Consider the following 132,250-nt stretch of genomic DNA (forward strand, 5'->3'; position numbering starts at 1 on the left):
TGGTCCATTTTTTTCCCCATTTCTTTTGCTTCTCTTCTTTTGTAGCCGTCTGCTCTCTCCTCTCTTCGCCTCTGTTGGTCTCAAAGTGGATAGTTTTGTGGTCAGTTCTTCTAATCTCGCATCTACAACTTTTTTATGCAACTGTATGGATTTTGTTCTGTTCAATTTTAGATGTTAGAAGCTTTTAATTTTTTTGGGTTCAACTTTAAATGGGTTGTTGCTTTCGGAGTTTTCGTTTGATGACAGAGATGGGTTTTTTGGGGAGAAACTTTTAATCCGTGAGTTTTTAGTTAGGTTGTGTTGTGGCTCTTGACAAATGGATTTTCTGTTGAAATTGTTTCTCTTCTCATTTTTGGTTTTTTTTTTTTGTGCCATCGGGTTTTGCATGTGGGTGTATAATCAGGTTTTCTTTTTAATTTCAGGGGATTCAGGTTTTTATTTTTCTGGAATTTTTGTCTGCAGCTTTGGTTGCTCGCTTTTGGGTTTTGTTGTAGAATATTATTATTTTTTTTAAGAGTTACATTCGTGGGAATTCATATGTTCTTCTTTTTTCCGGCATCTGAAAAATGCCACATGATGTGAGTTTATAATTAAATATGAATATCAAAATGGGTTTTCTATGCAAATTTTATCTTTCTGATTTTATAGAACCGAAGAGGATGTTAACAATAACATTATTGTGTGATATGCGATCTAAAGTTCTTTGGTGAGTTATTTGGTTTTCTTGCCACATGGGATTTTAATATATTTTTTTTCGTGGTTTATGCGTGGTTCTCTGATGTGTTTTGATTTTTGATTTCAGGAAAAGTTAAGGATACGATCAAACGTTTACTGGCGAATTTTCTATTTTTCTGATTGTGTGTGATTTAATTTTTTTTTCAAGCTTTGGGTGTATTTTTCTGATCTGCTTTGATTTTTAGTTGCAGCAAAAGTTGTTGCTCGAATTTTCCAGTTTTTATCTGCGGCTTTGCAAGCTCTTTATCAACAAGGTATATAATTTTTATTCTTTTTCCTGAATCTTTTGTTGGATGGAATCGTTTTTTGTTTTTGGTGAATTCTTCTAATCTCGCATCTGGTACTGTTTTTTTTCCGACTGTATAGATTGTGTTTTGTTGAATTTTAAATGGTAGAAGCTTCTTGGGTTCAATTTAAATGGGTTGTTATCAACTATTGAATTGCTTTCGAAGTTGTTTGGCTACTCCCTTAACGCCCTTTTTCCTTTTCTTTTCAGCTTCTTCGATTTGCAGCCCCCTTCTTTTTTTTCCTTTTCCAGATTTAGCTTTTTTCCTTTTCGAGGGTACTTAAATGGCGCAGCAGTTGCCATTAGCATAACTGTAATCTGTGCTTCATCCATTATGTTGCTCCTTGAATTATTATCCAAATTTGGGCAATGACTAAAAACTCTGCAACAATAATTAGGTTTATCCCAACCTTGTGCGAGTGCTGTCCTTGAACTTGACACTATCTTCAGCGACGTGCAGTTTGAAGCTTTAACATTGCATAGCACTGGGAGCTCTGGTATAGATTGAAGCCGCTCGCAGCAGTTTAAGTTGAGTATAGACAACCGAGAAGCTTGTTTGATGCTTGCTGGAATTTCCAATATACCGCTGTTGCTGAGATCTAGTTCTTCTAAAGAGATAAAACCAACAGAGCTGGAAGGCAATTTTTCAAGTCTCCCACAGTCATTAAAGTTGAGACGTTTAAGATTGGTTAAACTGTAGATACTTGTTGGGACATCCTTGAGTAGATAGCAGCGTCTAAGGTTTAAATCTTGAAGCCCATTTAGATTCCCAATAGACGAAGGAAGCATTTCGACAGCTGTGTATTCCAAACAAAGAGACACCAAATGTTCCATTGGCTTCAAGATTTCAGGGAATATGGAAAATCCACTAACTTGAGGCTCATCTCCTGATCCACCACCTTTGGAATGATCATCTTGTCTTGTTTCTTCTCCTACTTTTGGTCCCCTCGACATGAACACATGACCAAATTTGAATTTCTCAGCATCTTCCGCATACAATGGGCATATACCGCAGCTTTCCACCTTCATAGGCCTCTTTGGCAACAGAAAATCCTCATCATCTTCATATTCTTCATAATCTTCAAAATCTTTAGGATCTCCAGAATCCAGGTAGAAGACAACAGAGGCCTCTTTGGCAAGTTTGTAAACATCAGGGAAGCAGTTTTTTCCTACCTCTTCACTTCTAAAGGCCTCATTCCACACATGCACGTGATGTTGGCCGTCACGGTAGTTGTAGGGTTCGCCGGGGATAATGTACTCAGAACTGAACATCAGGGAAGCCGCTTGCAGTTGATTAAGTTGAGTATGGACAACCGAGAAGCTTGTTTGATGCTTGCTGGAATTTCCAATATACCGCTGTTGCTGAGATCTAGTTCTTCTAAAGAGATAAAACCAACAGAGCTGGAAGGAAAATTTTCAAGTCTCCCACAGTCATTAAAGTTGAGACGTTTAAGATTGGTTAAACTGTAGATACTTGTTGGGACATCCTTAAGTAGATAGCAGCCTCTAAGGTTTAAATCTTGAAGCCCATTTAGATTCCCAATAGACGAAGGAAGCATTTCGACAGCTGTGTCTTCCAAACAAAGAGACACCAATTGTTCCATTGACTTCAAGATTTCAGGCAATTCTTCTACTTTTGGTCCCCTCGACATGAACACATGACCAAATTTGAATTTCTCAGCATCTTCCGCATACAATGGGCATATACCACAGCTTTCCACCTTCAAGGGAGCAGGTCGTCCTTCAGAATCCAGCGTGAAGAAGACAACAGAGGCCTTTTTGGGCAAGTTTGTAAACATCAGGGAAGCAGTTTTTTCCTACCTCTTCACTTCTAAAGGCCCTATTCCACACATGCACGTGATGTTGGCCGTCACGGTAGTTGTAGGATTCGCCGGGGATAATGTACTCAGAACGGAACAGTTCATGGCTTTCACCCATGAATTTGACAATGAAAATAGCACTTACCCTCCTGAAGTCAACCAGCGACTCTAAAACCCCAGAAAGAACAACAGAGAGAGCGAAACCAAATAAACCTGTTCGAAACCAATCTGGACAAAGCTCGATGTCTATTGAAGATCCCTCATTTTGATAGCTGAACCAATTTGGAATTTCTTTTCCTGGACATACAATGTTAATCTAAGGCCAGAGATCATGAAGCAAGTAACCCTCCTTTAATGGCGCAACAGTTGCCATTCGCATAATTGTAATCTGTGCTTCATCCATTATGTAGCTCCTTGAATTATTATTCAATCTTGGGCAATTAGTAAAATCTCTGTAACAATAATTAGGTTTATCCCAACCTTGTGTGAGTGCTGTCCTTGAACTTGACACTTTCTTCAGCAACGTGCAGCCTTGAGCTTGAACATTACATAGCACAGGGAGCTCTGGTATAGATTGAAGCCGCTCGCAGCAGTTTAAGTTGAGTATAGACAACCGAGAAGCTTGTTTGATGCTTGCTGGTATTTCCAATATACGGCTGCAGCCGAGTCTTAGTTCTTCTAAAGAGAGAAAACCGACAGAGCTGGAAGGCAATTTTTCAAGTCTATGACAACCATATAAGCTGAGACGTTTAAGATTGGTTAAACTGTAGATACTTGTTGGGACATCCTTAAGTCGCTTGCAGTCCTCAAGGTTTAAACGTTCAAGCCCATTTAGATTTCCAATGGACGAAGGAAGCTCCTTAAGTTGACGGCATTGACTAAGGTTTAAATCTTGAAGCCCATTTAGATTTCCAATAGACGAATGAGGCATTTCGACAGCTGTGCCTTCCAAACAAAGAAACACCAAATGTTCCATTGGCTTCCAAGATTTCAGGGAATTTGGAAAATCTAGAGCAATTGCTGATATCAAGCGTCTCAAGATATTTCAACTCACAGATTGATGAGGGTAGCTCTGTAAGTGATGTTTCCCTTAATCTTAAACACTTCAAATGCTCCATTGGCTCCAAAATCTCCGAAAAGTTTTCAATTTTAGAGCACAAAAAGAGATTGAGTTCCTTGAGATTTTTCAAAGTACACCAACTGCTTAGAAGTTTCTTAAGGTCTTTGCATTGCTGTATATTCAAGTAAGAAATATTTTCGTTAGACCAAATTGATTCAGGCAACTCCTTTATACCACTGCATTCTAAATTTAAGTATTGAATATTTCCTGGCATCTCTGGAAGATGCTTGAGACTCCTGCAGAATCTAAGTTCAACACAAGTAAGCTTGTCACGATGTTGAAAATACGAAGGAATTTCAACAAAATTTTCATTCCACGCGAGTTTTATCTCCACAATTTTTAGACTCCCAGAGAGATTTGGAACTTCAATTAGATTTGAACAACCATACAGATCAATCACTTGTAAGTTGACAAGTATTTGCAACAAATGAAATAGAAATATAAAGAATTAATATAATTTCTACACTTGATTTTATACAAGAATTAAAATAGGCATATAATATAATATACCTGCTCTTCTTTCCAAAGCTTCTTAACTTTGCTATATTGCATAAGAAGCTCAACTAGATTTTCCGGACAAAAATTTGACGGCAAAGATTCCAACGGATATCCTGGCCACTCAAGATAACGAAGAGAATTGGGAAGGTCTAGAGAAGTGATGAATTCGTAGCCATCCTCCACAATTAGCATTATTAGGTTAGAAATCTTTTTGAAGTCTGCACATTTCAACGGTCGGTATTTAAATGCATTATTCCAATTAACCTGTATGACTTCAACATTTGGAGTTTCCTGAGAATAAGAAGAAAGTTTAAATGTGAATATAAACATATTAAAATGTAACGCACATTTGGAACAAAGAGTATTTGCGATGGTAATCATGTACAAGTGTCTTAGTCTAGTCAAATATCCAACATAATTGTATCCTCCTCTACTTGTCTAAATAAACAAACATTTGTTCATATTCCAAATACTTCCTAACACAATAAATATTCAATCAAATTCATCTTTTAACAATCTCACTTCTTTATTATAAATTAGTTTTACTTTGTTCTGTTATCATATAAAGTTTTTACTTTTTTTTTCTTTCTAGAACACGAAAAGAAAAAAATTGAATGCATTTGGCTCTTACCATGTTACTCTTCAGTACACGATAGACATCCTCATCATTGAACAACCTACTCCGTTTACCGGGATCATTAATACATTGTTCTTGAACAATTTTCCTTCCCATTTCTTGTAGCAAATCATGCATCTCTATGGTTTCTATTCCCCATTCTGAAATTGATATGAGACACCTATTAATGAGAATATTAATTCCGGTTTTCGGAAACCGTTTACAGGAAGCTAACCTTCGTTTTACCAAATCCTCATGCTTCCCTTTATGAAAACATGCTATATCCAGAAATAACTCCTTCTCATTTTGTTCCAATCCATCATAACTTATTCTCAACACTTTCTGGATATCTTTGCTGGGAAATCGTTTCAATTTGTTGAATTCCTCTTCCCATTCTTCTTTGCTCTTGTAATTGAAGAATAAGGACCCCATAACTATAAGAGCTAAAGGAACACCTCCAGCATAATGCACGGTCTTTTCTACCAACTCCTTATAATCAGTTCTACGAGTACTGTCATCCTTGAAACCACGCGAACAAAAGAGCTGAAGAGCGTCATCCGGTTGTAATCCCTGCACCTCATAGATCTTATCCTCTTCAACAGTTTGCCTAAGTGTGCTCCTATCTCTACTTGTGATAATGAACTTACTTCCACTGCCATACCCAAGACAATTGCCAGCTAAACGTTCCATTTGCATTGAATTACTCACATCATCGAGAACAATGAGGACCTTTGTACGCCTGAGAGCCTATCTTGAACAAAAGTTGAATTTATGGATGGATTTTCTTCCTTTAATATCTCCTTAAGAAGTGTTTTTACCAAGTGATCTAGTCCATTTGGTTTTTCTGAGTTCTCCGTAACATTCTTAAGAAAACAAGAAGCTTCGAATGTAGAAGAGAGTTTGCAAAATACAGTTTCAGCATGGGTGGTCTTGCCAATACCACCCATTCCCCATATACCTACAGTGATGCAAGCGTCCTGTGAATGAATGCCCAACAGCTCTTCAATTTGCTCGATGTGGCTTTCAATTCCAAACAGGCCCTCTAAATTACATGATGATTCACCAATCAATTTGGTGCAAATACGATGGACAACATTCTTTATTAGATCTGCCTCCGTCCTGGCATATATATGTATGATTATGTAGAAAAAAGCAATAGTTATTCTTAAATATGCTTTACCAAATCTTAGCACAAATCAAACTGTCACAAGTTTAAAGAAGATTTATAACTTTAGACAAGTTAAAGAATGAGTTAGTTACCCGGGTTTGTTTGAATAATCAATCCCAGATAGATTGGCTGCAGTCGTCAAAGCTTTCCTCCACTTGTGCACCTTGTAGATATTGTTATCGAAACGTTTTTCAAGTTGAGCGAATGCAACCGCATAACTCCCGTGTTGTTTTCGTACATGAGATGGATTGATGTCGTAGAATACGGGTATAACCATCTGGCCATATCTTTTCTTGCACTTGAGTATTTGCACAAGTTCATCCAAACACCAAGTGGAAGAAGCATAGTTTTGTGAGAAAATGATCACCGAAATCGTGGATTTCTTGATTGCCTCTAGAAGGGCAGGTCCGATTTCTTCTCCACTCCGAAGTTTGTCATCGATGTAGGTTTCAATTTTCTTCTGAAGTAAGGCAGCATGAAGATGGCTGGTAATACCAACGCGGGATCACCTCTGAAACTAATAAACACATCGTACTTTTTTGTATCATCAGCATCAGCAGGAGCAGCAGCGGATGAAGAAGAAGCGATATCCGTAACCTCTAGTTTTCAGATCCAGCAAAAAGATGTAGTTGCAGAGAGATTAATTGTTAACTAAAGAGAGATAATATTATGACGTTGCTGGAATTAAGGAGAATTTACTTAGAATTGGCTTTTGAGTAGATGCACAAAGTTTCAATGAGTGAGAGATAAACGAAAGTAGAAAATGGGGCACATGATAGGCACATATTTTCTTTGAAAAAAACTATAATTTAAAGAAAGATATTCATATATTTGCAATCTTGATATGAACGACGTCATCTCAGCATGCAAAACTACCAGTAGTTGAAAACCATAAAATGACAAAAGTGCAAACCTTGTCTCCTTGCTTTGCTCCCCTCACAATCAGTATCATCATCGTCACCTGATCGATTCCTGCAAATGAAGTTTTGGTTATGTTTCGTATAGTCAATAAACATAAATCAGATTATTATGCATACCAAAAAACACCACACAAAAAGTGTTGAGTTTGCTGCAGCGGAAACAGCAGCTTGCTGCTAGTGTAAATCACAAGAAATAAAACACAAGTAAACAGAAATTAAAGATGAACAAAAGGACACCAGAATTTTGTGGAAAAAACCCCCCAATGTGAAGGGAAAAACCACAGGACAAAGTCCAAAATACTTCCACTAAGAAATGGGATTACAAGCACCAATCTCTCTAAACTTTAGAGGCTGACTGACTCAAGAGCACTCACAAACTCTTGGATGAACTCACTATTTTTCTGTTACTAACCCTCTTATTTTTGAGCTACAGGCTAACAACATATAAATATTCATAATCAACTCCGTTCTAGAAAACTATGGAAGGGGATAGACAAAGCAATCAATATTGGGCTGCTTTACATTTACTCAGTTCTTGAAAACTGGAAAGACCTTTCTTTGTCCAAGGATATTGCTTCTTAGACAGCTGCACATTAAAGATGGGCATTTAATTTCATGAGGAGGGAATACTAACAATCTCCCCCTTCCCGACTCGTGTCGAAGAAACGCAAACCTCCTGATGTTGTGCACTGCTCATGTTTTCCTTTAGGAAGAGCCTTCGTCAACATATCAGACTTGTTGTCGTTGGTATGAACTTTGTCCAGCTGCAACAATTTTTTCCCAAGCACATCTCGAATCCAATGATACCTGATATCAATGTGTTTAGACTTGTAGTGAAAGCTTGGATTCTTACTGAGATGGATTGCACTTTGATTGTCGCAGTAGATGACAAACGTTTTCTGGTGTAGACCAAGTTCTTTGAAATATCTCTTCAACCACAACATCTCCTTGCAACATTCAGTAATGGCAATGTACTCTGCCTCTGTAGTAGACAATGCCACACATTTTTGCAATTTAGATTGCCAAGACACCGCTCCCCCTGCAAAAGTAAATAAATAGCCTGAAGTTGATCTTTTTGTGTCTCTGTCTCCTGCCAAATCTGCATCCGTGAAGCCTTCGAGAACAGGCTTATTATTTCCAAAACACAAACATAACTTTGCAGTACCTCTAAGGTACCTTAGAATCCATTTAACTGCTGCCCAATGCTCCTTCCCAGGATTTGCAAGAAATCTACTCACCACTCCTACTGCATAGGCAAGGTCTGGCCTAGTGCAAACCATTGCATACATTAAACTTCCTACGGCTGAAGCATAGGGAATTTTCTTCATTTCTTCCATTTCTTCCTTTGTTGAAGGGCATTGGCTGTTGCTTAGCTTGAAGTGAGCAGCAAATGGACAGCTTACAGACTTGGCTTTGTCCATGTTGAACCTTTCAAGTACTTTCTCAATATATCTTTCTTGAGACAACCACAATTTGCCTTCTTTCCTGTCTCGAGAGATTTGCATGCCAAGAATTTGTTTCGCAGGTCCCAAATCCTTCATATCAAAGGATTTGCTTAACTTTTTCTTCAACTTGTCAATCTTATCAGCCTCCGGACCAACAATTAACATATCGTCCACATATAGAAGCAATATAATGAAATCCTTACTGGAAGATTTTTGAATGAACACACAATGATCAGAAGCTGTCTTCTTGAACCCATTATCAACCATGAAGGACTCAAATTTCTTGTACCATTGTCTCGGAGCTTGTTTAAGTCCATATAGACTCTTTTTCAGCTTGCAGACCATATGCTCCTTCCCTTTGATTTTAAAACCTTCCGGCTGCTCCATATAAATATCTTCATGCAAATCACCATGTAGAAAGGCTGTTTTGACATCTAATTGCTCAATCTCCAGATTCATGCTTGCAGCCAATCCCAGAACAACACGAATTGAAGTCATTTTCACAACAGGCGAGAATATCTCATCAAAATCAATGCCTTTCTTCTGTGCATACCCCTTCACAACCAATCTCGCTTTGTACCTTGGTTTTGAGTTTTCAGTTTCTTTTAGCTTGAAAACCCATTTGTTTGGAAGAACTTTCTTTCCCTTTGGTCTTTCCACCAAATCATACGTATGATTCTTATGCAAGGAATTCATCTCCTCTTGCATAGCTTTCAACCATTCTTCTTTGTGAACATCATACTGCACTTCTTGGAAGCATTCGGGTTCGCCACTATCTGTAAGTAGGACATATTCATGTGGCGAATATTTCACGGATGGTACACGTTGTCTGTTGGACCTTCTTAACTCCATATCTTGTTCACGCGTGGGTTGTTCTTCTTGAATCTCTTCAGCATTAGAATCTGCCGGTACATTTTCTTGGCCATCAAGATCTTTATCTGGTTCAGCTCCCCCTTCAACATCGTGAGCTACAACATGAGAAATTGGATCGAAATCAATCAGACTATCAAAATAAGGCTGATCACATTTTGCATTCTTCTCAAAATCTTCAATTGTCTGGTCTTCAAAGAAAACCACATCTCGACTTCGAACCACTTTCTTGCTTACAGGATCCCACAATCTGTAGCCAAATTTTTCATCTCCATAACCCAAAAATACACATTGCTTGGCCTTGTCATCAAGCTTTGATCTCTCCTCCTTGGGTATATGCACAGATGCTTTGCAACCGAATGTCTTCAAGTGTCCATATGAGACACCTTTCTTACTCCATACCTTCTCTGGAACATCTCCATTTAAGGGTGATGAAGGAGACAAATTAATCAAATAACATGATGTTCTCATTGCCTCCCCCCAAAAAGTTTTGGGCAATTTTGCATGAGACAACAAACATCTTATTTTTTCCACAATGGTGCGATTCATCCTTTCCGCAACACCATTGTGTTGTGGAGTTCTCGGAACAGATTGCTCATGTCTAATGCCATGCATTTTACAATACTCATCAAATGGCCCCAAGTACTCACCGCCATTGTCGGTGCGAATGCATTTTAGTTTCACTCCTGTCTCTCTTTCCACCATAGCATGAAAGGTTTTAAATGTTGACAGCACCTGGTCTTTTGTTTTTAAAGCATATGCCCAAACTTTTCTTGAATGATCATCTATAAAAGTGACAAAATAAGAAGCACCACCCAAGGATTTAACTTTCAGTGGCCCACACACATCCGAGTAAACCATGTCTAAAATATTTGATTTTCTTTCATGGTTTCTTTGAAAGGAAACTCTATGTTGCTTGCCAATTAAACAATGAATGCAGCTGTTTATGTGCGTACCTTTAATTTCAGGGAGGATTTCTTTCTTTGCAAGAATCTGCAAACCCTTCTCACTCATATGACCCAGCCGCTTGTGCCATAGATCGATCGAAACATCATTTTCCATTGCATTCAGCTCACCCTTCCATAGTTGAGCATGGGTTCTGTACAGAGTGCAGCATTTTCTTCCTCTTGCAATTACGAGGGATCCCTTTTTGAGCTTCCATCTCCCATTTGAAAACTTATTCTTGTATCCGGCATCATCCAACTTTCCGACAGAAATTAAATTTAGGCGTAGGTCTGGCACATGTCTAACCTCCATGAGCATGAGTTTGCTACCACGATCAGTTTCTAGAATCACTTCACCAATCCCTGCAATTTTTGATGTATCCTTATTTCCCATCTTCACTATGCCAAAATCACCAGCCTTATATGATGAAAAAAATGCCTTGTTCGAAGTAGCATGAAAGGAGGCTCCGGAGTCTACTGTCCAAGTGGTATCTTCATAAGACATATTCAAGCATGATTTTTCACACTCCGAGAGAACAATAATATCACCATCAGAGGATATAGCAGCAGTATCTTTCTCTTCATGTTTTTCTTCATTTTTCTTTTCCTTCTTGAGCTTTCTGCATTCTCTTCTGTAGTGACCTTTTAGACCACAATAATGACATACGACATCCTTTCTTGGCCTTGATTTGCTTCTTGACCTCCCATGAGACTGAGGATAAGCACTTCTATTTTTATTCCTCCCCCTCTTCTCTACAACCAAAGCTTCTGAGTAGGAGGATTCTGTGGATTTTCTTCTCGTTTCTTCGTTCAGCAAACTAGCAGTAACTTGATTCATGGACAGGACTCCATCTGAAGCAGAGTTGTTCACAGAAATGGCCAAGGTTTCCCAACTGTCTGGAAGAGAACTGAGAAGCAGGAGAGCTTGTAGTTCATCATCCAACACCATATTCATTGAAGAGAGCTGATTGACAATGTTTTGCATTTCGTTCAAGTGTTCGTTGACGGAGGTGCCTTCTTTGAACTTTAAATTGACAAGTTTTTTCATCAAAAAAACTTTGTTGCCCGCTGTCTTTCTTTCGTATAAGCTTTCAAGCTTCTTCCACAACGAAAGTGCGTTAGTCTCCTTTGAAACGTGGTGATACACACTATCATCAAGCCATTGCCTGATAACTCCAATGGTTCTTCGGTTTTGTTTCTTCCATTCCTCATCGGACATTTTTTCCGGCTTGTCACCTTCAATTGGACCGAACATATCCTTGCAATACAGTAAGTCCTCCATTTTTGACTTCCAAATAATGTAGTTTCTTCCATTTAGGCTCACCATTCGACTTGTGTTGACATCCATGATCTACAAAGCAACCCGGCTCTGATGCCAATTGTTGAGTTTGCTGCAGCGGAAACAGCAGCTTGCTGCTAGTGTAAATCACAAGAAATAAAACACAAGTAAACAGAAATTAAAGATGAACAAAAGGACACCAGAATTTTGTGGAAAAAACCCCCCAATGTGAAGGGAAAAACCACAGGACAAAGTCCAAAATACTTCCACTAAGAAATGGGATTACAAGCACCAATCTCTCTAAACTTTAGAGGCTGACTGACTCAAGAGCACTCACAAACTCTTGGATGAACTCACTATTTTTCTGTTACTAACCCTCTTATTTTTGAGCTACAGGCTAACAACATATAAATATTCATAATCAACTCCGTTCTGGAAAACTATGGAAGGGGATAGACAAAGCAATCAATATTGGGCTGCTTTACATTTACTCAGTTCTTGAAAACTGGAAAGACCTTTCTTTGTCCAAGGATATTGCTTCTTAGACAGCTGCACATTAAAGATGGGCATTTAATTTCATGAGGAGGGAATACTAACAAAAAGGATGCAAAAAATCAACTTGATACCTCTTTCTTCTCTTCTCTTCCTTGTTTTCTATTTCCATTTGCTCTTTCTCTTTCAACCCTTTGTAATGAAGCTTTTCAGAACATCTGTAAAGAGAACCGTTTAATCCAAACGTCAAAAGGAAGACAATTGATCAAGATGCAAACAAAACAAAGTGACATCCAGTGCCAGGTCATTAGCCAAGAAATTAACGGCAGACATAACAAAAATTAATTAGCAATTTAAATGCGTCACAACATAACACCAAAACTTATTAATTAAAAATAAATGACAAAAAATACAGTAAGAGCCTTAAACAGTATCAATAAACACTGACTAACCTCTGACAAGTTACCAATTTGACAAGGGCTTGTTTATTTTCTCCAGCTTCAAAATAATATCCAAAACAATTACTTTTTTGTATCAGCAGCGGATGAAGAAGAAGAAGAAGAAACCTTATCCATAACCTCTAGTTTTCAGATCCAGGAAGTAGTTGTTGCAGAGAGATTAATTGTGAATAGAGTAGAAAGAGCGACTGGTTCAAAATTTAGGAGGATCCAACAAAGCAAAAGCAAGAGAGAGAGAGAGTAGTTAAGAATTGAGGAGGATCTAATGAAACGAGAGAGAGGGGAAGACTAGTTCAGAATTTACTTGAATTGGCTTTTGAGTTCCAAATGCTCTTCCGGAAAAGCAATGAGTAAGAGATGAACAGTTAAAAAAGCTTAAGAAAGGGCACATGGGATGGGGCCTCTCTTTACGCGGTTTGCGAACATGGTTTTGAAATTTCCTAGTTAATTAGTCACCAATTTCTTCAATTTCCATAAATATATACTATTAAATTGAGTCATGTCTAAATGTGCAGTCTAGATTGATAGAATGACTACGCATCATGCCACATTATCTTTGATAGAACGGTTTAGGGAGGACGCCCTCTTCCAGCAGTTCTACCAAGCAATGTTATGTTTAATTTATCCAATATTTTTCAACCTGCAAATAATTACTCCAATGCTGGCAATGTAGCCTGGAGACCTGCTTCTGGTATTCATCCATAAAACAAATCACTTTTATATTTTGAAACATGTCTTTCTTTGATGGAGAATAGTTTCTTATTTTTCACTTTAAAAGGCTTTCAACAACAGCAACCGATGCCTGGTCTTGATGCTCGGCACATGGCACCCCCAGCTGGAGGAAGGCCACTGAAGACAGTTGCTCCTTCTCATGCTGAGGAAAAGCAGCAGGCCAATTAGTAGAAATCCAGAGTACCAGAATTGGAGAAACATCTTGTAGATCAACTGAGTACAGAGGAGGTTAACTCACTGAACTCAAAGTTCAAAGAACCAACTGAAGCTGATAAAAAGGTACTTAGAACTTTAATGTTTCCCCAATTTTCTCATCTTGAGCAGCAAAGTTATGTGTGCATGTTACTTCCTGATAAGTGTCAAATCATAACAAATATCCCAGAGACTTGGGGAAAGAAATCTTGGATGCTAGAGAGAAAATTGAATATTTCGGGGTCAAAATGCAGTTCAGCCATCGAACTTGTAATGTATCTTTTGTATTTCATTTCTTTGTGTATGCATCTCACTTTTTCTTCATTCTTTTCTTCCCTTAGCTTGTAGCGCGACGTATAATTTTTCTCCTTAATTTTGGAATGTTCCTAGTCCTATTGAAGCAAAGAGCCCTATAGTTTTATCGTTGTTACAAATTCGATGATTGTATTATTAAACTGAAGCTGTGCCTTTATTTTTTTCAGCCTTAATTTGCTGTAATTTCCTACCCTCTCTAATAAAATTTGTTTCGCTGATCTTTGTATGATGCAAACAAGAACACTGAGTTTTGCCGGTGTTAGTCCAATCGGGTCATTCATATTTTTTGCTCATTGCAGTTGAGCCATCGAACAATCGCATATTTTTGTCGTGTCAAATGTTCAAACAATCGCACTTGGTCATGAGTTTTTTACTTTGCCCTGGCATGGTGTGTTAATTAATGTCTCTGTTTATGATATAAAGGTAAATCAAGTTTTAAAGATAACAAAAAGGCTATTATACACTTGTCCGTAACTAGCGCTTTATAATGTATAAAGCATAAACAATACCAAAATAATAAAAGCCTTGCCTATTTGTTGTTTTATTTCTTGGTCAGACAAGTGAGCTATCAAAGTACAAATTTGCCTTAAAAAAGTTTTTCCTAATCACTTTCATTTGCTTCAAACTCATCACTTGATCCACTAACTTGAGGCTCATCTCCTGATCCACCACCTTTGGAATCATCATCTTGTCTTGTTTGTTCTTCTACTTTTGGTCCCCTCGACATGAACACATGACCAAATTTGAATTTCTCAGCATCTTCGGCATACAATGGGCATATGCCACAGCTTTCCACCTTCATTGAATCCAACATGCAGAAGACAACAGAGGCCTCTTTGGCAAGTTTGTAAACATCAGGGGAGCAGTTTTTTCCTACCTCTTCACTTCTAAAGGCCTCATTCCACACATACACGTGATGTTGGCCGTCACGGTTGTAGGCGCGTGGGATAATGTACTCAGAGCTGAACAGTTCATGGCTTTCACCCATGAATTTGACAAAGAAATTAGCTCTGACCCTCCAGACGTCACACCACACCTCTGAAACACAAGAAAGAACAACAGAGAGAGCGAAACCAAATAAACCTGTTCGAAACCAATCTGGACAAAGCTCGATGTCTACTGAAGATCCCTCATTTTGATAGCTGAACCAATTTGGAATTTCTTTTCCTGGACATGCAATGTTAATCTGAGGCCAGGGATTATGAGGCAAGAAATAGTGCTTTAATGGCGCAACAGTTGCCATTCGCATAATTGTAATCTGTGCTTCATCCATTATGTTGCTCCTTGAATTATTATCTAATTTTGGGCAATTAGCAAAATCTCTGAAACAATAATTAGGTTTATCCCAACCTTGTGTGAGTGCTGTCCTTGAACTTGACACTATCTTCAGCGACGTGCAGCCTTGAGCTTTAACATTACATAGCACTGGGAGCTCTGGTATAGATTGAAGCCGCTTGCAGTTGATTAAGTTGAGTATGGACAACCGAGAAGCTTGTTTGATGCTTGCTGGTATTTCCAATATACCGCTATAGCTGAGTTCTAGTTCTTCTAAAGAGATAAACCCAACAGAGCTGGAAGGCAATTTTTCAAGTCTCCGACAGCCCCAAAAGTCGAGACGTTTAAGATTGGTTAAACTGTAGATACCTGTTGGGACATCCTTAAGTTGATAGCAGCCCCTAAGGTTTAAATCTTGAAGCCCATTTAGATTTCCTATAGACGAAGGAAGCATTTCGACAGCTGTGTCTTCCAAACAAAGACACGCCAAATGTTCCATTGGCTTCAAGATTTCAGGGAATTTGGAAAATCTAGAGCACTTTGTGAGATCAAGACTTTCAAGATATTTCAACTTACAGATTGATGAGGGTAGCTCTGTAATTGCTGTTTGAATTAAACTTAAGGACTTCATATGTTCCATGGGCTCCAAAATCTCTGGAAAGTTTTCAAATTTGGAGCACGAATAGAGATCGAGTTTCTCGAGATTTTTCAACTTACACCTGTTGCTTGGAAGTTTCTTAAGGTCTTCGCATTTCCTTAGATTCAAGTAAGAAATATTTTCGTTAGACCAAACTGATTCAGGCAACTCCTTTATACCACTGCATTCTAAATTTAAGTATTGAATATTTCCTGGCATCTCTGGAAGATACTTGAGACTGTAGCAGAATCCAAGATGAAGATGAGTAAGCTTGTCAAGATGTTGAAAATACGAAGGAATTTCAACCAAACTTTCACAGCCCCTGAGATTTATCTCCACAATTTTTAGACTCCTAGAGAGATTTGGAACTTCAGTTAGATTTGAACAGCGCCGCAGATCAATCACTTGTAAGTTGACAAGTATCTGCAACAAATTAAATAGAAATATAAAGAATTAATATAATTTCTACACTTGATTTTATACAAGAATTAAAATAGGCATATAATATAATATACCTCGTCTTCTTTCCAAAGCTTCTTAACTTTGCTATGTGGCATATGAAGCTCAACTAGATTTTCCGGACAAAAATTTGACGGCAAAGATTCCAGTGGATATCCCCAGCAGTAAAGATAACGAAGAGAATTAGGAAGGTCTAGAGAAGCGGTCAATTTGCCAAACGAGCTAATTAGTAGCACTATTAGGTTAAACATCTTTTTGAAGCATGCACGTTTCAATGGTTGGTATTCAAGATTATTCCCATTAACCATTATGCCTTCAACATTTGGAGTTTTCTGAGAATAAGAAGAAAGTTTAAATGTGAATATAAACATATTAAAATGTAATGCACATTTGGAATGGAGAGTATTTGCAATGGTAATCATGTACAAGTGTCTTAGTCTAGTCAAATATCCAACATAATTGTATCTTCCTCTACTTGTCTAAATAAACAAACATTTGTTCATATTCCAAACACTTCCTAACAAAATAAATATTCAATCAAATTCATCTTTTAACAATCTCACTTCTTTATTATAAATTAGTTTTACTTTGTTCTGTTATCATCTCAAGTTTGTAATTTTTTTTTTCTAAAAAAAAAAAGAAAAGAAAAAAATTGGATGCATTTGGCTCTTACCGTGTTACTCTTCAATACATGATAGATATCCTCATCAGTGAACAACCTACTCCGCTTACTAGGATCTTTAATATATTGTTCTTGAACAATTGTCCTTCCCATTTCTTGTAGCAAATCGTGCATCTCTATGATTTCGCTTCCCCACTTTGAATCAATTGATATGAGAGACATATCAATGAGAATTCTAATTCCGGTTGTCGCAAAGAATCTACGAACATTTAACATTCGTTTTACCCTATCCACAGGCCACCCTTTACAAAAACATGCTATATCCAGAAATATCTCCTTCTCATTTCTTTCCAATCTATCATAACTTATTCTCAACACTTTCTGAATATCTTCACTGGGAAATCGTTTCAATTTGTTGAATTCATCTTCCCATTCTTCTTTGCTCTTGCAATTGAAGAACGACGACCCCAGAACTGTAAGAGCTAAAGGAACGCCTTTGGCATAAGCCACCACCTTTTTTGCCAACTCCTTATAATCTGTTCTACGAGTATTGTTATCCTTGAAAGCATGCGAATAGAAGAGTTGAAGAGCATCATCCGGTTTTAATACCTCAACCTCATAAATATTATCCTCTTCAACAGTTTGCCTAAGTGTGCCCCTATTTCTAGTTGTGATAATGATTCTACTTCCAGTGCCAAACTGGAGACGACTGCCAGCTAAACATTCCAATTGCTTAGAATCACTCACATCATCAAGAACAATGAGGACCTTTGTACGCCTGAGCCTTTCTCGAACATAAGTTGATCCTATGGATAAACCTTCTTCCTTTAATATCTCCTTAAGAAGTGTTTTTTCCAAGTAATCTGGTCCACTTGCTTTTTCTGAGTTCTCCCTAACATTCTTAAGAAAAGAAGAAGCTTCAAATTTAGAAGAGTGTCTGCGAAATACAGCCTCGGCAAGGGTGGTCTTGCCAATACCACCCATTCCCCAAATACCTACAGTGATGCAAGCGTTCGGTGAATGAATGACTAAAAGCGATTCGACCTGCTCGATGCGTTCAATTCCAACAGAGCCCTTTAAATCGCAGGATGATGCGCAACACAATTTGGTCCAAATATCTTCAACAACTTTCTTAACTAAATCAGCATCCGTCCTGGCATATATATGTAGGAAAGTAATAGTTAGTTTTAAATATTTATACCTTACAAAATCTTAGCAAAATAAAATCATCACAAGTTTAAAGAAAATTTATAATTTTATACAAGTTAAAAGAATTAGTTAGTTACCCATAATTTTTTGAATCAAACCCAGATATATTTGCTGCATTCGTCAAAGCACCCCTCCACTTGTGCACCTTGTCGATACTGTTCTGGAAACGTTGTTCAAGTTGAGCAAATGCAACCTCATAACTCCCCCGTTGTTTTCGTACATCCGATGGAAGGGTGTCGTAAAAAATGGGTATAACCAACTGGCCATGTTTTTTCTTGCATTCTAGGATATGCACAAGCTCATCCAAACACCACGTGGAAGAAGCGTAGTCTTTCGAGAAAATGATCACCGAAAGCTCTGATTCCTTGATTGCTTCGAGAAGGGCAGGTGCGATTTCATCTCCTCTCTTAAGCTCGTCATCAATATAGGTTGTGATTTTTTTCTGAAGTAAGGCAGCATGGAGGTGGCTGGTGAAAGTACGGCGGGTGTCCTCACCTCTGAAACTAATAAACACATCGTACTTTTTTGTATCATCAGCATCAGCAGGAGCAGCAGCGGATGAAGAAGAAGAAGCGATATCCATAACCTCTAGTTTTCAGATCCAGCAAAAAGATGTAGTTGCAGAGAGATTAATTGTTAATTAAAGAGAAATAATATTATGACGTTGCAGGAATTAAGGAGAATTTACTTAGAATTGGCTTTTGACTACATGCACAAAGTTTCAATGAGTGAGAGATGAACGAAAGTAGAAAATGGGGCACATGATAGGCACATATTTTCTTTAAAAAACTATACTTTAAAGAAAGATATTCATATATTTAAAATCTTAATATGAACAAAGCCATCTCAGCATGTAAAGCTACTAGTATTTGAAAACCATAAAATGATATAAATGCAAACCTTTTCTCCTTGCTTTGCACCCCTCACAATATGTATCATCATCGTCTCCTGATCGATTCCTGGAAGTGATGTTTTGGTTATGTTTCATACAGTTAATCAGATTATGCATACCAAAAAAGGATGCAAAAAATAAACTTGAGACCTCTTTCTTCTGTTCACTTCCTTCTTTTCTATTTCCATTTGCTCTTTCTTTCAATCTTTTGTAATGAAGCTTTTCAGAACATCTGTAAAGAGAACCGTTTAATCCAAACGTCAAAAGGAAGACAATTATTCAAGACGCAAACCAAACAAAGTGACATCCGGTGACAGGTCACTAGCGAAGAAATTAACAGCAGACATAACAAAAATTAATTTGCAAATTAAATGCCAGAATAGCATAACACCTGAACTTATTAATTAAACAGAAATGACAAAAAAAATACAGAATAGCATAACACATATTTTCTTTAAAAAACTACTTTAAAGAAAGATATTCATATATTTGCAATCTTAATATGAACAACGTCATCTCAGCATGCAAAACTACCAGTAGTTGAAAACCATAAAATGATAAAAGTGCAAACCTTGTCTCCTTGCTTTGCTCCCCTCACAATCGGTATCATCATCGTCTCCTGATCGATTCCTGCAAGTGAAGTTTTGGTTATGTTTCGTATAGTCAATAAACATAAATCAGATTATTATGCATACCAAAAACCACCACACAAAAAGGATGCAAAAAATAAACTTGAGACCTCTTTCTTCTGTTCTCTTCCTTGTTTTCTATTTCCATTTGCTCTTTCTCTTTCAATCTTTTGTAATGAAGCTTTTCAGAACCTCTGTTAAGAGAACCGTTTAATCCAAACGTCAAAAGGAAGACAATTGATAAAGATGCGAACAAAACAAAGTGACATCCGGTGCCAGGTCACCAGCGAAGAAATTAACAGCAGACATAACAAAAATTAATTAGCAAATTAAATGCGTCACAACATAACACCAAAACTTATTAATAAAAAATAAATGACAAAAAATACAGTAAGAGCCTTAAACAATATCAATAAACACCGACTAACCTCTGACAAGTTACCAATTTGTTGCAGAGAGATTAATTGTGAATAGAGTAGAAAGAGCGACTGGTTCAAAATTTAGGAGGATCCAACAAAGCAAAAGCAAGAGAGAGAGAGAGAGTAGTTAAGAATTGAGGAGGATCTAATGAAACGAGAGAGAGGGGAAGACTAGTTCAGAATTTACTTGAATTGGCTTTTGAGTTCCAAATGCTCTTCCGGAAAAGCAATGAGTAAGAGATGAACAGTTGCAAAAGCTTAAGAAAGGGCACATGGGATGGGGCCTCTCTTTACGCGGTTTGCGAACATGGTTTTGAAATTTTCTAGTTAATTAGTCACCAATTTCTTCAATTTCCAAGCACTTTCGATTGCAACATTTTGTTAATTTTTTATTTAAAAAAAAAGGGTAAACTGCCAATTTAGTCTCTGAATTATGACCTTAGTGAAAATTAGGTCCCTAAACTATTTTTCCAGAAAAATTAGTCCCTGAATTATAAAAATCTGCCAATTACATCCCTAATGTTACATTCGAAGCTACTATATTCAATTTTCCATCAATTTAAGTCACGTTACTTGCATGTGATACACATTGAATGCTAGATTGATAGTTTTTCATAAAGAAATAGTGTATGGAGTTAACTTTGGAGGAGAAATTGGTAGTTTTTCATAAAGAAATAGTGTAAGTTAACTTTTAAGGGTAAATTAGACATTAAATTCGCAACATATATGAAATGTTAAGCACTTATAAACAAGAAAATGATGGTATTACATTCTAAAGTGTGTCAAGTGACTTAATTTGACGAAAAATTAGATAAAATAGCTTTGAATATAATAATAGGGATGAAATTAGCAATTTCTAATGAATTTAGGGACTTATTTTACTGAAAAAATAATTCAAGGACCTAATTTTCACTGAGGTGATAGTTCAGGGACTAAATTGGCATTTCACCCAAAAAAAAATGAATCTTACACTACAAAATCATGGGCAGGGTAAAGCTTCATATAGCATCTTCAAGCTCAGAAGAGATGAATAGTTAGGGCTTATTGCCAGTTATCTCATTTTTTTCAAAAAAAAATGTATATAGTTGTTCATGAATGGAGATCGAATAAGATTTCGTATATGTCTTTCCAAGCACATGTGACAAATCAAGTCATTGGAGTCTCAAACTCATTTAGTTTAATATTACCTAACACAATCATTAAAACTGTCCATCTCACCGCTATGTTATGTTAAAGATGAAACTAAAAAAATCTTAATAATTATTCATTAATATTTAATGAATTAATTTGCCCACTTCTACTTCCAAAGCTTTCGAATTGGCTTTTGACTTAAAGTTCCAAAGGCTCCTTCAGGAATTTCAATGAGGTACAGATGAACGGTCGTAAAAGTATAAAAGGGGCACATGGGATGGGGCCCTTCCTTTACGCTCTTTGCGTGCACGGTTGTAAAGTTTTCTAGTTCAGTGATCAGTTTCTTTCAAGAAATTTTCAAGCAATTTCAATTGATTACATTTTTATAATTTTCACACTACAAAATTACTGAGGCCTAAAAATATAGTTATTCACCAATTGAGATTGAACAAGATTTGGAATCTAACTTTCCAAGCACAGGTGACAAATCAATTTATTGAATTATAGAGTCTCAACCTATTTAGTTTGATCTCACCATAAATAGAAAGACAAAAAAGGGCACATCCTCATGAGTTCATAACCTTCACTAAAGAAGTCACAACTCACAAGTCATCCCTACATAATTTTTTTTTGACAATGCTAAGGGGACTAAATTTGTAGATTAAACTTTGTAAACTAAATGACATGAAAGTTGATGATTTGATTATTACTTAAGCGTTGATTAACGTGTTTTTTTATTGGTGACACGTCATTTATTTTGTAAATTTAGTCTCTCTAGCGTTACTCTTCTTATTTTCCATCCACTAGTTTCAACTTTGATAAGCAAACCATCAATGAAACTTAATGTTGACAAAGACAGCTAACCTACAGCTGGTGGGTCACCGTAGCACTCAGGTTACATACTTGTTCGACCATTATGTAAGGGGTGGATTGCCTTTATGATTGAGGGTATTTCTCTTTAACCCACTATATGTCAATTCAAACCCTCCCGCCTTCTCTTAATAGAGACTACTATAGAATATTGCTTGTAGTTTAAAAAAAAAAGCTCTTTCTCGTTCAATTTTCGTATTTTGCATGTTTTATGTACAAAGCTTTGAACATTCCCAGTTAGTGACCAATTTCTTTCAAAGAAATTTCCAAGCACTATCGATTGATTACCTTTTTATAATTCCTAAAAAATAAAAACAAGTTAATTTTACATTACAAAATCACAAAGGGCTAAGAATATAGTCCTTCACTATTGGAGATTGCCTAAGATTTGGAATCTGTTTTTATAGGCTATCGAGAGGTCATAAGAAGGAAGTAAGATTATCTCCCCTCTTTTTTTCCCTCCCCTTCCCTCCCCTCCTAATTGAACGGTTACGGTTAAGTTACGTCTACATCTTATATTAATTTTTTATAACAAGAGAAAGATAAAATAAGAGTGTGTGAGAGGAGGAGATAAAAGGGAATGGAAAGAGAAGAGGAGAAAATCCTAGTCTCATAAGAAGGCCTAGAACTTAGTTGGAAAGTAAGCAAGAAAAACTTGTGTGGAAGTGATTAATCATGTTATTCATATTAGAGTAACTTTTATGCCAATGTAACATTCATGTGATGACACGTATTTTCAAAATGTATATATAATTATTAAAAAGAGTTTATCAGCTTGCCATCGAAACCAACCAATTAGAAATCAGCTACATCAGAATCGGCCGCAGAAGACGAAGAAATGTTAAAGGTCTGCAGTTGATGTAAAACAAAGTTCTGATGGCGATGACAATAATGTTAAAAACTTGAATACAATCAACTCCATCTCTCTATGTCAGAAAACGTGTAAATACATAGAAACATTAAATTCGTAGTCCGTATGGTAGAAGCAAACACACAGGCTTTAGAGCAAGTCCAGCCTTGCTAGAAGCCCGGGGGACAGGGGAGAAGAAAGGGCCCGAGGCCCTGTGAATCACCTCCAGCCTTGAAGGGCCCGAGCTCGTGGAGAAGGCCCGAGCAGGGGGCCTGTCAATTTGTGACAGCCCCGGAGCCTGAGCTCCAAGCCCTTTTTTTATTTTTTTCTGTCAGGCGCGTGCACCCCACTCGCGCGTGGGGGCGCGTCGCCCGACAGCTTTTCAGAAAAATCAGTCCGCTTTTCAAAATGTCACAGTTACTGTTGGGAAGCCACGTGGCTTCCCACGGTCCGTTCGATCTCAACGGCTCCTTCATTTGGACTGTTCGATGTCAACAATAAAAAAATCTTATTTAATATCAACCATTCGATCTGAGATCAATGGTCGATATTAATATGCTTTATAAATAAAGAAAAAATAGTTTTAAAATTAAGAAAAGTTACCGTTGTGACACGTGGCACAATCTGGAGTGTTGGAATTCAAAAATTTTTAAATCCAACGACAGAGATTAATTATTTGAATAAAATTTTTAAAAAATGGAAAAAATCCAAAAAAATTGTAAAAAATCTAAAAAAAAATTGTAAAAAAGATAACGACACGTGGCACGATGACATTGGATAAAAATCTTATCGAAATCCATCGCTAAATAATTTTTTTTTTATAAAATGACACGTGGCCCAACGATAACGATTTAAAAAATCTTATCCGACATTACAAATAATTTTATTTTGTATTATTTAAACAAACAAAAAAAACTAATATTTTATTGCCTATTGCCAGGGGGAGGGCTCTAAGGGTGGAGATGCAAATGACAATTACTCTTCATTAATGGCAGTTACTATTCATTCAAGGCGGTTACTGTTCAATAGGGTGGATTCAATAATGAATTGCCAGGGGAAGGGCTCTATAGGTAGAGTTGCTCTTATTGTAGAGGCTTCTGGCCAGTGGCAAGCACACGGTAGCCAGTAGGCCCACCTTCCCGACCTTATGCGCTTTTTTATCTACAAATTTAACTTTGTTGCTCCATCTACTCATTTCATCTTTAATCAGCAGAGCATCCAACCGTAGCAGTTAGGCTATCTCCAACCGAGGGCTGGCCAGAGGGCTCGTTTGAGCCCTCTAGCCCTCCAAGATTCCCCAAGATATTAATATTTTAATGAACAGTACAGTGCCATATTTGCCTCCGTCTCCAACCGAGGGCCAGAGGGCCAAAGGGCTCGTTTTAGCCCTGTCACAAAAAACCGTCTCCAACCGAGGGCCAAATGGCTATAGGGCCAAACATAATTTATTATTTAAAAACTACAATTTAAATTCAAATCTAACGGCTAGGTGACGTCAACATGATGTTAAATGGTAGTATCTCTATAAATGAGTATATGAGGCGCTATAGAATGATACGTTCTCGTGCCACAAATACGTACCTACAACAGGATCTTGTTGGGCCAAAAGAAGCATGGAGTAGGCTTTTAAGTTTTATGTTGTTAAATGTTTTTAAAAATGTTGTTTAAGTTTCATGTTGTTAAATGTTTTTTTATGTTGTATAATTTGTATGTTGGTTAATGTTATTTAATGTTATTTCATATTGTTTAATGTTGTTTCATGTTACTTAATTTAATTTAATGTTGTATAAATGGCCTAGGAAAAAAATAGAATTGAAAAAAATTATGAAACAAATTTTGTGAAATAGAAGTTATAGGAAAAAAAATATGAATCAAATTTTGTAAAATAGAAGTTATAGGAAAAAAAATAGAATTTAAAAAAAATTGAAACAAATTTTGTAAAATAGAATTGAAAAAAAATATGAAACAAAATTTGATTAATATGAAAAGGAAAAAAAAAGGGAAAAAAAGTTTAAATTCATTTTTAAAAAAAAGCCTAATAATACAACGGCTACTAGCCGTTATATAAAAAAACATTCAAACTATTAGTGTCGGTTATAATCGACACCAATAGTAGAACTATTAAAAAATAAATACAACCTCTTTAATGCTGTCGGTTTTAACCGACAGCAATAGAAAACATTAAAAAAAAAATAAGCCAGCCCGGGGCTGGCTGGCTGGCCGAAAGCAGCCAGCCCTCCAGCCCTCTCCGATCCCGTGGGGCCCTCCCAGATTCCAGAGCCCTCTGGCCTAGCCCTCGGTTGGATACGGTTTTAAGGCTATTTTCGGCCCTCTGGCCCTCTGGACCCTTCGGTTGGAGATGGCCTTAGGTGACGCACTTAGTTGTCCGTCATTGCTTGTAATTATACAAAAACAAAAACAAAAAGCAAGCACTTTCTCATTCAATTGGTATATCTACACGTTTTACGTACAAATTTTTAACCTTCCTAATTAGTGATTAATTTCTTTTACGCATAATTTTTAATATTTTCAATTAGTGACTAATTTCTTTTAAGAAATTTCCAAACACTTTTGATCTAATACCTTTTTATAATTCTTAAAAAACAAAAACAAGTCAATTGCATACTAAAAAAATCATAGAGGGCTAAGAATATGGTCCTTCACTATTAGAATATTGCCTAAGATTTGGAATCTGTCTTTCCAGGATTATCGCGAGGTCATAAGAGAGCCCAAAACTTATCCTAAAAGCTAAACCTTTAAAAAATAAAGTTTTCCTGTACTTATATAATGACAAGTTATGTATTACCAGTATTTCCAGCACAATGAAAAATTTCTCGAAAATTTGGAGTGACAAATATTAGTCACTTTCACGTACTTAAATTTTTTTTCGATAATTGATAAAGGGTTGTGATTTTCACACACTCTTAATTACCTTTCCCACACCCCTTCTTATTTTTTAATACTTAATTGATATCTTACTATTTACTCTTCCATATATACCCTTTTTACTTTTTGACTTTTAAAAGTTGTTTTTTATTTTTTGATTGTGTTGTAGATTGGAGTAGCAGCCTGATTCTTCCCACTCCCCTGCTTTTTCCCTTGCTTTCTCCCGCTTCTTCCCCAAAACCCAGACACCTCCTGCTTTTTCCCCAAACCCAGACACCTCTCGCAGCCCGATTCCCTCGCCGCCGCAAATATTTCCACTGCTTCTTCGAAGCCTCCCACTCCCTCCGCCGAGCCCAACGAGACCTATTCTGAAATTTCCACTGCTTCTTCTCTTTCCGCTCCCCTGTCCTCTTTTTTACTTCTTGTGAAAAACCACAATGGATGACCTAATAATAACAGATGAAGAACTCCAGATGGACATTGAGTTGCAGAAGATATTGGATATGGCATGCAAGGAGGATGGCATGGAAGAAATTTCAGAATGCATTCCTCCTCTTAACACTTTTGATGGTAATTTTCTAAAGTATTTTCTCAAATTATTAAGATTGATTTTGGAATTTAGGGTTTTTGTTCTCTTCTTGCCTCAATTTGTTTTTTAGGTTTAGTTTTTTCTTTCCCTAATTTGTGGTTCAAATGATAATTGAATGAATGAATACTGGTGGTTTAAGATAAATGTATCATGTAACAATGAAGTAACTGAATCCAGGGGAAGAAATCAGAAAATCACGAAACTAAGTTTGTAAATGTTTTTGACATCAGAATTTTTTTTTACAAGAATAACGAAAAATTAGGCAATGCTCAGAGACTAAGGAGCAAAAGATTAAAAACTACCATGCTTACGTGAATGCACCGGGCAATGCTCTATAACATATTTTTCTCTCATGTACACGGCAATGCTCTATAATAGAGAATATTGATTTGTGTTGGTTTTGGGGAAATTAATTTTCTATTGGAATCTATTGGTCCCCAATACACTTTAACTTAATGGTAAATTGGTATTAGGTTTAATTGTTGTGGTTTTACCTAGGCTCCATGTTTTGGTGTAAACTTGATATAATGCATACAATGCTTTGGTATAAATTTGATACTTAAATGTCTAGTCCATTGATAAAAAGTATATATTCTACATATATAAATGTGTTGGTTTGTGATATATAGGAAGTCAACCAACGATTGATGAGCCCGATAAAATGCTCTCTTTGTTGGCGAAATGTTTTGAAAGTCGAGAAGACCTCATCGGGGAAGTTCGTAAGATAGCATTAATGCAAGGGTTTGCAACCGTTATTAGAAGATCTAAGACAAATACATATGTTGCTATTGGTTGTGATAGAGGTGAGGATTATCGAGCCTCTAAAACTTCACTAGATGAAAGAAAAAAAAACTCAGGATCTCGCCTCATAAATTGTCCATTTGAAGTCAAGGGGCGTAAAAAGAAATGTGAAGAATTTTGGAAGCTAGAGATAAAAAGTTTATTGCATAACCATGAACTTTCAAATGACATGTGTGGACATCCTTCTTGTCGTCAATTTTCACAAGAGGAAATCTTACGAATTAAAGAAATGAGTAAGGCTGGTATACCACCACGCCAAATTCTATCTTCGCTTCGGCAAGGCAATCCTCATCTTCAAGTAGTTTCTCGAAACATCTATAATCTAAGAGCTAAGATTGTGAAGGAGAGTCTAACTGGGCGTCCAGTTATTCAAGCATTATTAGAAGAACTTGGTGAAGGTGGTTTCACTTATAACATTGAGTATGATCATGAAGGCCACTTGACTCATTTGATCTTTGCTCATCCCTTGTCTATAGAGTTGACCAAGAGCTACCCATATGTTTTTGTGATGGATTGCACATATAAGACCAACAAGTATAAGATGCCATTATTGGATATCATAGGAGTTTCAAGTTTCAACACATCCTTTTATTCTTGTTTTGTTTTCATGCAAAATGAGAAAGAAGAGGATTATGTGTGGGCTCTAAAAATGTTTAGTAAGATTTTGGGAGTTGATAATCATCCTATGGTGATTATAACGGATAGGGAGTTGGCATTAATGAATGCTATACACATTGTCTTTCCGAGTACTTCCACTCTTTTGTGCGTGTGGCATATTGAGAAAAATATACTTGCAAATTGTAAAGCTCATTTTGAGGAAGAAGTTGATTGGATTGATTTCATTTCTACTTGGATAATTTTAATCCAATCTCCTAATGAAACATCATTCAATGAAGCTTGGAGTCGTTTTGAAGTTAAGTACGAGGAGAAGAAATTTGTTTTGAAATATATTTTTGGTACTTGGCTTCCATACAAAGAAAAGTTTGTAAGTGCATGGTCAGAGAAAGTTACCCACTTTGGTAACCGTGTTACTTCAAGAGCCGAAGGTGCACATGCAACGCTAAAAAAATATCTTCAAGTTTCAACTGGAGGTCTTCGCGAGGTAAAAGAAAAAATATGCCTTGCTATTGAAAATCAATTTCAAGAAATCAAAACTCAACTTTCAAGTGAAAAAGTTAGAGTTTCACACAAGTTTCGACTTCCCTTCTTCAAAGAGGTTGTTACTCATGTATCTAGATTTGCATTGAATGAGTTATATAATCAATATGAAGCATCAAGTTCTTCTGATCTTCCATCTCAATGTAAGGGTCATTTTCTCAAGACAATGGGTCTTCCTTGTGCTCACATGATTAGAGAGATGAATATTGAAGTCTTGCAACTAAATGACATACATCCACAATGGAGGATTGATAGAAGATTGTTTGTCAATGATCGTCATGTAAGCTTGGACAATGAACAAGATCAAATAAGCGGCCTTCTATTGGAGTTTAAAGATAAGTATGAAAAGTTGCCTCTTACTCAAAAAGAGGATACCAAAAGGCAACTTTGTGAATTTATTGATACTTCTCTTCCATTAACTCTTGAGCCTAATGTTAAACCTCACAAAGGTCGTCCAATGGGTTCTAAAAATAGAAAAGAATCAAGCTCTACAAAGCGTGGTCCTTCAAAGTTTGAAATAGTGGAGAAGGCTCAGAAACGTGCTCGACGGGTATGTCATTTTTTTTATTTATCTTTTAATATTGTCTACTATGGTCATGATTATTTATATATACATATAACTTAATGTTCATTGTTTATAGGTGTGATGAGCATAATGATTTGCCAAAGAAACTTTTTGTTAATAATAGCTTAGATGTGTAAAGAACACATTAAGGTACATATATTTTTGTTGATTTTTCCCCATAAAAATACTAATTAAGTTTGTAATTTTCTTTCCTTTTGTTGACATGTTTTTATTTTCTTGTAGGTTGGAGTGCATGGGTTTCATATCTTTTTGGTAATATTGACATCTCCTTTTGAACACAAGATTAAAGGCCAAACATAGTGTAGGCAAAATGTGAAAGCTTGTAATGATATCTGATGTATTTTTTGGGGCATGAGGCTACTATTATGGGGATTAAAGTGTATGTGGATTGCTTACTAGTATTTTGTACAATTCATGTAACTTATGCATATATACTATATCATTATGTCACAGCCCGTCCCGGAATTATAAATTCCGAGGACGTGAAAGTACGAAAATAACCTTAAACGTGACAAGGTGCGTAAGTGTGAAGTTGGTTTTAATCTAAGTTCATAACTTTTGGTTAATTAAATTATCTTGTGGGATAAGAACTTAGAATTAGGTTTACATTTATTGTATTAATTTAGGTTAAGGACTGAGAAGGGGCCACGTGGGATCCCCATTCCTTATTTCCCTCCCTAAAACCCGTAACTCCTTCTCTCTCTTTTTCTTCTTTCATCCCAGAAAACTCTCTCACTCTCTCTTTTACTCTCGAACATACGGACTCACACACAACCTCAATCAAACCTCCACGAACGTCCAATTTAAGACTACCATCGTGATCCTGAGGACTTCACGAACACGGGGATACCAAATTCAGGTGAGTTTCATTTCGAAAAACCCTAGTTTTTAAAGCCCCGTGAAATGGCACTGTTCATGATCTTCTAAATGACTACGTTTTAGGCTAAAACAAGCTCACAGTGAGCTTAAGGAGGTCACGAGGAGGCTCGGAGTGCCTCGTTTGAACAAAATGGACGTCGGGATCACTTGGTTCGAGTTTGGCCGGATTTTGGAATTATTGGAAAGGTATGATCTCGTTGTTTTTAGACCTTAAAACCATTCCAACGTGATAGTAGGTGTTTAGGGCTTCATTTTGGTATAAGGTACGAAAAATTTGGACGAAAAACGAAGGAGAATAGTGAGTTTAAAGTTTTTCCAGTTTTCCGACGACCGGAGTCTGGCGAAGGACCGCCGGAGAAGAAAGGAGAATATTCCGTTATATTTAACGGAATATTCCTAACGGCAGTAACGGAAAAATGTTAAGTTTAACGGAATATTCCGGGGTTTTAACGGAATATTCCTGACGGCGTCAATTGACACCGCCAGTGTGCATGTCACGTGGCCGCGCGTAGGTCCGTGCCTAGGTCGGCGCGTGGGGGCGCGTGAGGACTCCAAAAATTATTTTAAAAATATGGGGATGATCCTGAGGTTGTGTAGGTCACGGTGGTATATTCATATACCCAATTTGAGCAATATATGAGGAGTTATTAGCTAAGAATTGGGTTAGGCGTTAAATAACGTCAAATTGGTTACTTTTGTATAGGTGAAGCTTATGCGGGCGTCGGGCATGGCCAAGGGATGCTCAGGGACCTACGAGACGTCGATGTAATCAGTGAGTGGGCAGTTTGTTTTCCGTATATATATATACTTGACGTTTTCCCAGAAATTGAATTAGAATGAAATTATGTTTTAAATGAAAGGTATATAGAATTATATGGAAACGTGAATTGAAAGGTCATGCATAGAAGTACATGAAATATATATATGGAAATGTAAATCGAATTGCCATGCATCAAATGATATGAATTGTTATATGATGCATATGAATGAATGGTGCGGCGGACGCACAGGTGAGTATCAGGTGAGTATTTAATTACTGTTATGATGATGTTGATGTATATTGAGCTCAAATCCTGCACCATGGTTTAGTGCTTATAGTATTCACCGCATCGCACGCTCGCCTTGGATCCAAGTAGATGCTGGTCGCACAGTCCACGCGGAGTGGGTGCGACGGGCCAGTCGTAGAGTGTTAGTGAGATTTCGACTGGTGGGTGACCTTAGATTATGTGCACAGATGATTGATGAGAAAGCACTAGAGCGTAATATTAACCATTGAGTCGTACAGACTACATTAGGTGGTTCCGACTTATGTGCAGAAGGCTGTACAGGTCACAGAGGTGACTCCGGCAGAGTGAGAGTGATAGATTTTGAGCTCTAGGTTCAACCGTACAGGGCTATTAGAGGGCCTCCGGTTGATTACTTTCTTGCACCTGATATGATTATTGTTGATGCATCCATACTTAACTGTTGAATTCCGACATGGCATGGCATATTTGTATTGAAAAATGTTGAGTTAATGAATTGAAGTATTGAGAATATATATGTATATTTATATTTTACATTTCTGGGAAAGTATATATAATTATTAAAAAAAGTTTATCAGCTTGCCATCTACATCAGAATCGGCCGCAGAAGACGAAGAAGAAATGTTAATGGTCTGCAGTTGATGTAAAACAAAGTTCCGCTGGCGATGACAATAATGTTGAGAACTTGAATACAATCAACTCCATCTCTCTATGTCAGAAAACGTGTAAATACATAGAAACATTAAATTCGTAGTCCTTATTACGTATGGGGACAAAGTTACTTTAAAGAATGTTTTGATCATTGATAATGCTCCCACGGGCTTTATGGTAGTGGCAAACACACAGGCTTTATTTTAGTGGCTCGTGGCAAACACACAGTAGCCAGTAGGCCCACCTTCCCGGCCTTACGCGCTTTTTTATCTACAAATTTAACTTCGTTGCTCCATCTACTCATTTCACCTTTAATCAGCAGAGCATCCAAAGCAATTTAATCTTGACAAGGATTAATCAGCACACGACACGTTACCGTAGCATTTAGGTGACGCACTTAGTTGTCCATCATTGCTTGTAATTATACAAAAACAAAAAGAAAAAGCAAGCACTTTCTCATTCAATTGATATATTTACACGTTTTACGTACAAATTTTTAACATTCCTAATTAGTGATCAATTTCTTTTACGTAGAATTTTTAATATTTTCAATTAGTGACTAATTTCTTTTAAGAAATTTCCAAACACTTTTGATCTAGTACCTTTTTATAATTCTTAAAAAACAAAAACAAGTCAATTGCATACTAAAAGAAAATCATAGAGGGCTAAGAATATGGTCCTTCAATATTAGAAATTAGAATATTGCCTATTAGAAATTAGAATATTGCCTAAGATTTGGAATCTGTCTTTCCGGGGTTATCAGAAGGTCATAAGAGACCCCAGAACTTACCCTAAATGCTAAACCTTTAAAAAATAAAGTTTTTATGTACTTATATAATGATAAGTTGTGTATTACTAGTATTTCCAGCACAATGAAAATTTTCTCGAAAATTTGGAGTGACAAAGATTAGTCACTTTCACGTACTTAAAAAAAAAATTCGATAATTGATAATGCTATTACTTTAAAATTTTCTACTAAAGGTAATGCTAAGAGATAAATTTGTAAATAAAATTTTGAAAACTAAATGATATGAAAGTTGATGATTGATTTATTACTTAAGAGTTGATAAACGTATTCATTTTATTGATGACACACCATTTTATTTTCAAATTCAATATTCGTAACATTGCCTTTCTTTTAAATATGCTTAATTAAAAGAAAATTTTGTCCAAAAACATTTACTGTAAGGCATCTTTCAATAAAAGTATATGCACATTCCGAGAAAATCATCAAAGATTACACACAATAAAAGCATAGAAAAATATAAAGATGAAATTGCGCAAGCACTTTCAGAAGAAAAGTTTATAATATATCTCACAGGCAGCAGCACTGTCTATAATTATGCTGCAATTATTTTATATATGCACGACGTCGTTTCTTGGAAGATTATGGATTTATTCATATTGGTTTGGTCACTGGAAATTTTTATTTTTTATTTTGGACAAATAGTCACTGGAATTTAATTTATCTGTTTTACCGCAATGTAGCGTTTGGGTAGAGCCTCGTCAAGGATGTAGACACATGCCTCTGGAAAATCTATGGAAAATAATATTTTCCTAAAAGAATACTATTTAATGGAAAAGGTATTGTATGAGATATTAATGCACGGGATCGTTGGATTGGCTTTTGGTGTTGTCGAGGAAAACGAGCGGTTGGTAATTGAGGAGGAAGATATCTCGAGGCCACAAAAGAAAATGACAAAAGCAGTTAGAGATGAGAGAGAGAGACGGAGAGTAATTGTAATGTCAGTGGTGAGTGAGAGTTGAATACTTATTAAAGTATACGAAGGGGCACATGGGATGGGGCCATCCCTTTACGCTCTTTGCGTTCACGGTTGCAAAGTTTTCCGGTTAGTCAGTGATCAATTTCTTTCAAGAAATTTCCAAACGATTTCCAAGCAACTTCGATTAAGGATATTTTTATAATTTTCAAAAGAAATTAATGATTTTTACACTAAAAATCATAAAGAGCCAAGCATATAGTTGTTCATCAATTGAGATTGAACAAGATTTGGAATCTTTCTTTGAATTATATAGTTTCATCCAATTTAGTTTGATTTCATTATAAGATATACATAATCATTACAACTATCAATCTTACTACCATATTATAATGAAATCAAACTAAACGGATCTTAATAGTTATCCATTAATAAATATTCAACTGGTTAGTTTGTCACTTCCATTTCCAATGCTATCGAAAGGTCTAAGAAAGTCCAGAACTCCACCTAAATATATGTGCCTTGGCCAAAGTAGGAGAGTCATGATTTGGCCAAAGTAGGAGAGTCATGATTTCCTTTGAATCCTCTTTGTGAGGATCCTAGGGATCAATCAATCTTAGTTGCTCATCACATATCCTGTAGCTGAAAATTATTATGCCATGTAGAAAGAATTAAAAATTCAAATGATTTCTTAATGCAGGATGTGTAGTGAGTGGCTAGGATTGATTGATCCAGGATCCTCACAATCAAGATCTCGAGGGGATCCTGATCATTCAACTTTGATCAGCAGACCATCTAATGAAAAGGATTCTCTTTGTAAGAATCTTAGGGATCCTTACATCCTATCCATTCATTGTGCATCGTGCGACCACCTTTCGTTAGATATTGTTTGTGCTTAATTTCAAATAAAAATTCAAAATAATTTATGATTGCACAATTTAGGATGAACAGATAGAATGCTATCGTTCCTCACATGGGATGGGGCCCTCTCTTTACGCACTTTGACCTCACGGTTTTGAATTTTCCTTGATTAGTATGTCACCAATTTCTTTCAAGAAATTTCCAAACAATTTCCAAGCAATTTTGATTGAAGACATCTTTATAATTTCCAAACGAAAATATGTGAATTCCACACTACAAAATCTTAGAGGGCTGAGAATATAGTTGTTCACCAACGGAGATTGAACAAGATTTGAAATCCATATTTCCAAGCACAAGTGACGAATCAACTCATTAAATTATTAATAAAAAATCTTTAGAATCACACTCATTTTGTTTGATTTCATCCAAAGATATTACACGATCTTTACAACTATCAATCTCTCTACCATATTATAGTCAAATCAAACTAAATGAATCTTAACATTTAAAGAAAACTGATGAAAAAGACTTCAAAACTTTGAATTTTAACCAAATTATCTAATAGGCAGCAACTGTCTATAATTATTCTGCTGTTGTAAGTGGATTCTGATGTCTATAGTTTCATCCAAATAGACACTGGAATAATTCATATTGGTTTGGTAAGTGGATTTTATTTATTTATTTTTTTTGACAAATAGTCACTGGAATTTAATTTGTATGTTTTATCGCCAGGTAGCGTTTGGTAAAGCCTCGTCAAGGATGCAGACACGTGCCTCTGGAAAATCCATGGAAAATAATATTTTCCTAAAAGAATAGTATTTAATGGAAAAGATATTGTATAGGAGAGAGAGAGAGGGGAGATATTGTATAGGAAAAGATATTGGTTTTTGGTGTTGTCGAGGAAAACAAGCGGTTGGTAATCGAGGAGGAAGATATCTCGAGGCCACAAAAGAAAATGACAAATGCAGTGGTGAGTGGCGTGACAAAGCCAGAGCAGCAGATTCATGCCCGAGGCGTTCCCGTCGATAACTCGTCTTACCATATTTAGTCTAATAATCAATGCACCCTAATTGTGTTTAGTTTAAAAAATAAGCATGCGTTCAGTTTTAAAAATAATGTTAATGTTTATCTTCAGTTTCAAAAATTGTGTAATACCCCGTATTCAATTTCAGAGATAACTATAAATTGCCCGCGAGCTGCTGAGGGTTCTGATTGCGTAATGCATTTTCAATTGCATTAAAATGCCAAGGGCATATATCTATACACCTCAAAATGTAAGGGACCAACTTCTGCCTCCAATGATCCAAATTCATGAAATTCCCAAACATAGTAAATCCATTAACAATCTATTCATGTTCTTTGTTTTATTCAGTCTAAAGATTGAAATCTAATTGAAGCAGAAACCAAATAAAACACAAAATACACACACACGCGCAGACAAAACACAAAACACACACACGTAGAGGAGCATTCAAGCATGGCATTTTAGTAGGGCAATGTTTTTTGCTTAAACTATTGAACCAAATAGGCAGCTTTGTTCTTTGCCTAAACCATTGAACCAAAACAGAACAAATTTACTGCAAAAATCCCAATTTTTTCTACTTTCGAATGAATCAAGCATGCCATTTCAAAACCAATGTAACTTTTGCCCAAACCATTGAACCAAAAGAGGACAAATTCACTGCAAAAATCTTATTTTTTCCTACTTTTGAATGAATCAAGCATGTCATTTTAAGACTTTGTATAAAAGATTATATAAACCAATTAAAAATCCCATTTTTTCCTACTTTTGAATGAATCAAGCATGCCATTTCAAAACCAATGTAACTTTTGTTCTCAAAACAAATTCACATAACACACAGACACAGACACCAACAAATTGCAATTTGAAAACAAAAGTAACTTTTGTTCTTAAACCCAAGAACCGCATATGCATACCAAAATCACAAACCTTATTTTCCAGACATAGGGATCAAAATCTAAATGAAGGAAAGTCTACCTTCTCAAGGTGTAATTCTTCACTTGTTATTGCACCCTCCCTAATCATCTGCACATGGCACACCGCAATGCCTGCCAACCATTGCAGGTTCCACAGTTCCTGCACTTCAAGACTGCAATTAAGAAATCATCCAACTTCAATACACTATGAACCTAGTAATGAGTTAGGGGCGAGGATCGGAGATCAGGTAATACCAAAGAGCGACCGTTTTCGCTACCTAGGATCTATCTTGCAAAAGAACGAAGAATTAGATGGAGATCTCAACCATAGAATACAAGCTGGATGGATGAAGTGGAAGAGTGCATCCGGTGTGTTCTGTGACCGTCGTAGGCCACTGAAGCTCAAGGAAAAATTTTATCTGACGGCAATAAGGCCGGCGATGCTGTATGGCACAGAATGTTGGGCGGTGAAGCATCAACACGTACACAAAATGGGTTTGGACATGTGCAAAGAAGGCCTACTGACGCTCCGGTGCGAAGATGTGACTACGGGATAGAGGTTAAGGGCCGAAGGGGTAAAGAAAGACCTAGAAAAACTTTGGAAGAGACCCTAGGAAAAGACTTAGAGTACTTGGATCTAACGGAGGACATGACACAAAACCGAGCGCAATGGCGTTCTAGGATTCATATAGCCGACCCCACTTAGTGGGAAAATGCTTTGTTGTTGTTGTTGTTGTTTTTGCACCTAATTTGGCAGCTTAGAGAGCAACCATCAATAGTGCCATGACTTTGGAAATTTACACATAAAACGTTCTAAATTGTTGTGTGCAAATTACTTCTTAATCATAGAGAATAGTGCCTAGCACAATAAAAGTAGTGTACTACAAAATAATAGAAAGGCAACACCTTTACACACTAATACATATAATTTTCATTTTCTATATAGTTTAGCATGTTTTTTGTTAGATGATTGAGCTACACACACATTCACATATGTACATGGATATATACAACATAGAAAATAAACACAACTAAGATAAGGACCACCATCAAAATTGAACGGATAACGAAAATTACCTTTGACATATCACCTTCTTTCCCATCTCTAATGCTATGTCATAAGTCCCTAAAAAAGCAACTGCCTGAAACACGAAGAAAAACAGAAACTCATAATAGCCATAGCATAAACCCAGAAAAAGACAGAAAGAAATAAAATCATTCAGATTTTGTATAATGTTAGTTTCTCAAGTAGTCTTTACATATTCATTCAGATTATTCATGTATTAGAGCTCTTTAAGCAGAACGGCGGTGTAATATTCAGAATTTATATTCAAATGATCATTGAGGAATTTTTACAAATGAATCTCCCACTATTCTACTTTAAAAACCACATACTCAAAACCAAGTGAAAATTGCGTTGTTTTTATAAAACATTGAAAAACATATGAACTATGCCCAACTTTGATTAATCTGACATTAAAAGTTGACTAATTCAACATTCAGAGTTGATAAGAGAGTATATAACAACATTGGAGAACATATGAACATGCCCACCTATTATAATATCCGACATTGCAGTTGATTAATGTCACATAAATTTGCATCAAAAGAACCCATAATTTTGACTAAGAATTCTCCAAAACCCACAATTTAAATGAAAGACCCACAAATTTAAACAAAAAATTCTATAAAATCATGAAAATTTAATAAATTCCAATTACATTAATCACAAATTTGATCATGCATATATATATATATATATATATATATATATATATATATATATAATAAATTGATGCGTTCAGTGGGCATGAACTTACCAGAAATTATGAAACCGATTGAACATGTTTAATGTAATGTCCGCAATTAAATAATGAGCATGAAAATGACTAACAGGGGTAACACAAACTGCTCAATTCATCCAATATTTAGAAAATAATTGACAATTTTCATGGTCAAATTAATAAGAAAAATCATAATTAAATAAACTCGATTGTTTCAACTGCTCAATCTGACGAAGCAGCGGTAGTTCGAGATATTGCTTCTGATGAAAATTATTATATATCAGTGGTGCAAATTAGCAAAGTAATAGTGCCTTCAGACTTAAATTCACCAATATCATAACCTTCTCGATCAGTACCGTCACCTTCTCCATCCCCTCCTCCTTCATCACCTACTTCATCAACTCTCAATATCACCAAAATTCTAAATGACTATCCAGACTTCATACTAATTTTTTTATTTGGCCTAAAATAGGAAAAAAAAACCCAAAACAGAAGATCTACAGAACTTTAGACATGAATATTTCAAGATATGAATTTGAGGCCTACTACACATCATTAGAGAGGACTAAATTTAAGATCAATAGGATAAAAAGACATGCATTTTTATATTTTCATGCATATACTTCTTGTACTCAATGCCTTTCCAGAGGAGAAGGGAAGGATACCATCTCTTTATCTATTCTCTTCCAAAATAGTAGCATATCTCTGGCTTTTTCCTTGCACGAATTGTAAACCTTCAATTTCACCTAAAAAGAATAAAAGAGTCGACAGTTCAATCTAAACCCAAAGGGCATAGATTGTAGAGAGAAAATAAGGACAGAGATAGATATGGGGATGACCTTGAGCAAGGAGGCGATTGACGGCTTCGTTGGGGAGGACCTCAGAAGAGGGACAACGCTGTCGATATCTTACACGAACAATCCTAGGTGGAGCAAATCTATCAAAACCAACCCCATCCCTCCCTCCCTCTCTCTGCAATTCCCACTTCTCCCATACCCCAAATTCAGCATCGCCACTCTACCCTGTCTCTTTCTTTCTCTGGAATACCTACGCCTACTCCCTCTCTCTATCTGCAACACATCCCGTCAACCTCTCAGAACCATCCCCTCGATGTCATCACACCAATCACAGCCCTTTAAATGCACAATTACAAAAGTACCCTCAAGTTCTATAGCCCGGTCCTTTCGATCTGTATTGAAGATAGGTAAAAGAGTAATTTTAATGGTGAATCCTATCCCCAACCCACGTGACAGACCACATCGGGCTACAAAACTGAAATCTTCAATTCAAATTGCCACCCCTCCTCAACTTTAGAATAGATAATGTAGTACTCGTATTTCATTTCAAAAATAATTGTCTCCCTTCATTTTTTTTCATCTTCTTTCATCACCTCCTACCTTCTCAGCCGTTCATTTCATGCCAAGCTGATTTAAAGCTTAAGATTTTGCCACGTTGCCAACACCCATCATGTTTCATTAAAGCAGTTCCACCGAGGAACTTATAAGACGACACCCAACCAAAATAATGGCCCGACACCCAAGCTTTCCATTCCAGCCTAGCAGATAGGCTGGCACCCAGCCCAAGCTAGTCTCCAAGCTAGCCCAAAATAGACAGAGGCATGGACCGGCCCGTATGACGCCATGTTGACGCCAACGTAGCATCAGAGGGATTTTTGAACTGGAGGCCATCTCCCGTCGACCTCACGAACGCCACCGACCACTTCATCTTCCTGTACTCCATCCACAGCAGCGAGTCCGTGTGCTCCAGCGCCGTCCAGATCTTGTTCGGGTCCCACTTCAGAAACCCGACGGCCACAAACACCTTGTTAAGGTGGTCCAGGTTGATCTCCGTGATCATGCGGTGAAGGTTGAAGCCCCAGGTGTCGAGGTTTTGGTCGGAGATTGAGTATTGATTGGTACTGGAGCGGCACTGTTATAAAATAATAACTTTCCATTCATTGAGAATAAAATTACAAGATAGTTGTATATATACAACTCATTTACACATGTCATCATCAGCCATTCCAACTAACTAATTACACATTTCAACTGACTAACAAATATTGAATTGTATCTCTAAGTATTAACTAACTATTTCATTTACATAAGTATCCTTAATATCCCCCCTCAAACTGAGCTGAGGTGTTTGAAGGGAAAGTTTGTTTTTTAGCAAATGAAAGCGATCCTTAGCAAGGGCCTTAGTACAAATATCTGCAATCTGTTGCTGTGTGCAAGTATAGTGAACAGAGACTTCTTGAGCTAAAACCTTTTCACGAATGTAATGGTAATCAAGCTCAACATGCTTGGTACGAGCATGGAACAATGGATTTTTGGCCAGAGAAAGAGCAGAGATGTTATCACACCACAATTGTGGGGCAGAGGGTGATTTGTAGGCAATATCCACTAAAAGTTTGCAGATCCAAGTGAGTTCGGCATCAATATTGGCAAGTGACCTATACTCAGTCTCAATGGATGAGCGAGCAACAGTAGGTTGCTTTTTAACGCTCCAGTTAATAAGAGAAGAGACAAGAAAAATACAGAAATCGCCAGTGGACTTTTTGTCAAGAGGACAACCTGCCCAATCTGCATCAGAGAATGCAGTGATTGATGGAGGAGAGGAACTTTCGAGAAACCATAACCCCATATCAATAGAGCCCTTAAGATACCGGAATATGTGTTTGACATCTTGAAAATGAGATTGGCGGGGACTATGTATATATTGGCAGACCAAATTCACAGCAAAGGAAAGATCAAGCCGGGTCCAGGTTAAGTATTGAAGTGCTCCCACAAGAGATCTGTATTGAGCAACATTGTCCAGTAAAGGGGATGAATGATCAAGCTTTGATGTACTCAGAGGAGTAGCACAAGGTTTGGCCCCATTCATGTGAGCTTTCTTCAACAAATCCAAAATATATTTTGTTTGTGATATGTAAATACCCTTGGAGGACCGTTTCACCTCAATGCCAAGAAAGTAGTGGAGATCACTGTGATCCTTGATAGGAAACATAGAACTAAGCCAAGTTATAACTTGTTGACAGGCAGAAGTAGATGGTCCAGTGACAATGATGTCATCAACATAAACTAAGATGAACACCATGGGATCAGTCTTGACAAACAAGGAGTGATCTGATTGAGAACCAGTAAATCCTAAAGAGGTAAGGGCACCATGAAGTTTTTCATACCAAGCTCGGGGAGCTTGTTTTAGGCCATAGAAAGACTTGTGGAGATGGCATATGTGATTGGGATGAACAGAGTCTTCAAAACCGAGTGATTGTTGCATAAACACTTGTTAAGAGAGAGTACCATGCAGAAATGCATTGCTGACATCAAGCTGATTAAGAAACCAGTCACATTGTACTGCCAAAGTGAGGATAAGTCGACATGGTGAGGTTTTTAGGGGGAGTGGGAGTGGTGGATTAAATGGGGTTTAATAAAATTGATAATATTTTAGTAAATTAAATTATTATTTTAAAATAACAATTAATAAAATTGACTAGGCTATGTAGTTTTAGGAGTGGAGATGCATTTGGCCTATTACTGTTTATTGGGGTCTATCACTGTTCACTGAGTGGATAAATGCGCTGGGTGCTGGCGCATTTGTGTTAGGGGTGGAACTGCTCTTAATGCCCAATATTTTGACCTTTTAACTGCATTTCTTGCCCCTCCTATATGCCTTATAAGCTACCTTGTCTCTCCTTTTATGCAATCACTCCACTTGCAAATTTTATAAAATTCACCATATGGGTTCTGATCTTGTGAGCTTTCTGGTTGAATTTAAGGTGGAAAAGGGGAAGCTTCGTTTGTTTCAATGGAGAGTGGAGGAGATTCTGCTAGTGGGTCATTGGCTAAGTCACTGTTGTCCAGGGAAGAGAGTTTTGCCATGTCTCATGAGGACTTTTCTAACCCTGAGGGGTTTGGACTCGATCTCTGTCTTGGGTTGAGCTTTGGTGGTGGTGGTGGTGGTAAAGGTAAGAAAATTGGGAATGAGTGCTATTGGTGACCTGGCGAAATCTAGAGCTTTAAATCAACTTAGCATGAAATGAACGGTTGATAAAGTAGGAGATGATGGAAAAATGAGGGGAGACAATCTTGGTTCGTTGCCGGTCGCATTGATGTTTAAGCTAGAGAACTACACTCTCGTTCCCACCAATAACTTGTCATATCATACTCAGTTTTTAGAAATAGTGATCAATTTTCAGAAATAGTATAGTACCGGTCAGTTTAAAAAATAAAGTGCGTGTCAGTTTTTAATTACTTTTTTATATTTTGTTTTTATTATATTAAAAGTTTGTTTTTTATATTAAAATTTAAGTTTTTTTCATTAAAATTTAAATCATTTTCATTAAACAAAGTTATACGACAATTTTTTGTTAAAGATGAAATTATAGCAATGGTCTCTCAACTGTAACTCAATTGGAGTAATGGTCTCTCAATTAAAAATTCATAATCATTGGTTCCTTAACTCCTCAAAACGTACAACTATGGTCATTTTCTTCAACTCCGTTAGAACTTCCGTCAAAATGAGTCATGTGTTACGCACATGAGGCTGAATCGAGGGGCAAATCAAATGAGAAAAATTGTAATAATGGTCCCTCAACTTTTACCCAACTGGAGAAATGATCTCTCAACTTAACCCAATTAGAGCAACTGTCCCTCAACTATAACCCAATTAGAGCAATGGTCATTCTAATATAACTCATTTTGAAGGAATTATGATGAAGTTAACGGAAATGATCATAGCTTCACGTTTTGATGAGTTAAGGAACCAATGATAATGAACATTTAGTTGAGGGATCATTGCTACAATTTTCTCTTTAAAAATAAACTTAGCCCAAGCCATTTGCATTAAAGCTCCCATATTTATTCTATAATAATTCAATGGGTTAGTTTATGACTTCTATTTCCGAGACTATCAAGAGGTCATAAGAAAGTCTAGAATTTCACCTGAATATATGTGCCTTGGCCAAAGTAAGAAAGTCATGACTAGGGCTGATTTGATATGGGATGTGGAATCCCGAACCGATCATTTTCGAGACGGGAATCTGAAGACCGACCCTGATCCGAAATTTTGGTATTTCCGAATTTCAGAATTCTCGAAATGTTTTCTGTATTTTGGGACTGCATTTTGGGTTGAAACTTGAGATTTTGGGTTTGTGGGTTGAAATTTGGAATTTGGCCTAAAATTTTGTGAGCCCAATTTCATATTAGTTGAAATTTGTGTTTTTTACCTTATACCAATCTGAAATTTTATACCAACTAAAATACAAATTCATGAATAGATGTAGGGAAAAATAAAGGATGAGACACTACCCAGTTGTTGAGAAAAATAAAGGATGGCATGCCAACAACAATAATATATGAACAGATGTAGAGACTGGGTCTCGGACGAAATGTGGAAAAGTTCAAGATTAAGGGAAGAAGTGGAAAAGTTCAAGATTAAGGGAAAAAGTGGAAAAGTTCAAGATTAAGGGAAAAATCATCAGTCAAACTCCATGAATAAGCAACGCGCACACCCACAAAACACACAACACACACAACCAAAACACAGAACATACACAATACACAGAACACAAAATTATCTACCCTAGTCTCGGACTCTGTATCGACTTCAATGTAAAAGACTATACAACATATTTTCCCTTCGCTTCAAAATATAGATCTTAAGTTTAAACAACTGAACTCTAACTCCAAAGCAACAGGCAAGCAAGCCTGCAAACCTTAACCATGCTTCTAGGCTAACAATGCAAAGCTTAACCATGTTTCTAGGCTAACAAAGGTACTCAAAAAAGTAGAATAAATTTCTTCCATCCTTGCCACAACTTTGGGTATCTGACCTGATTCATCTAATAGGATACCCAAGCCTAGGATTTATTCCGCGCTTAATTAAGATTAACCATTCAAATTCTTAATTCTGGTGAATTGCTACACAAAGTTCAGGGTTGGAATGATATCAATGAAAAAAATAAATAAATACATAGTGCCGGTTTGGTTCAGGATTACCGAACCATTGAATAGGCAATACTGAATTCCCTACAAATGGTTCGGGATCAGTTCGGTATGACATCCCGAAAATTTCAAGAATTTCCCTGGCACGGGGGACATTCGTGATAATGGTTACAGGAAAGGGAAGTATTACTCATTTAATGTTCCATTGGATGACGGGATTGATGATGAGAGCTACAATTACTTGTTCAAGCCCATCATTGGGAAGGTTATGGAAATTTTTAAATCTGGGGCTGTGGTTCTCCAGTGTGGTGCTGATTCCTTATCTGGGGACAGGCTGGGCTGCTTCAATCTTTCCATCAAAGTTCACGCCGAGTGTGTTAGATATTCATATTTGTAGGTGACCGACGTTTTTGAAAAGTTTGGATGTCCGAAATTAGGATTATAATCTGCTTAACTCATTTCTTTACTCAAAAGAATTTTCATTTTTCATTAACAAACGATAACCTGTACGGTATTGCAGTAAAACCAATAACTATATTACAAGGCAAAATGGTATAAGGAAAACCCCAATTTGACGGTTTCTCTTCCAATAACTTTGTATATGTTCTTGTGTCCATCAGTTATATTTAGATTTGGTAGTTGTTCAGGCAGAACCAACCCCGAGCCCTATTCAGCAATCGAGCGTCTACTGGAAGACTTGCTGAGTGTGTCACGTGGCAGTCTAAGGCACGAATGTGGATGTCGGAATCTTATGTGCCCGGGCTAGGTTGAGAGCCCTGAGACAGTTTTATCAAAATCTGATCTGATGTCAGGTATTCTGTTTTATCAACAAATCAGTGTATCCAGTAGTGATGGGTTCTCTGGTTGCTAAAGCTCTGCACAAACCAAAGGAAAGAAAGGTCTAAGAGGCCTTATTCATGCTGTGTAACAACTGGAATTTGATCCATTCTGTACTTATTCATAATATTCTGAGCTGAGAGTCATAGTGGATGCAGCCGTCCATGGTACTCGGCATACTTCCCCGTCCCAAGAACACATTTGAGATACTATAAGCTCCTGTAGCATGTACAACCACAACCACAACCAGTTATTCAACAAGTGGGGAAAATCAGCAGCAGTTCTGTGAATGCAATAATTTAGCAACACAAAAAAGCTAGAATAACCTTGGGTTTCTGTCCTCTTGATTTGGCATATTTATTGCTGAACTCTTGAATGTCTTTTAAGTGTCAGTAACCAATTAGAATATGATCATTATCGACAATCATGGGCACAGGGCTGCTTTTCTGCAAGCATGAGACTCACCGCATCTGCAAGCAACGTGTCCATTAAAACAGTCATGTATTTCGTCCTCACGGCTTCGGATACAATTATTCTCTTTTCTGACTGTTCAGTATCAGTATCAGAACCATCTATACAGAGTGAACTTTCAATTTCACACAGGTCACTGGCATTAGATGTCCTTTCAGCTGAAGTACCACTTGAAGATATCCCATTAGCAGTAGTGGAAAGCACCTCAGGTAGTTGAATGCTACTAGTGTTTCCCTGTTTGAGTTTCTTAGTCTTCCCGATAACTTTTCTCCTCGTCTGTCCAGATGTAATCCACGAAGATAAACCCACAGCTCCAAGTAGCGGCAGCACAATACGATAATCTTGTGTCAATCCAAAAAACAGCAGAACTGCCGTAAGAGGTACCTGGCAGACTCCTGCAAGAGTAGCACCCATTCCAAACTGAAAATGGATAACTCTCCGATTGTCAACTCCATTCAGATTTTGGGATACCTTCAGAATTTAGCAGAAAGATACCAGCAACAACAACAACAACAACAACAACAAAGCCTTTTCCCACTAAGTGGGGTCGGCTATATGAATCCTAGAACGCCATTGCGCTCGGTTTTGTGTCATGTCCTCTGTTAGATCCAAGTACTCTAAGTCTTTTCTTAGAGTCTCTTCCAAAGTTTTCCTAGGTCTTCCTCTACCCCTTCGGCCCTGAACCTCTGTCCCGTAGTCACATCTTCGAACCAGAGCATCAGTCGGCCTTCTTTGCACATGTCCAAATCACCGGAGCCGATTTTCTCTCATCTTTCCTACAATTTCGGCTACTCCTACTTTACCTCGGATATCCTCATTCCCAATCTTATCCTTTCTCGTGTGCCCACACATCCCACGAAGCATCCTCATCTCCGCTACACCCATTTTGTGTACGTGTTGATGATTCACCCCCCAACATTCTGTGCCATACAACATCGCTGGCCTTATTGCCGTCCTATAAAATTTTCCCTTGAGCTTCAGTGGCCTACGACGGTCACACAACATGCCGGATGCATTCTTACACTTCATCCATCCAGCTCGTATTCTATGGTTGAGATCTCCATCTAATTCTCCGTTCTCTTGCAAGATAGATCCTAGGTAGCGAAAACGGTCGCTTTTTGTGATCTTCGCTAGATTGCTCCGGTCATTAGTGTGGATAAGTATATAAATGGATAGAGATAGGAAAGCAAACACAAGATGTACGTGGTTCACCCAGATTGGCTACATCCACGGAATAGAAGAGTTCTCATTAATTGTGAAGGGTTTACACAAGTACATAGGTTCAAGCTCTCCTTTAGTGAGTACAAGTGAATGATTTAGTACAAATGACATTAGGAAATATTGTGGGAGAATGATCTCGTAATCACGAAACTTCTAAGTATCGGAGTGTGGTGTCGTCTTGACTTGCCTTATCTGTCTCATAGGTAGATGTGGCATCTTCTCTGGAAGTACTCTTTCTCCATCCAGGGGTGGTATCTTTAACTGGTGGAGATGCACAAGGTAATGTATCAATTTCACTTGAAGCTTACTTGTAGTTTCAGGCTTGGTCAAGCGCGATACAAACCATGTAGTAGGAGTCCCCCAAGTCGCCGAGCTAGGGGGTCTGCTAAAAGAGGTGACAGACAAGGTAAGCAATCAGAGCTCCGACTGATTGTTCACCTTCTCCCCATCTTGCAGCAGCATGAAGGATAAAGAGAAGAAAAATGAGAAGAGATGATATGAGATACTTTTGCTTTTGAAGAAGTAACTTTCCACAGGCTTATTCTTGAACTGAGCTGGACGGTTTTCTGGTTTCCTCCAGAGTATAAGGCCGACTGAAGAATTTGAGGGTCAAAACAAGTCCATCAAATCTAGAGTACGTTCCACCCTGCTGATATGGGATACTTTTGCTTTTGACAGAGTAATGGATGTATCGGCACGTGTGCTGTTACGCTTGTCTCCACATGCTTTCTTGTATCCTTCGCACTTGCCCTATCTGTTCCTCAAGCAGATGCGGAATCTTCCCTGGAAACATAAGATGTTGAAGATGAGTACTCGAGAGCAATGCCAGGTAAGTAATCAGGTAAGGGGTTCCAGGCATTCAGTTCCTGGCTGAAAGCTTGATTCCAAGTGCTGACTGATTGCTCTCTTTCTCCTTGTCTTGCAGGTAAAAACAAGGCCAAAGGAAAAGACAGGGAAAAAGCATGATATGGGATACTCTTGCTTTTAACCCTGATGATATGAGATATTCTTGCTCTAGTATAGCTTGTTTGCAGAGGTATTATCGGGGGGAAAGAAAGCTGAATATTTCTAAAGGCTTCGTTGGGAGTGCCCTCTCAGATATGATGAAGGGTTGAGCATTTTTGCAGGTCTGCCTGTCCGTTGGGGATGGAGGTCGACATATATAGGAGTCTCCCTAACAACAAGTAGTAATGCTATTCCTTTACCCTGCTTGGTCATATCACGGTAGTGGGAGCTGCCAGTTTTACATGTTTTAACTCTGTCAGAGCACTTTGAAAAAGTGGTCTGTGGTATCTGGCTCTCGAGATTCGGAGAACGATGCCTCTTCGATTTTTGAGAAAGCAATCATGCTGGGGGTATGGCTCTCGAGATTCGGAGAGCAGTGTCTCTTCGATTTTTGAGAAAGTAATCATGTTGGGAGTCTGGCTCTCGAGATTCGGAGGGCGGTGCCTCTTCGATTTTGGAGCAAGCAATCTTGTTGGAAGTGTTGTCTCGAATGTGAGTAAAGGTTGGGCATGTTTGCTAGTCTACCTTGCCACGAAGCACAAAGGTTGACACACAGGGACTTTCCAATTATCCAGTAATGGTACTGTTCCTTTACCCTCTCTTCGATTTTGAGAAAGTAGTCATGTTGGGAGTCTGGCTCTCGAGATTCGGAGGACGGTGCCTCTTTGATTTTGGAGCAAGCAATCTTGTTGGGAGTGTTTTCTCGAATGTGAGTAAAGGTTGGGCATGTTTGCTAGTCTACCTTGCCACGAAGCACAGAGGTTGACACACAGGGACTTTCCAATTATCCAGCAGTGGTACTGTTCCTTTACCCTTGTGGGTAATAATATGGTAGCTAGACCTTCAAAATTTATGTGTCTAAACTTTGTTAGTGCTGTTTCTTTGCTATTCTTTTACCTTTCTTGGTCAGAGCGATGTAGTGGGAGCTGCAAGCTTCACGTGCTCAACTTTGGCAGAGAACTTTGGCAAAGTTATCTGTGGTACCCATGAGCTATTGTTGCGCGTGGGAAGTGGGTGATTGAACAATAAGATTCATGTGCTTTCTACTTCACCAGAAGTCTTTGACAGAATGCCCATAATTTCTGCAAAGCTGAGTGTGCGTGTGACAGGTGCTGACAAGGCTAGAAAAGTAGGTGCCTCTTCGATTTCTGAGATCGGCCCTCGTGGTCTCTGAGCAGCCCAGCTTTTGAGAAAACGAGCACCTCTTTGATTGATTCGGAGAACGATGCCTCATCGATTTTTGAGAAAGCAACCATGCTGGGGGTCTGGCTCTCTAAGATTCGGGGAGCAGTGTCTCTTCGATTTTTGAGAAAGTAATCATGTTGGGAGCCTGGCTCTCGAGATTCGGAGGGCGGTGCCTCTTCGATTTTGGAGCAAGCAATCTTGTTGGGAGTGTTTTCTCGAATGTGAGTAAAGGTTGGGCATGTTTGCTAGTCTACCTTGCCACGAAGCACAGAGGTTGACACACAGGGACTTTCCAATTATCCAGCAATGGTACTGTTCCTTTACCCTCTCTTCGATTTTTAAGAAAGTAGTCATGTTGGGAGTCTGGCTCTCGAGATTCGGAGGACGGTGCCTCTTCGATTTTGGAGCAAGCAATCTTATTGGGAGTGTTTTCTCGAATGTGAGTAAAGGTTGGGCATGTTTGCTAGTCTACCTTGCCACGAAGCACAGAGGTTGACACACAGGGACTTTCCAATTATCCAGCAGTGGTACTGTTCCTTTACCTTTGTGGGTAATAATATGGTAGCTAGACCTTCAAAATTTATGGGTCTAAACTTTGTTAGTGCTGTTTCTTTGCTATTCTTTTACCCTTCTTGGTCAGAGCGATGTAATGGGAGCTGCAAGCTTCACGTGCTCAACTTTGGCAGAGAACTTTGGCAAAGTTATCTGTGGTACCCATGAGCTATTGTTGCGTGTGGGAAGTGGGTGATTGAACAGTAAGATTCATGTGTTTTCTACTTCCCCAGAAGTCTTCGACAGAATGCCCATAATTTCCGCAAAGCTGAGTGTGCGTGTGACAGGTGCTGACAAAGCTGGAAAAGTAGGTGCCTCTTCGATTTCTGAGATCGGCCCTCGTGGTCTCTGGGGAGCCCAGCTTTTGAGAAAGCGAGCGCCTCTTCGATTTCTGAGATCGGACTTCGTGGTCTTTGAGCAGCCCAACTTTTGAGAAAGCAAACGCCTCTTCGATTTCTGAGACCAACCCTCGTGATCTCTAAGCAGCCCAGCTTTTGAGAAAGCAAACGCCTCTTCGATTTCTAAGCAGGCGCCTCTTCGATTTCTGAAACTCCGTCGAGTGCAGATTTTTTTATAGGGGCTGGCATTAAGTTCCAAAGCACACTTGAATCTCCACCAGTAGAAGCTTCATTCTTGCACTTCTAAGATCTTGATTTATCCGACCTCTTCTCTCTTCAACACCTTTGAAAATGTCTGGCCCCTCCGACCGTCGTTTTGACTTGAACCTTGTTGAAGAGGCAGCCCCGCCTTCTCCAGACAACATATGGCGCCCATCCTTCGTCTCCCCTACTGGTCCTCTTACCGTTGGGGATTCCGTGATGAAGAATGATATGACTGCTGCGGTGGTGGCCAGGAACCTTCTCACTCCCAAAGATAACAGACTACTTTCCAAACGGTCTGATGAGTTAGCTGTTAAGGATTCGCTGGCTCTCAGTGTTCAGTATGCAGGTTCTGTGTCTAATATGGCCCAACGCCTATTTGCTCGAACCCGCCAAGTTGAATCATTGGCGGCTGAAGTGATGAGTCTCAAACAGGAGATTAGAGGGCTCAAGCATGAGAATAAACAGTTGCACCGACTCGCACATGACTATGCTACAAACATGAAGAGGAAGCTTGACCAGATGAAGGAAACTGATGGTCAGGTTTTACTTGATCATCAGAGATTTGTGGGTTTGTTCCAAAGGCATTTATTGCCTTCGTCTTCTGGGGCTGTACCGCGTAATGAAGCTCCAAATGATCAACCTCTGATGCCTCCTCCTTCTAGGGTTCTGTCCAGTACTGAGGCTCCAAATGATCCCCCTCCGGTGCCTTCTCTTTCTGGGGCTCTACCGACTGCTGAGACTTCTCCTAAGCAACCTTTGTGAAGGCTCCCTCTTGTGTGTTTATTTTGACTCATGTATATGTACATATTTGTAGCTTATCGGAGATATCAATAAATAAGCTTTCCTTCATTTCAACGTATTGTGTTAAATACACCAAAGCCTTCTTCGCTAAGTTCTTTGAATTTTCTTTTGTTGAAGCTTGTATGTTGAAGCTTTCTGAGTGGAGCATGTAGGTTGGGGTATTGTTCCCTTAATTTTCCGAGTGAGGAAAACTTCTCGGTTGGAGACTTGGAAAATCCAAGTCACTGAGTGGGATCGGCTATATGAATCTTAGAACGCCATTGTGCTCGATCCTGTGTCATGTCCTTCGTTAGATCCAAGTACTCTAAGTCTTTTCTTAGAGTCTCTTCCAAAGTTTTCCTAGGTCTTCCTCTACCCCTTCGGCCCTGAACCTCTGTCCCATAGTCGCATCTTCTAATCGGAGCGTCAGTAGGCCTTCTTTGCACATGTCCAAACCACCGTAACCGATTTTCTCTCATCTTTCCTTCAATTTCGGCTACTCCTACTTTACCCCAGATATCCTCATTCCTAATCTTATCCTTTCTCGTGTGCCCACACATCCAACGAAGCATCCTCATCTCCGCTACACCCATTTTGTGTACGTGTTGATGTTTCACCGCCCAACATTCTGTGCCATACAACATCGCCGGCCTTATTGCCGTCCTATAAAATTTTCCCTTGAGCTTCAGTGGCATACGACAGTCACATAACACGCCGGATGCACTCTTCCACTTCATCCATCCAGCTTGTATTCTATGGTTGAGATCTCCATCTAATTCTCCGTTCTTTTGCAAGATAGATCCTAGGTAACGAAAACGGTCGCTCTTTGGTATTTCTTGATCTCCGATCCTCACCCCTAACTCGTTTTGGCCTCCATTTGCACTGAACTTGCACTCCATATATTCTGTCTTTGATCGGCTTAGGCGAAGACCTTTAGATTCCAACACTTCTCTCCAAAGGTTAAGCTTTGCATTTACCCCTTCCTGAGTTTCATCTATCAACACTATATCGTCTGCGAAAAGCATACACCAAGGAATATCATCTTGAATATGTCCTGTTAACTCATCCATTACCAACGTAAAAAGGTAAGGACTTAAGGATGAGCCTTGATGTAATCCTACAGTTATGGGAAAGCTTTCGGTTTGTCCTTCATGAGTTCTTACGGCAGTCTTTGCTCCTTCATACATATCCTTTATAGCTTGGATATATGCTACTCGTACTCCTTTCTTCTCTAAAATCCTCCAAAGAATGTCTCTTGGGACCCTATCATACGCTTTTTCCAAATCTATAAAGACCATGTGTAAATCCTTTTTCCCATCTCTATATCTTTCCATCAATCTTCGTAAGAGATAGATTGCCTCCATGGTTGAGCGCCCTGGCATGAACCCGAATTGGTTGTCCGAAACCCGTGTCTCTTGCCTCAATCTATGCTCAATGACTCTCTCCCAGAGCTTCATTGTATGACTCATTAGCTTAATACCCCTATAGTTCATGCAATTTTGTACGTTGCCCTTATTCTTGTAGATAGGCACCAAAATGCTCGTTCGCCACTCATTTGGCATCTTCTTCGTTTTCAAAATCCTATTGAAAAGGTCAGTGAGCCATGTTATACCTGTCTCTCCCAAAAGTTTCCACACTTCGATTGGTATATCGTCTGGGCCTATTGCTTTTTTATGCTTCATCTTCTTCAAAGCTACAACCACTTCTTCCTTCCGGATTCGACGATAAAAAGAGTAGTTTCTATACTCTTCTGAATTACTCAACTCCCCTAAAGAAGCACTCATTTCATGTCCTTCATTGAAAAGATTATGAAAATAACCTCTCCATCTGTCTTTAACCGCGTTCTCTGTAGCAAGAACCTTTCCATCCTCATCCTTGATGCACCTCACTTGGTTTAGGTCCCTTGTCTTCTTTTCCCTTGCTCTAGATAGTTTATAGATATCCAACTCTCCTTCTCTGGTATCTAGTCGTTTATACATATCGTCGTAAGCCGCTAACTTAGCTTCTCTGACAACTTTCTTCGCCTCTTGCTTCGCTTTTCTATACCTTTCACCATTTTCATCGGTCCTCTCCTTGTATAAGGCTTTACAACATTCCTTCTTAGCCTTCACCTTTGTTTTTACCTCCTCATTCCACCACCAAGATTCCTTTTGGTGTGGGGCAAAGCCCTTGGACTCTCCTAATACCTCTTTTGCTACTTTTCGGATACAACTAGCCATGGAGTCCCACATTTGGCTAGCTTCCCCCTCTCTATCCCACACACATTGGGTGATTACCTTCTCTTTGAAAATGGCTAGTTTTTCTTCTTTTAGATTCCACCATCTAGTCCTTGGGCACTTCCAAGTCTTGTTCTTTTGTCTTACTCTTTTGATATGTACATCCATCACCAACAAGCGATGTTGATTAGCCACGCTCTCTCCTGGTATAACTTTGCAATCCTTACAAGTTATACGATCCCCTTTCCTCATTAGAAGAGAATCTATTTGTGTTTTTGACGACCCACTCTTGTAGGTGATCACATGTTCTTCTCTCTTCTTAAAGAAGGTGTTGGCTAAGAAGAGATCATATGCCATTGCAAAATCCCAGATAGCTTCCCCATCCTCGTTTCTCTCCCCAAAACCATGGCCACCATGAAAACCTCCATAGTTGCCTGTCTCCCTGCCCACGTGTCCATTTAAATCTCCTCCTATAAATAACTTCTCCATCTGAGCAATTCCTTGCACCAAGTCTCCAAGATCTTCCCAAAATTTCTCCTTCGAACTCGTATCCAACTCTACTTGAGGTGCGTACGCACTAATCATATTGATAAGTTCTTGTCCTATTACAATCTTGATTGCCATGATTCTATCTCCTACCCTCTTGACATCTACAACATCTTGTACCAAGGTCTTGTCCACGATGATGCCAACACCGTTTCTCGTTCTATTTGTGCCCGAATACCAAAGTTTAAACCCTGAGTTTTCTAGATCCTTTGCCTTACTACCAACCCACTTAGTTTCTTGTAGGCACATAATATTTATCCTTCTCCTCACCATAACTTCCACTACTTCCATAGATTTTCCCGTTAAGGTTCCTATATTCCACGTTCCTAAACGCATTTTGCTCTCTTGAACTCTACCCTTCTGTCCTAGCTTCTTCACCCTCCCCCGTCTAATAGGATCAAAGTACTTCTTTTGTGTGTCCCGGGTAAAGTTGATAGGAGCGTATGCTCCCAAACAACTTTGAGTGGAGTCGTTCGAAAAGAAGTTTCTATGGCCCCCTTGCTCATTTAACACTGCATCCGGGTGCCGATGGAGATACAGCGACCCTTGCTCACTTATCACTGTGCTCGGGCCACACAGCGCGCCACTTACGGGTGACGCCCTAGCTTTAGCGCGATTTTGTTCTGGATTCATTTTCATAAGGATTCGACGTGATCATGGAGTGCCGGCTGTCGACTACCTGACGCCCTCCCCCTCCTCCTCTATCCGGGCTTGGGACCGGCCATGTAAGACATAGGCGGAGTTAGCAGAAAGATACCAGAAAGAGAAATAATATATTCACCGAGAAAAGTTCAGACCTTTCAAGTTTACCATGGAGAGTGATATTATGTACACTCCATGTCAATTGTCAAAAGACCATTCGACATTTAGAACTAATACAATTGCAGGAAACACATTCTACTTCTAAAAGAAAGGTATTTGCCCCTGAAGATAATGGCTATAGGTTTCTGGATAATAACATAAGGCAAACTCATAATTCAAATGTGATTTTTGTTCTCAGAAATTATCAAAAATATATTTGGATCGGAAAAGCGACCCATTCTGTTTTGTAAACATTAATATTTAACTAATGAAACAACTAACTTCTGATACGAAGAGCCTGAAGTCTAAACAGAAAGCAAATGGTACAAAAAAAAACATTATATCAAGCATACTAGTTGAACATTGCCAGACATTTCAATTTTGAAGGTAAACTATATTCTAGTTATGAAAATGACATAGAACAGTACCAGGCCGTATGCTTGCGGTGATGCTACTTCCAAGACGGAAAGATGCAGTATAGGATTGGACTGAGCAACTGCAGAACTGATGAATTTTCCGTATGCCATTCCTGTTGCTGCACCAATAAAAAGTGATGGAGCATAGTAGCCTCCAACTAATCTAGAGGCTCGACACAATGAGGTTGCACCTATCTTGGCCACTACCAACTGAAGCAACAGATCAGCTGAGAGGCCTTTCCCAAGTGGTCGATATTCCAGCAAAATGTCAACATTCTCGAAACCCCGATAAAGAATTTCAGGATATGCCAATGCCATCAGCCCGATAGCCAAGCCACCCACGATAGGGAACAAAAATTTTGGTAGGCCAACGGTCTTGTGAAGATTGTAAACAAATGCCAACATGTACGATGTGCACTTTGATAAGGTTAACAAAACCAAGCCACGTAAGACACCCGTAAACAATAACTTGAAAACGTCTCATTATTAAAACCGCATCGTTAAACAATAACTTGAACATCTACCTCTAGATATACCAAGGGAATATGCAATGTAACACAATCATACTATGTGAATAAACTAATGTTGTAACACAATCATCTATGAAATTACCCATTTGGAATAAGCAATGTAAATGAACTACCCAAATAATGAGAGAATTCAGAAACTGTATTCAGTAAAGGCAAATCACATTACCAGGAACAAGAAAATACTCATAGATTATGTACTGATACCATAGTCAATTGCAGAAATTATTAAAATAAAAAACCAATTTTTGTTCGCTCGGCACATAGGTTTTTATATGTATCATTTTCAAGAATCGACAGATAATTGATAGTGTACGAGTAGGTGAGCAGAAGTCATAGTATGAGACCTTAAAGGCTGGTTCAGAACCAAGACCAACTTCTGAAACTACAGAAGCTATCACAGCACTAAGTATGACCATAGAAGTGGTATTCGCAAGCGAAATGGAAGAGGAATCAGGTGGTGATGGCCATAGAACTGACTGTACGGCAAAGAAACAACCGGAAACAGCAGCATTAAACCCTGTCAAAACAGAACAACAACAATTACAATGAGGGCAAACATGTATTGATAATGGCAGCACATATATACACAAAACTGAATACCAACCAGAAGCAATTCCAGCAGCTGATCCGGCAGCCACAAGAGATTGCCTTCTTTGAGAATTTTTATCAAACACAGCACCAATACCCTTGGCTACAGAAGTTCCAATCTCAACGCTAGGACCTTCGGGACCTAATGAGTTCCCGGTCACAAGTGTGACACAAGCAGCGATTGCCTTGAAAAAAGGACGTGATGCAGCCTTGTGACCATCAAAAACCCAAACAGGCATTCCCATTTTCACTAATAAATTCTCTCCTTTTTCTCCTCCTTGTTCATTGCCATTGTTATGTTGTGAACCATCCTCGAGAGCATCTCGAAGTAATATGGCAACAATCAAACCCCCAGAAGCTGGAACGAGAATCACTGCTTCCACGTACCTCCCATAAACTCCTCTCTCAGCCACGAAGCTCCCCGTTGCGGCATCCCACCCCAGAACACATCACGTATCTCATGAAACTTCCCATTCATATCACAATCTCAGAAAAAGCTCAAAACTTTATGTATAAGCAAGCAAGAAAAAAGCAAAGCAAAAATGGGTAATAAGTGACGGAAGTTGAGGTTCCATCCCAAATTGGAAATGGGGGAGTAGCCCGACTCCTCATATGTTAATGCAAGGTTCCTTAACTTTCCGACTTGGTACAGTTTTTTATATCCTCACACGCCCCTCACGTGTTGCAGCACTCAAGCCAACAGATGGACAACACACATTCCATGTGAGACAATTCTTTAACATCCTCACAATGAATAAAAAAAACATGTATAGATCACTAGCAGACTACAATGCTAATGTATCTCATGAACATTTACAATTTGTGTAAAATTTCAGATAAAAGCTCAAAACTTAGCAAACAAGCAAGCAAGAAAAGCAAAAATGGACAATTGAGTAACGGGTAAAAATCAAACATACAGAGTAGTTAAAGAGGATGACGCCGATTCCGGTGAGCAGACCCACCAAGCTGGACGATAGCACTATCGTCCAGTTCCCTCGGCCACGGCCTTGTGCTCTGTTTTCATCTTCCCCTTCTTCTTGTTCTTCTGCTTTGTCATCATCATCGTCATCATTTTGTTGTTTTTGTTGCTGGGTGTTTTGGTTTTGAGGGAGGGGGAGAAAGGAGGTCTGAGAGTTAGATCTCTGCCATCTTCATCTTCCCCTTCTTCTTGTACCCAGCACTGGCATTTTTGGTGTTGATTGTTCTGGTTGGGGTGTTTGATGTGGGAGAGAATAGGAGAGGGTTTTTCCCGGCTGTGATGAAGATGGAGGAGGTGGAGAGGCCAGGGGACATAAACGGCGGTGGAAGTGGGCATTGGGGAAGCGCCGTATGCAATCCAGGCCTCCCATTAGCTGCTACACCAGTTGAGCCAACTGCTCAGTCCAATCACGACCAACGAATGGATAAATGTATGACAAAATAATTAATATTAATATTAATATAAAATAATATATCCTAATTTCCTTTTCTTTTCATATTAATCAAATCAAGTGTTATTGGTACTCCAAAAATCTTATTCTACACTCTTCACAAGTGTATTTTTCTTTCCTAATATAGAAAGTTTGGAGTGTAGAATGAAAATTTTGAAGTGCTAATAACAATTCCATATTTTAATAGTAACTTATTAAATATAGTCCATTGAAAAACGTCACTTGTTGTATCAGATCGTGTTTTCGGTACACTAAAAAATGCTCAACTTTAATATCTATGTTGTAACACCAAATTCCCAATTATAATCCAAGTTATGTCCGTATTCATAACCTAAAGTTTATGCACATGTGAGCAACTGTTTTTAATATTCGCAAATAAGAAGGTGCAACTATTCATACTAAAAAATAGTTAGGAGCACATAAATTGACATGTACTCAAGGTCTTAAATATCGATATTATCGGCGATATTTCGCCGATAATATCGTTTTTTTTAGAGGGGGATATTTTCACACGTATCCACCTTATTTTCGTCAATATATCGTGATAATATCAATAATATTGGTAATATCGGGATAATATCGGTAATATCATAATAATATCGATAAAATAAACATAATAATTCCGTGTGTGTGTCGGTGTGTGTGTGTGTGTGTGTGTGGTGGTGTGTGTTATGATAAGTTATATAATATATAATATATATAATATAAATCCCCCAAATGGGCCAACTTTTGACAACTTTTGACTAGACAAAAAGTAGTAGTGATTGGTTTCATACTCAAAACCATGTGCCACTTGCAACTCTTTCACATTCGGAGTATCAGATCATCACACCTCTATTACACTTTTTCATTTCTTCTTCTTCCCTTAGCCTTTTCAGAGCTCTTTCAGAGCTTCAACACAAAGGGTTCCATATTTAAGGTAAGTTTACAAACTTATATTTATATTATTGTAATTTATACAACAACAAAAAAATTTGTGTGAACCCATACATGTGATCTAAGAACCAAATAATACTTGCATGTTAATTTTTTAAAGTAATTAAGTAATGTTGTATAATTATTCCCTAGGATAATTTTAATATGTTTAATGTTATTTATTATTTTATTATTTTATTAAAATTAGGTTTTATTATCAAATTGGATTATTATTCATTAATATTAGGTTTTTTTATTATCAAATTGGATTATTATTCATTTAATTGGATTATTCATTAAATCAAATTATTATTAAATTGGATTATTATCAAATTGAATTATTATTCATTAATATGTTTAATATTAGGATTATTTTATTATCAAATTGGATTATTATTCATTAATATGTTTAATATTAGGATTATTTTATTATCAAATTGGATTATTATTCATTAATATTAGGTTTTATTATTCCATATTATTTTTATAATTACTTAAATTCTTACCATCATTTTCTTTACTTCATATTTAATTCTTTTGTAAATAACTTTATTATTTAGGTTCTCTTATATAACCGTCATCACTACTATATTTTTTGGCCAAAAAATAATTGCCTAATTTCCATGAAAAGTAAATATAGGTACGTTTACGATGTCTAGTGGAGTTACTAAACGTGATCTAGCTTGGGAACATGGAGACCCAATAGACGGAAACAAACATGTCACAATTTGCAAATATTGTGGTCAGGTAATGAAGAGTGGCAGAGTGACACGACTTAAGTACCATCTTAGTGGATTAGATCCAGGAAATAATGTCCAACGATGCGATAATGTCCCCCCAGAAGTGAAGGCATTCATCACCACATTATTAAAAAATAAAAAACACCAGAAGGAAAAGAAAACACATGAAATGGAAAATATTCGAGCTGGGCTACGAGGAGAAGTCATTGGCCAAGCGGTTGACAGTGATGATGATGACGATGAGGACGAATGTGATGATGACATAGGACCTGAAGAACGACGCAATTTCAAACAAGCATTATGTGCCTCCAAACAGTCAGCATGGGAAAGAGAACACCTTCATAAAATTCCTAATAGAGCATAAGGTTCCGAGACAAGTGGTGGTGCACAAATGAGTCGGGGAGCAAGTGTTAGAGAATCACAACCAACACCACCAATAGCCCCAATTTTATATAAGTCATCCAAAGCACGTCAAAAGAGTGTTTGGAGTTATTTCACTGAAGGTAATGTGAAGGAGTGAATGAGTTGTCTAATTAGCAAGTTCTTTATCTATGAAAATGTCCCTGCTGAGAAGGCATCATCACATCATTTCAAAAATATGGTATTGGGATGTCAACAGGCCGGTGTTGTAGTACAACCTCCCACTACCTATGAGGTAAGAAACAATTATTTGGAAATGAAGTATAAAGACATTGGCGAGTATGTTAACAAGTTGAGGTCAAAGTGGGAAACTAATGATTGCACAATCATGTGTGACAGATGGACTGCCCCGACCAGATTGTCTATCATAAACTTCATGGTATACTCCAAGGGAAAGACAATTTTTTTTAAGTCTGTTGATGCTTCAGACTATATAAAGAACTACAAGTATATTTACAAATTATTGAGGGATGTAATCATGGAGGTGGGAGAGCATAATGTTGTCCAAGTCGTGATCGACAACGGTTCTGCATTTGTCAAAGCTGAAAAAAGTTAATGAAGCGTCATAATGTGTTTTGGACATCATGTGCAGCACATTGTATTGATCTCATGTTTGAGGCAATGGGGAAGAGAGAAAATATTGCTAATGTCGTAAAAGGAGCTAGAACGATCACAAATTATATTTACAATCACGGTTGGTTGTTGGCAAAGATGCGTGAATTTTGCAAAGGATAAATTATTCATCCAGCTACCACTCGATTCACCACCAACTATATTGCATTAGACAGCCTACTTAAGAAGAAAGCAGGGTTGAAGCAACTATTCACTAGTGACGATTGGGCCAACCACAATTTCAGCCGCTCAAATGCAGGTCGTATGGTGGAAAGTATAGTGCTTGATCATGCTTTTTGGACTCAATCAGAACATGTGTGCCAAATGTTTGAACCTCTTTACAAAGTTTTACGGATCATTGACACAGAAGTGTATTATACTATGAGTTGATGTGTTTAGTGAGGGAGGACTTGGAAAGAAAACATGGTGCAAGGTGGGTCATAAAGATAATTAATGACCGATGGTATAAAACATTATACCACGATTTGCATGCAGCAGGTATAAATTATGTCATAATTTGCAATTCATTTCTTTAGTTGCATAAGTATTATTTCTCTTATTAGAGTATGTGTTTCTTTGAATAGCATATTATCTGAATCCTCGATACCAATACAGACCCGATGTTGGAGATGATGGTACCCTTATACGTGTTGTACATAATGTATACTCTAAATTAGACCCTGCATCACCAGCAGTTGGTCAATTTAGAAATAAGGTACACAATTACTTAAATTATAATAATTACATTATTGGATTAAACTAACACGATTTATTGAATTCAGCTAACATAGTTTAAAGATGCAAGAAGAACTTTTGGAGAACCAACATCAGTTGCTGCTCGAACAAAAATGTCTCCTAGCGAGTGTAAACATATTTCACTATTAGTTTATAATAGAATTTGTTGGAGTTATTAGGCTTATCAACATTGTTTTTCATTATAGATGAATGGTGGATCATGTATGGGACTGATGCACCAACTGTGAGAAAGTTAGCAATCAAAGTATTATCACAAACAACTTCCTCATCTGCTTGTGAAAGAAATTGGAGTACATTTGCACTCATACACACAAAGCTAAGAAATAGGTTGGCTCATAGTAGGTTGGAAAAATTAGTTTATTGCTACTACAACATGAAGCTTCAAATTCGAGATAAGGAAGCAGAAATCGATCATGTAGACTGTGATGACCCACTAGATGTGTTTGATATTGTTGTTGAAGATGATGATATAGAGGGTAACCAACTTTATCAATGGATTAGACCTCTTCATTTAGATGATGATGAAGGCAACCCAGCTCTAAGAGTTGCTAAAGAAGCATGTAATGAAGGGATAAATGTAGAAAGAGTATTAGAGGAGGAGGTGGGATCTAGCAGCGCTGACTCTTTCGAAGAACTTTTGCGCCCAAGATCAAGAAACACTGGAATTCCACATTCTTCCAATCCTACATAACCACAAGATCATGCTGATACTAATGATAGCTCTAGTACAAGATCAGGAGACTCACCTACCACCGGAGGTGGGAATGATGAAGGATATAGTGGAACTGGAGGTAGTGGTAGATATGGAAACTATGTTGGACCACCTCCTGGATTTATGAGCCCATGGCAGTAGGTGGGTAGGAACATGAATTGATGCCATAAGGAAGGACTATACTAGTAGAGAAAGAGGCAAGGGGACTTTGTCAAGTCAAGAAGATGACTCGTTATCTATAACTTCGGACTCTGTTGGAGTAAGAAGTAGTAACTACAATTATACTCATAACCAACCATTTCCCTACCCTTCATATCCCATTCCTGTTGGGATGAAATCGAGCGACTCATGGAAAGAATCTGAGACTCAATCTTCAAATGATTTTGCTTATGGACAATGTCAACCAATCTCGGATCCATATGGGTGACATGTTAACAATTACATGCAAAACTATTTTGGGGATTTATTATTTGATGACTACTCTTCACAATACACTTACTCTACACATAGAGATGATAAAGATAGTGAAAATTTTGAACCTCATAAGAACTCTATGTGGTACTAAGTCACTCATGTATCTTACCATGCAATGTATAAAGTGTAAAATATTGTACTAATTCATTATATATAAATGATTATGGTGTGTTTAAACTTCTTTCATTAATTACTACATATTTTCTACACTCACAATGTTTGCCAGCTCGCTATATAATCAACTTAGATCAGTTAAATTCATCATGCAATGCATTTCCTTCCAATTTTTTGTGATAAACTAATAGATAATTGACTAAATAAACATCCTGCAATGTTTCAATAAAAATTTCCAAGTTTTTTTTTACAATTTTCGTGGTTTTTATTTAATTTTTATCAATATCGATAATATCTCGATATTTCCATCGAAATTTCCGTGTTTTTGGACTACCGATATTTCCGATATCAGCGATATTTTAGACCTTGCATGTGCTTGATAAAATTCGAGAAATTCGTCTCGGTGATTGAGACATTGCAACAACTGAGAACAAAAGAAGCTCCCACAATAGTTGCACACTTCAATCCAGAGTGGCCGACGACATATACACTTATAAAAAAATGAAAACTAGACAAGGTTGTAGCTCCAATTAAGAATGCATTACATCATGTGTCAATGTTTACTAATTACATCAATTATTAGGCCGGTTCTTTGATTTTGATATGAAACATAGTACTACTTCAATGATCCCTAATGTTTTATTTAATAGACCTTTCCATGCACATAAATAGCAAAAATGAGGTGATGTCAAAGGGGATCAATCAAAATGCCTTAATTGTACCAACTACTGAAGTTATTTAAAAGGTTTATAATCATATTTTAGAACATTAATCATTGATCGTCACCTTAAAGAAGAAGAGGACGTGAAACCGACGAAACGCGAACACAACACCGTCATGGACATGAGCTGCTTGTTAGCCATGATAAGAATAGTTAATCTACCTGATTGTGTATAGGTTTCCTCTTTAAACGAATTTATAGAACGATGCTTAAATGTGCAGTTACAATTTACAATCTAACAATATAACATGTCAAAAATCTGACAAACAAATCAATTTGATTTCTAAATTGTAGTTTCCGTCTCAATCTCGCATTAATTAGTACCTATCTCTATGTGCACGTTTTTGTTTCCCAACTTTGTACAAGTTGACAAATCGAAAACATAAACTTGCTAACCAACTCTGATTTATTCGTTGTGGTAGTACCTAATGGGCCGGGCTCATCAGGACCAGTGGCAATTTTGAAATATCAACAAATACAGTACCATTTTTGTCACAACAAATCAAAAGGAAAAATCATCGTTTTTCTACCTCAAACAAACCATTGGCATCTCTCAACGTCTCCGTCGTCTTCCGATTTTCCTCCGAATCGGAGAAGAAAGGCAACCAAATCCTGGTCCTCCGAAATCTTGGTCCTTCGAATATGTGGTTTTTTATTCTTCCGGCGCTCCTCACGCTGACGGCAGCCTGAGAACGAGGCGCTCTCGATTGATTCCATGGTCTGATCTTCCGCGAATCGCAATCCGACGGTGGCGATGGCGTCGACGCAGAACCAATCGGCGCATGTGGATCTCTTCGATTCGTATTTCCGACGGGCCGATTTGGACCGCGATGGCCGGATTAGTGGCAATGAAGCCGTCGCTTTCTTCCAGGGCTCTGGTCTCCCCAAACAGGTCCTTGCGCAGGTACTCTCTCTCTCTCTCTCTCTCTATATATATATATATATATATGTATGTATATGTATATGCATGTGTATATATGTATAATAGGATGTGTGTGTATGATTATATTTGTGTAATTGTAGTTGAGCTATGTTCCGAATCAGATTGATTTTGAATTTGTGGTCTAATTGTAGTTCAAGTGGTAAATGTGAGCTCGGGATGTCTTAATTCTCTTATCTAAGCTGAGATTTTTATTTCGTGTTAGTATAAATGCGGAATTGATGTTCAAATGGTAGAAAATAAGTAGATGAAGAATTTATACTACTGTTAGTGAGGTTGAGAGAGCTATGTTATCAGGTCATTAATATACCTTCTGGTGTATCCGTTTGACCTGAGGTGGTAAGCAAACTTTAGAAATGTGTTATATGACCCAAGGATTGATCGAGCATTGTTTATTACATTAGAATTGTGCAGTAGTGAAAACCTGAAGCATAAGATGACTATGGAGTAGTTAGGATTGTCGCATACAGGGGAAATGTTCTTGGGTTAGGATCATATCGACAAATGGGTTCTTGAAGCTGTATACTTGTTTTGCTGAAGGAATTTCCGTATAAAATGATAAGCAGGGGCATATTATGTTAAATATTGATTATATGAATGCACTTTCTCATTAGCTTGAATTGCTGAACCTAACAGGCCCAAACAAGCATATTTTTCTGCGAGATGCTTTGCTGCTGGATGTTCATTCGTTGCATGATGTGTTCGTATTTTGATGTAAAAAATTACATATGCCATAGATATTTTGTAGATATAAAATTTAATTTGTGATTGGGAGTAATCTTTTGCTGGCCAATTGACATATGAACATCCATAAATATATACTATTAAATTGAGTCATGTCTAAATGTGCAGTCTAGATTGATAGAATGACTACCCATCATGCCACATTATATTTGATGGAGCGGTTTAGGGAGGGACACCCTCTTCCAGCAGTGCTAACAAGCAATGTTATGTTTGATTTATCCAATATTTTTCAACCTGCAAATAATTACTCCAATGCTGGCAATGTAGCCTGGAGACCGGCTTCTGGTATTCATCCATAAAACAAATCACTTTTATATTTTGAAACATATCTTTCTTTGATGGAGAATAGTTTCTTATTTTTCACTTTAAAAGGCTTTCAACAACAGCAACTGATGCCTGGTCTTGGTGCTCGGCACATGGCACCCCCAGCTGGAGGAAGGCCACCGAAGACAGTTGCTCCTTCTCATGCCGAGGAAAAGCAGCAGGCCAATTAGCAGAAACCCAGAGCACCAGAATTGGAGAAACATCTTGTAGATCAACTGAGTACAGGGGAGGTTAACTCACAGAACTCAAAGTTCAAAGAAGCAACTGAAGCTGATAGAAAGGTACTTAGAACTTTATGTTTCCCCAATTTTCTCATCTTGAGCAGCAAAGTTATGTGTGCATGTTACTTCCTGATAAGTGTCAAATCATAACAAATATCTTAGAGACTTGGGGAAAGAAATCTTGGATGCTAGAGAGAAAAGTGAATATTTCCGGGTCAAAATGCAGTTCAGCCATCGAACTTGTAATGTATCTTTTGTATTTCATTTCTTTGTGTATGCATCTCGCTTTTTCTTCATTCTTTTCTTCCTTTAGCTTGTAGTGCGACGTATTATTTTTCTCCTTAATTTTGGAATGTTCCTAGTCCTATTGAAGCAAAGAGCCCTATAGTTTTATCGTTGTTACAAATTCGATGATTGTATTATAGAAACTAGGGCTGTGCCTTTCTTTTTTCAGCCTTAATTTGGTGTAATTTTTTACCCTCTCTAATAAAATTTGTTTCGCTGATCTTTGTTTGGTGCAAACAAGAACACTGAGTTTTCCGGTGTTAGTCCAATGGGGCCATTCATATTTTTTGCTCATTGCAGTTCAGCCATTGAACAATCGCATATTTTGGTCGTGTTGAATGTTCAAACTATCGCGCTTGGTTGTGAGATTTTTACTTTGCCCTAGCGTGGTGTGTTAATTAATGTCTGTGTATGATATAAAGGTAAATTAAATCAAGTTTCAAAGATAACAAATAGGCTATTATACACTTGTCCATAACTAGTGCTTTATAATGTATAAAGCATAAACAATACCAAAATAATAAAAGCCTTGCCTTGTTGTTGTCTTATTTCTTGGTCAGACCATTGAGATTTTTACTTTGCCTTGCCAAAAAGCTTGTTTGATACTTGCAGGTATTTCCAATATACCGCTGAAGCTGAGTTCTAGCTGTTCTAAAGAGAGAAAACCGACAGAGCTAGAAGGCAATTTTTTAAGTCTCCAACAGTGATTAAAGCTGAGACGTTTAAGATTGGTTAAACTGCAGATACTTGTTGGGACATCCTTAAGTTGATAGCAGTCACTAAGGTTTAAATCTTGAAGCCTATTTAGATTTCCAATAGACGAAGGAAGCATTTCGACAGCTGTCTTGCACAAACTAAGATACACCAAATGTTCCATTGGCTTCAAGATTTCAGGGAATTTGGAAAATCTAGAGCACCTGGTGAGATCAAGACTCTCAAGATATTTCAACTTACAGATTGATGAGGGTAGCTCTGTAACTGCTGTATCAATTAAACTTAGGGACTTCAAATGTTCCATTGGCTTCAAGATTTCAGGGAATTTGGAAAATCTAGAGCACTTGGTGAGATCAAGACTCTCAAGATATTTCAACTCACAGATTGATGAGGGTAGCTCTTTAACTGCTGTTTGAATTAAACTTAGGGACTTCAAATGTTCCATTGGCTTCAAGATTTCAGGGAATTTCGAAAAGCTAGAGCAATTGGTGAGATCAAGACTCTCAAGATTTTTCAACTCACAGATTGATGCAGGTAGCTCTGTAACTGTTGTTTGAATTAAACTTAAGGACTTCAAATGTTCCATTGGCTTCAAGATTTCAGGGAATTTGGAAAATCTAGAGCACTTGGTGAGATCAAGACTCTCAAGATTTTTCAACTCACAGATTGATGAGGGTAGCTCTTTAACTGCTGTTTGAATTAAACTTAAGGACTTCAAATGTTCCATTGGCTTCAAGATTTCAGGGAATTTGGAAAATCTAGAGCACCTGGTGAGATCAAGACTCTCAAGATTTTTCAACTCACAGATTGATGAGGGTAGCTCTTTAACTGCTGTTTGAATTAAACTCAAGGACTTAAAATGTTCCATTGGCTTCAAGATTTCAGGGAATTTGGAAAAGCTAGAGCAATTTGTGAGATCAAGATTTTTCAACTTACACCTGCTGCTTGGAAGTTTCTTAAGGTCTTTGCATTCTCTTAAATTCAAGTAAGAAATATTTTCGTTAGACCAAACTGATTCAGGCAACTCCTTTATACCACTGCATTCTAAATTTAAGTATTGAATATTTCCTGGCATCTCTGGAAGATACTTGAGACTCCTGCAACCTCCAAGATCAAGATGAGTAAGCTTGTCAAGATGTTGAAAATACGAAGGAATTTCAACCAAACTTCCACAGCCCATGAGATCTATTTTCACAATTTTTAGACACACAGAGAGATTTGGAACTTCAGTTAGATTTGAACAGCCCCCCAGATCAATCACTAGTAAGTTGACAAGTATCTACAACAAATTAAATAGAAATATAAAGAATTAATATAATTTCTACACTTGATTATATAAAAGAATTAAAATAGGCATATAATATAATATACCTGCTCTTCTTTCCAAAGCTCCTTCTCAACTGTGCTATATGGTATATGAAGCTCAACTACATTTTCCGGAGAAAAAGTTTGGTAAAGAATCCAGTGGATATCCCGACCACTCAAGATAACAAAGAGAATCGGGAAGGTCTAAAGAAGTGGTCAATTTGTAGCAACCATTCACAATTAGCATTATTAGGTTAGACATCTTTTTGAAGTCTGCACGTTTCAATGGTCGCACTTGAAGATTATTCCAATCAACCTCTATAGCTTCAACATTTGGGGTTTCCTGAGAATAAGAAGAAAGTTTAAATGTGAATATAAACATATTAAAATGAAATGCACATTTGGAACAAAGAGTATTTGCGATGGTAATCATGTACAAGTGTCTTAGTCTAGTCAAATATCCAACATAATTGTATCCTCCTCTACTTGTCTAAATAAACAAACATTTGTTCATATTGCAAACACTTCCTAACACAATAAATATTCAATCGAATTCATCTTTTAACAATCTCACTTCTTTATTATAAATTAGTTTTACTTTGTTCTGTTATCATCTCAAGTTTGTAATTTTTATTTTCTAAAAAAAAGAAAAGAAAAAAATTGAATGCATTTGGCTCTTACTGTGTTACTCAATACACGATAGACATCCTCATCATTGAACAACCTACTCTGTTTACCGGGATCTTTTATACCTTGTTCTTGAACAATTTTCCTTCCCATTTCTTGAAGTAAATCGTGCATCTCTATGGTTTCCCTTCCCATTTCTTGTTGCAAATCGTCCATCTCTATGGTTTCCATTTCTGAATCAATTGATATGAGAGACATCTCAATGAGAATTCTAATTCCAGATGTCGCAAAGAATCCACGAACATCTAACATTCGTTTCACCTCAACCAGACTTCCCTTTATGAAAACATGCTATATCCAGAAATATCTCCTTTTCATTTTCTCTCAATCTATCATAACTTATTCTCAACACTTTCTGAATATCTTCACTGGGAAATCGTTTCAATTTCTTGAATTCATCTTCCCATTCTTCTTTGCTCTTGCAACTGAAGAACAAGGACCCCAGAACTGTTAGAGCTAAAGGAACGCCTTTGGCATAAGCCACCGCCTTTTCTGCCAACTCCTTATAATCTGTTCTACGAGTACTTTTATCCTTGAAAGCACGCGAATAGAAGAGCTGAAGAGCGTCATCCGATTTTAATACCTCAACCTCGTAGATATTATCCTCTTCAACAGTTTTCCCAAGTGTGCCCCTATCTCTAGTTGTGATGATGATTCTACTTCCACTGCCATACCGGAGATGATCGCCAGCTAAACGTTCCATTAGGAATGAATCACTCACGTCATCTAGAAAAATGAGGACCTTTGTACGACTGAGCCTTTCTTGAAAAGTTGATCCTACGGGCAAAAAAACTTCTTCCTTTAATATCTCCTTAAAAAGTGTTTTTTCCAAGTGATCTAGTCCACCTGCTTCTTCTGAGTTCTCCTTAACATTCTTAAGAAAACAAGAAGCTTTGAATTTAGAAGAGTGTCTGCGAAATACAGCCTCGGCAAGGGTGGTCTTGCCAATACCACCCATGCCCCAAATACCTATAGTGATGCAAGCGTCCGGTAAATGAATGCCTAACAGCGATTCAATCTGCTCGATGCGGCTTTCAATTCCAACAAAACCCTTTAAATCGCAGGATGATTCGCGACACATTTTGGCCCAAATATGATCGACAACTTTCTGAATTAGATTTGCCTCCGTCCTGGTGTATAGACGTATATGATTAGGTAGAAAAACAATAATTAGTCTTAAATACGCTTTACCAAATCTTAGCACAAATCAAACTGTCACAAGTTTAAAGAAAATTTATAACTTTAGACAAGTTAAAGAATGAGTTAGTTACCCGGATTTGTTTGAACAATCAAACCCAGATAGATTGGCTGCAGTCGTCAAAGCATCCCTCCACTTGTGCACCTTGTTGATACTGTTGTCGAAACGTTTTTCAAGTTGAGCAAATGCATCCGCATAACTCCCGTGCTGTTTTCGTACATCAGATGGATTGATGTCGTAGAATACGGGTATAACTATCTGGCCATCTCTCTTGTTGCATTTGAGTATATGCACGAGTTCATCTAAACACCATGTGGAAGAAGCATAGTTTTGTGAGAAAATGATCACCAAAATCGTGGATTTCTCGATTGCCTGTAGAAGGGCAGGTCCGATTTCTGGTAATACCAAGGCGGGTGTCCTCGCCTCTGAAACTGACAAAACACATCATACTTTTCTCGACGTGGGGGCTTATCAGCAGCAGATGATGAAGAAGAAGCAATGTCCATAACCTCTGGACAGCAAAAAGATGTAGTTGCAGAGAGCTTAATTGTTAATTAGAGAGAAATAATACTACCACGTTGCACCGAATTAAGAGGATGCAAGCGGGGGGAGAGAGAGAGAGATTAGTTCAGAATTTACTTGAATTGGCTTTTGACTACATGCACAAAATTTCAAAGGCTCGAAATCAACGAGTGAGAGATACGAAAGTGGAAAATGGGGCACATGATAGGACCTATTATCTTTAAAAACTCTATAATTTAAAGAAAGATATTCATATATTTGCAATCTTAATATGAACAACGTCATCTCAGCATGTAAAGCAACTAGTATTTGAAAACCATAAAATGAATAAGTGTAAACCTTTTCTCCTTGCTTTGCTCCCCTCACAATCAGTATCATCATCGTCACCTGATCGATTCCTGCAAATCAAGTTTTGGTTATGTTTCATACAGTCGAAAAACAAAAATCAGATTATGCATATACCAAAAAACACCACACAAAAAGGAAGAGCCCTATGTGAAAAAGGACGCAAAAAATCAACTTGAGACCTCTTTCTTCTGTTCTCTTCCTTGTTTTCTTTTTCCATTTGCTCTCTCTTTCAATCTTTTGTACTGAAGCTTTTTCAGAACCTGTGTTAAGAGAACCGTTTAATCCATGCGTCAAAAGGAAGACAATTGATAAAGATGCAAACAAAACAAAGTGACATCCGGTGACAGGTCACCAGCCAAGAAATTAACAGCAGACATAACAAAAATTAATTAGCAAATTAAATGCAGCATAACATAACACCTAAACTTATTAATTAAAAAGAAATGACAAAAAATACAGAAAGAGCCTTAAACAGTATCAATAAACGGTGACTAATCTCTGACAAGTTACCAATTTGACGAGGGCTTATTTGCTTTCTCCAGCTTCAAAATAATATCCAAAACAATTACTTTTTTGCATCATCAGCATCAGCAAGAGCAGCAGTGGATGAAGAAGAAGAAGAGGACATATCCATAACCTCTAGTTTCCAGATCCAGGAAGTAGTAGTTGCAGAGAGATTAATTGTGAATAGAGAGAAAGAGAGAGAGACTGGTTCAGAATAAAGCGAGCGAGAGAGAGGGGGAGAGAGGGAGACTAGTTCAGAATTTACTTAGAATTGGCTTTTGACTAGATGCACAAAGTTCCAAAGGCTATTCAGGAAAAGCAAGGAGTATAAAAAGGGCGCACATGGGATGGAGCCCTCCCTTTACGCGTTTTGCGTACACGGTTTCGAAATTCAAGAAATTTCCAAGGCACTTTCGTTGATAATTTTGAAACAAAAAAAATGCATTTCACACTACAAAATCGTGGAGAGTAGAATGAAACTCTCTATAGTTTCTTTGAGTCCAAAAATGATAAAGAGTCGGGACTTGCTACTGATTATCCCCATTAAAAATAAAAGTATATAGTTGTTCATCAATAGATTTTGAATAAGATTTGGTATCTGACTTTTCAAGCACAGGTGACAAATCAAGTCATTGGACTATTAATAAAAAATCATTAAGTCTTAGAGTCATTTAGTTTGATATCAGCATAATGTATTACACAATCATTAAAACTATCAATCTCACGACCATGTTATGATAAGAATCAAACTAAACAGGTCTTAATAGTTATTCATTAATAATCAATGGGCTAGTTTGCCACTTTTATTTCTAAAGCTATCGAGAGGTCATAAGAGAGTCCATAACTCCGCCTGAAATTATGTGTCTTGTCCCAAGTAAGCGAGTCATGATCCACCATCTCTCTTTATCTATCTAGGCACTGAACTAAGTAAAAGACAGACAGAGGTAGAAATTGGGAATGAAAAGCAAGCAAGGGAGGAGAGAGTAGTTGCCGCTAAGACTAGATCAGTTTGAGTTAAGCAATTGTACTAGTTGACCTGACTTACACAAAGGTTACAAAAGTTCTATATGCTCCAGACAATCCAACGGAGATGTCGAATAAAAAAAACAGACAAATGAAATTACCCAACTCAAGAACCTTACTTTTCCTGTATAAAAATGCAAGGCATTCACACATATGAAGAAAGACAAAATAAGGGCACACCAACATCAGTTCATAACTTTCATTACAGCTGACAAGTCACAACTCACCAGTCATCCCTTACACGCTTTATGTACAAAGGTTTTTTTTCCATCTTACTATATTCAGATTTAGAGGTCGCACTTGGTATGATGGCAAGTGTCTTCGTCCATGAGCGGTAGGTCTCGGGTTCGAGACTTGGGAGCAGCCTCTCTATAAATTGGGGTAAGGCTAGCCGACATTCACCTCTCCCAGACCCTGCGTAAAGCGGGAGCCTTGTGCACTGGATACGACCTTTTACTATATTCATATTTGATCAGCAAGTCATCCAATGAAATTTAATCTTGACAAAGACAACTAACCTACACCTGGTGAGTCACCGTAGCACTCAGTAACGTACCAAAATGTACACAACTTTTCAATTAAAGATAAAAGAAAACTAAAATATGTATAGCCCTTTGATAAAAAGTATATGTATATGTATATTATATATATATATATGTGTGTGTGTGTGTGTGTGTGTAGGTGTATGATATATAGGAAGTCAATCAACAATTGATGAGCCCGATAAAACGCTCTCTTTGTTGGCGAAATGTTTTGAAGTTGAGAAGACCTCATCGGTGAAGTTCATAAGATAGCATTAATGCAAAGGTTTGTGACCGTTATTAAAAGATCTAAGACAAATACATATGTTGTTATTGGTTGCGATAGAGGTGGGTATTATTGAGCCTCTAAAACTTCACTTGATGAAAGAAAGAGAAACTCAAGATCTCGGCTCATAAATTGTCCATTCGAAGTCAGGAGGAGTAAAAAGAAACGTGAATAATTTTGGAAGCTAGAGATAAAAAGTTTGTTACTTAACCATGAACTTTTGAATGACATGTGTGGACATCCTTCTATTGGAGTTTAACGATAAGCCTGAAAAGTTGCATCTTACTCAAAAAGAGGATACCAAAATGCAACTTTGTGAATTTCTTGATACTTCTCTTCCCTCAATTCTTGAACCTAATGTTAAATCTCACAAAGGTCATCCGGTAGGGTCCAAAAATAAAAAAGAATCAAGCTTTACAAAGTGTAGTCCTTTAAAATTTGAAATAGTGTTTCGATAAAAAAAAATTGAAATAATGGAGAAGGCTTAGAAACGTGCTCTACATATATGTCATTATTTATTGATTTGTCTTTTAATATAGTCATGATTATTTATATATATACGTATAACTTAATGTTTATTATTTATAAGTGTTAGCAGCATAATGATTTGCCAAATAAACTTTTTATTAATTACGCCCACCCTATTGTCTTATTTTTCCACCCCATTTTATTTTTTCACCCACCAAAAATGTTAAAAGAAGAAAACACTCTTTTCTCATCCACCATCATTCCTAAAATACCCTAATGTGATTTCAACCCCTGACACCCCTACTCCGCTGCAGTGCCCCTCCAACTCCCGCACCAACTCCCAACACCCAACTCAGGTCCCCCAACCATCGGAACACCACCATGGCAGCAAAACTGCCTCACCACCCATCTTCTTGTTCCTTGCATAGTCTAGATATTTTATTTTTCCTATGAATTTCAAGAATTGCATATTGCAATGGAAGTCAATGAGTGGGTTATGTATTTACAGTTTTAGAAAGAGAGAAGAAATTTTTTCTTTTACAGAGATTGTGAACTAACATCAGGAAATGGGCAATCCGGCAATGTGCAGTGGGCATAAAGAAATTGGCAATTTGCAGTACATTTTTGTTTTGGTCCTTACATGTCATTTTACAAGAGGGTAAAATTGACATTAAAATTTATAATAAAATATGGATGAAGAAATAAGACAATAAGGTGGATTTATCAGCACTCTTATATATACAGTGTTCTCCCTTATTTGCCCTCGCACTTTAACGCTAATTCCGATTGTGTCCCTGCTGTATATTTTTTTAGGGTAAAAGACTGTTTACTACCCTCATGTTTCATGGTTTTCAACATTTAGTACATCAAGTTTTTTTCGTCTCAGAGTCATACCTAAAGTGTAAATTTTGGGACAGTCTCATACATCCATTAGTCAAACTGTTAAATCTGCTGTTAATTGTGACGTGGCGCCCATGTGGACAATAACTGGGCGCCACGTGTCAGCCACATTTTTTTTTCCTTCTTTCTTCTTCTTCCTCCTTCTTCCTCCTTCTTCCTTCCCCTTCTTCTTCTTCTTCTTCTTCTTCTTCCTCCAAATCTGGGGAAGTTTTTTTTTTCTCCTTCTTCTTTCTCCTTCCTCCTTCTTCCTTCTTCCTTCCTCTTCTTCTTCTTCTTCTTCCTTCTTCTTCTTCTTCTTCTTATTCTTCGACTGCAACTTTTTTTTTCTTCTTCTTTCTTCTTCTTCCTCCTTCTTCCTTCCCCTTCTCCTTCTTCTTCTTCTTCTTCTTCTTCTTCTTCATCTTCTTCCTCCGAATCTACCCAGATTCGGCTTTTTTTTCCCTTTCTTCTTCTTCTTCTTCTTCTTCCTCCTACTGCAACTTTTTTTTTTATTCTTCTTTCTCCTTCTTCCTCCTTCTTCCTTCTTTTTCTCCTTCTTCCTTCCTCCTTCTTCCTTCCCCTTCTTCTCCTTCTTCCTTCTTCCTTTTTCTTCATCTTCCTCAAAAAAAAAAAAAAAAACCTTCATCTTCCCCAGATTTGGAGGAAGAAGAAGGAAGAAGGAAGAAGGGGAAGGGGGAAGGAAGAAGGAGAAGAAGAAGGAGAAGAAGAAGGAAGAAGAAAAAAAATAAAAACCGAATATGGGCAGATTCGGAGGAAGAAGAAGAAGAAGAGGAAGGAAGAAGGAGGAAGGAGAAGGTAGAAGGAAGAAGGAAAAAAAAAAAAAGAAACTTCCCCAAATTCGGAGGAAGAAGAAGGAGAAGGAGAATGGAGAAGGAAGAAGAAGGAAGAAGGAGAAGAAGGGGAAGGAAGAAAGAATAAGGAAGAAGGAGAAGAAGGGGAAGGAAGAAAGAGGAAGGAAGAAGGAGAAGGAAGAAGAAAAAAGAAAGAAGAAAAAAAAAGAAAAAAAAAACGTGGCTGACACGTGGCGCCCAGTCATTGTCCACATGGGCGCCACGTCACAATTAACGGCACATTTAACAGTTTGACTAACGGATGTATGAGACTGTCCTAAAATTTACACTTTAGGTATGACTCTGAGACGAAAAAAATTTGATGTACTAAATGTTGAAAACCACGAAACATAAGGGTAGTAAACAGTCTTTTTCCTCTAGCTCGATGCTCTCCGCCAGATGGTCTCTGGCTTCTCTCATTCTCTCTCTAAAATACCCACCCTCTAAAACTCCTTTTCACCTCTCCTCATCCGAGCCACTTTCTCTATCTAGATTCTAGAACTCACTTGCCACTGCCTTCTCTCTGATGGTTCAATAGGCCGGCGACGACTTCTACGATTTCGGCGATGGCCAGTCTCGAGTTTGGTCTTAACCAACTCCTCATAAGCTCAGGCACATTCTACACCTATTGCATCTGAAGATCTGCCTCAAATTTACGATTTTCAGTTCAAATCCCAACTGCTGCGTTTTCCGACGAATTTACAGAGGCGGTGAGCTTAATTCCGGCCAGGTTCTGTCAAATTAGGTAGTGATAGGCCACTCGAGGCTTGAACCAGAGGAGGAGATGAGTAGTTGTTTTCATGGAAGGAATAGAGCAGCAGCAGCGGAGGAGGAGTATGCAGAGGCAAACGTGGAGGAGTTGTTGGGGGTCATCAATGAGAAATGTACTGTTCCAACTAACACATAACCATTTGTTAATTGAACCGCTGATACGACAGGCTTTGTTTTTGAATTTCAATTTGTTGATTATTGCAGGACGATAGGTAGAGAGTGGCACTTTTCTTCATCAGTTGCATTCCAAGCATTGCTCATTTGGGAGAGGTATAGACTCTATATACTAAGGCATCGTTTGGCAGCTCGGACTGTACTGACTATTTCTGTCGGATAAGATAAATAGCCACCGGATAATACTGACTAAATTAGTCGGGCGTTTGGTGCAGTATCGGACTAATGACCGTATTATTTATACTGTGTTTGGTATTGAACCGGATAGGACAAAGGAAAAAAAATTTGATAAATCTTTGTTTGTTTGTTGAACTTTTCTCATATTTATACCTATTGAAAACCACACAAATCTTCAAACAACAACAACAACAACAACAAAGCCTTTTCCCACTAAGTGAGGTCGGCTATATGAATCCTAGAATGTCATTGTGCTCGGTTTTGTGTCATGTCCTCCGTTAGATCCAAGTACTCTAAGTCTTTTCTTAGGGTCTCTTCCAAAGTTTTCCTAGGTCTTCCTCTACCCCTTCAGCCCTGAACCTCTATCCCGTAGTCACATCTTCGAACCGGAGCGTCAGTAGGTCTTCTTTGCACATGTCCAAACCACCGTAATCGATTTTCTCTCATCTTTCCTTCAATTTCGGCTACTCCTACTTTACCTCAGATATCTTCATTCCTAATCTTATCCTTTCTCGTGTGCCCACACATCCAGGACTTTGGTACAACAGAAAGTATTAAGTTTGTGATCTTCGCTAGATTGCTCCGATCATTAGTGTGGATAAGTATGTAAATGGATAGAGACAGGAAAGCAAACACACGATGTACGTGGTTCACCCAGATTGGCTACGTCCACGGAATAGAGGAGTTCTCATTAATTGTGAAGGGTTTACACAAGTATATAGGTTCAAGTTCTCCTTTAGTGAGTACAAGTGAATGATTTAGTACAAATGACATTAGGAAATATTGTGGGAGAATGATCTCGTAATCACGAAACTTCTAAGTACCGAAGTGTGGTATCGTCTTCACTTGCCTTATCTGTCTCATAGGTAGATGTGACATCTTCTCTGGAAGTACTCTTCCTCCATCCAGGGGTGGTATCTTTAACTGGTGGAGATGCACAAGGTAATGTATCAATTTCACTTGAAGCTTACTTGTAGTTTCAGGCTTGGTCAAGCGCGATACAAACCATGTAGTAGGAGTCCCCCAAGTCGCCGAGCTAGGGGATCTGCTGAAAGCGGTGACAGACAAGGTAAGCAATCAGAGCTCCAAGCAATCAGTCCCAGATCAGAAGTTTGATTTCGAGTTCCGGCTGATTGTTCTCATTCTCCCTATCTTGCAGGCAGCATGAAGGATAAAGAGAAGAAAAAGGAGAAAAGATAATATGAGATACTTTTGCTTTTGAAGAAGTAACTTTCCACAGGCTTATTCTTAAACTGGGCTGGAGGGTTTTCTGGTTTCCTCCAGAGTATAAGGCCAACTGAAGAATTTGAGGATCAAAACAAGTCCATCAAATCTAGAGTACGTTCGACCCTGCTGATATGGGATACTTTTGCTGTTGACAAAGTAGTGGATGTATCGGCACGTGTTCTGTTACGCTTGTCTCCACATGCTTCCTTGTATCCTTCTCACTTGCCCTATCTGTTCCTCAGACAGATGTGGTATCTTCTCTAGAAGCATAAGATGTTGAAGATGAGTACTCAAGAGCAATGCCAGGTTAGTAATCAGGTAAGGGGTTCCAGGCAGTCAGTTCCTGACTGGAAGCTTGATTCCAAGTGCTGACTGATTGCTCTATTTCTCCTTGTCTTGCAGGTAAGAACAAGGTCAAAGGAAAAGAAAGGGAAAAAGCATGATATGCGATACTCTTGCTTTTAACCCTGATGATATGAGATATTCTTTCTCTGTTGTAGCTTGTTTACAGAGGTATTATCGGGAGGGAAGAAAGCTGAGTATTTCGAGAGGCTTCGTTGGAAGTGCCCTCTCAGATATGAGGGAGGGTTGAGCATTTTTGCAGGTCTGCCTGTCCGTTGAGGATGGAGGTCGACATATATAGTTGTCTCCCTAACAACAAGTAGTAATGCTATTCCTTTACCCTGCTTGGTCATAGCACGGTAGTGGGAGCTGCCAGCTTCACGTGTTTTAACTCTGTCAAAGCACTTTGAAAAAGTGGTATGTGGTATTTGGAAAGCTGATGTTGCGTGTGAAGATTACAGACAAGCTTTATCCAATGAGATCTGGCTCTCAAAGTTGAGAAAGTGGTGCCTCTTTGGTTTTTGAACAAGCAATCCTGTCAGGGATCTGGCTCTCGAGATTCGGAGAACGGTGCCTCTTCGATTTTTGAGAAAGCAATCCTGATGGGAGTCTGGCTCTCGAGATTCGGAGAGCGGTGTCTCTTCGATTTTTGAGAAAGTAATCATGTTGGGAGTCTGGCTCTCGAGATGCGGAGGGCGGTGCCTCTTCGATTTTGGAGCAAGCAAATCTTGTTGGGAGTGTTTTCTCGAATGTGAGTAAAGGTTGGGCATGTTTGCTAGTCTACTTTGCCACGGAGCACAGAGGTTGACACACAGGGACTTTCCAATTATCCAGCAGTGGTGGTGTTCTTTTACCCTTATGGGTAATAATATGGTAGCTAGACCTTCAAAATTTATGTGTCCAAACTTTGTTAGTGCTGGTTCTTTGCTATTCTTTTACCCTTCTTGGTCATAGCGATGTAGTGGGAGCTGTAAGCTTCACGTGTCTAAACTTTGTCAGAGATCTTTGGCAAAGTTATCTGTGGTACCTATGAGCTAATGTTGCGTGTGGAAAGTGGATGATTAAACAGTAAGATTCACGTGCTTTCTACTTCACCAGAAATCTTCGACAGAATGCCCGTAATTTCTGCAACAAGGCTGAAAAAGCAGGTGCCTCTTCTATTTCTGAGATCGGCCCTCGTGGTCTCTGAGCAGCCCAACTTTTGAGAAAGCAAGCGCCTCTTCAATTTCTGAGATCGGCCCTCGTGGTCTCTGAGCAGCCCAGCTTTTGAGAAAGCAAACGCCTTTTCGATTTCTGGGCAGACGCCTCTTCGATTTCTGAAGCTCCGTCGAGTGCAGATTTTTATAGAGGCTGGCATTAAGTACCAAAGCACACTTAAATCTATAGAGGCTGACATTAAGTTCCAAAGCACATTTGAATCTCCACCAGTAGAAGCTCTCTTCTTGCACTTCTAAGATCTTGATTTGTCCAACCTCTTCTCTCTTCAACACCTTTGAAAATGTCTGGCTCTTCCGACCGTCGTTTTGACTTGAACCTTGTTGAAGAGGCAGCCACGCCTTCTCCAGACAACATATGGCGCCCATCCTTCTTATCCCCTACTGGTCCTCTTACCGTTGGGGATTCCGTGATGAAGAATGATATGACCGATGCGGTGGTGGCCAGGAACCTTTTCACTCCCAAAGATAACAACTACTTTCCAAACGGTCTGATGAGTTGGCTGTTAAGGATTCTCTGGCTCTCAGTGTTCAGTGTGCAGGTTCTGTGTCTAATATGGCCCAACGCCTATTTCCTCGAACCTGCCAAGTTGAATCATTGGCGGCTGAAGTGATGAGTCTCAAACAGAAGATTAGAGGGCTCAAGCATGAGAATAAACAGTTGCACCGGCTCACACATGACTATGCTACAAACATGAAGAGGAAGCTTGACCAGATGAAGGAATATGATGGTCAGATTTTACTTGATCATCAGAGGTTTGTGGGTTTGTTCCAAAGGCATTTATTGCCTTCGTCTTCTGGGGCTGTACCGCGTAATGAAGCTCCAAATGATCAACCTCTGATGCCTCCTCCTTCTAGGGTTCTGTCCAGTACTGAGGCTCCGAATGATCCCCCTCCGGTACCTTCTCTTTCTGGGGCTCTACCGACTGCTGAGACTTCTCCTAAGCAACCTTTGTGAATGCTCCCTCTTGTTTGTTTATTTTGACTCATGTATATGTACATATTTGTAACTTATCGGAGATATCAATAAATAAGCTTTGCTTCATTTCAACGTATTGTGTTAAATGTATGTTGAGGCTTTGTGAGTGGAGCATGTAGGTTGAGGTAGTGTTCCCTTCATTTCAAAATATTTTCCAGGAACATAAAAGAAGATACACAAAAAACAACTACAATCTTTGACAATTCTAAAGCAATCTCAAGTTTTGGATCCACTCCTTCCCAAAAGCAGCTTGTAAAACTTCACCCAACTTATCAACTGATTCAGAAAGCATTTCTTTAAAGTCACAGCAAGATCATTATCATTAGCAGCTCTCTTCATTGAAAACTTTGGTGAAATGATAACTAGGAAACTCAGCGGACAGAAGAAAACCACACCAGCTGATTAAAATTGCACCAACAGCAAGAAAAAACAGTAGCAGGAAGGATAAGAACAAGCAAAGAAACACAGTCAAACGAGTCAAGATAACATCTTCACTAGACGAAACCAGAACAATTCTATTCAACACCCAATCAACAGAGCAATACTTCAACATCTAATCAACATTTCTATTCAGTAAACCACAACTGCTAACGAAACCAAAACAAAGCAATACTTCAACACCCAACCAACAGAATGCCAGACCAAAAGGAAATCATAACAAAGCAATACTTCAACACCCAATCAAATAGGCACAAGAAGCACACTCCCACTCCCACTCTACCCAATCATAAGCAAGATATGCATTCCTCATTCTTCAAGTTCAATTAAAAATTAACACGAAATACTATCAAATTTCATACCTCTGAGCTACTAAGACAGAACAAATAGGCACATGAAGTACTTCACCTAAAAGCACTTAAATCGTAAGAAAGTTGGAGAAAAAACAGATTAACCGCACAACCCAGTTAGCTAAACCCAACAAAAATAAAAAAACGCATGCAGCCACACAAGTCCAACTATTGAAATATCAAAACATCACTGACAACCCATTTCTCTAAAAGCATCAGAAACTCAATGCCCAATTCACAAAACCCACCAAAATTTGATCCCGGTAGGTGCAAAATTAGAGAGAAAATAATAGCGAAGAGAAATTGGCTTACCGTCCGTATGGTTGCATTGCAGCTGCGAGACAACAAGTGAAATGGGAACTGCGCCAGAGACAACCAACAACAAACCCTAAATTCGACCCCAATAGCAAACCCTAAAATTAAAAAATTTAATTAAAACACAAAATTACATAATCAATTGCATAATTAGAGAGAATAATAACTAGCTTCAATCAATTCAAAGAAAATTGCAAGAAAAATAGGAGGGGGAAGAATAGAGGGAGGGGTGGAATCCCATAAGAAGAAAACTGAAAAGACGAACTGTGATTCAAACGAAGAAGAAGAATTTGAGAAGACAAACCTGGGATGAGAGCAAGAGTGCGTCTGGAGAGGAAGAGAGAGCGCCTGGAGTGGAAGAGTGCGTATGGAGAGGAAGCGAGAGCGCCTGGAGAGGAAGCGAGAGCGAGAGCGAGCGGAGAGGAAACGAGAGCCAGAGCCAAAGCGGAGAGGAATCGAGACGAGGCCGACTAAGTTATACCGTGAATATGGACGGTATAAGCAAGCGGGTGAACGCCGTGTAAAAAAGGTGGACCTGGATTATTTAATCCGGTGCCTATTTAATCTAAACGGCCATCAAACACCGTACACCGTATTATTAGTACTATCTGATGCCTTATACGGTGTGCCATCTTTTTATATTTCAATATACAAATACTTCCCAATGGAACCACAAAATTGGTAACAAACACCTTGACTGCTGCATGGCATACGAAACCAACTATGCTCATACATATTCATGGGTTTCTTATAAAACATTAAAGGAGAAATTAGGTTCACATCCTTCTTTTTGCTACTCCATTGATTAAAATCTTATTCATTTTCACTTTTTGATCAAGGTCCTTGGATATTAATAGCATCATTAATTATTTGAATAATAAAATATTTTTATTTTTAAATATATTCCCTTAGTGTTAAAAATGTTACAATTAGTATATTTATATTTATGGTTAAATTTTTTATCATATACTTTTATTTTTAGTTTGTACCTATTTTTAATTTGTACCAATTTTTTTTTTCATTTTTAATTTGTACCCATATATTAGTTTCTTTTTGTGCCCATATTTTTTAAAGTTTTATTTGTGTTTGTACCCATGTGTATATTGACATTGTATATTTAATCAATGATAGAAAAATTACATATGATATATTTATGTTTTTGTAGACATCGAAATTTCGGTAAATAAATGTTGACCGATAAATCAAAGTTTCAATGCTCATGTATTACATAAATTTTACACGTAGCGTGTGACTCAACGAAAATTGAAATGAGTTGGAAAAGTCATCAAATATGACACGTGTCAACACCTGGCAGAAACGACTTATTTCATCTGGGATATTATATTCAAAATTAGGCCTTGGAAAATTCTATAAATACAAGCCAATTTCATTCATTTGGGGAGGAATTCATATTACACCTTGAAGCTCTGAAGCTCTGAAACTCCGAAGCTCTCAAGCATCCAGGTTCCCGAAGAATCAAGAAAGCCTTCTTCATCATTCCTCATCCGTTCATCCCTAGATCAAGCCTCGACGACCCTTTGGATCAACAACATCAACGAATCCACACATCCAACCGTTCTTCAAGATCAAGCCCAAAAGCCCTTGAAGATCCATCCATCAACTGTTCATCAAGATCAAGCCCCAAAGGCCCTTGAAGATCCGTTCATCAACAGTTCTTCAAGATCAAGCCCAAAAGCCCTTGAAGATCCGTTCATCCATCAACCTTCAAGATCAAGCCCAAAGGGCCCCTTGAAGAAACTTCCAACCATTCATCCGAGATCAAGCCTCGACGGCCCTTGGATCAACATCACAATCCACAAATCAACACCTTACGGAGATCGAATCAGAGGATCAAATTAGAGAGAGGTTAACCATAAAAAATACAAATATTTGTTTGCGCACGTTATTCTTGTCTCTTTCGTTTTCAGGAATTTTCCGTGTTCACAAATTGGCACGCCCAGTGGGACAATCTCTACCTCTCATCTCTTTCTCCGTTCAAGGAAACCAAACACACTTCCAAAATTAATGGCATCAAGGAAGGCTCAAACTGCTCCCGCAACTGGTGTCACTTTGGGCATCACGACTCGAAGCATGGCAAGAGCTACTTCTGCCACCTCTTTCACCTCTGCATCAACTCCGCCAAGGGAACAAGAGCACCCAAGGCACGAGCCTTTGATCACCTTAGCCTCACTAAGGGCACCAAGGGGGGGAAGCCCAAGGAAATACTCTGAATCCATGCTCTTCGATGCCGATTCAAGCGGCAGTGCAGCCATGCAAGTCATGACCATTGAAGCAACTTCAATCGATGAGCAGCTGGCTCAGATGAATGAAGCAATCGCAAGGCTAACCCGAACTGTGGAAGAAAAAGACTTACAAATTGCAGCACTCGTCAATTGACTAGAGGCGTAGGACGGCGATAAACCCGACCCAGAGAATGATCCACTAAAGAGAAGAGATGACGAAGAAGATGAGCCTCAGGTGGAGAAAAACGATGCGAAGCCGGAGCCAGACCAAGCAGCGGCACTCATGGGATCTCTTTCTATCTAGCAGCTGTAAGAGATGATCACCAACACCATCAAGGCACAGTACGAAGGGAGCTCAAATACCTCCGGGTTGTACTCAAAGCCGTATTCAAAGAAGATCGACGCCTTAAGGATGCCGAGGGGTTATCAACCACCAAAGTTCATGCAATTTGATGGAAAGGGAAACCCGAAACAGCACGTTACCCACTTCGTTGAAACTTGCAACAACGCAGGAACCGAAGGGGATTACCTCGCCAAGCAGTTTGTGCGCTCGCTGAAAGGAAATGCCTTTGAGTGGTACATAGACCTAGAGCCTGAGTCCATCAACAGTTGGGAGCAGTTAGAGCGGGAATTCCTCAACCGCTTCTATAGCACCCGCCGCACTGTGAGCATGCTAGAGCTAACGAGCACAAAGCAGTGGAAGGACGAGCCAGTCATTGACTACATCAACAGCTGGCGCACTCTAAGCCTCGACTGTAAAGACAGGCTCTCGGAAACCTCTTCAATCGAGATGTGCATCCAAGGCATGCAATGGGGTTTGCAATACATCCTTCAAGGCATTAAACCACGGACCTTCGAGGAATTGGCCACTCGCGCCCATGACATGGAGTTGAGCATCGCCCATCATGGGAAGAAGGAACCGATCGCCAACTACAAAAACGACAAAGCTCTTGAGACAAAGGTGGAAAAGGCTGCATGGAAACCCACCAAGGAAGCGATGACGGTCAACACAGCTCCCGTCAAAATCTCCACACGAGGCAAGGCGATTCAAACCGAAGCTTTTCGTGATCAAGAGATGCGTAGACGCACTTTGAAGGAACTTGAGGAGAAGATTTATCCATTCCCCGACTCTGATGTGGTTGCCATGTTAGATGACTTGTTGGACAAGAAGGTGATCAGTTTGCCTGAGTGCAGACGGCCGGAAGAGATGAATCGCACTGATAGTCCAAGGTACTGTAGATTCCACCGCTTCATCAGTCATCCGACAGAAAAATGTTTCGTGCTGAAAGATCTCATCATGAAGCTGGCTCAGAAAGGAATCATCGAGCTAGATCTTGACGATGTGGTGAAGTCAAACTATACCACCTTCACTTCTGGCTCTTCCAACTCAAAGTTTTCACCTTAATCGCTGGGGGCATCCTCCAAGACAAGCAAAGTTGAAGGATGGACTCAAGTCACTCCTACGAAATTGCACAAGAAGCATACGTCTCATCCACAAGTCCGTCAATCGGAAAGGGGGCAAAGCAGTTCTTGTCAACCTTCAAAGCAACGTGAACGTGTTGAAAATGATGAAATTTCGACACATAAATCATCCATCCCCATCACGATGCGTGATTTCTTTCCTGAAGACTTCTTCAATCACTCCGTCAAGACTCCTTGCTATGAAAATTACGAGGAACAACTATCCCGGATCGTTTGACAAATTCAAAAAGCTCATTGTCCGCACGAGGCTAAACTGTAGGACGCGAAGCTCCTTGCCTGCACTAGCCTAAACTGCATGACACTAAGCTCCTTGCCTGCACGAGTTGAAATTGCAACACGGCACCAAATGCTCATTGTCTGCACGAGCTGAAACTGCAACACGGCACCAAATGCTCCTTGTCTGCACGAGTTGAAACTGCAAACGACACCAACGCTCTTTGCCTGCACGAGTTGAAACTGCAAACGGCACCACCAAAAGAAAATCCAAAAAAAAAAATATGTATTTGAACTACGTTTTGACTTGATCTCTTTCTTTGGAAGGGTACGTAGGCAGCTTGAATATTCAATTTCAAGTTCAGTCACATCAAAATAAAAAAAAAAAGTTTTATTAAATAGAGTCAATTTTATTACAAAAAAAAAAAGAAAAAAAATGAATACATATGTTATTATGTTTTTACAAAAAAAAAATAAATAAATAAAAATGTATACATATTAATGTGTGGGTCTTCCTACACTTAAGACCCTCGCCAAATCAAATAAACACAAGTTGAAGTCCACAGAAAAGAGCAGCCCAAATGCCAGGCCCATCCTCACTTGTGTCTCGGCCAAGCAGCAGAAAGCTCAATTCACAGGCCCAGTCCCACCACCTGCAGAAGACGGATCAGGTTGAGTCCAGAGACACAGAGACAGCGCAGAGCAACAGCAGCTGCGGATAAACCAATCAGAAAACCCGAGTCAGAGTTCCAGAGCCGACTCAGTTGAGTGAGAGAATGAGAGATGCTTCTAGCGCAGAAGCAGCATCAGCAGCAAGATAACGATGCAAGGACTCCATCACCAACAACAGCAACTCGCGGCGTTTCTCTCCGTCGCCATCCCCAAGGACGATTCCACCTCCGCCTCCGCCTTCGTCCCATCCTCTAAACGACGATGACTCCGCTCGGCTCACCGCCATCAATTCGCTCCACCGCGCCGTCACCGAGCTCGCCCTCAAATGCGACCGCAGATCCGTCAGCGTCGGCGACGAGGCACTCGTCCTCATTTCTGCGATGCCGTAACCTCACGCACCTGAAGATCCGTGCATGCCGTGAGTTGACCGATGCTGGGATGATGTCGCTTGCCAAAAACTGCAAAAGGTTGAAGAAGTCCCAAGCAGAAGTGGAGGAGGAAGAGAAGGAACAATGCAGTCATGTTTCTGTATTGGACCCTCAGTTCCAAGACGACGACGAGGGACGTGACGATGAATGTGAAGAAGATGAGTCTGAAACATCAGATAGCAGCAGTGAAGAAACTTCCAACACAGGATCTGTCCAAGCTCAGCAACGACGCCGCTGCAATTTCACAAGACTCCAAATTAACACAAACCAGTGTGATTAGCACCCTTCTTAGCCACAAAAGCAAGCCATATTCGACAATTAAATACTTCAAATGGACTGAGAGGGAGCGAGGCCTTGTCAGAGGTGTCGATGCTGTCTGTGTGTTGCTTCACATTTTGATGGGCTCTCCAAATACTCACGAGCATGCTAAGATGTTGCTTAACCAGTGCGTTTCCGGTGATTCGGGCTCGGTTCCAGGAATATTTGTCCATCACTTGGTGGACTGCGCCAAAAAAGATTTGGTTAGGAGAAATATGATTGGGGAAGCACGAGAGGTGTATGATAAAATGACTCTGAGAGGATTTGGAGGTGATCGTGTCACTCTACACGTGATGATGCGTGGTTGTTTGAAGCAGGGGAAGCCTTGTCTGACTTCGTCTTCGATAGTTTCACCATTCCTATATTGGAGTGCAAACTCAATACACAAGAACGCAGCTTACTTCCCGGAACCATTCAAATTCGACCCTTCAAGATTCGAAGGAAAATGTCCAGCACCATACACGTTTGTGCCCTTTGGAGGAGGTCCTCGGATGTGCCCCGGCAAAAGAGTACGCCCGATTGGAGATCCTAGTGTTCATGCACAACTTGGTGAAGAGATTCAAATGGGAGAAAGTCCTTCCCAACGAGCAGATCGTAGTTGACCCACTGCCCATGCCCTCCAAGACATCTCTAAATCCGCCGGTCTTTGTGCCGCTCTCTGCTGCCTCACTCCACCAAACCCCGCCTGCTGCAAATGGTGTGCACACCCGGAGCAAGTGGACCTCCACGACAGCCCGCTCATCCTCTGTGCAAATCTGCGTCTCCAAACTTAAGACGTCGTCGTTCTGAACCATGGTAGAGCGGCAGCATCCGAGATAGAACATCTTCAACGTGGCACTCATATGCTATCTCGTCACCGACATTGGAGGACAGGCTCTGTCTTCGCCACCTCTGACTCTCTCTACTTGCGGCAATGACTTGGCGACTGGATCTCTAGTAAGAACTTTGGTTTTATCCATGGCAAGCTTCTGCACTACAGCGAGGGTTTTGCCCATCAGGGTTTGTTGGGGTTTCATCAACAGCAACCTCTCCATTGCCCTCCTCCTCCGTGCTCCTCCTTCTTCCTCCTCCATTGCAGAAGCACCGGTACCCCGAGGCTCTGCTCCATCTTCACCCATTATCAAAATTTATACAAAAGAAATAATAATAATAAATGTGATAGTGGAGCAAAGTGGTGTTGTCACCACGTGAAAAAAAAGGGGTGGAGCAAAGCAAAGTGGTGCTGTCACCACGTGAAAAAAAATGGGGGGTGCATCAGGCACCATGTGCAAAGGAAAAAAATAAAAGAATAAAATATATATATATATATATATATATATATATATATATATTGTAAAGGTTTTGGGTGCTCCACTTACTGTGTTTTGATTTTTTTTAAGCCAAGACTGGAAAGAAGGAGAAATAATATAAAAAAAATTTTGGTGGAGTCTTGGTGCTTCTGGCACCATGTGAAAAAAAAAATGGCTGATCGGTCCACGTGAAAAAAAATTAATATGTATGTATGTGTGCATAATATATGTATGTTTACAGCAAAAAAAAAAAAAAAACCAAATGCATCGAGAGAAATAAAGTCCGTTTTTATTTATTTCTTTATGGAAATTTTTACATAAATTTGCATTGTACATGCAAAAAAAAAAAAAAAATCAAATCAAATTTACAAGAGGGGATTTTCAAGGACGATCAGGTGCCGCCTCACCACTCGGCAGAGCTCCAGAAATGAGAGGCGTTGGAGGTTGACTGTTTGAAGCCTCACCACTCGGCGGAACTCCAGGAAGAAGAGGAGCCAAAGGTTGATCATTCGAAGCTTCACTACGCGGTACAGCCCCAGAAGACGAAGGCAAATGTTGTTGGAACAAACCCACAAACCTCCGATGATCAAGTAAAATTTGACCATCAGATTCCTGCATCTGGTCAATTTTCCTCTTCATGTTTGTGGCATAGTTGTGTGCGAGCTTGTGCAACTGTTTATTCTCATGCTTGAGCCCCCTAATCTCCTGTTTGAGACTCATCACTTCAGCCACCAACGATTCAACTTGACGGGTTCGAGCAAATAGGTGTTGGGCCATGTTGGACACAGAACCCGCACACTGCACACTAAGAGCCAGAGACTCCTTAACAGCCAACTCATCAGACCGCCTGGAAAGTAGTCTGTTATCTTTGGGGGTGACAAGGTTCCGGGCCACCACCGCAGCGGTCATATCATTCTTCATCACCGAATCCCCAACAGTAAGAGGACCAGTAGGGGATATGAAGGATGGGCGCCATATGTTATCTGGAGAAGACGAGACTACCTCTTCACCAAGGTTCAAATCAAAACGACGGTCGAAGGGTCCAGACATTTTCAAAGTGTTGAAGGAATAAGAGATCGAACAAATCAAGATCTTAGAAGTACAAGATGGGAGTTTTCACAAGCGAAAATTCAAGTGTGCTTTGAAACGAACTGCATGCCTCTATAAAAAATAAGCACTCGACGGGATTTCAGAGATCGAAAAGGCGAGCTCAGAATTCGAAGAAGCCATTCAAAAATCGAAGAGGCAAGCTCAGAAATCGGAGAAGCATCTTGCTTTTCCAGACGCGTCGGCACCCGTCACACGCAAATTCAGCTTTGCGGAAATCACGGGTAATTTGTCGAAGCGCCAATCCCAGATATCGAAGAGGCGCCTATCATATGCACACTCAACTTTGCGCAAATCACGGGCAATTTGTCGAAGATTTTCGGTGAAGGAGAAAGCACGTGAAGTTTACTGTTCAATCACGCGTTAGTTGCCGACACGAGTGAAAGAATAGTACCTCTACAGGTATTAAGGGACCTCCTATAACTGTCCACCTTCACCTTCCATAGCGAGGCAGACACACATAGTCTTTCTTCATCTCCAAAGATGCTTTCCCAACGAAGCCTCTCGAGTTATTCAGTGTTCCTTATTCCTTGGGGTACCTCAGCAAACAAATGACACCAAAGCAAAAGTATCTCATATCACCAGGGTAGAAAGCAAAAGTATCTCATATCATGCGTTCTCCCTGTCCTTTCATTTGTCCTTGTTCTTACCTACGAAGACAAGGATAAGGAAAACAATATGCCGGAACCTTCACTCAAACTCGGGTAAGGAACCGACTACTTGGAGCCCTTCCCTGATTGCCTACCTAGCACTGCTCTTGAGTACTCGTTTCCCACTGCTGCTGTACTTCCAAAGAAGCTGCCACATCTGCCTGGAGAACAGATAAGGCAAGTGAAAATGATACCTTGCAGCATGTGGAGACAAGGTGCAGAAGGAACAAGCAGAGAAGAATGCAGTCTGCACAGTCAACTCAGTAGAAGGAGTCCGAGCTGAAGAACTCGAGAAGCTGCCATATCTGCCTGAAGAAACAAGCAGAGAAGAATGCAGCATGCACAGTCAACTCGGCAGAAAGAGTCTGAGATGAAGAACTCGTTTTGACCCTCAAATTCTTGGGTCGACTTACTAGGCGTTGTGGGCTGCACGTGCCGATTCACCACCCTTGAATCAAATCCTTAAAGATCAAGTCACCAACTGGAAGAAGAGCCCATTAATCTTGAAGATCATACCGCTGACCAAACTGCTCAGGTGTGAATTAGAAAGATTGAACAAAGCAACAAGTCGTTACCTTCACCTCGTGCCTGCTTGCAATATGTTCAAGTCAACCTTCAAGAATCAAGCCTCGACGGCCCTTGAAGAAGCTTCCAGCCAAATTCAAAATCAAGCATCGACGACCCTGGAAGAAATCACAAGTCCGATTCAAGATTAAGTGTCTACCACCCTTGAATCAAAACCTAGTTCAAGAATAAGCTGTGGAAAATCAACAATTGGAGGAATCCAGAAAATCCTTCAACCCAGTTCAAGATCAAAGCTGTGGAAAGTCAACAAGCGCAACAAAATACGTGCCGATTCCCCCACTACCAAAGCCAAAGATCATCTACCACATGAAGCTCCTTGTGGTCCAATTTCAACCTTCAAGATCAAGTCTCGACGGCCCTTGAAGAAATTTCAAACAAAAGTTCAAGAACAAGCCTCAACGGCCCTTGAAGAAATCTCAAGCCCAATTCAAGATCAAGCCTCAACGGCCCTTGAAGAAATCTCCAGCCCAATTCAAGATCAAGCCTCAAACGGCCCTTGGATCGACGTCTACAGTAAGGGACTTCAAAACGCATCTCCTACACGCGACAAGCACATGTACACGACGCGACTTGAAGTGGGGGCATTTGTAGACATCGAAATTTCGGTAAATAAATGTTGACCGATAAATCAAAGTTTCAACGCTCATGTATTACATAAATTTTACACGTAGCGTGTGACTCAACGAAAATTGAAATGAGTTGGAAAAGTCATCAAATATGACACGTGTCAACACCTGGCAAAAACGACTTATTTCATCTGGGATATTATATTCAAAATTAGGCCTTGGAAAATTCTATAAATACAAGCCAATTTCATTCATTTGGGGAGGAATTCATATTACACCTTGAAGCTCTGAAGCTCTGAAACTCCGAAGCTCTCAAGCATCCAGGTTCCCGAAGAATCAAGAAAGCCTTCTTCATCATTCCTCATCCGTTCATCCCTAGATCAAGCCTCGACGGCCCTTTGGATCAACAACATCAACGAATCCACACATCCAACCGTTCTTCAAGATCAAGCCCAAAAGCCCTTGAAGATCCATCCATCAACTGTTCATCAAGATCAAGCCCCAAAGGCCCTTGAAGATCCGTTCATCAACAGTTCTTCAAGATCATGCCCAAAAGCCCTTGAAGATCCGTTCATCCATCAACCTTCAAGATCAAGCCCAAAGGGCCCCTTGAAGAAACTTCCAACCATTCATCCGAAATCAAGCCTCGACGGCCCTTGGATCAACATCACAATCCACAAATCAACACCTTACGGAGATCGAATCAGAGGATCAAATTAGAGAGAGATTGTAACCCAAAACCATCAAAAATACAAATATTTGTTTGCGCACGTTGTTCTTGTCTCTTTCGTTTTCAGGAATTTTCCGTGTTCACAGTTTTATGCCTAAACTTTGTATCATATATTTATATTTTTAGTTTGTACCCACTTTTAATTTGCAACATTTTTTTTAAATTTGTAGTATTTTCTTTTTAGTTTTATTTTGTACCCATGTATTAATTTCTTTTAGCGCCTATATTTTTTAAAAATTCATTTGTACTCATAATTTTTTAATCTTTTTATCTGTACGCTAATTTATTTATAATGTACCCATTCTTCTTTATTAATGTACCACTTTGTTATATGTGAAATGTACCAATTTTTTTTAACACTATGGATACATTATGTTGTCATTTATTATTCCTTATTTTACATAGTTTTTATCCATTTATTCAATCAAAATGTTTGAATTTTTTTATTGTAATTGTTTCTAATAATATTATAATGAGGGATTTTAAATTTATAGGATTTTAAATTTATATGATTATAAATCTCATAAAATATCAAACAATTAATGTCAAAACTATAAAAATATAAATATTAATTGTAATATAATGAGGTGTACAAAGTCAATGGACTTTGATCAAACTTTGAATATCAATAAGATTTTAGTCAAAGAATGTTAAGAACTAGGAACTACATCCAAAGTATCCCTTATATAACATTAAACTACGGATTGCTCCTTTGCTACTTGAACACATATTCGTTTAATAAAGATCATGTCCGTGAAATATCAATTTAAATGTATGTGATAGTGACTGTCTTAAACTGATATGCTCATATACATCAGTAATTTGTATTATGTGTTATGGTGGACAGCTTGAATCCATCTTTTCTTTGTTTGACTTGCTAATTTTTCTTTATTTTTCAATTGCATATAGTGCAATTCACTCTGTTTTAAATTAAGGGGTATATTGAGGTAATTTTGAGAGGATATACATAAAGCACTCTCTTTGTATTAGTGTGGGTGTATGGTATGTATGGCATCGGATTAAACCTTGATATTACAAAAAGTTGCTCTACTTCAATCCCCATCGTGTTTTATGCTGAGCTTCTGCAGATACTTTGTTGATTAAAGCGCTCTTTATGCATTGCTGTCACCAGTTTCAACGAAATAATTTATGACAAGTTCTCCTTCCGTTTCAGGTTTGTTTATTAATCTCGGCATGCTTAAATATATTGGTACTATGCATGTATATCTATAAATGTAATATGATTATAAGAATATAAACTTTGTTTATATGGTGTTCTAGACAAACACAGCAGTACTGCGCCTACGCTTGAGAGACCTTTTTAATTTGATTGATTTCAGACGTTAGACTTTGTACGTATTGAAATTATCTTTTGAACAGTGATCAACCAATCTTTTGATAACAAAGAACTTAGCTATAAAATCTAACTTCTATAACCTCTGTTTTCTATCGTATATTATCACAATATTTTAAACACCTGCAGCATCACGTGGGTCTTTTTGCTAGTAATAGCTTAGATGTGTAAAGAACACATGAAGATACACATTTGCCGTAGTTATCTTGACTTCCCTTGGAAACTCTTTTCCATGAAAAATCCATTCCATCATCCATACCACAGGATTCATGCTCAACTTCAATATCTATGTATAAATAACTTACATTTTACGTGCACGTGAACAACTGTTCTTAGCATTTGCAAATAAGAAGATGCAACTATTCATACCAAAAAATAGTTGAGAGCACATAAAATTGGCATGTACTTGATAAAATTCGAGAAATTCACCGGAGTTGCACGCTTCAATGTAGAGTAGCCAGTGACTTACGCCAAACCAACATATACAGTTACAAAATATTGGAAACTATACAAGGTTGTAGTTCCAATTAAGAATGCATTACATTATGTATCGATATTTACTTATTACATCAATTATTAGGGCCAGTTATGTGGTTTTGGCCAAGAGATTCCTAATGTTTTATTTAATAGATCTTTCCATACCCATCAAGTAATACAACAAATTTCAAGGACTAATTAAATAGCGAAAATGAGGCGATCAAAGGAAACAACTTACGTCTGATAATAAGAGCCTAAAGTCTAAACAGAATGCACATAGGAAAATAAAAACATTACCAGCCGTATGCTTGCGATGATGCTACTTCCAAGACGGAAAGATGAAAGTATAGGATTGGACTGAGCAACTGCACCAATAAAAAGTGATGGAGCATAGTAGCCTCCAACTAATCCAGAGGCTCGACACAATGAGGTTGCACCTATCTTGACCACTACCAACTGAAGCAACAGATCAGCTGAGAGGCCTTTCTCAAGTGGTCGAGATTCCAGCAAAATGTCAACACTCTTGAAACCCCGATAAAGGGTGGGCCAACGGTCTTGTGAAGATTGTCAACAAATACCAACATGTACGATGTGCACTTTGATAAGGTTAACGAACCAAGCCACATACGACACCCAGCAATAGATGTAGCGGAAGCTCTGAAAATGATTCGAATACGTCTCATTATTAAAACCGAAGCTTTAAACAATAACTTGAACATCAACCTCTAGATATACTAAAGGTATGCCTGAAAAATTCATCCCAGTAGAGTGAATAAACTTGAGGTAATTGAGGTGCATATCTGATAAATTCATCAACCTCAATACTAAAGATATACTAAAGGTATGCCTGAAAAATTCATCACCCATTCCTTTTTACTTGAGGTAATTGAATTTCGAGGACGAAATTTCTGTAAGGGGTAGATTGTAACACCCCACCCATTTTCTATTTAAAAACTTGTTTTTTTATTTTATTTTTTTATATTAAATAGTGAGCCGTGGGACCCACCTTATTATTTTATACACCTATCTTGGTTCCAGTCTCTCTTTCCCTCTAATATCCGAAACCAACACTCTCTCTCTCTAACTCTCAGAAACTCACAATCTCTAAGCTCCGAGAGCTTCTCTCTAACTTTCACCTCACTTCCTTCACAAATCAAACCCCAAAAACCATATATTTGGAATCCTTGAGACCTAACGAACTCAATGGTACCCTTGCATGTGCCATCTGATCACCGTGGGTTTTTCTGCCATCGAAGCCGAGAGCTTCAAAGCTCTAAAACTCGAACCCAGGTAAAGATTGTGTTCCTTCTTCAAATTTCTGGGGTTAATCATGTTATTTGTGTTGGTTTTAAGGTCAAAATCGAGGGTTTTGACCTTACCTTTTCTCTATGCCAAAAACCCGGTTCCGACAACGAACTCCGGCGAGTTCGTAGGTGTGTGTGTGTACAGGTGTGTATGTGTGTCCCCGTGTGTGTGTGCGAACCGTGTGCGTGTGTAGTGTGGGTGTACTGTGTGTGTATGCGTATGTGCAAGTGTGTGTGCGTGAACCGTGTGTGTGTGTGTGTAACTATGCATGCTGTGTGTGTGTGTTTGTGTATATATATATATATGCATGCTGTGCGTGCGTGTGTGTTTATATATGTATGTATGCATATATATATATATATATGCATGTTGTGCGTGTGTGTGTGTGTTTATATATGTATGTATGTATGTATATATATATATATATATATATGCATGCTGTGTGTGCGTGTGTGTGTATATATATATATATATATATATATATATATATATATATGCAAGTGTGTGTGGTGCAGTGCATATGTGTATGTGTGTGTCCGTGGATATGTACATATGTGTATTGATATGTTGTGCAAGTGTGTGTATGTGTGCATGCGTGGGAGTGTGTGTGTGTTTATATATGTGTCTATATATATATATATATATATATATATATATGTATGTGTGTGTGGTGTGTGTATAAGTATGGGTTTAGGCTTAAGCCCAAAACTCCCTCTTGTTCCTAACCTACCCAAACCCAAAACCCATTTCCATTTCCTAAAATTCTATCTTTTGGGTAGTTTATTAAATTGTACATTTTCGTGCTTAGGTGAAGTTGCTAGTGGAGACTTCTTTAATCTTTTTCCACACAATTCTGCTGCTTCGGAGTATCTGTGAGTGGACCACCTTAAAAAATTGCATGTTTTATTGATAGAATTGCATAATTTAATAGCATGCCTTGCAGAATTATTTGATTTGAGGAATACTTTACAGGAAGCATGCTGATTTAATGATGATTGAATATATATATATATATATATATATATATATATATATTTTTTTTTTTTGAATTATTTTCATTATATCGTATTTGCTATAGAACCCTCATTCTGGTAGACTATCTGATCGATGACGATAGGATGCTAAGAATGTTGTTTCAAATGATATTTGAACACCTCTTCGTAGTATAGAGGATCGATGAATTTATGCTACGAAGTTGTATTTTAGAGATGAATTATGTTTTGTGCGTACCTAGTGAACACTATGCCGCCTGGGGCGAGGATCTGGTGTTGGCATTGAGGCCGGGAGAAATAATCCCTAGCGAAAGGCTGAGGGACACGGAGACAGGCATTGGGCCGGGAGGGAGATATCTCAGGCTACGGGCACAGAGACTGAGGTGCAGGCATTGGGCCGGGAGTATTATTATTCAGTGCACTCACTAGCAGCACAACTTGTATTATGTTTCCTGATATGATTGCTGAGATAATTTCTGATATGATTTTCTGAGTTTGATTTGCAGATAGATATATGAATTGTTTTATGGCATGCTAAAGGTTTCTGAAAAGCTTATCATTTATTATTCTAGTAGTTTTCATTATTAAACTGAGGGGGTTAGTATGTTCATAACTGTTTTTGGACTATGTATGTATATAAATTTGGTCCACTCACCCTTGTTTTGCGCCCCCATTCAGGTCTTAGGAACGAGGACTACGAGGCATCATACGAGGCATTCCCCTACCAGTAGCAGTCTATCTTCCTCTTGTGTAATATTTGTAATGATCTTTCCTTTTGTGATCTTGACTTCGAACGTGTTTTGCACACGCTAGATATTTCCCTAAACTTTGTTTGTAACTCCCTTTGGATTCAGATGTTTAATCGTGCGTGTTTCTCCTAATCATTTCTCTTGTATTTCAATAAATGGCTTTCGTCACCTCAGGTGTCGGCCAACACGTGCCTATCCTGATATTCGGGGAATATCGGGGTCGGGGCGTGTCAGATTGGTATCAGAGCATGGTTAGGATTTCTTTTCACCAATTTGGTAAATTTCGGTCTTTCTAATCTTGTTGTCTTTGTCAGAATCATGGCTAATCCTGGTGGGAATGTGCCTCGACGACCTCGTTCATCTATAATGGGGGGAATTCAGCAGTTTACTAATGCTTTGATGAATGCTCTTCCGGGTCATAGGCCCAATCGGACGTATATAGAAATTGCTAGAAGCCATAGAGTTACTGATTTGAAAACTGTGGGAAATGGTGAGGAGGCTGAGCAGTGGTTAGAAAAGATGGAGGATACCTTGGAGGTTATGAAGTGTCCACTAAATGAGTGGGCAAACACAGCAGGGTATTTTTTTCAGGGCGATGCTAGGAGTTGGTGGAAAACAACGAAGGAATCTCGTCCACCTGGTTCTTTGATGACATGGGCTGCCTTCAGGAAACGTTTTATATCTTACTTTCTAAGCCCTAGTTACATATTAAGGAAGAGGCAAGAGTACTTAGAGTTCCGACAGGGTGACCTCAGTATCACAGAATTTGACAGTACTTTCAGGCGTTTGGCCAGGCATTATGATGGGACATATGATAATCCGCAGGCACAGATGGATCAGGCGATGTTTGCACTGAACCAGGAGTACCGTACACTGGTAGCTGCTCAGAGACCCAAAACTTACGAGGAAATAATTAAGATAAGCCTGGGTATAGAACAGTCAAAGTGGGATACTGAGATACAGGATCAACCTCAGGCTTGGAGCCAGCCTCATAGACAGAATCGACCACGGAATCAGAATCATAGGAGTCGAAATTTCCGGTCACGGAATATTAGAGAATCAGCGGGCCCCTCCAGTTCTGTAGGTCCCAGACACCCATTTTCCTTTAAACGATCAGGTCGGGGATCATGATCGTCCAGTGAAAGCTCAGGCACTGAGTCGGCGAGACGACCTTTCGGTCATTTCACTCCAAGTTACCCGGTCTGTGATCGATGTGGGTTACGTCATCGAGGGAACTGTGGGATGACTACTGCAGTTTGTCACAGGTGCGGTGGCACTAGCCATTTTATTCGTGATTGTCCTTCTGCACCACCACCTGTGATTTTGCTTCCGGATCAGGCTACAGTGGATATCAGACAGTTTAGAATTTTGGCGCCCGACGGAACTATGATGGCGGTAGCAGTAGTAGTCGAAGCCTTGGTAGCAGCACTAATCAGAACTATAGGGGTAACATAAGTCTACAGTTTGGTGGCAGAGGTAGTCAAAGTTTCAGAGGTACTGATAGCCGGAGTACTCAGTTTTTGAACCAGCAACAGGCTGGAACACCCTCTGGTAACCGTAGCCAGGGGAACAGAGCTGGCGGCAGTCACAGAGGTCGTGGTGGTCGAAACAATAATGCAGGGCAACAAGTATACGGACGTATAAACGCCATGACTCAGCAGGAGGCCGATCAGGATCCTCGAGTTATCACCGGTATGTTACCTATCTGTAATACTTGGGCTAGAGTTTTAATTGATCCAGGTGCTACACGATCTTTTGTTTCTTCATCTTTTGCTCGGGTTATACCATTTCAACCTCAACCATTAGGCTTTGATATGTTGATTCAAATGCCACGTGGTGAATTGTTTTGTGCTCAATGGCAATATCGGAATTGTCCAGTTTTTGTGGAAGGGGAAAACTTAGAGGTTGATTTAATTCCTTTCAAACTGGCGGAGTTTGATGTCATTCTAGGAATGGATTGGTTGTCTAAGCATCGAGCGAATGTTGCATGCTGGGAGAAAATTGTGACATTCAATCGACCAGGACTTCCGTCAATTTCATTTATGGGTGAGCGACGTGTCCTCCCCAATAGTATTATTTCTGCCATTCAAGCAACTAAGTTGTTGAGTAGGGGTTGTACGGGGTTTCTAGCCCATGTTGTCGTGAAGGATGAATCTTCTTTATGTCCTGAAGATGTGCCAGTTGTAAGGGACTTCACCGATGTGTTTCCTGATGATTTACCAGGGTTACCACCTGCGAGGGAAATTGAGTTCACTATCGATTTACTTCCAGGTACAAATCCTATTTCCTTGGCACCTTATCAAATGGCACCAGCGGAGCTGAGAGAATTGAAGATCCAACTTCAGGAATTGGTAGAAAAAGGTTACATCCAGCCGAGTACATCCCCGTGGGGAGCTCATGTTCTTTTTGTTAGAAAGAATGATGGATCAATGAGACTCTGTATCGATTATAGGCAACTGAATCAGGTGACGGTGAAGAATCGTTACCCTCTACCCCGGATCGATGATTTGTTTGATCAATTAAAAGGTGCTCAGATATTTTCCAAAATTGACCTTCGATCGGGTTACCATCAATTGAGGATTCGTGAGGATGACGTCCCGAAAACTGTTTTCCGTACGAGGTATGGACACTATGAATTTCGTGTCATGCCTTTTGGATTGACAAATGCACCTGCATCATTCATGGATTTGATGAACAGAGTTTTTAAATCGTATCTGGATAGGTTTGCGATTGTGTTCATTGATGACATTCTAGTTTATTCTAGGAGTGTTAATGAACACAAGAAACATTTGAGAATAGTGCTCGAACAACTGAGGGACAACCAGCTTTATGCCAAGTTCAGTAAGTGTTAGTTTTGGTTAACTCAGGTTGGTTTTCTTGGGCATATAGTTTCTGCAGAAGGAATTAGTGTAGATCCTCAGAAGGTGTCAGCAGTATCTAACTGGGAACAACCGAAGAATGTCACCGAAGTGAGAAGTTTCCTGGGTTTGGCAGGGTATTATCGAAGATTTATTCAGAATTTTTCTGCAATTGCTCTACCTCTTACTAAATTAACTCGTAAAGGTGTCCAGTTTGTGTGGGATGAGAGCTGTGAACAGAGTTTTCAGGAACTTAAGCGACATCTCACTCAAGCTCATATTCTTGCTCTTCCAGATGACAGTGGTGAATTTGAGGTGTATACTGATGCTTCTCTATCAGGTTTTGGGTGTGTACTGATGCAACATGGAAAAGTTATAGCCTACGCTTCTAGACAACTCAAAACCCATGAAAGAAATTATCCTACTCATGATTTGGAGTTAGGAGCAGTGATTTTCGCTTTAAAGATTTGGAGGCACTACTTGTATGGAGAAAAATGTCGTATTTTTACAGATCATAAAAGTCTTAAGTATGTGTTCACCAAGAAGGAGCTGAACTTGAGACAAAGAAGATGGATGGAGCTTATCAGCGATTATGACTGTTCGATCGAGTACGATCATGGACATGCTAATGCCGTAGCTGATGCTCTTAGTAGGAAACACCACGAGCAGCTTGCATCACTTCAAAATGTGCATGTTCCGTTACTATTCTCTCTTCGGGAAATCGGTGTCAATTTAGAAGCAGGTGAACACGGAGCTTGGCTAGCACATTTTCAGGTTAGACCTATCTTCGTAGACATGGTCATCGAAGCTCAGGAACTTGATCCAGAATGCCATGAAATAAAGGCACAAGTGTTGAAAGGGGATAATGATGAATTCATCATCCGTAAGGACGGAGCATTGTTGAAAGGGAACCGTTTGTTCGTGCCTAAAGATAATGAAGCTGTTAAGAAAGAAATTCTTGACGAGGCTCATACTTCATCTTATGCTATGCATCCAGGGAGTACTAAATTGTATCGCACCATTTATCCTTTCTATTACTGGGAAGGGATGAAACAGGATGTAGCAGAGTATGTGAACAGATGTCTAATCTGTCAGCAGGTTAAAGCAGACAGACAGAGACCTGGGGGACTGATGCAGAATCTTCCGATACCAATTTGGAAGTGGGAGGATATTACTATGGACTTCGTGTATGGACTGTCGAGAACACCGTCAAGGTGCGATGGTATTTGGGTAATTGTTGATCGACTTACCAAGACTGCTCATTTCTTACCAGTTCGACAGACCTACTCACTTGAGAAATTGGCGAAGTTATTTATTAATAATATTGTTTGTCTTCATGGTGTACCTGTCTTCATTGTGTCAGACAGAGATCCCAGATTTACTTCCAGGTTTTGGAAAGCCTTTAATGCCGCTATGGGTACTCAGTTACTGTTCAGCACTGCTTATCATCCACAAACTGATGGTCAGTCCGAGCGGACAATTCAAACTTTAGAGGACATGTTGAGAGTGTCGCTGTTACAGTGGAAGGGTAGCTGGGATAACTATTTGTCGTTGGTGGAGTTTGCTTACAATAATAGTTATCACTCGAGTATTGGTATGGCGCCTTTTGAAGCACTCTACGGGAAGACGTGTAGAACGTCGTTATGTTGGACAGAGGCAGGAGAAAGGTCGTTGGTGGGACCAGAGATTGTGGATACCACCAATGCTAATATTCAACTGATTAAGGCAAATTTGAAAGTAGCACAAGACCGACAGAAAAGCATTGCAGACAAACATTCCAAAAATCGTGAGTATGCAGTGGGCGACTTTGTGTTCTTGAAGTTGTCTCCCTGGAAAGGTGTTGTTCGTTTTGGTAAACGAGGAAAGCTGAGTCCTCGATACATCGGTCCCTATCAGATTATTGAAAGAATTGGTGCAGTTGCTTATAGGTTGGAACTACCACAAGAGATGTCAATGATCCATAATGTCTTTCATGTTTCCATGCTCCGGAAATACGTACCGGATCCTTCTCATGTTATTCAACCAGAACCTCTAGAAGTGAGTCCAGACTTGAGTTATGTGGAGGAACCTGTGGCGGTTGTTGATAGACACGATAAAGTGTTGAGGAACAAGACCATTCCACTAGTAAAAGTACTTTGGAGGAATCATGCAGTTGAGGAGGCAACGTGGGAGACTGAAGAACAAATGCGGGCACAATACCCATTCCTTTTTACTTGAGGTAATTGAATTTCGAGGACGAAATTTCTGTAAGGGGGGTAGATTGTAACACCCCACCCATTTTCTATTTAAAAACTTGTTTTTTTATTTTATTTTTTTATATTAAATAGTGAGCCGTGGGACCCACCTTATTATTTTATACACCTATCTTGGTTCCAGTCTCTCTTTCCCTCTAATATCCGAAACCAACACTCTCTCTCTCTAACTCTCAGAAACTCACAATCTCTAAGCTCCGAGAGCTTCTCTCTAACTTTCACCTCACTTCCTTCACAAATCAAACCCCAAAAACCATATATTTAGAATCCTTGAGACCTAACGAACTCAATGGTACCCTTGCATGTGCCATCTGATCACCGTGGGTTTTTCTGCCATTGAAGCCGAGAGCTTCAAAGCTCTAAAACTCGAACCCAGGTAAAGATTGTGTTCCTTCTTCAAATTTCTGGGGTTAATCATGTTATTTGTGTTGGTTTTAAGGTCAAAATCGAGGGTTTTGACCTTACCTTTTCTCTATGCCAAAAACCCGGTTCCGACAACGAACTCCGGCGAGTTCGTAGGTGTGTGTGTGTACAGGTGTGTATGTGTGTCCGTGTGTGTGTGTGCGAACCGTGTGCGTGTGTAGTGTGGGTGTCCTGTGTGTGTATGCGTATGTGCAAGTGTGTGTGCGTGAACCGTGTGTGTGTGTGTGTGTAAGTATGCATGCTGTGTGTGTGTGTTTGTATATATATATATATATATATATATATGCATGCTGTGCGTGTGTGTGTGTTTATATATGTATGTATGCATATATATATATATATATATATATGCATGTTGTGCGTGTGTGTGTGTGTTTATATATGTATGTATGTATATATATATATATATATATGCATGCTGTGTGTGCGTGTGTGTGTGTATATATATATATATATATATATGCAAGTGTGTGTGGTGCAGTGCATATGTGTATGTGTGTGTCCGTGGATATGTACATATGTGTATTGATATGTTGTGCAAGTGTGTGTATGTGTGCATGCGTGGGAGTGTGTGTGTGTTTATATATGTGTCTATATATATATATGTATGTGTGTGTGGTGTGTGTATAAGTATGGGTTTAGGCTTAAGCCCAAAACTCCCTCTTGTTCCTAACCTACCCAAACCCAAAACCCATTTCCATTTCCTAAAATTCTATCTTTTGGGTAGTTTATTAAATTGTACATTTTCGTGCTTAGGTGAAGTTTCTAGTGGAGACTTCCTTAATCTTTTTCCACACAATTCTGCTGCTTCGGAGTATCTGTGAGTGGACCACCTTCAAAAATTGCATGTTTTATTGATAGAATTGCATAATTTAATAGCATGCCTTGCAGAATTATTTGATTTGAGGAATACTTTACAGGAAGCATGTTGATTTAATGATGATTGAATATATATATATATATATATATATATATATATATATATATATTTTGAATTATTTTCATTATATCGTATTTGCTATAGAACCCTCATTCTGGTAGACTATCTGATCGATGACGATAGGATGCTAAGAATGTTGTTTCAAATGATATTTGAACACCTCTTCGTAGTATAGAGGATCGATGAATTTATGCTACGAAGTTGTATTTTAGAGATGAATTATGTTTTGTTCGTACCTAGTGAACATTATGCCGCCTGGGGCGAGGATCTGGTGTTGGCATTGAGGCCGAGAGAAATAATCCCTAGCGAAAGGCTGAGGGACACGGAGACAGGCATTGGGCCGGGAGGGAGATATCTCAGGCTACGGGCACAGAGACTGAGGTGCAGGCATTGGGCTGGGAGTATTATTATTCAGTGCACTCACTAGCAGCACAACTTGTATTATGCTTCCTGATATGATTGCTGAGATAATTTCTGATATGATTTTCTGAGTTTGATTTGCAGATAGATATATGAATTGTTTTATGGCATGCTAAAGGTTTCTGAAAAGCTTATCATTTATTATTCTAGTAGTTTTCATTATTAAACTGTGGGGGTTAGTATGTTCATAACTGTTTTCGGACTATGTATGTATATAAATTTGGTCCACTCACCCTTGTTTTGCGCCCCCATTCAGATCTTAGGAACGAGGACTACGAGGCATCATACGAGGCATTCCCCTACCAGTAGCAGTCTATCTTCCTCTTGTGTAATATTTGTAATGATCTTTCCTTTTGTGATCTTGACTTCGAACGTGTTTTGCACACTCTAGATATTTCCCTAAACTTTGTTTGTAACTCCCTTTGGATTCAGATGTTTAATCGTGCGTGTTTCTCCTAATCATTTCTCTTGTATTTCAATAAATGGCTTTCGTCACCTCAGGTGTCGGCCAGCATGTACCTATCCTGATATTCGGGGAATATCGGGGTTGGGGCGTGTCAACATGTTGCAGCACTCAAGGCAAACAGATGGACAACACACATTCCTATGTGAGACAATTCTTTAACATCCTCACAATGAATAACAAAAACATGTAAAGATCACTAGCAGACTACAATGCTAATGTATCTCATTAACATTTAAATTTAAGATAAAAGATCAAAACTTTGCAAACAAGCAAGCAAGAAAAGAAAAAATGGACAATTGAGTAATGGGTAAAAATCAAACATACAGAGTAGTTGAAGAGGACGACGCCGATTCAGGTGACACCAAGCTCGACGACAGCACTATCGTCTAGTTCATTCGCCCACGGCCTTGTGCTCTGTTTTCATCTTCCCCTTCTTCTTGTTCTTCTGCTTTGTCATCGTCATCGTTTTGTTGTTTTTGTTGCTGGGTTTGTTGGTTTTGAGGGAGGGAGAAAAGAGGTCTGAGAGTCAGATCTCTGCCATCTTCATCTTCTCCTTCTTTCTGTACCCAGCGCTGGCATTTTTGGTGTTGATTGTTCTGGTTTGGATGTTTGATGTGGGAGAGAATAGGAGGAGGGTTTTTCCCGGCGGTGATGAAGACGGAGGAGGTGGAGAGGCCAGGGGACATAAATGGCGGTGGAAGTGGGCTTTGGGGATGCGACGTATGCAGTCCAGGCCAGTTGAGCCAACTGTTCAGTCCAATCACGACCGGCTAATGGATAAAAGTAATTTCACCACTAAAGACTTTGCGCCAGCACCAGCATTTATCTAAAGTGAACAGTAATAGACCTCAATGAATAGTAATAGGCCAAAACATCTCTACCTCTAAAAAAAATGCGTTGGCACCCAGTCTAAAAATGCGCTGGCACAAACGATCTATATCCTTACAAAATGCGCTGGCACCAAGGCCATTTAAAATATTTTATATTTTTTTAAAAGAATAAATAAAAATGATAGTTTTATTTTCGGATAAGATTTTTAACCAATTTCGGATAAAACTTCAAATAAACTTAAAAAAAAACACACTAAAATAAAATTACATACTCATCAAATAAACTTAAAAAAACACACTAAAATAAAATTACATAAACTCATCAAATAAACTAAAAAACAAACACACTAAAATAAAATTACATAAACTAATCAAATACACTTTATTCTTCAACCACAAGCTTATTTTAATTATCTTCACCTTCTTGCAATCCCCACTGGTGCTCAATCAAGTCATTCTGGTGGGTTACGTGCCAGTATGGCTCTTGCACATCAGTGTACCGATGAACGATCAATTCATTGTAACGTCCATCCCATTCCAACAGCTCGTGTTGCACGTGATCTTCGGTCCGGTTATGAGCACGGTAGATACTTGTTCTTGAGTTGTTCATCGGATCCGGCTCATATTCATCGATGGCATCATAATCATGCTCATCTTCCACAATCATGTTGTGGAGAATAATACACGTCATCATGATGGATCGAAGAGCCTCAACATCAAACATTCTAACTGCAGCTCTGACAATCGCCCAACGAGCTTGCAGGATGCCAAAACAACGTTCCACATCCTTCCTACACCCCTCTTGACATTTTGCGAAATGTTTTTCTTTTTCAGTCTGTGGATGTGGCACTGTTTTGACAAACGTAGCCCACCTTGGGTAAATACCGTCTGCAAGGTAGTATGGTCCGTCGTATTTAGTGCCATTAACCCAATATGTGCATTTCGGCGATTTTTCTTGTAGCAGATCCCCGAACACTGGAGATTGAACAAGCACATTTAGGTCATTCTGAGCTCCTAGAACACCAAGCAAGGACATTTAGGTCATTCTGAGCTCCTGGAACACCAAAAAAAACATGACAAATCCATGTATCAAATGAAGCCACCGCTTCCAAAATGATACTTTTGGCTCTTTTTCTATCGCCATAAGCTCTTTGCCATGCACTTGGACAGTTTTTCCAAGTCCAGTGCATGCAGTCGATGCTTCCAATCATGCCAGGGAAGCCTTCGCATGTCCCTTGGCGTTGGTGTCCGGAGGTACTCATTGGTGTACAAGGCTTCAATTGCAAAGCAAAACCGTATCAGAGACTCTAGAACAGTTGTTTTTCCCATCCTCGCGATCTCATCCACTTGATCTGCAAATGCTCCATATGCAAGCATTCGCAAGGCAGCCGTAATTTTTTGCTCCGGAAGAAAACCTAGAACACGAAAAACATCATCTTTTTTGCACAAAATATGGATCATGGTTGCAAATAGCACTCATTATTTTGTTGAACAAACTTCGTTGCATTCTAAAACGACGTCTAAAAACATGATCAAGGAATACGCTGTTGAGAATAAAATAATCTTCCAAGAGATCTTTACCTCGTCTTTCCCTTTATCTATCGAAGTTTGTGGCACGTTTGGGTTTGGCTATCTAACCTACAGCTTCCATGACACGGCGGGAATGTGAGGCCCTCTGCCTTCTATGGTCATCATCCGAGTCCTCCTCCATTGCGAAAACCTCATCTCCACCTCCACCTTCCTCGAGATTGATCAATTCTTCTTGTTGTGCCAACAATCTTTTATGTTGCTCCACAAATTGTTTATGCACTCTCCTTGAAGAAGACATTGTAAAAAAAACTCAAGATTTGAAAACGATGAAGATGGATGTAGGGATGTATGGTTTATATGGACAAAAAAAATTAAGGATGAGCTTTTTGGTATTTTTATTCACACAAAAAGTATATGAAAGCTTTGGTAGAAAGTGTAGAAATTATTCAAATGTCGTGTAAGGTGGAAGATGAGGGTTATGTATTTATAGAAAAAAAAAATAACTTTTTAAAAATTTTCTATATTTTTTAAAAAAAATTCTGTATTTTTTCATAATTTTTAATAAATTTTAATATAGTTAATTAATCTGGACCGTTGGATTTGAAAAATATTCAAATCCAAGAGCCAAGGCGCTGCCACATGGCCTATGGTCATAATTCTGACTGTTGGGCCTTTTTTATTATTTTTATTTTTATTTTTTGTGAAAAAAACGTGAACCGTTGATCTGTGATCGGACGATCCATTTTAAAAGTCAAATTTAAATTTTTTTATCGTTGGAAATCCAACAGTCTACAAAAACTAGCTGTTGGAAATTCAACGGCATTGAGAGGGCCACGTCGCCTCTTTCCGAGTGAAGCACAAGTGGGATGACAGCGGGCCCTACTGCTTGCACCATTGTCCCCTACTCGCGCCCACTCGCAAGTGAGCTGCACACGCCAGGCAAATAGCCCGGCTCCTTGGTCAGTCAATTTTAGGCTAGCCCAGAGACCAGCTTGGGCTAGGTGCCAGGCAAGTTGCTAGGTTGGAGTGAATTGACAAGGTGCCAGCCTGGTTTTTTGACTGGGTGCTGGGCTATTCCACCTCTGGTGGAACTGCTCTAGGGGATGTGCTATCACACATCCCATTTTACTTCTCACACACCTTTGATAATTTTTAACTGTTGATCTTCTTCAATTCATATGATCCGACGACCAAAAATTAAAAAGGTGTGTGAGAAGTAAAATGGAGTGTGTGGATATCACACCCCATGGATAAATCTCTGACAAAATAATTAAGTAATATTCATATTAATATAAAATAATATACCCTAATTTCCTTTTCTTTTCATATCAACCAAATCAAGAGTTATCTTTTAATGGTAACTTATTAAATATAATCTGGAAAATGATACTTGGTGTATCAGATCTTGTTTTCGGTATACTGAAAAAATGCTCAACTTTATTATTTATATTGTAACACGAAATATCCAATTAGAATCCAAGATATGTCTGTATTCATAACCTACCGTTTACGCACACGTGAGCAACTGTTTTTAATATTTGCAAATAAGAAGGTGCAACTATTCATGCTAGAAATAGTTAGAAGCATATAAACCGACATGTATTTGATAAAATTCAAGAAATTCGTCACGGTGATTGAGACATTTGCTACAACTGAGAACAAAAGAAGCTCCCACAACGGAGTTGCACACTTCAATCCAGAGTGGCCGACGACATACACCAAACTAACATATACACTCATAAAAAAAGTGGAAACTAGACAAGGTTGTAGCTCCAATTAAGAATGCATTACATTATGTGTCAATGTTTACTAATTATATCAATTATTAGGCCGGTTCTTTGATTTTGATCCGAAACACAGTACTACTTCAAAGATCCCCAATGTTTTGTTTAAAGGAAAACTAACGAAAAGTCCAAAAAAACTTTAGTTTTAATGAAAAATGACAAATAAAGGTGTAGTGAATAGTACCAGGAAAAATAAAAATGTGGTTTTTCGTTAAAAGTGAATAGTACCAGAAATGTTTCGTTAAAATTTCTTTTATTTAATAGACCTTTCCATGCACATCATGTAATGCAAGAAGTGTCAGGGACTAATTAAATAGCGAAAATGAGGCGATCACAAAATGGATCAATCAAAATACCTTAATTGTATCAACTAATGAAGTTATTTAAAGGGTTTATAATTATATTTTAGAACACTAATCATTGATCGTCTCCTTAAAGAAGAAGAGGATGTGAAACCGACGAAACACAAACACAACACCATCGTGGACATAAGCTGCTTGTTGGCCATGATAAGAGTAGTTAATTTATATGGGTGTGTAAAGATTATCAATTAGGTTTTCTCTTTAGACGGATTTACAGAATAATGCTTAAATGTACAACTGTGATTTACAATCTGATAATATAACATATCAAATGTCCGACAAACAAACAACTCTTGATTTCTAAATTGTAGCTTCCTTCTCAATCTCGCATTAATTTGTAGCTTTCTATATGTGCACGTTTTTGTTTCCCCACTTTGTACAAGTTGACAACTCTTGCTAACTAACTCTGATTTCTAAATTGTATTTGTTGTGGTAGTGCCTAATGGGCCAGGCTCATGAGGACCAGTGGCAATTTTGAAATATCACAACAAATTTTGTGTTAGTATAAATGCGGAATTGATGTTCAAATGGTAGAAAATAAGTAGAAGAATTTATACTACAGTTAGTGAGGTTGAGAGAGTTATGTTATCATGTCATTAATATACCTTCTGGTGTATTCGTTCGACCTGAGGTGGTAAGTAGACTTTAGAAATGTGTTATATGACCCGAGGATTGATCGAGGATTGTTTATTACATTAGAATTGTGCAGTAGTGAAAAACCTGCAGCATAAGATGACTATGGAGTAGTTAGGATTGTCGCATACAGGAGAAATGTTCTTGGGTAAGGATCATATCGACAAATAGGTTCTTGAAGCTGTATACTTGTTTTGCTGAAGGAATTTCCGTATAAATGATAACCAGGGGCATATTATGTTAAATATAGATTATATGAATGCACTTTCTCATTAGCTTGAATTGCTGAACATAACGGCTCAATCAAGCATATTTTTCTGCGAGATGCTTTGCTGCTGGATGTTCATTCTTTGCATGATGTGTTCGTATTTTGATGTAAAAACTTACACATGCCATAGATATTTTATAGATACAAAATTTTATTTATGATTGGGAGTAATCTTTTGCTGGCCAATTGACATACGAACATCCATAAATATATACTATTAAATTGAGTCATGTCTAAATGTGCGGTCTAGATTGATAGAATGACTACCCATCATGCCACATTATCTTTGATGGAGCAGTTTAGGGAGGGAAGCCCTCTTCCAGCAGTGCTACCAAGCAATGTTTTGTTTGATTTATCCCATTTTTTTCAACCTGCAAATAATTACTCCAATGCTGGCAATGTAGCCTGGAGACCTGCTTCTGGTAATCATCCATAAACAAATCACTTTTATTTTTTGAAACATGTCTTCCTTTGATGGAGAATAGTTTCTTATTTTTCACTTTAAAAGGTTTTCAACAACAGCAACTGATGCCTGGTCCTGGTGCTCGGCACATGGCACCCCCAGCTGGAGGAAGGCCACCGAAGACAGTTGCTCCTTCTCATGCTGAGGAAAAGCAGCAGACCAATTAGCGGAAACCCAGAGTACCAGAATTGAAGAAACATCTTGTAGATCAACTGAGTACAGAGGAGGTTAACTCATTGAACTCAAAGTTCAAAGAAGCAACCGAAGCTGATAAAAAGGTACTTAGAACCTTAATGTTTCCCCAATTTTTTCATCTTGAGCAGCAAAGTTATGTGTGCATGTTACTTCCTGATAAGTGTCAAATGTTCAAACAATTGCTCTTGGTCGTGAGTTTTTTTACTTTGCCTTGGCAGTGTGTTAATTAATGTCTATGTTTATGATATAAAGGTAAATCAAGTTTTATTTCTTGGTCAGACAAGTGAGCTATCAAAGTACAAATTTGCCTTAAAAAGTTTTTCCTAATCACTTTCATTTGCTTCTCATCACTTGATCCACTAACTTGAGGCTCATCTCCTGATCCACCACTTTTGGAATCATCATCTTGTCTTGTTTCTTCTTCTACTTTTGGTCCCCTCGACATGAACACATGACCAAATTTGAATTTCTCAACATCTTCCGCATACAATGGGCATATACCACAGCTTTCCACCACCAGAGGGGAAGCATAAGCAGGTTGTTCTTCAAAATCTTCAGAATCTTCAAAATCCTGGCAGAAGACAACAGAGGCCTCTTTGGCAAGTTTGTACACATCAGGGGAGCAGTTTTTTCCTACCTCTTCACTTCTAAAGGCCTCATTCCACACATGCTCGTGATGTTGGCCATCACACTAGTCGTTGTAGCTGTTGCCTGGGATAATGTACTTAGAAATGAATAGTTCATGGCTTTCACCCATGAATTTGACAATGAAATTAGCTCTTACCCACCTCAACCTAAAGTCATACTGCATCTTTGGAACCCCAGAAACAACAACAGAGAGAGTGAAACCAAATAAACTTGTTCGAAACCAATCTGGACAAGCTCGAGGTCTACTGAAGATCCCTCATTTTGATAGCTGAACCAATTTGGAATTTCTTTTCCTGGATGATGAGGTAAGAAATAGTCCTTTAATCAATTTCATAATAATAACAATCATATCCAATGTCATTCCACAATCACTTTCATAAATCAAAGAGGTACGATACAAACATTTAACTACGTTAATCAATAAAAAAGATCGCATATCACCTCACAAAATTTAGTAAAAGAAGTCTACACAATTCCCCACTTAGATTATAAATAATAACATGATAAATCTAATTTATACTCACAAAGTCTATTGTGGGTAATACCCATTCATTCGAATCTAGGTTTCCAGACTAACTTTATGGAAATGGGCAAGAGTAAGGATTCCGGACCTCTCAACAGAATCCAACTAAAATATAGTCGCCTATTGAAATGTACCACGTACAACTAATCCTCATCACTCCTAGAATGCATATGGTCCCCCATTGCAGATATACCAAGCAAAACCATAAGCATAATCTAACGTGCAGGCAGTGAACACCCATCACGGATATACCAAGCATGATCACCCCTGAAATACGTATGATCCCCTATCGCGGATATACCAAGCAAGACCACATCCTAACTCTAAGTAGTGATCACCTATCGTGGATATATCAAGCATGATCACTCCTAGAATGCATACGGTTCCCTATTGCGGATAAACCAAGCAGAATCATAAGCATAGTCTAATAATGTAGGCAATGATCACCCATCACGGATATACCGAGCATAAACACTCCTAACAGCCCCCCATCGCAGATATACCAAGCATGACTATATCCTATAGCTCTAGGTAGTGATCACTTATCGCGGATATACCAAGCATGATCACTCCCAGAATGCATATGGTCCCCCATTGCGGATATACCAAGCAAAACCATAAACATAGCCTAATCGTGCAGACGGTGATCACTCGTCTCGTATATACCAAGCATGATCACCCATGTAATACGTATGGTTCCTTATTGCGGATATATCAAGTAGGACCATCCATATACCACTGCTACATGGTGCAGTCAGTTGAACACACAACCTACCCGTCCTTAACCCCTATGATTTACAAATAGGCACCTTGTTGACCCTAAAAACTATCAAGCCTACGTGGCGCGCAGGCCGAGTAACTAATGAGCTAACTATGTCCTTCGGTTGTGTGCGGGGCGTGCCAACTCGACGGCCGAGCTCGGCCGGTGAGTAAAATTTGTTGATGTTGCGTTGGGCGCGCTGCTAACTTTTGAATCTTGCGATTGTGACCGAGGAAGAAACATGTCTTGGCCTTTGGGTTCTAGAGCCTGAAGACAAGGCTGCTAGTCTTGCGCCGGATTCGATCATAGTGATTATATTCATAAGAGTATAAGCACGTCGAATCGACACTAGACTATATGGACACAAGTACTCAAAAGAGATGTATATCTTGATGGTGAATGTGGTTTGGCCGTCAGAATGCTGAACTCTAAAACTCACTTGTGAATATCCTATCATAAAACAACTCGGCGTTCAATATGCTGAGCCCAGTAACTTGTAACACCTCACCTCGCCAAGAAGGCTAGTGAGATGACCTCTACCAATAAGGATTCGAAAACCCTTCTTGATCGAGACTTGGATAGATAACTAGTCGGTCTCGACGCAGTGCTGTTTATCCAAACTGAAGGTGTTTCGCGGTCGGCTGGTTTTACGACGATAGTGTTGTTTATCTAAACTGAAGGTATCACTGGTTGCCTTCACAATACTATTTATCCAAACTGAAGATATGTTGGTGGAAAAAGAAAATAAAAATCTCAAGGTGGTTGAGAGAGTTTGCGCAGGGAAATTTGTGTGTTGAATTGGAGGGGGCCTCGAATGATGCACCCCTTCTCCTATTTATAGCAGTCAATCTCCTCTTGGCCGAATCAGAACTATACTCGAATTAGGACTCTTTATCCTAATCCAACCAGGCCTCGGTCAATCCTACCTCCACTAGGACTCTGAACCAAACTCCTTATTCGGCCACCTTCACTTCTCAAATCTCAACATCCTTATCCCACTAGAACTCCTTATTATACTAGGACTCGACCCATTCGCTCTCATCTAGATCAATCCTTCTTGCAATAAGATTCGACCGTCCTGACTGGGCAGCCCATGACCCCTGGTCGGCCCACAGTATTTTCGGAAAAACTTTGGACCGAACATAAACCTATGCTCGGCCCAATAGTCTTATTTTGGGCCCAAACACACCTGCACTATCAACTTCTCATGACCGCTCATAATCTTGTCATACAAGCATATAAGTTCTACATAATACTTCTAATAAGATTTCAAGCTCGCATCTCTATACTAGTAATCGTATATCTCATTCATATTATCTAGAAGTTCAATAAACAAGTATAACACAATAAGGTGCCACTTGCACATAAATCGAAGTGCACATCACCTGGAATAACTCACTAACTCAGATAGGCCCGATGGGCTCCACTAGGTCTCTAGTAATGCTACTTTTAGAATTGAAGAACGCTTAAGAACATCTTGACCAAAATCAAACTTAGTAATCCAATCCAGAAAATCCGTCCACCAGATTTCCGATCCGTAACTTCCCAAGAGTCTCGTTAATCTTCTAGAACAACATCCTAAAATTTCGAAACAATCCAACACCGGATCTCCGCCAATTGCTAAAATTAAGTGGAGGTCAACGTTCGGTTTTACAAACTTAGAAATTCAAATCATCAAGATCCACATCGGATTCCCGATTCGTCAGTTCAAATCAACGTTCAGTTTTGAAAAACCAAACTTTGTAACTAAATAATTAAAATTCTAAAATTAACAAAAATATAGTTAAATAAAACCGAATATATATGAAATACGTAAATTAAATAATGAAATTCTAGGGACGGGATTTCCCAAATTCATTTGTCTGTTCTTAAATGCTACTACATTGAAGTTCATGTATGGTAAAATTGTGCTCATTATCTTTGATAATGGACAAGTGGTTATATTGTTTGTTCATGGCAAAGAAACAGAAATATATTGACGAAACGCTAAAAGATGAAAGTTACAGGGAAAACAAAATCCCCCATGTACACAAGTTAAATAGTCCCTCTGGGGTTTACTGTTTCATTCGTTTAGATGATGCAATAAACCAACTCAATATGCACCATTCTTGACGGCTCCAACCGTAAACTTACTAAAACCTGGATTTGACTAGAATCAATTCAAACCATCCAAATCATATATAAAGAGGAAGCTTGTCTCTTCATAGTGTTTCGTTGCTCCCCTCTGTTATCCTGTTTCTTGTTTATTGTTACGTGAAGCCTACATTGGTGATTAGTAATGTTCCCTTTCTTTCATATGAGAATATAATGTTTCCGGCTATGATATCTACTGCTGTTTATGATCATATGTTTAAATCCTGCACGTAGCATTACTTTCTTACGATGTGCTCATTTCCTTTGTTGTGCCGCATTTTAAAACTTACATAAACATGGATGATAACCTATTTGTTATGTTTATTTGCCTCAACATTATCTAATTCTGGTTGTTGTGGCACACTGGAGAGAATGCTAGAAGCTCAGGCTATGATCCAGCAGTAGATGAGATGACAACAGGCGCAAAGGTGAAATTAACACAAAGTCCATTAGAATCAGGTTCCTTTTTCATAAGAAAACCCTCCCACTAATAGTTTTCTCTGTGACATTGATATTTGCACGCAGGCTTTGGATATGGGATCTGGATCAGTGCATGAACCAACTGTGAAAGTTGAACAAGACACTATGAATAAGCCTGCGGACCAGATATAAACGTTATCACGATCAAATTTATTTAGGGTGACTTGATCACAAGCAAAGTCATTCAAACTTAACTGTCCTTCGATTTGTGAAGTTGGTAATTTATTTGAGCAGTAGCATTTCATGTATCTTAGCATTTCTTATATTTGTAAGAATTCAACGCTTGTTTAAACTATCATGGATAAGTACCCAAATTTGGCCTCTTGTACATGTTTTTTTCTTCACTGTTTTGAACTATTAAAAGTTAAATAGGAAGGCATGGAACTGTCATTATACTGTTGTATCCCAAAACCGAATTCTTTGGTCGGAACCCTAAAACCGTGCTTATTTCAGGAATCGTAAGTTCAATCGGTAGTCCACTGCCCCTGATTTTGGTGCTCCAAAATCCAATTTTCCTCTTTCATTTGGGAAGAAGATGTGATTAGAGGAAGCATTTATTACTAGATTCAAACCCACGTTATCCTGAATGATTGGGCGTAGGTGACCGATGTTTTTGAAAAGTTTGGATGTCAGAAATTAGGATTATAATCTGCTTAACTCATTTCTTTACTCAAAAGAATTTTCATTTTTCATTAACAAACGATAACCTATACGGTATTGCAGTAAAACCAGTAACTATATTACAAGGCAAAATGGTAAAAGGAAAACCCCAATTTGACGGTTTCTCTTCCAATAACTTTGTATATGTTCCTGTGTCCATCAGTTGTATTTAGATTTGTAGTTGTTCAGGCAGAACCAACTCTGAGCCCTTTTCAGCAATCGAGCATCGACTGGAAGACTTGCTGAGCATTCAGTATCAGTATCAGAACCATCTATACAGAGTGAACTTTCAATTTCACACAGGTCACTTGCATTAGATGTCCTTTCAGCTGAAGCACGACTTGAAGATATCCCATTTGCAGTAGGGGAAAGCACTTCAGGTTGTTGAATGCTACTAATGTTTCCCTGTTTGAGTTTCTTAGTCTTCCCGATAACCTTTCTCCTCGTCTGTCCAGATGTAATCCACGAAGATAACCCCACAGCTCCAAGTAGCGGCAGCACAATACGATAATCTGCCAAAATAGAGTTAATTCCTTGATATATTAGATGATTATTTCTCATTACAAGATGAACATATATATAGGGAAAGAAAGAAGACATAAGACCTAACTTTGCCTAACTTGCCTAACTTACCTAACTTGCCTAATTTACATAAAGAAAGTTGACTAGCCTAACTTCACTAGCCATCCAATACTCATGGCTGCTTTTAGTTGACACTCCTCCTCAAGTTGGTGCGTAAATATTTCTAATGCCCAACTTGCTGAGTGAAAGATGGAAAATCCTACTTGACACTGCCTTTGTTAAAATATCTGCTAGCTGGTCATCACTCTTCACATAAGGCAAGTTAATGGTACCATCAACCAACCTTTCCTTAATAAAGTGCCTATCCACTTCAACATGTTTAGTACGATCATGTTGAACTAGATTATAAGCAATGCTAATGGCAGCTTTGTTATCACAATAAAGTTTTGATGGCTTTGCAGAATTAAAACCTAATTCTCTCAACAAAGTCCTGAGCCATAACAATTCTTGCACACCATGTGCCATACCTCTAAATTCAGCTTCGGCACTGGATCTAGCCACTACATGTTGCTTCTTACTGCGCCAAGTAACTAGATTTCCTCCAACAAATGTAAAGTATCCAGAAGTCGATCTGCGATCAGTTACTGACCAAGCCCAATCTGCATCAGTGTACCCTTCAACTTCTTGATGTCCATGATTGGAAAACATCAAGCCTTTTCCAGGGGCAGACTTCAAATACCTGAGAATGCGTTGTACAGCATCCATGTGGGCTTCATTTGGCCTGTGCATAAATTGACTCACTACACTTACAGCATAGGCTATGTCAGGTCGTGTATGAGACAAATAAATCAACCTCCCAACTAATCTTTGGTACCTTTCCTTGTTAGCCGGAACTTGATCATGATAGTCTCCCAATCTATGGTTTTGCTCAATTGGTGTGTCTGCAGGTTTACAAGCTAACATCCCAGTCTCAGTTAATAAGTCTATAACATATTTCTTTTGAGAAAGAAAAATGCCATGCTTTGATCTTGCAACTTCAATACCCAAGAAATATTTCAGAGTACCCAAGTCCTTCATTTCAAATTCCTTGGCTAGATACTTTTGAAGTTTTTGAATTTCCTCGACATCATTACATGTAACCACCATATCATCCACATAAACAATTAAGGCTATAAGTTTACCTCTATCATGCTTAAGAAATAAGGTATGGTCAGCTTGAGTTTGCTTGAACCCATAACTTCTCATTGATTGAGCGAACTTGCCAAACCATGCCCTTGGTGATTGTTTCAATCCATACCAGGACTTTCTTAACCTGCATACTTTGCCAATATCGCAAGTGGTAGTGAATCCTGGAGGAAGATCCATGTATACCTCTTCATCCAAGTCTCCATGTATAAATGCATTTTTTACATCAAACTGTCGTAGAGGCCACCCTAGATTTGCTGCCAATGACATAAGAACCCTGATAATGTTGATCTTTGCTACCGGAGCAAATGTCTCCTGATAATCAATGCCATAGGTTTGAGTATAACATTTGGCTACCAGTCTAGCCTTGTACCTTTCCACTGAACCATCAACTTTATGCTTTACTGTGAACACCCATCTACACCCAACAGGTTTCTTGCCTTCAGGAAGTGCAACCAGTTCCCAAGTGGAGTTTTTTTGAAGCGCTTCCATCTCTTCAATCATAGCCTTTTTCCATTTTGGATCTTTAAGAGCATCCTGTAACTTATTAGGAACTGAGACTGATGACAATTGGTTTGCAAAAGATATATAAGAGTCTGACAAGCGATGAGATGAAACAAAATTAGATATAGGATATTGAATACCCTTTGTAGAAGAATGACCATAACGAAGAGGGGGTATCCCTCGATTTTCTCGAATAGGATAACGAGAACCCTGAGACTCACGATGTGGTTCATTTGAATCATTTGGATCATCACTTAATGAAATCTCATGATTGGACTCATCAAATATAGTAGGCTGAAGAGAGGGAGAATGAGTGGTTACCTCAGGATAATTCGTACGAGTAGCAGCTGATTGGTCAGAGAGTTGGTCAATGTGGGGATCTGTCTGTGGGTGGTCTATCTCATCATCCCTTTTTTCTTTATCTCCCTTTTTTCTTGTCCTCTCATACACCTTCAATATTTTTTCACCTTGTGCCTCATCATTAGGCAAATTTGAACCATCACCCACATCAGACAAGTGTTCATCTGAAAAATGCATACCACCAATGTCAAGCGGTAACTTCTCTTCCTCCTTACTCCATATCTCCCCCTGAAGAGAAGTGGCCAAATCTTCTTTTGAAAAAAATGCCTCATGTTCCCGAAAGGTAACATCCATAGAGACAAAAAATTTCCCAGTGGGAGGATAGTAACATCGATACCCTTTCTGAGTAGCAGAATAGCCAATAAACACACATTTGATGGCTCTAGGATCCAACTTATCACGATTTTGCATGGGGACGTGAACGTAGCAGACACAACCAAACACTTTTGGAGGAATATGAAGGAGTGAAGGAAGAGAATGATATTGGGAAAGGGTCTGGATAGGTGTTTGAAATTGGAGAACACGTGATGGCATGCGATTGATAAGAAAAACAGCTGTGTGAATGGCATGTGATTGATAAAGAGCGAGCCACATCCAAGAGATGACGATTTTTACGTTCTGCTATACCGTTCTGTTGATGAGTATATGGACAAGATGTTTGATGAATGATATCGTGTTGTTGAAAAAATGTTCCAAGTCCATAATTCAAATATTCTTTCCCATTATCAGATCGAACAACTTGAATTTTAGCATGAAATTGGGTTTGAATCATTTGATGAAAGATTGGAAAAATAGACATAACATCACTCTTATTTTTGAGTAAGTATACCCAAGAAACTCGAGTGCAGTCATCAATGAAAGAGACAAAGTATTTAGCACCAGTATAAGTAGGAATATGAAATGGTCCCCAAACATCAGAATGAATAAGAGAGAAAGGAACATTACTTTTATGGGAACTTAAAGGAAATGAGACACGATGATTTTTAGAAAGAATGCAAGTTTCACAATGGAAATCAGAAACCTTGACTTTAGAAAATAAAGAAGGGAATAGATATTGCAGGTACTGAAAGGAAGGGTGTCTCAATCTTTTGTGCCATAACCAAATTTTTTCAGAAGCTTCAAATTGTTTGGCCTCCACTTGACAACTGTAACTTGTCTTCTCACAATCTGGTGGTAAGTCCAAGTAGTATAGACCTCTCCTCTCTCTACCATGACCAATCAATGCTTTCGTTCGAATATCCTGAAACCAACAATGGGTAGGAGAAAAGATGACAAGACAGTTTAGTTGATTTGTAAGTTTACCAATGGAAAGCAAATTGTGAGAAAGATTAGGAACATGTAAAACAGATGAGAGAGATAAGTCTGGTGTTAATGAGATGGAGCCTGCTCCAAGCATTGGAGTAGAAATACCATTAGCAACTTTAACGGTATTTAAAGGTGGAGTAGTGTGAGAAACAAACCATGTAGAGTTATTGGTCATGTGGTCAGAAGCCCCTGAATCAATGATCCAAGGTTTATTGGGAGGAACAATTGTAGTGTTCAAGGCAAAACCAAAGTTACCTACATCGACTAAGGAAGTAGAAGCAGTAGTAGGAGAAACTAAGTGAGCAGATTGATCCACCCGAGGTATGGAAGGCGTTGGTGTCAGGTGTGCTTGTGATCCACCAATGCCTTTCTTTTGATTTTCCTTCTTTTGAACCCACCAATCAGGATATCCATGCAGCTTGAAGCAATTGTCTCTAGTATGCTTATCCTTGTCACAATAAGTACACTTCCTTGTATCAGTAGTTTTGGATCCACCTAATCGAGAATTGGAGACTCCACGGGGAAATCGAGACGGAGCAGCTACCATGGCGGATCCTTCCACTTATGGGCCAACCAACATAATGGTTTGCCTACTTGCTTCAGCATTCAGAAGAGCATAAGCAACACGAACATAAGGCAGAGTTGTTTGAGTCAAAACTTGACTGCGAACATGATCTAAATGAGGATCAAGACCAGCCAGAAAATCATACAATCTTTCTTCCGAAATTTCTGTCTCTCGGGTAGCAATATCATCAGCGCACTTCAATTTTCCAGGACGCAAGAAATCAATTTCTTGCCATGTTTGCTGAAGTTTACCATAATATGCAGATAAAGGTTCTCCATTCTGGCGAGTCGCCAGTGCTTGACGGCGAAGTTCGTATAACTTTGATGCATCTTTTTCAATTGAGTAAGTTTGGTTAACAGCATCCTAAACATCTTTTGCAGTAGAGAGTCGGAGAAAAATGGCCCGTACATCTCTGGTCATGGAGTTGAGTAACCAAGATTGAACCATGGCATTCTCTTCCTCCCATATAGCATACAATGCATCAGCTTCTGCTGGTGCCATTTTTGTTCCACTGACATAAGACCATTTACCTCTGCCAGTGATGTAGATGCGGACACTTTGGGACCATGAGGAATAGTTGGACCCATCCAACTTGTCTGGGGTGATATGTAGAGACATATCACTTTGAGTAACAGTAGCTGAAACAGTGGTCTTGGAGTCACCCATTATTACTGCCTCAGAGGTTATGGGTAAATTTGTTGGGTGATTCCAACGGGTATGGCTTATGGGGTATTGGGTAGTATATTTTTTTGTGTGGAAAGATTTCTGGGTTTTGCAGAGATACTGCAAATGGGAAGAATATGGGAAAAGATGCAGCGGAATATGTATGGTTAACAAGCTGGATATGGGTAATAATGTTGGCAGATATGGCCAAATGAAAAAAGAGTAAGATTGGATTGGTATGAAAGTAGAAGACCTGCAGAATAGCAGGTCTTATTGGGTAGATGGCAGTAGTGCCAGTAAGTGAATCAGAATAGAAACTCTTTTTGGATCAGAATTGCTCTGATACCATGCCAAAATAGAGTTAATTCCTTGATATATTAGATGATTATTTCTCATTACAAGATGAACATATATATAGGGAAAGAAAGAAGACATAAGACCTAACTTTGCCTAACTTGCCTAACTTGCCTAACTTACCTAACTTGCCTAATTTACATAAAGAAAGTTGACTAGCCTAACTTCACTAGCCATCCAATACTCATGGCTGCTTTTAGTTGACATAATCTTGTGTCAATTCAAAAAGCAACAGACTCCTGCAAGACTGTTAAGCTATATCAAATGATTGTACATATAATGTAATCTTGTATTTTGAATCAAGAATAGAGGAGATAGAGAGGGAGACTAAAGAGAAGCTAGAGAGAAAGAAGAACAATCTATTATATTTCTTAATGAGTAAGTAATTACATGATGAGTTCTTATATATATAGTTACATATAACAGCTAACTAACTAACTACAGTAAGATTGTGACAAGTGTCACAATGTTAAAGCACTATACTCTAACATCCCCCTTCAAGATCATGCTTTGATGAACCAAGCATGAGATTGCTGCAATGAGTTCGGAAAAGAGGACCACTCAAGCCCTTGGTAAGAATATTGGCAAACTACTCTTGAGAAGACACAAATTGCACAGATAGTTGTTTCTGTGATACCCTTTCTCGAACAAAATGCACGTCGACTTTGATGTGCTTGGTCTTTTGATGCTGAACAGGGTTGAAAGACAAGGCAATGGCTAACAGATTGTCACAAAAGAGTACAGGCACACTAGGTAAGGGAATGTGCAGAAAAGCTAAAAACTGTTTGATCCAATCCAATTCAGCGGATGTAAACGATAAAGCTCGGTATTCAGCTTCTGTTGAGGATCGAGAAACAGTTTGTTGCTTCTTAGAGGACCAGGAAATCGAACTATTACCCAAAAAGACCACCAAACCAGTAATATATCTCCTGTCATTAGGGTCCCCTGCCCAATCAGCATCACTAAAAGCCTTCAACTGCAAATCTCCTCTTGTATATGATATACCAAACTGCAGTGTGCCCTTCAGATATCGTAATATGCGTTTAACCGCAGTAAAATGGGACACCATTAGATTCTGCATGAACTGACAAACTTGGTGCACAGAAAAAGCAATGTCGGGCCGTGTGAAAGTCAAGTATTGTAGAGCCCCTACAAGACTTCTATACAACGTAGGACTGGAAAAAGGTTCCCCATCCTCCTTGAGTAACCTGTTGTAAGGAAGACATGGTGTATCACACGGTTTGGCTTCAAGCATTTCAGATTTAACCAACAAATCCTCAACATATTTGGTTTGTGACCGAAACAAACCATTTGCAGTCTTAGTGATTTGAATCCTTAAGAAATAGTGGAGTAAGCCTAAGTCCTTGATATCAAACTCAGTGGTGAGAGCACTAATAACCTGTGTAATTGCACCAGAAGCATTGCCAGTTATAATGATGTCATCCACATAGAGAAGCAACACCATAATTTCATGACCAACATGCTTAACAAACAGAGATGAGTCAAAATATGTGAGTCAGAATATGTGTTCTCAAATCCCAAAGAAGGAAGAAACTGAGTAAATCATTCATTCCAGGCCCTAGGAGCCTGCTTGAGACCATATAGAGATTTATGCAGCTTACACACGAGATGAGGATGATTTGGATCTTCAAAACCTGGAGGTTGAGACATGTAGACCTCCTTTTGTAGGATGCCATGCAGGAATGCATTTTTAACATCCAATTGGCGAAGAGACCAATTAAAATGTGCAGCAAGAGCAAGAACTAACCGTACTGTAGTAGGTTTCACTACAGAGCTAAAAGTCTCCCCATAATCCAATCCAGGTTCTTGACTGAAGCCCTTAGCAACTAACCGGGCTTTATGTTTGGCAATAGACCCATCTGAGTGTCTCTTAATCTTGAAAATCCATTTACATCTAACCAGGTTCTTATGTGCTGGTAAGTGAACTAGACTCCAAGTGCCTTGAGCATGTAAAGCATGAACTTCTTCTTTCATGGCTGCTAACCACACATGTACTTTGATGGCAGACTTATAACTAGTTGGTTCAACCAAGGATAGATCAGTTCCATCAAAATCATGAACACTGGCTAAGAGAGCCTTCTTTTTAAAAATCCCACTTTTGCTTCTGGTTTGCATGGGATGCAAATTAAGTGGAGGAATGGGCAAAACTACTTGCAGAGTATCAGGATTAAAATCAGGTATTCCTGATCCAGAATTGGAACTTATGTCAGGTACCACAGGGATCTGAGAAGAGACTTGAATCGGAGCAGTAATGGACTGAGAACTTGTAGAGACTTCAGGTAAATCCAAGGCAGAGGGTGTTACTGATGATGATGCAGTAATAGATATACGAAAAGGTTGATGAGGTGATTCTGGGATAAAGAGACAATTCTATTTTCTGGAGTAACTATAGGTACATGACAGGTGAAACTAGGAGATGGACAGACAACTCTATTTTCAGTTGAAACTGTGTTAGAAGATGTAGTCAATAATTCTGTGTAGGGAAAATGTTGTTCATCAAAGATAACATGCCTAGAAACAAACATTTTCTTTGTAGACATATGATAGCACATATAGCCTTTATATTTTGTGGCATGCCCAAGAAACACACACTTTGTGGTTTTAGCTTGTAATTTGGTACTATTATATGGTTTGAGGAGAGGAAAACAGGCACATCCAAAAATTCTAAGATGTGTCAGAATTGGATATGTCCCAAATAGGATCTCAAAAGGAGATTTGTTATGAAGTACAGTAGTAGGCATTCGATTGATGAGATAGGTGGCTGTTTGACAAGCACAAGACCAGAACTGACATGGCAACTGGGCTGTTTGTAGTAGGGTGATAGTGGTTTCAATGATATGCCTATGCTTCCTCTCAGCTACCCCATTTTGTTCAGGGGTATAGGGACAAGATAGTTGATGTGAAATGCCTTTTTCAAGAAGAAAATGTTTCAATTTGTGACTGGTATACTCTCCCCCCCCCATCAGATTGAAGAATTTTAATTGTGGCAGAAAACTGAGTAACAACAAAGGAATGAAAGCAACAAATGTAGTGAACAAATCAGACTTGTTTATTAAGGGGAAAATCCAGCAATATCTGGTACATTCATCTATAAAGATGGTGTAATATTTATAACCATCAACTGATATACATGGTGCAGGACCCCACAAATCAGTATGAATAGTTTCAAAAGGAATGACATACTTATTGACATGCTTTGGAAAAGGTAGCTTGCTAAATTTCCCTTATAGACAGGTATGACATAACATAGGTAATGAGGTTTTGGAAACAGGTACATTAGCTTTATGCAACATCAGAGAGACAACATTATTTGTGGGATGACCTAACCTATGGTGCTATAGATTAGATTGAACAAGTTGTCCAAGAAATGCCTTAGCTTGATTATTCTTCTGGAAATTTGAAGTGGACAAAGAGTGGATAGGATATAGCCCATTACTGCACAAGTCTCTGTAGAGGATCCTCCATGTGGCTTTGTCCTGAATCCAAAAACAAAAGGCATCAAAGATAAGCCAGCAATTATTGTTAAGGCAAATTCGATGTACTGACAACAGGTTCTGAGTTAATTGAGGAACACAGAGCACATAGTTCAATTTGATTGGAGAAACTGATGTATGAATAGTAGAATGACCAACATGAGATACTTTCAAACCTTCCCCATTTGCAGTGTGAATGGTTTCATTTGTTGGATATGGTGAGGCCAGGGATAGATTAGTCAAATCAGCTGTCATATGATTGGTGGCGCCAGAGTCCATGAGCCACACCTGAAAATGACCTGAAGAACTTGATGACTGAGGTGCAGAATTGAACATTGTGTGCATGGCTTGCATATGGGGTTGCTGTGCATGAAACTGAGAAGGTGTGAATGAGGAATGCTGAGGAGGAGCGTGATATGAATTGTACTGAACAGGCTGTGGTTGCATAACAGAGGAGGACTGTGGAGAAACAGAAGTAGGGGTATGCATTCCCATGTAATTTGGACCCTTATCATTATAGAAGCAATACCAAGTGGTATGATTACTTCGACCACATATGTGACATTTGGTTTTCTCGTGTGAAGAGGCTCCACAGAATGGGGCAGTATGTCCCTCAGAATTGCACAACTGACAAATTTGAATCATAGGTGCAGAAGGACTTCCAAACTGTTGACCAAGAGATGGACCAAGAACTCCAGGATTAGAGTTGGGAAGCACATATGCCATAGGGGAAAACACGGGTCTAGAATTATAAAAGCTCGAGCCTTGATTGAAACGACCTTTGCCCTTGTTCTTGTTCCCATTATAGGGTTTAAAACCTCCAGTGGCTACCGGAGATTGACCATGATGAGGAGAGAAACCCTGAGACTGAAACGAAGCCCCTTTTGTGTAAGTGGAACTTGTATTAGCAACCATAGCTATCATAAGAGGATTATGAACTGAATTTTCAACAATGATTTCCTCTGCAAGTAACTGTGATCGAAAATCTTTCAGTGAAATCACAATTTCACACCCCCGGATAACACACCTGAAAGTGTTATACTCAGCAGGTAAACCATTCAAAGCAAGAATAACAATGTCTTCATCTGCAAAATATACCCCAGCAGCAGACAAATAGTCCCTAGCTTCCTTAATGTGATGAAGATATTGAGAAATTGAATCGGACCCCTTTTTAATGGTTTGCAAATTGGATTTCATCTGAAAAATGCTAGTCCTAGATACAGTGGAGAATTGTTCCTTTAACCTAATCCACAGATCCTTGGAGCTAGTACTACCAATCGCACAGGACATAGCAATAGGTGATAAAGTGGCAGTAATCAATTGCATAATAGCTCTATCATGCATTTTCCATACTATGTATTCATCATTCGGAGAAGAAGAAGAAATACCAGATTCACCAGAGGACGAGGCATATTGAGATGGATAGGCAATCGAACCATCAACATACCCCATGATGCCATTACTGTCAAGTAAAAGTTGCATCTGGAAGTGCCAATTGAGATAGTTCGAATAATCAAGCTTGACATTAACCGACGTAGAAATTGAGGAAATTAGGCCCGTAATCGGAGATTGAAGTATTTGGAGTTGCGAAGCAGTCACCATCGTGAATTCAAGATCAACTTGTCAGTGAGACAATACAACAAACACTAGGTGTGCACAATTCAGCAAGTACCGAGGAAGAACAGAAGAACGATATGAAACCCTAGAAATTGCAGAAAGTAGAAATTGGAGAAGACGAAGTCGGATAGTAGAAAGAAAACCAATCCGAATCAGAGAAGGCGGAAGCAACAGAGGATCGAATCTTCAAGCGTAAGCAACAATGATGATTGATACCATGTTAAGCTATATCAAATGATTGTACATATACTGTAATCTTGTATATTGAATCAAGAACAGAGGAGATAGAGAGAGAGACTAGAGAGAAGCTAGAGAGAGAGAAGAACAATCTGTTATATTTCTTAATGAGTAAGTAATTACATGATGAGTTCTTATATATATAGTTACATATAACAACTAACTAACTAACTACAGTAAGATTGTGACAAGTGTCACAATGTTAAAGCACTATACTCTAACACAAGACTAGCACCCATTCTAACCTGAAAATGGAATCTCTCCGATTGTCAACTCCATCCAGATTTTGGGATACCTTCAGAATTTAGCAGACAAATACCAGAAAGAGAAATAATATATTCACCAAGAAAAGTTCGGACTTTTCAAGTTTACCATGGAGAATGATATTATATACACTCCATGTCAATTGTCAAAAGACCATTTGACACTTTAGAACTAATACAATTGCAGGAAACACATTATCTATTCTAAAATTGAGGAAGGAATTGACTGTAGCTTTGTTTGCCCCTTGATTTCATCTGATTTACAATAAAACCATGAGATTTGGGTTGGGTTTGAAGGGTATTTATTAGAACTTAGAAGGGTAATTTTGTCAGCAAGGTTTAGGACGGATTACCTTTTGATTTCGCCTTATTTACAAGAAACCCATCAGATTTGGGTTGGGTTGGAAGGGCAATTTTGTCCTCTCGGTTTTGAGCGAATTCGGGGGTTGCCGTGTAGCTTTTCATTTGTTGTCCTTCGATGAGGGTTTCGGGGGGATGGAGGCTTTGACAGAGAGAGAGAGACAGACAGACAGACGGAGATCGAGATAGATGGCGATGGAAAAAGAGCGAGGGGGAGGGGTATGGGTGATGGATTTCAGAAGTGGGAGAGTGGGGATGGTCAGAGAAAACCATAGGGGTCATCCGGATTTGCCGCTGCATGCCTGGATTTCCAAAGATAAGTTCCTGTTTTTTACTGTCAGCTTAGATTGTCATCGTTTCTGCCTTTTTGTTGTGGATTATTTTCGATTTTTTTGGTGTGTTAGGTCAGTTTTTAGGGGATTCATCAGAGATATTAATTTCCCTTATTTGTTTTGTTTTCTCTCATTTTGGACATTCATCTCTCTTTCTGTCTGTTTGTTCTCTGTTTTAAGGTTGGTTGCTTTTTTTTTTTTTTTTGGTTTTTTTTGTGTGGCTTTTTATTTATTTTTCCAGGTTATAGATCTGATGGTTTTTTGTATACCAATCTTCGTTTTGTTTTTCCTGGAAAATTGTTTTTATCTGATTGTGGGTTTGTGGGTTTTAATTTCTTTCGTTTGTTTCAGGTTGCAAAGCAGGAGGTTCTGACCTGAGGGTTCAATTCAAGGTACTGTTATTATTATTTTTAGTTCTTATAGTTTAATGTTTCGAACTGATGTGATGATTTGGTTGTGAAATGTGGGATTTCTGTTCGGCTTCTGTTGCCTATGTGATGTTCTCTGTTTTTATTGCTGGGTAGAGATTCCATATATTCTAGGTCTCTAGAAAACACCTCTTTAGTTCTACGAGAGGAACTAAATAACACATTTTTCCTTAATCCCATAAGCCTGCAAGAAGCAAAACAAGCTAAGAGTCATTTATACAATATAAACACACGAACTCTGTTCGAATTCTTACTCTTATTCTCGCTATTTTTTGGCTGTTTAGTTTGGACTCCCATCGCAGTGTCATCATTATGGTATGCATATGTGGTTCTTGGTTTGAAGAACAAAAGTTACCTTTGTTTTGAAATTGCAATTTAGTTGTTGTCTGTGTCTGTTTGAGTGTTTTGTGAATTTGTTTTTAGGACTAAGGTTATATTGGTTTTGAAATGGTCTTTGAAGATGATTGTGTTATTATATAAACTGCATATACTTTGGATATGATGAGAAAACTAATTAAACTGAATCTTGGTAATGATTTAGTTCTTGAGAAGTTGTCGAAAAACAAGGTTTAAATAGGAAGAACATCATCCTTACCAGATAAGTCATTCATAGCATTTTGAGCATCTTGAAAAAGTAAATGAGGGTATGATGCGATTCAATATAGTTACAAATCGACCTACTGTTAAAATGCAGAGGCGGAGCTCTAAACTATTGACTCTTTAAAAGAAAATTAAAAATTTAATGTCATTATATCAAGCCGTTACCTAAGTTCTCTCATCCTAATCCCTTGCATCAGTTACCAGTTCATCATAAGCTACCATTCAGACTCACAATAGAGTATTAATAAAAATAAATTAACCATGCATTCCGAATGATAACAGAAGTAAAAACTTAATATCTAATTTAGTGTTCTGTAATTTGAGAACTAGGGTTTTGTTGTTTTAGAATCTTTAGGGGTATTTGTATTTACTCAGAATTCTCATTTTTTATTTTGCTGGAACAAATTGCTTTATTTTAAGGTTAATTAGTTACTTTTAGTTTTTTTATGAGCTTTGAATTATTGGAGCTCTGGACTGCAAATTGTTTATGGTAGCTATTTTGAATGAAGCATAAAGGTGTGGCCTTTTAGGTGATGGTGGTTAATTAGTTACTTTCAGTTTTTTTATGAGGTTTGAATTATTGGACCTTTGGACTGCAAATTGTTTATGGTGGCTATTTTGAATGAAGCATAAAGGTGTGGCCTTTTAGGTGATGGTTGTTTTAGTATAACTATAAGCAGCATAACTATATTACTTGCTACTAACTGAGAGAGGGCACCTGCAATTCAAGCCCTTAACGTGTTCTTTATTTTTTTAATTGAAAATCGTGTTTTCATACCCTATTTGGATTAGTGTCAATTAATCCAATTATTTGTCTTGATTTTCTATTTGGATTTTTTTTATATGAAAATTAAGTATAGGGCTTTGACATATGGGTGGATTTGACATTGCTCATGCTGCGGCTAGGTAAAAAGACTTCCTCGGTTGTTTTTCTTGGATTATCATGTTCATGCCAATATCAAATGAAATTTCTACCCTTGCCACTAAAACTCTGTACTTTTTTCTTTGCTTTTTGTGTTGAGGTGTCGTCTGCTTCTTCTGCTTCATTGGTTTTGTTCTTCTGCACTCCCTTGGCCCCTGGGATTTTTGTGCTTCACTACTGCCCTGCTCCGGGATCTTCAATTTTGAATGGTTGTCGGTCCCAGCCGGCTAGAGCTTCAATTTTGTGTTTCTGCACTCTCCCGGGGGTTTCTTCACTGCCGTGCTACTGGGATCTTTAATTTTTGAATAGTTGTGGATTCCAGCCTGCTATCTGCAGAGCTTTTATTTTCCTTCAACTTCGTCGGTAGCAATGCGCCTCCCTCAAACTACTATAGTGGCATTTGTTTAACTTTTACTTGAAGGATTGAGCAATGGGTTACGCGTCGAATGTTTATGCAGGTACTCACAACTTTTCTACTGAAGTTGGGTTGTTCATAAACGAAAGAGTTGTTTGGATTTTTGCTGCTTCTTGAATTTATATATAAATGAGTCGTTGCGTAAAAAAAAAAAAAAAAATTTGGGGTTTTGTTTTTATAAGCTTATGAAAATTCAAATGTATTTGACCACGATATAATTTTAGAGGATTTAAAAAGTGAAGATTTTTGGTGGATGTAGAAGAATGTTTTAAGTCTTAACATATTATAATGTGGACTATCCTTTTATTTGGGTAAATTTACATTGTCGATCATTGATAATATTAATGTTGCAATCCTTGATTCCCAATGAAGAATAGCTGTTTTGTATCAATCATTATTGGAAGGAAAAGAGAGGCGAGAGAAACATTAGCTGTGTAATAGTTTTACTAAACAAACATAATTATATCACACATTTTGTATCCTATAGCTCATCACAGTAATCATAGTTGGTCAGTTTAATTATTAGCAGCTGATAAGTGTTTGTAAAGAAGTGTAGCCATGGGAATCTAAACAAATTCAAATTTATAGATTCGAATGGGTCAAGGTTGATGTGGTAAGGAATTTATGGACAGTTGGACAAACACACACACACACACACACACATATATATATGTATTACTCCACCCTATACGTATTCTTTTGTCAAGCATCTCCAAAGTTCTACTATCTTAGATACTGATTGTTTTTCAGAAATCAAACATGCAAAATTTCTATGCATGTTTTAAAATTGGTTGTAGGAAGTAGGCTTCTAAGTGGACATTCTGTGTTATTAGTCCACCCTATACGTATTCTTTTGTCAAGCATCTCCAAAGTTCTACTATCTTAGATACTGATTGTTTTTCAGAAATCAAACATACAAAATTTCTATGCATGTTTTAAAATTGGTTGTAGGAAGTAGGCTTCTAAGTGGACATTCTGTGTGAAGATTGTTTTGGTCGGATATGCAATAGAAATTTGCATCGTTGGGGAGTCTGGTGTCTGTCAATGTTTAATGGGCTTCTAGCTTTAAAACCCCACAATTAACAAGCAAGGCGAGGCTTAAATTGTGGTCATATGTTTGGTTATTGATTGTTTCTCATGACGATTCCAATGTTTCTTTACGTAGAGCTCATCATGGGTTTCCAATAATCAAAAAAGCTTAACACACACGATAAGATAGCTTCCACTTTGTTAAGGTGTTTTCTTTTCTCAATAGCAATGAACCATTCAGCCTACATTTATTTATTGAGAAAACTTTAGAATTAGTCTTTGGAATTTTTACTCTAGCATCTCTTCAAGAATAAAAGAACAATTACCAAATTAAATCCCTATAGACATTGCTTATATATTCATCTCCGTAAGACCCTAATCCAGAATTCCCAGGGATGCAAAAGATTCCACATCTGTTTGGTCATTTTGCTAAATTTCATTAGAGTTGGCCCTCAAATTTGAAAAAGCTTTCATCTTGCTGTAATTTTAAATCTTTTCTCTCTGTGTTGGTCCATCTCCTTATATTTGAAAGTCTCAAAATTACTAATGGATTTAGTGTGTTTGGGAATTTCAGGATATTGGATTTTGGTTGGTTTAGGTTGCTGCAGATGGGGGCTTTGGATGTAAGGCGGTGGTTGGCAGACACTGAAAGGTTGATTACCCTCCTTATGGAAGGGACTTTGTGAACCATCAGCGTACTGGAAGGTTTTGCAATGGCAAACTGGCCACTAACATCAGTTGTAAGTGGAAAATTTAGCTTCCAAAAAAATTGCTTTTTATTTAATGTTGATCTGCGTAGTGTTTTTAGTTGATAGAAATTGGCTGGTAATTAACAATATTACCATTTAGATGCCTTCAGTTGTTCTTATTGAAAGTATTTAGTTGAATTCTACTATTTACAGCAAACCATATAAACATTGATATGTAATTCTAAGAGGAGAGATTCAATGGCATTAGTATGTTTTTAGTTCGATTCAATGATGCAAACTGTTAATATTATTTTTGGGCAGAATTAGTTTGCCAAATCCACATGACGGTGTTAAAATTGAGAATTGTTAAAATAGTATGATTTATTTGGAATCTGACGGTGTTAAACTGCAGCAAATAAATTTTTCCTGTTGTATTGAATTTTCGAAGGGCTTCCTTTCCACTTTTGATAACTCAGCAGCTGCAAGCAAAGCAGAGAGTTTTTTTATTCAAGAACAACAATCCAAAACAATTTCCATGGGAAGAGTCATGGATTCCTATTTCTTAGCTCTCACTGCCATTGTCACTGTAACACTGTCTCTCTCTCTTCCTCTGAAAGATGAATCTGAATTTTTTAGCCCTGATTTGTTAGTTACACAGTCCTTGGAACGAAATACAAACACAACTCGACAAGAGGGTCTTCATGTTGTCCCACATCGGAGGATTATTATAAAATTTATAAACTTTATTAGGGTTTACATTACGCTTTTGATCTCCAAATAATTCTTTAAATTTGGTTCCCTTATGGCTTGGATATGCATACAATCATCGTTTGGAATTTGGTTTTCACTACAAATTTGGAATTTGGTGTTTATAGCATTTGATTTTCTCGGATTTTTTACATGTTTTTGTGGTGATACAAAGGACGAATTCGAGGATGGAGGTGAAAGGATTTGGAAGAATCAGATATGCCTATTCATTTGCAAGGTGATTGTTTTACAGCTTAAAATACCGTGCAAGTTTATTTCACTAACATTGCATTGGTTTTTTAATTTGATATGTTGTTTTGGTGTGTGACAATCGAAAAACTTTTAAATGTTTGCGAATTTGGTTGACACTTAAGTGCAATTCATTTTGGTCAAGGCTTTGGTTTGTGGCCAATTGGAATTCATTTTGCTAAAATAAGATAAATCTCTTTTTGAGCAAATCTGGGGTTTTGTTAGGTGTGGGGTTCTTTTGGCCTAATTTTTTTTATAATTGATTTGGGGTTTTGTTTTGTTAGGTTTGCTAAGATTTGGTTCCCCAAAATTAGTTTTACATGCAATAAGAATATTGCGGATCAAATTGTAGGTCCAAACATCCCACTTTCGTTTGGATGGGTTGAACATCTTTTAGTTTATGAAAGCATCTTTGAAGGGATCAATTATTTTTCTTCTTTTGTGGTTGATTGAGGTGGGTTATAGGAATAAGGTGACGTTTTAGAGTTGAAATTGTTAGTGTTTTTCATGATGCTCTTTCCTTTTCTCAGTGAAAAAACATACTAAAGTAACAACGCAATGGTGGTGAGAATAAGCATTCTCAGGTATCTATGGATGTGTGATATGAATTAGGTGGATGATGTTGAAACATCAGTCAATAAAAAACATAGCATTTTTTGCAACTGTATCTTTTGTAATCAGCTCGGTTGAATGTATATAAAAGCCGAACTGCTTATTTTACCGACACCTTTCACTCATCTATCCCTTTTGTTTGTTCATGATTATATTGATTTTTTTTTTTAAGTTAAATGTCTCATTCATGTGGTTAAGGCTGGTGCATTCAAGTCCCGCAGCAACGCGCAAGCATTTTTGCTAGTTCTACTTCTAAAAAGAAAGGTATTTGCCTCTGAAGGTAATGGCTATAGGTTTTTGGAAAATAACATTCAAATGTGACTTTTGTTCTCAGAAATTATCAAAAATAGGAAAGAAAAAAAAACCATTATATCAAGCATACTAGTTGAACATTGCCAGATATTTCAATTTTGAAGGTGAACTATCTTCTAAATATGAAAATGACATAGAACAGTACCAGGCCGTATGCTTGCAGTGATGCGACTTCCAATATGGAAAAGATGAAGTATAGGATTGGACTGAGAACTGCAGAACTGATGAATTTTCCGTATGCCATTCCTGTTGCTGCACCAGTAAAAAGTGATGGAGCATAGTAGCCTCCAACTAATCCAGAGGCTCGACACAATGAGGTTGCACCTATCTTGACCACTACCAACTGAAGAAACTGATCAGATGAGAGGCCTTTCTCAAATGGTCGAGATTCCAGCAAAATGTGAACATTCTCGAAACCCCGATAAAGAATTTCAGGATATGCCAATGCCATCAGCCCAATAGCCAAGCCACCCACGATAGGGAAAAAAAAATTTGGTAGGCCAACCGTCTTGTGAAGATTGTCAACAAATACCAACACGT

At 38.6% G+C, this 132,250-nt stretch overlaps 7 protein-coding genes, 4 long non-coding RNA genes and 3 pseudogenes across 20 annotated transcripts; 5 read left to right on the forward strand and 9 right to left on the reverse strand.

Moving 5' to 3' along the window:
* Positions 1-2,292: 2,292 nt before the first annotated feature.
* LOC139196180 (disease resistance protein RPV1-like) lies at positions 2,293-4,175 on the reverse strand. Its single transcript, XM_070821848.1, has 4 exons — positions 3,896-4,175; positions 3,322-3,786; positions 2,843-3,138; positions 2,293-2,796 (listed from the first exon to the last, which is right to left on the reverse strand). Exons 1-4 carry the CDS (start codon positions 4,173-4,175, stop codon positions 2,293-2,295), a joined length of 1,545 nt encoding a protein of 514 aa, XP_070677949.1.
* A 122-nt stretch (positions 4,176-4,297) lies between these two features.
* Positions 4,298-13,002, reverse strand: LOC139195718 (TMV resistance protein N-like; annotated as a pseudogene).
* A 164-nt stretch (positions 13,003-13,166) lies between these two features.
* On the forward strand, positions 13,167-14,030 carry LOC108171627 (uncharacterized). Its single transcript, XR_011580576.1, has 2 exons — positions 13,167-13,342; positions 13,430-14,030. It is a non-coding gene; the product is annotated as an uncharacterized lncRNA (long non-coding RNA).
* Positions 14,031-14,308: 278 nt separating this feature from the next.
* On the reverse strand, positions 14,309-70,438 carry LOC103407091 (disease resistance protein RPV1-like). Of its 6 annotated transcripts, XM_070821045.1 has the most exons (9): positions 20,042-20,096; positions 19,724-19,807; positions 19,556-19,614; positions 19,135-19,216; positions 18,993-19,051; positions 18,170-18,680; positions 16,935-18,036; positions 16,318-16,593; positions 14,309-16,225 (listed from the first exon to the last, which is right to left on the reverse strand). In XM_070821045.1, exons 4-9 carry the CDS (start codon positions 19,170-19,172, stop codon positions 14,492-14,494), a joined length of 3,720 nt encoding a protein of 1,239 aa, XP_070677146.1. In that variant the 5' UTR covers positions 19,173-19,216; positions 19,556-19,614; positions 19,724-19,807; positions 20,042-20,096; the 3' UTR covers positions 14,309-14,491. The 6 variants fall into 6 exon arrangements, with proteins under 6 accessions (XP_070677146.1, XP_070677144.1, XP_070677145.1 ...); XM_070821043.1 differs by lacking the exons at positions 18,993-19,051; positions 19,135-19,216; positions 19,556-19,614; positions 19,724-19,807; positions 20,042-20,096 and adding exons at positions 69,631-69,689; positions 69,819-69,899; positions 70,150-70,438; XM_070821044.1 differs by lacking the exons at positions 18,993-19,051; positions 19,135-19,216; positions 19,556-19,614; positions 19,724-19,807; positions 20,042-20,096 and adding exons at positions 69,631-69,689; positions 69,819-69,899; positions 70,136-70,246.
* On the forward strand, positions 25,988-28,508 carry LOC139196611 (PKS-NRPS hybrid synthetase cheA-like). Its single transcript, XM_070822934.1, has 3 exons — positions 25,988-26,339; positions 26,988-28,261; positions 28,431-28,508. Exons 1-3 carry the CDS (start codon positions 26,207-26,209, stop codon positions 28,506-28,508), a joined length of 1,485 nt encoding a protein of 494 aa, XP_070679035.1. The 5' UTR covers positions 25,988-26,206.
* On the forward strand, positions 28,728-29,261 carry LOC114825386 (uncharacterized). The gene is made up of 3 exons (XR_003774060.2): positions 28,728-28,867; positions 28,959-29,032; positions 29,126-29,261. It is a non-coding gene; the product is annotated as an uncharacterized lncRNA (long non-coding RNA).
* Positions 35,185-38,868, reverse strand: LOC139195724 (uncharacterized). Its single transcript, XR_011580572.1, has 4 exons — positions 38,602-38,868; positions 38,428-38,508; positions 37,056-37,120; positions 35,185-36,138 (listed from the first exon to the last, which is right to left on the reverse strand). It is a non-coding gene; the product is annotated as an uncharacterized lncRNA (long non-coding RNA).
* Positions 44,261-103,406, reverse strand: LOC103426662 (chloride channel protein CLC-e-like; annotated as a pseudogene).
* On the forward strand, positions 62,894-114,193 carry LOC139195723 (uncharacterized). Of its 5 annotated transcripts, XR_011580563.1 has the most exons (4): positions 62,971-63,255; positions 64,149-64,320; positions 64,408-64,640; positions 65,478-66,653. XR_011580563.1 is itself a non-coding variant. In XM_070821056.1 (3 exons), the coding sequence occupies exons 1-3, from the start codon at positions 63,106-63,108 to the stop codon at positions 64,527-64,529; spliced, it is 444 nt and encodes a 147-aa protein (XP_070677157.1). In that variant the 5' UTR covers positions 62,971-63,105; the 3' UTR covers positions 64,530-65,087. The 5 variants fall into 5 exon arrangements, 1 of the variants encoding a protein (XP_070677157.1); XR_011580564.1 differs by lacking the exon at positions 65,478-66,653 and having other exon boundaries at positions 62,906-63,255; positions 64,144-64,320; positions 64,408-65,087; XM_070821056.1 differs by lacking the exon at positions 65,478-66,653 and having other exon boundaries at positions 64,408-65,087.
* On the reverse strand, positions 65,256-67,776 carry LOC139195719 (disease resistance protein RPV1-like). Its single transcript, XM_070821051.1, has 3 exons — positions 67,637-67,776; positions 66,951-67,227; positions 65,256-66,858 (listed from the first exon to the last, which is right to left on the reverse strand). The coding sequence occupies exon 3, from the start codon at positions 66,757-66,759 to the stop codon at positions 65,422-65,424; it is 1,338 nt and encodes a 445-aa protein (XP_070677152.1). The 5' UTR covers positions 66,760-66,858; positions 66,951-67,227; positions 67,637-67,776; the 3' UTR covers positions 65,256-65,421.
* LOC139195720 (disease resistance protein Roq1-like) lies at positions 67,574-69,278 on the reverse strand (annotated as a pseudogene).
* LOC139195730 (uncharacterized) lies at positions 69,396-70,175 on the forward strand. The gene is made up of 2 exons (XR_011580581.1): positions 69,396-69,584; positions 69,954-70,175. It is a non-coding gene; the product is annotated as an uncharacterized lncRNA (long non-coding RNA).
* A 4,191-nt stretch (positions 114,194-118,384) lies between the features above and the next one.
* Positions 118,385-119,053, reverse strand: LOC114824869 (uncharacterized). The gene is made up of 2 exons (XM_070821849.1): positions 118,832-119,053; positions 118,385-118,750 (listed from the first exon to the last, which is right to left on the reverse strand). The coding sequence occupies exons 1-2, from the start codon at positions 119,051-119,053 to the stop codon at positions 118,385-118,387; spliced, it is 588 nt and encodes a 195-aa protein (XP_070677950.1).
* Positions 119,054-119,993: 940 nt separating this feature from the next.
* On the reverse strand, positions 119,994-120,869 carry LOC139196181 (uncharacterized mitochondrial protein AtMg00810-like). Its single transcript, XM_070821850.1, has one exon. The coding sequence runs from the start codon at positions 120,867-120,869 to the stop codon at positions 119,994-119,996; it is 876 nt and encodes a 291-aa protein (XP_070677951.1).
* Positions 120,870-132,250: the final 11,381 nt, after the last annotated feature.

The sequence above is a fragment of the Malus domestica genome, chromosome 05 (genome assembly GCF_042453785.1).
Source record: "Malus domestica chromosome 05, GDT2T_hap1".
Lineage (NCBI taxonomy): Eukaryota > Viridiplantae > Streptophyta > Magnoliopsida > Rosales > Rosaceae > Malus > Malus domestica.

Coding starts and splice junctions, on each gene's coding strand:
- LOC139196180 (XM_070821848.1), bottom strand. CDS start 4,175: ATGCCAGGAAATATTCAATACTTAAATTTAGAATGCAGTGGTATAAAG. Junction 3,787..3,895: donor AGAGCTACCCTCATCAATCT/GTGAGTTGAAAT, acceptor TTTGTTTGGAAG/GCACAGCTGTCGAAATGCCT. Junction 2,797..2,842: donor GGGCCTTTAGAAGTGAAGAG/GTAGGAAAAAAC, acceptor TTGCCCAAAAAG/GCCTCTGTTGTCTTCTTCAC.
- LOC139196611 (XM_070822934.1), top strand. CDS start 26,207: ATGGATGACCTAATAATAACAGATGAAGAACTCCAGATGGACATTGAG. Junction 26,340..26,987: donor TCCTCTTAACACTTTTGATG/GTAATTTTCTAA, acceptor TGTGATATATAG/GAAGTCAACCAACGATTGAT. Junction 28,262..28,430: donor CAACTGGAGGTCTTCGCGAG/GTAAAAGAAAAA, acceptor ATCAATATGAAG/CATCAAGTTCTTCTGATCTT.
- LOC139195723 (XM_070821056.1), top strand. CDS start 63,106: ATGGCGTCGACGCAGAACCAATCGGCGCATGTGGATCTCTTCGATTCG. Junction 63,256..64,148: donor CCAAACAGGTCCTTGCGCAG/GTACTCTCTCTC, acceptor TGTGCAGTCTAG/ATTGATAGAATGACTACCCA. Junction 64,321..64,407: donor AGCCTGGAGACCGGCTTCTG/GTATTCATCCAT, acceptor TCACTTTAAAAG/GCTTTCAACAACAGCAACTG.
- LOC139195719 (XM_070821051.1), bottom strand. CDS start 66,759: ATGGGCTGTGGAAGTTTGGTTGAAATTCCTTCGTATTTTCAACATCTT.
- LOC103407091 (XM_070821043.1), bottom strand. CDS start 69,856: ATGGAAAAAGAAAACAAGGAAGAGAACAGAAGAAAGAG. Junction 18,037..18,169: donor TTTGATTCAAAAAATTATGG/GTAACTAACTAA, acceptor TATATATGCCAG/GACGGATGCTGATTTAGTTA. Junction 16,594..16,934: donor ATGTATTGAAGAGTAACACG/GTAAGAGCCAAA, acceptor TCTTATTCTCAG/AAAACTCCAAATGTTGAAGG.
- LOC114824869 (XM_070821849.1), bottom strand. CDS start 119,053: ATGGGTGACTCCAAGACCACTGTTTCAGCTACTGTTACTCAAAGTGAT. Junction 118,751..118,831: donor GGGAGGAAGAGAATGCCATG/GTTCAATCTTGG, acceptor AAAGATGTTTAG/GATGCTGTTAACCAAACTTA.
- LOC139196181 (XM_070821850.1), bottom strand. CDS start 120,869: ATGGTGTTGCTTCTCTATGTGGATGACATCATTATAACTGGCAATGCT.